The 102,500-nt window shown below is 42.2% G+C and overlaps 3 protein-coding genes and 1 long non-coding RNA gene across 6 annotated transcripts in view; 1 reads left to right on the forward strand and 3 right to left on the reverse strand.

The window, feature by feature from the left end:
* The window catches only part of LOC143289700 (uncharacterized), a 2,839-nt gene extending 1,849 nt beyond the window's left edge, over positions 1-990 (forward strand). The window contains exon 3 of the long non-coding RNA XR_013056262.1: positions 813-990. This is a non-coding gene — a long non-coding RNA (uncharacterized LOC143289700). The remainder of the gene's footprint in view (positions 1-812) is intronic.
* Positions 991-22,980: 21,990 nt separating this feature from the next.
* On the reverse strand, positions 22,981-84,543 carry LOC143290017 (formin-binding protein 1-like). Of its 3 annotated transcripts, none has more exons than XM_076599341.1 (15): positions 84,406-84,543; positions 82,125-82,240; positions 75,644-75,694; positions 69,364-69,511; positions 65,766-65,828; positions 65,187-65,291; positions 64,792-64,920; positions 64,111-64,257; positions 61,715-61,924; positions 59,427-59,441; positions 37,899-38,011; positions 35,974-36,106; positions 35,125-35,252; positions 32,355-32,461; positions 22,981-31,210 (listed from the first exon to the last, which is right to left on the reverse strand). In XM_076599341.1, the coding sequence occupies exons 1-15, from the start codon at positions 84,427-84,429 to the stop codon at positions 31,047-31,049; spliced, it is 1,653 nt and encodes a 550-aa protein (XP_076455456.1). In that variant the 5' UTR covers positions 84,430-84,543; the 3' UTR covers positions 22,981-31,046. The 3 variants fall into 3 exon arrangements, with proteins under 3 accessions (XP_076455456.1, XP_076455455.1, XP_076455457.1); XM_076599340.1 differs by having other exon boundaries at positions 35,119-35,252; XM_076599342.1 differs by lacking the exon at positions 59,427-59,441 and having other exon boundaries at positions 35,119-35,252.
* A 5,714-nt stretch (positions 84,544-90,257) lies between these two features.
* On the reverse strand, positions 90,258-93,812 carry LOC143289601 (MORN repeat-containing protein 5-like). Its single transcript, XM_076598638.1, has 4 exons — positions 93,730-93,812; positions 92,222-92,369; positions 91,497-91,740; positions 90,258-91,101 (listed from the first exon to the last, which is right to left on the reverse strand). Exons 1-4 carry the CDS (start codon positions 93,774-93,776, stop codon positions 91,016-91,018), a joined length of 525 nt encoding a protein of 174 aa, XP_076454753.1. The 5' UTR covers positions 93,777-93,812; the 3' UTR covers positions 90,258-91,015.
* A 4,710-nt stretch (positions 93,813-98,522) lies between these two features.
* LOC143289602 (nose resistant to fluoxetine protein 6-like) overlaps positions 98,523-102,500 on the reverse strand; it is a 34,288-nt gene continuing 30,310 nt past the window's right edge. The window contains exons 15-16 of the mRNA XM_076598639.1: positions 101,153-101,295; positions 98,523-99,450 (exon numbers count right to left, since the gene is read on the reverse strand). Of these exons, the coding sequence (XP_076454754.1) occupies positions 99,268-99,450; positions 101,153-101,295 (326 nt within the window). The 3' untranslated portion in view covers positions 98,523-99,267. The remainder of the gene's footprint in view (positions 99,451-101,152; positions 101,296-102,500) is intronic.

The following is a 102,500-nucleotide window of genomic DNA, read 5'->3' on the forward strand; positions in this document are numbered from 1 at the left end:
TGAGGGCAGGCAATAGCTGTCCACAGTGAGGGCGGGCAATAGCTGTCCACAGTGAGGGCAGTCTAAAGATGTCCACAGTGAGGGCAGTCTTATTTGTCCACAGTGAGGGCAATATTGCCTTTTTGCTTTTCCCTGGGACTTTGCGCTGTGAAGGTCTCGTCACCAGGTGGATGATAAACTGGTTCGCTGATCTGAATTGTTTGTACGATCAAATTTATCAAAATGATATTCGTATCCGACTAAGACCATTACACCAGGGTAGCAGAGGAGACAACTGCTGTCTCGACTGGGCGAGAGTTTGATTATAGTGGAGTGTCTTGCCCACGCTGCATCCTGGCTCTCTTAGTTAAGAGGGTTTTAGGACAGTCGGCGTTGGGATGGTTCACTCGCCCCCAAGGCTGCAGCACGAAGAGCCAGTGCAATTTTGCCGCCGAGTTTGAGAGCCACAGTCCTTCGCAAAAGACTAAGCTGTAAATGACTTCCCTTTGCAGTGGAGAAACCATCTTTTTTCCGCTTTCGCATTGCTTTTGGCCCACCTGTAAGCTTATGTCAGTCTCTGATTCAAGCCAAGATTTGATTGATGGATTGGTTGACTGACTCCTTCAATATTTTTGTTTGTTTGAAAGTTGATTGATTGACTGTTGATTTCAATTTTGATTGATCAACTGATTGATTCTTTAATTTATTCATTGACTGACTGACAGGTTGACTCATACGCGTTCAACCAGTTAATGATTGATTTGTTTACTGAACGAGCGAATGATCATTGAACGATTGATTGATTGATCAGTCACCATGGGTGGACGTTGCAGATGTGCAGATGCCCACACCTGCCATGACCTCTGGTACCTCCAGACGTCAGACAAAAGCATCTGCATGACCTTGAACCCCATGGCCTTGACCCCTGACGTCACCTGCCATTTCTGCTGCATTGGCGACGGCTGCAATGCCAACATGGTTCCTGACAGCAACCTTTTGTGGCGGCCTTAGAAGCACTGTTTTGGCGCTCTTTATGACACTGTTTTGGCGCTCTTTATGACACTGTTTTGGCGCTCTTTATGACACTGTTTTGCCGCTCTTTATAACACTGTTTTGCCGCTCTTTATAACACTGTTTTGACGCTCTTTATAACACTGTTTTGCCGCTCTTTATAACACTGTTTTGCCGCTCTTTATAACACTGTTTTGCCGCTCTTTATAACACCGTTTTGGCGCTCTTTATGACACCGTTTTGGCGCTCTTTATGACACTGTTTTGGCGCTCTTTATGACACCGTTTTGGCGCTCTTCATGACACTGTTTTGGCGCTCTTTATGACACCGTTTTGGCGCTCTTTATAACACTGTTTTGGCGCTCTTTATAACACCGTTTTGGCGCTCTTCATGACACTGTTTTGGCGCTCTTTATAACACTGTTTTGCCGCTCTTTATAACACTGTTTTGGCGCTCTTTATGACTCTGTTTTGCCGCTCTTTGTAACACTGTTTTGGCGCTCTTTGTAACACTGTTTTGCCGCTCTTTATAACACTGTTTTGGCGCTCTTTATGACTCTGTTTTGCCGCTCTTTGTAACACTGTTTTGGCGCTCTTTGTAACACAGTTTTGCCGCTCTTTGTAACACTGTTTTGGCGCTCTTTGTAACACTGTTTTGGCCTTCTTTGTAACACTTGTTTGGCGTTCTTTTAAACATTGGTTTGGCGTTTTTGAACGTCGTTCTAGCATTCTTTGTATGATCGTTTTAACGTGTCTTTGTTACACATTTTTGGCGTTCTTTGTAACAGTTTTGGCGTGCTCTGTAACACTGGTTTGGCGCTCTTTGTAGCATTGTTTTGGCGTTTTTGTAACATCGTTTTGGCGTGCCCTGTAACACTGGTTTGGCGCTCTTTGTAGCATTGTTTTGGCGTTTTTGTAACACTGTTTTGGCGTGCCCTGTAACACTGGTTTGGCGCTCTTTGTAGCATTGTTTTGGCGTTTCAGTTATTGTAACACTGTTTTGGCGTGCTCTGTAACACTGGTTTGGCGTGCTCTGTAACACTGGTTTGGCGCTCTTTGCATCATTGTTTTGGCGTTTCAGTTATTGTAACACTGTTTTGGCGTGCTCTGTAACACTGGTTTGGCGCTCTTTATAAGATCGTTTTGGCGATCTTTGTAATATTGTTTTGGCGCTGTTTGAAACACCGTTTAAGTGCTCTTTGTAACGCCGTTTTGGCGATCTATGTATCATTGTTTTGGCGTTCTTTGTAACAATGGTTTGGGCTCCTTGCAACACAATTTTGGTGTTCTTTGTAACACTGGATTGGTGTTCTTTGTAACATTCTTTTGGTTGGCATCTTTTAGTGCGCGTTGACGGACGCGCATGCATGTGTATGTACGTGAGCGCGCGCGTGTGTGTATGTGCATGTGCGTGTGTTTGGTGTCCGTGCGCGCGTATGAGAATGGTGTGTGTATGCATGCGTGATGTATGTGTGAGCTTGTGTATGTGTGCATGTATACGGCTGTATGCGTGCATGCATGTATGTGTACGATTTTTTTTAATGTACACATGTGTTTAAGACGAGATGCATAGGCGTACATTCGACACACACCACAGAGTACCACAGAGAGAGAGAGGGGGGGGGGGGGAGGAGAGAGAGAGAGAAGCATATACTCATGTCATGCGGACGCACACACATACACCCATCCATCCATCCACACGTAGATAAGCATATACTGTGTGAACCTATCCATCCATACATGTATATAAACAAACATGTAAACATAAACACGCACCTGCACCTACGTACTTACATACATGTGCATAGAAAGGAAAACACGGTATTTGCATCCCATTTTATTCAGCCTCATAGTTATTGTCGAGTTGCCCGTATTACAGTATGCAAACAGCACACACACACGCACGCACACACGCACACACACACACACACACACACACACACACACCAAAACCAACAACAAACAAGCACACACATACACATCACACACACCTCGTCAGCTTATCTCTGAAATATCGAAGCACATCGACCCACACCACTGGTCTGAGACATCAGTTGATATCCCACATAGGTTTACAGCGAAGAAAGTGGAGAATGGAGAGAGAGAGAGAGAGAGAGAGAGGAAAAGAAGAAATATAGAATCAATCTCACCAACTGTGGCAAATCAAGGATAAATATCTTTGAATCGAAACACGACAAAACCAGAGAAGAGTTCAATCTCACTATCAGAAGAGAATCAGTCTCACTATCAGAAGAGAATCAGTCTCACTATCAGAAAAAATCAATCTCATTATCAGAAAAATCAATCTCACTATCAGAAGAGAATCAATCTCACTATCAGAAGAGATTCAGTCTCACTATCAGAAGAGATTCAGTCTCACCGTCAGTCGCCAATTAATCATAACCATCTTCGAACCGAAACACAATAAAACCAAGCCATGCATCAACACGCAGTTATCATCGGCTGAATCCTGATCAGAATAGTGCAGTCACCGAACAACGTCACGTTCAAAGAGCCACTCTTAGCGGTGGGCCCGTGGTCCTCTTCCTAGACTAGGAAGCGAGTGTTCCCGGGTTCGAGACCCGCACACGGACCAAAGTTTTTACCCCTCACTCCCCCCCCTCCCTCCACCACTAGACCTTGAATGGTGGTCTGGGTGCTAGTCATTCAGATGAAACGATACACTCGAGGTACCATGTGCAGCAGGCACTTGGCGCGCGTAGTAGTTTATTTTTTAATTTTTATTTTTATTTTTTTAGAATAAAAAGGCAAGAAAAGGGTTGTTTCTGACAAAACTCGGTAGAAAAATCCATGTGATAGTATGGATAGTACAACAAATGCATTTGTAGACCAAAAAAAAAAAAAAGGCTGACGATGCTCCATGAAGACGCGCTCTTCTCCGCGCCCCCAACACCCCCCCCCCCCCCCATCCCTCCGCGCCCCGCTTTTGATTTTTATTCTATTTATTCAATGTGGTGCGGCATGTAGACCTAATGATCATGAATCAGTCCAGCAGCGTAACCCAACACGCTTAGTCAACGCCTTGAGAAAAAAGAAAAAAAAGAGGAAAAAAAGTGCATACGAGTATAGCCATGTTGTGGAGTATCGACACGGGGGAGTATCGACACGGGTGTGGTGGGTGGAGTATCGACACGGGGGGGGGGGGGGGGGTATCGACACGGGGGTGGTGGGGGGGAGTATCGACACGGGGGTGGTGGGGGGGAGTATCGACACGGGGGGCGGGGAGTATCGACACGGGGGGGGGGGGGGGGGGAAGAGGGAGTATCGACACGGGGGAGTATCGACACGGGGGGGGGGGGGGGGGGGGAGTATCGACACGGGGGGGGGGGGGGGGGAAGAGGGAGTATCGACACGGGGGAGTATCGACACGGGGGGGGGGGAGTATCGACTCGGGGGAGTATCGACACGGGGGGGTTGGGGGAGTATCGACTCGGGGGAGTATCGACACGGGGGAGTACCAGGCTGACCCCTTATCGATGGAGGGGGGGAGGGGGGAGGAAATCCTATGTATATAGAGCTCTCCAGGTCGCGGCAATACGCCGGCTGTTGGTCTGTAGATGTTACCTGCAGCTGTTACCTGGCCGTGGCGATGTGAGCATTAACTGGAGAGTGAGAGTCAGGTGGGCGTTGTGGTCAAATGCACAGAACAGCCGTTCAGAATCAGACAGGAACTGAGTCCCCGCAAGTGCTGGTGTCACTACAGTCTGCTGTGCTCACCTGTTTGTGTATTTGTTTATTTAGAAGAAGAAGAAGAAAATAGTGGTAGTGGTAGTAGTGGTGGTAGTAGTGGTAGTGGTGGTGGTGGTGGTAGCAGTATTTCTTTTTCTTCTTCTTCATCGTCGTCGCGGTCTTCTTTTTAGTATTATTATTATCATTCTTTTTAGCATCACCACCATCATCATCACTGTTACTATTACCATTATCATGATTATTATTATTGTTACTATTATCATGATGATGATGATGATTATTATTATCATGACCGTTGTCGTCGTTGTCGTTGTCATTATCATTGTTGCTGTAACCATCATTGTTGTTGTTCTTCTTCTTCTTTCCGTTACACGACCAACATCGACTTGCCGATGACTCTGTCGTGGTTCATGCATGCTGGGTATTTTCGTGTCTCCATAACCCACCGAACACAGACATAGGTTACAGGATCTTTAACGTGCGCATTTGATCTTCTGCGTGCATATACACACGAAGGGGAGTGGGGGTGGGATTGGCAGCGTGGCGTGCGAACTCTAACGGATTTGAAGGAGAAATGGAGAGCACTGAAAGCGTCGGTTCTAAACAAAAAGAGAGACGAGGCGAAAACGGGAGGAGGGCCAGCACCAGCGCCAGTGCCCTACGAAGAAGTGATATTGTCTATCATAGGGGACAAGTCAAACTTGTTCTCTGGAGTGACCGGTGAGTTACTGTTTTTTATCATTCTCATTTCACATGCCAATAGAATTACACTGACGTAAATGATGCAAATATGCATTTCACTGCTCCATTCTGTAAACTTTCACATTTCACAAACGCTTGTCTTGTCATTATAGTCTAGCCGGAGCCAGAGCCGGCAAGGAATAGTTTAAGAAAACGCGGGTTTCTTCTTTTCAAGGAATAGTTTCTTCCTTTTAAGTAATAGTTTCTTCTTTTTTAAGGAATAGCCTGGGTTTGTTTTATTCAGATTTTCATTTTTGTTCACATTATTACAGAGAATGTTATTGAATGGCTAATTGCAGGGGAAGATGACAGCACTGCCGGCTTCGACATTTTCGGAGAACCAAGCAATGTGTCAGTGTTACCAGACACCCTGCATTCGGGTCAGTATAAATCTCTCTCTCTCTCTCTCTCTCTCTCTCTCTCTCTCTCTCACACACACACACACACACACACACACACACACACACACACACACACACACATGCACACACACACATGCACACACGCGCACACACACACGCACACACACACGCGCGCACACACACATGCACACACACACGCACACACACACACACACATGCACACACACACGCACACACACACGCACACACACACACACACACACACGCACACACACACACGGGTGGACACACACACACACAAACACACACACGCACACGCACACACACACGCACGCACACACACACACACACAAACACACACACAAACACACACACAAACACACACACATACACACGCACACAGAGTGTGTTTGGGGGGAGGGAGGGGGGGGGGGCAAAGAGTCCTACCTGAACGTTGATTGAATGGTAGCCTTTTCTGTTGACGAATTCATGTTCCTGCTCGTGTGGCCGCTGGATGCACACCTGTGTTCCATCGATGCACCCCACCGCGTTGGGGAATCCGTAAGACTGGTAAAGCGCTCGTTTGGTTCTGTTCGCACTGGATTGATCAGGAAAGAAGATATGTTGCCGGGCTTGTCTGAACATAGCGTCAGTCACTCTGCTGACAGTTCGGCTCACTGTCGACTGGTCCACGCCGACCAATTCTCCACAGACGTCTTGAAATGTTGACGTGGCCAAGTAGCGCAAAGTGACGAGCACTTGCTGCAGGGGAGTGAGGGTGAATCCGCGATTCGCGAGAGTGATGTCAGCTGACACCTCACGTGTCAGTTCCAGGATGTGCTGCCGACGAAATCGGAACTTACGAAACACTTCTCTGTCGTCGTACGTGTCGAAGGGATTAGTACGGTCCCGGAAAATCCGGTTTCTTCGTAGAAGACGCCGCTGTCGTGCTTGGAAAAACAAAAGTGCCGCCATATTTACACGCGTTTAGGCCCGCTATCGGACCCCCAGAGGTGCGATAACTTTAAACGCGAAAATCCGTATAGGATAGGCTAACCAGATTGACGTGCATACCGATTTTTCCCGCCTATCCGCCCGTATAGGGGATAAACGCGGTTAGTCCACTAAACGGACCGACGTGCATACGCGCCCTGGAGAGTGGGAAGTTGGGATGAGGAGTCAACGATTTCACTTCACTGTTTGGTATGAGGGAGAGATGCGAGCATGAAATTTGTACAGAGAATGCTGTAGGATGAAAGTAGGATGAATGTACCTGGAGTTTGAAGTGCCAGGCTGTTGAGTACCAGCGACCCTCCTTGTGTTATTTTGCTTAGCTGGCTCCCTCCTTAGGATGCAAAATGTAAGTTTGGGTTCTTCGTCTGAGCTCGTCTTTTATTGTTATGTCTAGATCTAGAGTCATGTGGAATGAAGTAGGTTAGATTTGAACTGAATGAGAGAGCCTTAGGCCGGTGGTAAGAATAAGTTCGTGATTATATTTGTTGTGGGAAGGGGGGTACGTCATTTCAAAATATTCGGAAGAATAAATGTACAAGAAAGGGAGATAAAATTAAAAATTACTTCGTTATTGCCCTTGGTCGGAAGTGGTAGCGGAAGGTGTGAGCCTGGGTATTTATTACATTTTTAATTTTTTGTGTAACAGAAATCTTATTCGTGACACCTTCCACCAACAGTCTCTACTTGGTGTATATGTTTGAATATAAAAGGGATAAAGCTTTTCTTCTTCTTCTTCTAATCCGTAGTCTCCGAACACAGGATTTGGCTGTGAACATTTTGTCCACATGGTAGTACACTGTGCGCTCAGTTTTGATCTGTTGCTGTTGGAATTATGTTCACATGATTGTACATTATGTGTTCAGTTTAGATTTGTTGGTGTGGAATAATGCTCATGTGGCACTGCACTATGTGTTCAGTTTATTGCTGGGTGGATTGTGTTCACATGGTAGTGCATTATGTGTTCAGTGTGGATCTATTGCTGTTGGAATTATGTTCGCATGGTAGTGCATTATGTGTTCAGTTTGGATCTGCTGGTGTGGAATAATGTTCATGTGGTAATGCACTATGTGTTCAGTTTATTGCCTGAGGGATTTGTTCAGTTTAGATCTGTTGGTGGGGAAACTATGTTCAGATGGTAATGAACTGTGTGTTCAGTTTTCATCTATTGGTGGGGGAATTATGTTCCGCATGGCAATGCACTTTGTGTTCAGTTAGTATCTGTTGCTGGGGAAATTATGTTCATGTGGCAATGCACTATGCACGCAGTTTATTACTGGGAGGATGGGGGTTATGTTCACGTGGTAATGCACCATGTGTTTTGTTAGGAACTATTGGTGGGGGAATGATGTTCAATGGTAATGCACTACATGTTCAGTTTGGAACTATTGCTGGGGGAATAATGTTCACATGGTAATGCACTTGTGCTGATGACCTTACAACCAGTTCTCACTCATTCTCATCTGTCTCGGGTTTTCGTGATGTGCCAGGCCTGCCCATTCGGGAACATTGTCCTCTCATCTTTTGGGGGTTTTTGTTGTTGTTTTTTTGTTTGTCTGGCTGTCCTGATTCCTTGCACTGTGCGCTCCACTGGGTGCCAGTTGCATGGCTTGGTTCTAACTTTCTGACAGTTACATGTGACTAAATGCCTACGTTGACCAAACTACGCCATTGGTCAGTTCCATACTACACACAGTAGCGGGTTACGACCATACTAGGCTCTTCGTCCGGGCAATGCAACTGCCTCCAAACGGACCATGAGTTTGGTAGACCGTGCATATGGTGTGTAGGTATACGTGTCTCCCATGTATTTTATTTTATTTTTCAGCGTCAGACAGAAATGTTATCGAGATATCATAGAACCCACCAAAACCATAAATTCCACTTACCGTTTTCTGAAAAAATGAATAAAATTAAAAAGAGAATATGGTTATAATTCAAATTATTTTGTTTCTTTTTTTTTTGTAGTTCTTTTTGAAAAAAAAACAAGGGGGTGGGAGATGGGGACTGCTGACCATTGACCACCGCTGACCATCACTGACCGCTACTGATTACTGACACGACGTACTGACCACCACTGACCATGGCTGATCACCGTCGACCGCTGACCACTGACTATTGCTGACCATACACTGACTACTACCGACCACTGCACACAAATGTATATGTATGATTTAACATAAATATAGGTTTGGGGGAACATTGACCTGTGGAGAATATAGACCTGGGGGTAACATTGGCCTGGGGGAATAAAGACCCGGGGAAACACAGACCTGGGAGAATATAGACCTACCAGAAACGTTTCAGGGGGATCATAGACCTGTGGGAACATAGACCTGGGGAATATAAACCTACCACATATAGACCTACAAACATAGACATGCTCTCATTTCTAGTGCCCTCTTCAAACTTAAGTCTGGCCTGCACTGAAGGAAGGTCAAGCAGCAACCGCATAGTCTCAGAAGGGGTGTCTTTCATTATTTCCAGGATCAGTTCATTTAGGATTCTTTCGAACTTCAGGAGGCTGCTTTGAGACAGTGTTGTTAGCCCTAGTCCACAGTCAGTTAACCTTCGCCGCACTGAGCTTCTGACTCAAAGATTCGTCCCAAGGTGGGCCTCTCAGACCCACATACCGCCAAAGAAGCAATGGGCGGTTTACCCCTTAATAATCCCAGCGTGGGCCTGTCAGACCCACAGGGTTGCAAAGCAGGCAAGCGATAGGGCCTAGGGCTGAATTCAGCCGTCACCGGTGCATCTTGAAACAAGCATGGCATGACAAGCATCCATGGTGGAAGAAGCAGAGCGAGAACTTCGCGCTGCTTTGGGTGTATTGGGGTAAGTAATTCGATCGCCCATGTTGCATCCTTGTTATTATTTATTTGTGTACACTTTTGAAACATTTAAGAAATCCTGCCCGTTTTTTAAATACTTTTCGTGTTGTGAAGTTAGTTGCATGAACTGCTGCCGAGTTTCAGGAGGCAGCATAGCAACACACATAGATCTAGCGCTCTATTACGCTCTGTGTGTTATAGGGGACTAGTTTATGAATATCCATTGTGTCTATGGCTAGCAATGGCTGCAGCAACTTATCGAAATTGAATCTAAACTATTTGCGCCCTAACAATATGCATTGTGAAGCTGGTTGTCTGCAGGCAAGCGATGGTGCCACGTTTACAGTAAATTTGGATTCCCTTTCAAAAAAAGCCTTTTCCAACAAAAACGCTTTTGGGGGATTAGTTTTTATATATGACACTTTTGCATCTATTGTTATATGTTTACATATGATGTACGTATCATGCGAGCTCAAGTGCACAGATTGCTCTGCATGTGTGTTGTGGGAGCTAAGATATGTATGATTGATTGTGTGTGTGTTTGGGGTGGAAATGTGTTTATATGTGTATTTGGGTGGGCGCTGGTGGTGGTGAAGTGGCACAGCCGTGCATGTTCCCTGCCCCTGGCCTTCATTATAGCCCTCTGCAAGTGACGCCCTACCTCCAATGGGCTGCAACCCCCACGTTTAGTGGTTGATTCCAGGTATTTCTGGAAGGCATTATCAAAGACCATATTGATTTGCCAAGCAGAGAAGGATAGAAAGCAAATAATAAAACTGACAGAGAACGACTGGCAGCAGAGTATAAAATCTCAAGAAGAACAGACAGCAGAGAAGGAGGACAGCAGAGAAGAACAGATGGCACAGAACATGACAGGGAAGAACGGATATCAGAGAACAGATGGCACAGACGATGACAGGGAAGAACAGACAGCAGAGAAGAACAGATGGCACAGAACATGACAGAGAAGAACAGACAGCAGAGAAGAACAGATGGCACAGAAAGATGACAGGGAAGAACAGACAGCAGAGAAGAACAGATGGCACAGAACATGACAGAGAAGAACGGATATCAGAGAACAGATGGCACAGAACATGACAGGGAGGAACGGATAGCAGAGAAGAACAGATGGCACAGAAAGATGACAGGGAAGAACGGACAACAGAGAAGAACAGATGTCACAGAACATGACAGAGAAGAACGGATATCAGAGAACAGATGGCACAGAACATGACAGGGAGGAACGGATAGCAGAGAAGAACAGATGGCACAGAAAGATGACAGGGAAGAACAGACAGCAGAGAAGAACAGATGGCACAGAAAGATGACAAGGAAGAACGGATAGCAGAGAAGAACAGATGGCACAGAAAGATGACAGAGAAGAACAGACAGCAGAGAAGAACAGATGGCACAGAAAGATGACAGGGAAGAACAGACAGCAGAGAAGAACAGATGGCACAGAAAGATGACAAGGAAGAACGGATAGCAGAGAAGAACAGATGGCACAGAAAGATGACAAGGAAGAACGGATAGCAGAGAAGAACAGATGGCACAGAAAGATGAGAACGAAGAACGGATAGCAGAGAAGACAGATGGCACAGAAAGATGACAACGAAGAACGGATAGCAGAGAAGAACAGATGGCACAGAAAGATGACAACGAAGAACGGATAGCAGAGAAGAACAGATGGCACAGAAGATGACAGGGAAGAACGGATATCAGAGAAGAACAGATGGCACAGAAAGATGACAAGGAAGAACGGATAGCAGAGAAGAACAGATGGCACAGAAGATGACAGGGAAGAACGGATAGCAGAGAAGAACAGATGGCACAGAAAGATGACAACGAAGAACGGATAGCAGAGAAGAACAGATGGCACAGAAAGATGACAAGGAAGAACGGATAGCAGAGAAGAACAGATGGCACAGAAAGATGACAGGGAAGAACGGATAGCAGAGAAGAACAGATGGCACAGAAAGATGACAGAGAAGAACGGATAGCAGAGAAGAACAGATGGCACAGAAAGATGACAGGGAAGAACGGACAGCAGAGAAGAACAGATGGCACAGAAAGATGACAGAGAAGAACGGATAGCAGAGAAGAACAGATGGCACAGAAAGATGACAGAGAAGAACGGACAGCAGAGAAGAACAGATGGCACAGAAAGATGACAGAGAAGAACAGACAGCAGAGAAGAACAGATGGCACAGAAGATGACAGGGAAGAACGGATAGCAGAGAAGAACAGATGGCACAGAAAGATGACAGGGAAGAACGGATAGCAGAGAAGAACAGATGGCACAGAAAGATGACAGGGAAGAACGGATAGCAGAGAAGAACAGATGGCACAGAAAGATGACAGGGAAGAACGGATAGCAGAGAAGAACAGATGGCACAGAAAGATGACAGGGAAGAACGGATAGCAGAGAAGAACAGATGGCACAGAAAGATGACAGGGAAGAACGGATATCAGAGAAGAACAGATGGCACAGAAAGATGACAGGGAAGAACGGATAGCAGAGAAGAACAGATGGCACAGAAAGATGACAGAGAAGAACAGACAGCAGAGAAGAACAGATGGCACAGAAAGATGACAGGGAAGAACGGATAGCAGAGAAGAACAGATAGCACAGAAAGATGACAGGGAAGAACGGATAGCAGAGAAGAACAGATGGCACAGAAAGATGACAGAGAAGAACAGACAGCAGAGAAGAACAGATGGCACAGAAAGATGACAAGGAAGAACGGATAGCAGAGAAGAACAGATGGCACAGAACATGACAGGGAAGAACGGATATCAGAGAAGAACAGATGGCACAGAAAGATGACAGGGAAGAACGGATAGCAGAGAAGAACAGATGGCACAGAACATGACAGGGAAGAACGGATATCAGAGAACAGATGGCACAGAAAGATGACAGAGAAGAACAGACAGCAGAGAAGAACAGATGGCACAGAAAGATGACAGGGAAGAACGGATAGCAGAGAAGAACAGATGGCACAGAAAGATGACAGAGAAGAACAGACAGCAGAGAAGAACAGATGGCACAGAAAGATGACAAGGAAGAACGGATAGCAGAGAAGAACAGATGGCACAGAAAGATGACACGGAAGAACGGATAGCAGAGAAGAACAGATGGCACAGAAAGATGACAAGGAAGAACGGATAGCAGAGAAGAACAGATGGCACAGAAAGATGACAGGGAAGAACAGACAGCAGAGAAGAACAGATGGCACAGAAAGATGACAGGGAAGAACGGATAGCAGAGAAGAACAGATGGCACAGAAAGATGACAGAGAAGAACGGACAGCAGAGAAGAACAGATAGCACAGAAAGATGACAAGGCAAGAACGGATAGCAGAGAGAACAGATGGCACAGAAGATGACAGGGAAGAACAGGACAGCAGAGAAGAACAGATGGCACAGAAAGATGACAGAGAAGAACGGATAGCAGAGAAGAACAGATGGCACAGAACATGACAGAGAAGAACAGATGGCACAGAAGATGGCAGGGAAGAAGGATAGCTCCTCTCTATTTCATATGTGGGTCTGAGAGGCCCACCATTGGACGAATAAGGGTATTGGCCTTTGCTCCTCTTTCTCATATGTGGATCTGAAAGGCCCACCTTGGGATGAATCAGGATAATGAAATTACATCATTAATTACTCCTTTCTTTGATGATGTAACAATTCCAAATTTTGTCACCGGAAAGGGACTTACGAGTCAGGAAAAGTCAGGAAATTTCATAACTGTAGCTTTAATAGTTCCGGAGATATGGGGACTTTTATGCGGCTGTGGGTCTGACAGACCCACTCTGTGCGGCGAAGGTTAAACTGATAGAGCCGAAAAAGCTTGCGTTGTTCAATGCCTAAGGCTGCTGTAGCTTGAAAGAGTAGACTGAAAGATCCTTTGAACAGTTAAGAACAGTGCTTTTAATATGTTTGCTGAAGGTCAGCATCCTGTCGAACTGGTTTCCTGAGTAGCGTAGACTGTTTTACAAATCCAGCTTATGCGAGTGGTGTGTTGAGAGTTTCTGTGAGGGACAGAAAATTAATGCTGTCAACTGAACCTGCGCAACTGTCCATGAAACTTGCGCAGTGTCGTTTTGTCTGAAACTTGTACAGTTGTTCTCCACCGATCCATGCACTAGTTGCAATTAAGAACAGGTTGTGCATTACATACCCTGTGATGTGTGTGTATGTGTGTGTGTGTGTGTGTGTGTGTTGCCTGTTTCAGGGTAGATGTGCACATGTATACAGGCATGCTAGGACAGCAAACATTTCCATTGCAGAAATCAACAACACAACACCAACAGCAGCAAGAATAATCACACTCACACACACAAACACTTGTGTGCTCACACACACACACAACCACATGTTGAAACTGTTACTAATGTGTGTGTGTTTGTGTGTGTGTGCATGTGACTGACAATGTACGGTTGAAAATACACATCATGTGGTGAAGCGGGTGCGTGGATGATTGCAAATGGGAAAGGAAGAAAGGAATTTATGTTTTTCCTGACCAATTAATTTTGAAAATGAACCGTTGGATTTTGTGGTGAACAGGTCAAAAGACCCACAGTGTGCTGAGCAAAACCTGAGCTCTGCCTCTCCACCATGTTGTTCTGCATAAGAAGCGGCGGTGCCTGGACTGCCATTGGAGGGACGTGGTGGCAGTCTCCACTCTGGGGGAGACGCTCACAAAGTCTGGCTCCACAACTAAGCCATTATTGTCGTCAGTAAGGGGCTTAGTTGGTGGTGTCCTAAGTATGTTAAAGCAAAACAGGCACTACCAAACACCACAGAAGTTACTCAGCAGCAGTGCGGGGTCTCCTCTGATGAGTGGCCTCCCGGTGACCTAATATCGGTAGTTCCCTGTGAACTGCCAGCACTGGGAACCTCGAAAGATGAACTGGGGTGTGGCTATGATTGAGAGACTCAAAATTAGCAGAGTGGGAGTAATGCCACTGCGAAAGTGCAGATAATGGGGTAAAAATAGCCCCAAAAGCGACATCCTGGTGGTAATGCATCCGACTAGGAAACGAGTGTCCACGGGTTCCAGTCCCATACATGGACCTGGATTTTAACTTCTCCTGCACTGGGTCCACAGTGGTGGTCTGAGTGCTAGTCATTTAGTGAGAGAGAGAGAGAGAGAGAGAGATTCGAGTGTGTTCAGTTTTAACGTTAATTTTAATACTCATAGAGTACCTATCTTCAGTCCAAGACCAAGCTCAAAGTGCTTTGCAGTCTTTAATTTTGTACAACAGACTGCCTACCTGGGCAGAGCCAACTGACAGCTGCCTTCTTGTGCTAATCTTTTATTTCCCATCATGCCATTCAGTCAGACTCGAACACAAACACATACACACACACACACACACACACACAAACTCACACATATATTATTAGTCATACAGATGTGTCGATAAACTGAGGTCCCATGTGCAGCATGCACTTACTGCACGTAAAACAACCCATGCAATTAAAGGGTTTTTTCCCTGGCAAAAATCTATAGAAAAAAATCCATTTTGATTGGAAAACCAAAAAAAACAAAAAACACTTTCAGGCAGAAAGAAAAAAAGGGGTAACCTTCTCACTGTACTGATGCACTCTCCAAGGGAAGAGCAGCCTGAATTTCACACAGTAGAGTAATACAATACAATACTGGAGCAGGTTTTACTGAAACACCATAACGAGTCAACTCTGCCAGCAAACCCCACGTAAGAGCACGTAAAAGAAACCACGGCAAGAAAAAAAAAAAAAGAAATGAAAAAAGAAAAATACAAATACAATGCACACAAACACAGACATAATTCTGTATATATTCAAAGTTGTTTATTTTCACAATTTCATGTTGAAAAGAGATGAACAAAACTGGGTAATAAAAAAAAAAAAAAAAAAAAAGTCCCTAGTACAAAATAACTAGTTTACAGCACATGATTTCTTAACATGCACAGGTGACAAGTTTTTGTACAGTCAAAATAACATTAACAATAAACATATACAGCCCAGAGAGACAGACAGACAGACAGAGAAACAAAGGGGGGAAATGGAGGGGGGAAACCAATCGAAGCAAAATAAATTGTTCACACTTGCTGATTTCAAATGAAAGACTGTCCCAAAACAGAAGACGAATTCATAAATCATCACACACAGCTTCACTTACACCGTGTACATAAAACACAGACATCTTCACTTACGCGTGTACAACAGGCATCAATGTATTTCTGGCTACAAAACGCTAAGACTGCACTACCTTTCCTCATATGCATGTACGTGTGTTTATACATTCATCACTCCACATTCCTCCATGCATCACCGTTCTCACTTGAGAACACCTTTCAGAACAGACAAACCATGAACAAACAAAAAAAGCAACAACAACAAAACCAATGCCTTAGAATGTTATCTGTTTGCTTGCATTTTCACGAGTTGAAACTTGAATAAGATTTTTAAAATTTTGTTTTATTTCTAAACAAGAAGCTAGAATTGAAAATTAAAAAAAAACCAAAAAACTTTTATCAAGGGACTGTTGGAAAACATTTCTGCAATGACATTCCCTGAAGGACTGAACATGGTACACCAGGTACTTGTCACTCCTTTGGTTTAAACAGTATTCTATTTGGAACATGTCACATTACAACACGTTCACAGATGGAACAGGACAACAAGAAAACCTCCTTTATTTCATCATTCATAGCTGAAGATGTCCACAGCTCTTTTACTGACGTTGTACTCATCTTCTGGAAATTCTGTTTCACACATTTCCTCTTTTCTATAGCTCTCTCTTTGTGTCCATCTTTTTTTCTTTCTTTTTTCACCCATTCTCCTGTCTGTTGCCTCCAATTTCTTTTTCTCCTACACTTTCCTCTGTATTAATGCTACAACTATGTTCTATCTCTACACTGCACTGGATAATGGGACACTTTTCTGATGTATTTTGGGGGAACATCAACATATCCCGAACACCTGCTTTGCCCAGTGGCATTTTCTCTGAGTATTTTAAAATCTTGTTCTTTGTAACTGATCAGCATGTAATCATTAATAATGGAGAAAAAAAAAAAGGGGGGGGGGGGGGGGGGGGGAGAAGAAAATTATAAGGCTGTAAATACCTTCAGTTCTATTTTTCAGTTTTTTTTCTGGGTAACATCTTATGGTCTGATGTGGATTTTGCTTTATGTATTTCATACTTGATATGACTGAGCTGAGGCCTGGGCTGTAAGAATGACGATCACAATGCCAGGTTCAATCCTCTGAAACCAATGCATGACCTACCTGTCAGCGATGTGCAAAAGGATCATGATGGATTCACAATCACAGAACTCTCAGATATGATGATCACATGTAAACTGACAACAACATGGGGGGCTTGTCGCTTTTTCTTCTTCTTTTTTTTTCTTTTCTCTAAATAAGAGAAACACAGTCTTTGGTACAATTCACAATAAAGTTAAACAAAGACGAAGCGCGTATACTCATACTGTCATAAGCATTGAGCATTACAGCTTATCACACAAGAAAGTTCACCTACAAATAATTTTTCAACAGCCTTCTGATGAAGATTAAGTCCAGACATAATAAAAAGCACCCACACAACTGGACAGGGAACATTGATGAACGCACACACCACTGAATCCAGCAATTAACATACCAAAAACACTGCTTATCAAGAATAATTTTGAAAAAAGAAAATATTTAACTCACAAGTGCTGACATTAAAAGAGAGGGAACCTGAAAGCAAACTTCAATGAATGCTGCTACTTGCTGCTCTTCCAAATCAAAGCCCATGAATTCCACAGACCCTTAGTACTTTGTACACTCTTCTTACCAGCCTTACCATGAATACTGTTGTTCATGATAAAGGTGAGTGTCATGCAATTACAATGTGTTTGTCTGCACACTTTTAGTTTTCAATGAGCAAGTGTTAACTTGAAACTGTGATCTTCACGGTCTTTCTATGACTGACTTGAGAAGTGTTTTTTTAAAGTCTATGAGGTCTGTTGGGAACAGAGCTGAAAGTGGGACAGAGGGGTATAGGAGATAAACAATAAAATCCAGTTCTCGTTTCCATGAGCAAAATGGTATTCAGCATCAGAATGAGCAGACAGGATACGACGTGAAAGAAAGATGTCTGGGTTGAGCTAAAATCTTCAATTAATCTGGACCCCCCATCCCCTCCTGCTTGATTCATTTTGTTACAAAGTATAATAGAAAACTTTTTTTTTTTTTTTAAAAGACTGACCGTTCCTCTTCAACCCCCCACCCCCCATTTCATTTCATTTCAAAGTCAAATATAGTAAAAACAGACTGACCGTTCCTCACACCCCATCCCCTCCACCAAAAAAAAACTCCACCCCCACCTGATTCATTCATTTCAAAGTCCGATAAAATCCTAAAAGACGAACTGTTCCTCTTCACCTTTTCTCAGGGGGAAAGAAAACGTGGGCTGTCACTGGACCTGGTGTTGCTTACACCTCCGCTGACCCCACAGGTCCACGCTTCATATGTCACCTATCTCCTTCAACCACTTCTTCTTTCCCTCAGTTTCTGTTGCTCAAAGAGGTGTCACTGCGTTCAGACAAATCCATAAACGCCACAACACATCTGCTAGGCAGACGCCTGACCAGCAGCATAACCCAATGTGCTTTGTCAGGCCTTGAGTGCATGCTTATCTATTTGTGTACCTACCACATCTGAGAGGATTTCTTCCATAGAACTTTGCCAGAGGACAAAACATGTTGCCATGGGTTCTTTTTCAGTGAGCCAAGTGTGTGCTGTGCACAGGACGTCAATCTATCGTCTCATCTGAATGACTATATGCTTAATTTGATTTTCCAGTCCCACTCGAGAGAAAGAGAAGACCAAGATTCAAACCTACACCCTCACACACACTGTTTCAGCAGCTAAGCGTCTCAACCATTCCGCCACCTTTCTCCATCAACTTCATTCCCTCAACTCTGCCAAGATTCATGGGGTTGCCGCACAGAATAAACAAACACAATAGCTAGTCCCCACCCCAGTGTTTACAATCTCACTGCCTGAGCAGAGCAAAACAGCACAAGTCAGGGTTGGCTGGAGACAAAAGGGAATGGACTGTGAAGGCAGGAAAAGCACAAAATAGTGAAGAAAGAAAGGAAAAAGAAAAGTGGCAGAAATGAAGAGAGTAATAAAAATGAGGAAATTTCTAGCACAAAATGTCCAGAAGGCAAGGATGCTTTTTTTTTCTTTTTTAATGAAAGAGCCACCAGCAACGCGGTGGGGGTGGGGGTGATTTCAGGTATCTTGCAATCACACCTACCTACCTTTTTCCTGCTGCTGAGGTTTGAGCAAAACGTTCTGTCCACACACTATTCCTTAAAAAAATTAAAAAAACTACAACAAAAAACATGCTCTAACTGCCAAGACAATATTACTTTGACAAGACTACAACCTAAATGCCAAGACAGTGTGAACCACACCATAATATAGTTGGCTCGTCATGATGTGTACCACAAAATACAACAAGTGACTTGATACATGTCAATGCAACACACACATACACACACAAAACCAGTTTAGGTCACAGCAATCAAACATTCACCTGTGAATGCAACTGAGCCTAATTACTCTGTACAATGTTTTCAAGTTAACAAAATAAGAAAAACCAAAATAAGAAAGACTACAAACCACCTACTTTGTCAATTCATTCTGCTCAAAACACTCCACACACATACTCCTTCCCCCTCCCCTCAAGACTTTTTCTCTCACATCTAACAAAAACATCACATGAATCGAATGCACAGTCGATACCAAATCACAATTGCCGTTGGTTAAGGGTTTTTAAAAAAAAAAAGAAGAAAAAAAAAAGAAGAAGATTAAAACGGGGGTTACAGTGTAACATACAAAGCCAGCCCAACATACCTGGGGTCTGTCCGACACAGACCCTGACGAGCATGGCCCAAAGCAGCACAAAATGAAGAAACGACAAAAGGCGGTGCGGGCAAGCCAGCAGCCACAAAAAGTCACACACCCACCACTGTACTGTAGGTCAAGGCACCCTGCGTCATGCCAACTCAAAACAGCCTGCTGCTAACTGCTGGGAAACAAAAACTATGCTGTGTGCGGCATAAGCTCAGCATCTTCACGCCTACATCAAAAACAACTGACAGCTTAAGCTCACCAAGTACACGCCTTCATCAAATGAGTGACAGCTTAAGCTCACCAAGTGCACGCCTTCATCAAATGAGTGACAGCTTAAGCTCACCAAAAACCTTCATAAAAAAAACGAATGACAGCTGAGCTCACCAACGTAAACAAAGTCACGAAACAATTTGTTTTCCGAGCTCACATAACGACAACCATCAACTTTCATTGCTTGGCTCATCAAATAAACACATTCATCAAATCACTGTTTTGAAGCTAAACTCGCCAATTGGTAAGCAAACAAAAACGTGTCCAAGTCTGTAAAAAAAAACAAAAAAAAAAAAAAAAACACACACACACCATTCACACATAATGATGTAATGTCTGATCCATAAAACATCACTTCAAACTGCTATCAAGATGTCTGTAATGAAATATCAATACTTATATGTAGATATATATTAAAAACAAACCGAAAAGAAGTTGCTGATTTCAATAGATTGGTTTATACAAAGTGTGAAAAGAGTTAAGACCCATACAGCACTGTCCTGCCCTTGTGGGAACCACACACACACTGTACTGTACCACAATGCTGATCAGGAAGACTATAGAACACACACACACACACACACACACCAAGGGCAGATAAGTGGTGTCACATTCCCCCCTTCAGGGCAGATTATTACTGGTGTCATATCCCATCCTCCCAAATGTACACAACGCCAACAGAAACCCAAACCCCCAAACCCATAGCCCATACAATGTTCATAACGTAACACATTACCCAAACATTTTGAGAAAATGCTACTCCCTCCCACCCCCACGCCCCAAAAAAAGAAAAGCAATTTAAAAGACAAACCTACACACTGTATCAGACCACTGTCTAGTGAAATGCTCCTGAATGAGATGTGACATCTTCCCACTTCTCAGGGTCTGAAACAATGGTGGTCAAGGTTCAAGACAGTTAGTGAGCAAAAATCAACAGGTTTTAACAGTCCAACCAATTGAATTTTTTTTTTTTTACAAAGTCCTGGCAAACACAAACACAGTAAGAGCTTGGCGTTTTGTTACTTCATGTCCATGTTCATCACCTCAAATGCACCTCAGCAACTAACATCTCACACACACGTCTGCAGTTCAACATCTCTAACACACACGTTTGCAGTTTAACATCTCATACACACTTATTTGCAAATCACGATACAAACATGTTTGTAATTCACCATCTCATACACACACGTTTGCAGTTAAGCATCTCGTACACACATGTTTGCTATCTTATTTCACCACAGGTGAAGATTCAACAACAGTAACATCGATATCAAGAAAACTTTACAAGCATCACATCAACATGTCTTTTTGTTGTTAAGAAAAAAAAATTCAATCCCCAGCTGTGCCTTCCTTCATACCTCCACTGAATAATTTTATGCTTAAAAAAAAAAAAACCCAAAAAACATGGCAAGCGTAAAACATATTTGTATCATTTGAAACGACTCCAACCTCCCCTCCTCCACCACAAGCCAAAACCAAAGACATAACTATTTCACCAGTGTAAAGACAAACAAAACGATATACAAGCAATATAAATACAGGGAGTCGAATCGCTCAAAGAAAAAATATCAGTGACGTGTGGTTGTTGGTAAACTATCATTCATAGAGCGCGGTTTTCCAGGTTACACTGTCACTGCTTGTAAGGTAGACCAGCTGCAGTCCATTCTTACCATGATACTGGCTAGATATAGAGATATACAGATATATGTATATATAATATACAGGGTTTTTTGTGTTTTTTTGTCAACAAATATTGCAAACAATCTGTACATATTTCTTTCATATGATCTTTTACTGTGACCGATACACAGAACCATCCACATAAATATTGTTGAAAAAGAACAGCAACACACACAACAACTTGTGTTTATATATTTTCATGTGGGCCTTTTACACATTGATACAAGGTTAAGTCTTGGAGCAAAGTGACTGCAAGCTGAGAGAGACAGGACAGTCAGCGTCTTCCCCTCCTGGAATGAAAGCGAAGATGATGTTCCTCTCCTGATTCAGTGAAACTCCAGGGCTCTCACCAAGCATCACCCATTGGAATTTTGACATTCTGCTGTAGGCTCGAGTCCAACTTTTATCAACGGCTGCCTTCTGGCCATCTCACATATAGTTCTTATTATCACTTAACTCACTGAAACCCATGCCCGAACAATGTCCAGATGTCAACATTTGTTTTATTCAAACGGTTTCTATGTTCTTGCATATGTACAAACCACAAGCAAAGGGAGCTAACATCTACAATTATTTCCAACTGTATCCACACGTTAATTTGGAGGAAAAGCTGGTAAACTATAATATGTTTTCTGCGTTATTCAACATCAGTTGCAATGTGATGGGGTAGCCTGCTGAGGCAGTCAACTTTCTCGTGTTAAAAGAGAAAGCCGTTCAACTTGGAAATACCATGTTTCTCCGAAACACACCAAACAAAAAACAGTCCCACAAATAAATGAAACCACTGGGCTTAGAGTTTGATCTCTGACAGAAGATAGGTGCTGTATAAGTATCAATAATAAAACAGTTACTGTGGGATAACAACTTTAACTTGTGTACAGACCCAACTCTTCTGTCTTCCAACTGTTAACAGGGCTACTACCACAGCAACTGTAAAGAATAAAAAGGATGTCCTCTATTGGATTTCTCCCATGGCCACTTCATGAACAGGATCTGAACAATACAAGAAACCGCTGGATAAACAGTAAACTTGTATCTTACAAGAATACTGTCGGTATAAATCAGATATTTATTTCTTTTTAAACCACTATCTGCTGGTTGAAATAAAATGCATCTGAAAAATCCTGCTTTTTAATATATTCTGGTTTTCCTTCAACATAATGTGCACAGATTTCCCTTTCCTATGAAGAAAACATGGAAACAATCGATTACACAATGCGTATAAATTTTGTTCAGCATCAAATTTCTGGAGTTATCAATCTAGTGTGTGTGTGTGTGTGTGTGTGTGTTGCTCAAATAGTTTAAGATTAAAAAAAATGTGGATAATATCAATGCATGAAACAGGGGAAAAACAAGTGAAGAACCAAAGAGTTAAACTTCCTACCGTATGTCCCCCTCATTCTATGGGCCAGGTATGTGGTAGTGTAAACTCCAGTCCACTGTCTGTTTAAACATAGCGAGTTTTGTTATAAGAAAAAAAAACCAAAGCAAAACAAAAAGACAAACAAAAAAAACCAAAAAAACCCCACAAAACCCCAACAATATATATTCGACTGCACTGAAACACACTTGTACAGCAGAGCAAAAAGAAGTTATATTCAGATCCATTTGGTAGACTGAGCCTGCAAGAGCAGGCACATGAATCAATACAAAGTGCACATGTGTGAAAATGACAACGTACACATACACAAGTGTACACATATAAAAGGTATTACTATACATCTATATTTTGTGCATTAGTTGCGAAAATGGTTATAGGAAAAACAAATCTCAAATGTTTACATCATTGTCTTTTGGCAGTAACGGGCAGAGAGTCAAGCCAAAAAAAAAAAAAAAAAAAAAAAAAAGGAAGTTCTTAAGATACCACTAGTTAAGAGAGAAAAAAAAGACTCACTTCTCTGTCAGGTGGGAAAGACCACACACACAGTGAATTCCTAGGACTGGCGTTGGAAGTGAACATCAACTTCAACATCAAGCAAAGAATGTAATAATCTTTTGTATCACTGCATTTTCGGATGAGTCACATTCAGCTGTCAATTTTTGTTTTAAACACTCCTACCAGGTTGTCAGTACTGAAGTGTTCGTACCCAAACCAGTTGTTTTGCCAATAACTTCTTCCTAAAGCAGTCAATGCCCTGTCTCGTCTCTCCAACCAAACCAAAATGTAAAAACAGAAAATAGTCAGCACCATTGTACTGTAGATCTAGCCATCAGCTCCATCCAAATATAATGTGTACAGTGTGGCCTATAATCAAGTGACCACACACACTGATATGCTCTGAGAGAGAATGTGTGTGTCTGTGTGCATGCATGTGATCAAACGTGCTCACACACCAGCATTTACTATGTTTATATCCCACTGTATTTAATGTCTTTCTGTATAATCATATGGTTTCCAATTCATAATTGTACCTTTTATCATGTGCCATCTACCCCTTTCCAGTATTCCTTGTGACCCAGGTACACTTGGTAAAATAAAGACTTATTATATTCTAAGTGTGTGTGATGTGTGTGGCTTCAGCCGTCTCTATCAACAAGGGAGACAACTTGCCTGTCCTGATGACACCATTCAACTCTGTCTAAACCAGCCTTTTATCTCATGACAACAATTTTTAATGCATTTAAGTAAATGAACATAAAAGTGACGTGGCTATATATACATATGTAGACATATTATTGCACAAACTCTAAAATAAACTTTTTTCCTTTCTTTTTTTTTCCTCTTCAAGTTTCATGCTTTTCAAACCAAATCAGATCATTACTTTTGTTCATAATTGCATAATCTAGTATCCTAAAAGCCTTACTATGGCAATCTAATCTAGTATCCTCAAAACCTAAATTCAGCAATCTAACACAGTAACCTCAAAGCCTAAATCTAGGCAATCTAATACAGCATCTCAATACCTAAATTTAGTCAGTCTAATCTAGTATCCTCAAAATCATACTTCAGGTACTCTAATCTTATTCTAGTATCATCAAAACCTTAATCAAGCAATCTATAATTTGATTAGCAAACAAGCAAAATACCGCCCCCCGCCCACCCCCTACCCCTCTAAAAAAGCTGATAAATTAAATACAGACTTGAGAAATGAAAATACAACACACAGAGAAACACACATTTGACTGGGATCTGTGCCTCCATCAAGTCAAAATGCACAATTCCAACCGGTCCATTTGTTTGAAATGAGTTCAACTTAAAAAATTCAGACAAAAATGAGCAAAATCATCAAATGCACTGCATTGTTTACACCACCTTATTTCAACATGGGCTTCCTTTTGATGTGTCCGTCTTTAAATATTGTTCACAAGGGTGCAGAGGTGATTATGAAATAGGTATGACATGAATTAACACACACTCCACTGTGTGTCAATAAATGGTACATCAACATTACTGACAAAACCAGGAAGTACACTGACATTACTGAACAAAAACCTGGAACTGGAAGTACACTATCAACACAAGAGCTGAAGAAAGCATATGAACGCAGCTGATTGTGATGTCACAGTTACAGCAAAAACCCTGCAACAGTATCTACAGTGACAGTTGAAACACAAACACCTCTCATCCATGTCTATATATGTATCATCCAAATCACTCCCGAATCTTTCACTCTCTCCACTTTTCAACACCAGCCTGAGGCAAAAAACACAGATATCACTCATCCAAAATACTTTATTTCAGACCCATTTTCTATCACGAGGCTGACTAGGTTCTAAGATGTGTACTAAAATGTTTTTATCCAATGATACACAGGTGAGCAGAAATGCAGGATCTAGGCCTTCCCCAACCTTGTCCTATCACTGTCCAGTGCCCATCAAGAGCACACACACACACACGCACACGCACACACACACACACACGCCGCACACGCACACACACACGCCGCACACACACACACACGCACACACACACGCCGCACACACACACACACACATCCACTCATGCTTGCACACACAATGCTGCAACCTTAATGCTAAAACAATACTGTTCTTTCATGTCATTCAGTGCTTGTGTTGTGTATCCAGCACATCACACCTGTGAACCACATATATATCTACCCAAAAGCACAACTGTTGTGTACTGAAAAAGTAGGACTTTCAATCTGAGGGTACTGGGTTTTTTTCATCATTTTTGTTTTCTTTTTTAAATGGAAATCAGAAATTTTCATCATCCGGAACTAGAATATATTGAGTCAATCCTTACTTAGTTGTGTCTGCAATGTTTCATGCATTAAGCTGTGTTCATTTTTCGTCTGTTAACGATGCAATAAATGAAGATCGTTTCTTCATGCGCATTTGTGTATTTTTGCAGTGTGGTTTTTCTCCCCTTGTATTCTGCCATTGTCTCTTGTTATTCAGGTTCACTGTCGTTGGTGTGTGGTTTTCCTGGCTTCAAATTCTGACCTGCAGCTTGGTCAGAGCTGTCCTGGGCTTATTCTTCCATCATGCTGATCATCTTCATCCTCCAGTGTCATCTTCTCACTGCCAGTGTTCTCTTCCTATCCGTACTTCTGTCTCTCTCTTTAGTCATCTTCACGCCTGGTGGCAGGCAAGTGAATGTGTCTGGTTGTGTATATAATTATCATGTATAATGTGTGAATGAGTGTAATGTGCGTGTGAATGAGGGTACGTTTGGGGTGAATGCGAGTTCTGTCTGCGGCGTATGGTGGGTGAACGGTGGAGATTTTTCTCATCTCTCATGTCAACAGCTGTGCAGCCCTCCCTGTGCCTGGCCCTTGTTGGTGTGACTGTGCGCGCACGTGTGTGCGTGCGTGCGTATGTGTGTGTGTGTGCATGCATTTTTTCCTGTGTTGTCATGGATTGTCAGTCTCCTTGACTCAAGATGACAGACTCTGTTATTCTCTGAAGAAAAAAATATCCAATAATACAATGATGTTCAGTGATTGTTAATCTCCAAATGAATGATAGGTAAAACCTAATACACTTGGTCACAACACATCAATTATGGTTAATCTTCAAATGAAGAGAGAAATACTAACGAGTATACAATGCCTTAATCATAGCTCTTCAAATTATCCTGATGAACAATAAGATTTTGGCTTTCTGCATGTCTGGATCCATCTAGTACCGCACAGAACAAATAAATCACACTGCACACCAACACTCACCAATAAAGATTGTCTTTGTGTGTGACCAGACAGTGACCCATCTTCAACAACACAACACCTGAACTTTAAATAAGTGTATCATCTAATACAAACATTCTAATAAATAAAATCTAACAAACAGAATAAAACACATGTAATAATACTGACAGCAAGTCCTTCAGAATAATTATGGGAATATAAGATATGTTCTGATTACATTGCTAAAAGTGGTTTGTTTGCATCTGGCAAGAAAAGGTTCAGTATGCCATGTTCACATATAGAATAATCATACCTATTTTAAGTAGTTAAAATGTGAACATTTAGTCTATCATATTCTATCCAAACAAAAAAGATATCCCTTAAAATGCAATGGGAGTCAACAATATTTCTAATTAACTATTCAAAATAGAACGAAATACTTGCAATTTCATGACCTGACGTGCACCACACATTAAATATTTCTCTGTGGTTTTGTTGTTTTTTTTGTATTAGATTTTTCACTTATTTTTCATTTCTAACCCAAGTATTTTGACTTGTCAGCAAATCTCATGTTTCTTCAAACATAAGTGTGTGCAAACTAGAGTACATGACCGACAGCTTGGAATGCAGCTTCTATGAACTGGAACCTCTGGTGATCTATGCAGCTGTCTTCCACCGTATCAGTGTTCTACTGCTATCAATAAAGAGTACTATGGAAGGACTGGTATCTCTACTGCTATGGGAATTCACTTACGGCTTCTTCTTCCCTGAAGGACTTGGACTCGCACACTAGGAGGCAAGACTGCACTGGCTCTTACTGTCTTTGTGCTGCAGCACTGTGAGCTAATTGGCCTTTGGAGACCATCCCAACACCCACTGCCCTAAAACCCTCTGGCCGAGAGAGTGGGGATATAACCTGGGCAAGACGCTCTCCATTATCATCAATTCTAGCCTAGTTTCCTCCTCTGCTGTACTGACGGTCCTAGTCAGACACAACAGACTCTGACACATTGAACACAACACATCAACAGAACATGCACACTGTGGTGGTAGCATCATTCCTACTGACCCTATGTATCACACGGTTATCACTATACCATGACTATGACACACTCTGACCCGATTCCAAACGGTGGGCAACAACAATGCGCACCCTTCCCTGCTGTTCATTCATGCACACAGCTACACTATTCATTCATGCGTTCATACCCACAGCCAAGCTGTTCTTTTGTACCAACAATTATACGTTTCTATTCTCTTTTTCATCAAGCTCTCTCATCTGAGAGTAACAACTGCAACACAACTCGTCCACTGCTACCTGTACACTGTTCTACAGCAAACATTCCTAGTAAACCTTAGGTACACACTGAACTGTTGGTGTAAAGTTTCATTGTCAACAATAGTCTCTCTCTCTCTCTCTCTCTCACACACACACACACAAAAAGAAAGAAAAAATATTCACAAAATTGCACATGCATGACAAACACCGAAGTTCAGAGTAATTGTGACCTTCATTTTTTTTAGATTTTTATTTATCTATTTTTTAGAAAGGTGAAAAAAAGGGTATGAAAAGAAACCCAAAACAACCCAACCCAACCTCACAGTGAAAACATGGAAACAAAATGTGTGGATATCAACAAACAATACATACCATACTTGCACAATTTCTGTTACAGTCAATAACTATTGCTTTTTTTCCCTTTCTTTCTCTTTCGGTACTCAATATGAGTTAGTCAAAGCGCCGTCAACACTTAACACACATGTATGCAGACTCACAAACTCATTGATCCAACTCACAAAGTAACTGTCCTGAAGTCTTTCCCACAAGCCAACCTAAAACCCACATCTCGACACAAACCAATTGAACCATCACAAAGTCACCGTCTTTTCATTAGCAATGAAACAAACATTGAAAACAGAGCAAAAATAATTCTTCCTTCACCTACATTCCTTGACTACAGCTCTCAAGTGCACTCAGTTCTATGACAGGCGTGTAACTGGTTTTGCTCCAGAGCAGCTAAGTTCCCATTGTGGACAACGATCCCATTCAGCCAGCTGGATCTGAACTGGCAGAACAGACACCATCACAGCAACCATCTCAAGTAACACCATACTGTGTCTATTTGATCTGAAACAGTGTGTGCTGACACCCCAGCCAACTACATTCCACCAACACTCATCTTCTGACAGATGGTGCAGCTTGCTGCCACAGCTACTGCACAGTGAACTAGCAGTCACAGCATACTGTTGTTGAAAATTAAAAAAATTAAAAAATGAATAAATCATTCTAATCAGTGACACACCCTCCCCTGAAGAACAGTGGGAAGCTTCAGACTTCATGCTGAGACACAGCCCAAAAATGAAGAAACAGAAATCTCACTGCCAGACACTGAGCCTTCAAAGGCGTGCATGTGATGACATGAGAAGAGTGCTGGCCCTTAGACATGGATCAATTTCACATGCAAGCACTGGTTGATTGACTCAGGGTACTCTGGTTACTTCACTACAAACTTCATCAGTTCATGACTTATTCTGTCAAAGTTTCTTTAAGGTGTTGGTTAGTTTCTTTTTGCATTGTTTTTAAGGTGTTCTTTGTTAAGTTATAGATCAGACAAGTGTTTTTGTTTATAGATTCTGAACACTACAACAGACTGATTTATTGCCAGCCTGTCTCTTGTTCCTGTGAATGGCAGCTTTAGAACCAGTCTCTGCCGTCAACTCCCGATGGTACTTGGTTCAACATTCCTTCCCCCAACCCCCCTATTTTGTTGCTGTTGTCTAGTTTTGTGTGTGCATAAACGAACAGATTAACAGTGTAACTTAAGAGGTCGGTAAACATCGTAACTGGTCTGTCCCCAGGGAATAACGAAAGAGAGAAATATCATTATAATAATAATACTTTTTAACCAGTCTTACAGAATAGAAACAATATGCGTGTGCACATGCAAGCATGCACACACACATGCACACAAACAAACCACCATCACACTCATGCGCACACACACAACATCGTCAACGCCGTAACAATCCTATCCGTGCACAAACATCACTTACACCATCGACACATTTCAGAATTTCCAGAACCTGTACATCAGTCCCTACCCCCCCACCCACCCTCTCTTTCTCTCTGTGCCTCCATGTCGTCATTCTCCTCCTCTGCACACCAAGCCACACACCTTGACTTCACCAAACCCTGTCCACTAAATGCCCGTTGTGTCGCTGTGATCCTCAAGCAGTCAGTGAATCCATTCCTGCTTCAGCAGCTGCTCCTCGTCTTTCTCCTGAAGAGCTGTGTGGTGTTGTTCCTCAAGTCCACCCCCATGCCCCCCCACACCCACCCCCCACCTGGACCATGCTCCAAAATCATGAGTGATTGTGGAGTTTTGCACCAGCAAGCCAGCCATGTGTTCTCTCAACAGTTATCTGCCAGTTCTGAGAAACAAAAACAACCTCCCCCTCCCGACCCTCACCAGACTCCACCCCCCAAACCCTCTCCTTCCAAAAAAACAACAAAACACCCTCAGTACTTTCACTTGAGAAACAAACAGAAAGACACAAAAGTCACTTTCAGCCCAACAACGTTTACCAAGCCGACTTCTGACTGACTGTCAGGAAAAGCAGAAGAGTCTGTCTGTCTGTCTGCGTGTCAGCTGGCCGTGGCGTGAAGCAATGACCGCAGCACTGTGGTTCACCACAGCTGACCATCACTGTGTACACTGGATGTGTGACCAGTGTGACCTCCACTGCTCTGCCTGCCCACGACAGATGGCTGACCTGCCAGCCCCTGGCCAGCACTGACGCCTGAAGGGAGCAAGGTCAGGGCCACACAACAAGACACACACAGTGCCACCCACCTATCCCCCCCTTGTGGCTTGTTGTCCGTTACCCAGCATGCACTGTGTCCCCAAAATGGCTGTTCCACCTCGGCCAGCCCAAGCGGTGAGTGTTACATGGCCACGAGAACCACTGGGGAGAGTTCTGGGCACAGCGGGTCGGGTGGGTGGGAAGGTGTAAGTGGAGGGGGTGGGGGGTGAGGGGGGGAAGGGGAGTGGTGTGGCGTCACAGACAGTGGTGATGGAGGGGAGGGAGGAAGGGGAAGGACCGGAGAGAGGGAGGAGGGGCAGGGGTCAGAGAGGTCAACGTCCCTCTTAGCCCCCCATACACTCCCCACCTTAACCACACCTCTCCCCAGCACAGCACGACGTTGTTTTTCTGTCCAGCTCTTACTCTGTCCCAAGCCATCCACAGGCACCCCCTCCCCCACCACCACCACTCCTGACGTCTGCAGCGATCCAGACCAGGGACCACCACAACACCCACCACTCCTGGCCCACACACACTGAGTTGAAGCATACGCAGGCGGAGATAACCCCACCACTACCTCCTCCTCCTCCTCCCGCTGCAACCCAACCCCTCCACTGCCCCCTCACCCCTCCCACACCCCCTCTCTGTGCACGGTTTCTACACCTGGTCCTGGCCGTAGTAGTGACACTGCACGTAGGAGGATGGAACGAAGCCCTCCACGCCGTCTGACTTTCTGACCCGTGTCCAGCCGTCACCCTGGTCCTCCTCCAGAATCTGCATCTCCTCGTTCTCCCCCATCGGCACCGAACCCTCGTTCATCGCTGTCCACATGGAACACAACAGGTTAGAATAGAACACAACAGATCAGAACAGAGCAGAGCAGAGCAGAGCAGAGCAGAGCAGAGCAGAACAGAACATAACAGTGCAGAGCAGAGCAGAGCAAAGCAGAACAGCAGAGCATAACAAAACAGAGCAGAGGAGAGCAGAGCAGACAACAGAGCAGTAAAGAACAGAACAGAGCAGAGCTGAACAGAAAACAACAGAATGTGTCTTTATTACCGTGTACCAGGATCACAAGAAATATACATATATATCTACACAAACATAACACACATTTTAACCATCCAGGGATTGTGGACAGCAAAGAGTCAGCTGACAGTGGGACTCCTGCCTACCACATCAGAGTGTGGAACAAAACAGGTCAGATCAATTCTGAGACGAAAACGTCCAAGAAAGCCGCACACAACAAACATGCAAGAAATTAACATCTCCCTGCATAAAAAGGTTGGTCAAGACAGAGCAACTGTACAATCTACTTATCTCAGAGAGCAGTGGCCACTGGGATCAATCATCAGTTCTGGCCGAAAATGGCATGTGATTGGCTAGCAAACGGCGGGTTAAGAGAGGGATGTCTTATTACTGAGTTTGCTACAAATTTTGGCCAAATAGAGCAAACCAATAGGCCAAGTCTGCATCAGTCTGACATGACACAGTATATGACAATTTTGGCCAAATAGAGCAAATCAATAGGCCAAGTTTGCATCAGTTTGACATGACACAGTATATGACAATTTTGGCCAAACAGAGCAAACCAATAGGCCAAGTTTGCATCAGTTTGACATGACACAGTATATGACAATTTTGGCCAAACAGAGCAAACCAATAGGCCAAGTTTGCATCAGTCTGACATGACACAGTATATGACAATTTTGGCCAAACAGAGCAAACCAATTGGCCAAGTTTGCATCAGTTTGACATGGCACAGTATATGACAATTTTGGCCAAACAGAGCAAACCAATAGGCCAAGTTTGCATCAGTTTGACATGGCACAGTATATGACAATTTTGGCCAAACAGAGCAAACCAATAGGCCAAGTTTGCATCAGTTTGACATGGCACAGCAAACGACACCAACCAGACCCACAGACAGGACAAAACAGACCCACAGATTACACAGTCACCCACCTTCAAATGGATACAGAGCTCGACATGTGCCAATGACAGGAAACTCTTGGTCGCCGTCTATCTCTGTGTCGGCAAACTCATCACCGTCCTCATCCCCGTCGATAGGTCTGAAATGCACACTTCATCCATAGTCACCTTGTCATTTCTGTATCATGGTCGATAGGTCTGAAACGCACACTTCATCCATAGTCACTTTGTCGATAGGTCTGAAATGCACACTTCATCCATAGTCACCCTGTCATTTCTGTATCATAGTGGATAGGTCTGAAATACACACTTCATCCATAGTCACCTTGTCATTTCTGTATCATGGTCGATAGGTCTGAAACGTACACTTCATCCATAGTCACCTTGTCATTTCTGTATCATCAAAATGCTGGCCACTTCAGCATCAAAACAAATGCAACATGACTATCTTAGTTGTTAACTTAGTATCTATCTAGATCAATGTTCACAATTTTTTTTTTCTGATGGCTGTAATATCTTATCCTTTTGCAAAACCAATTCTTGATGGCAATTAGTGTTCTGACAAATGACAGCTGAAAATGATATCAGGAACTATCAGGGAAAAGACCAAGAGACAATCTTCACAAACATCTAGTAGTACATCCGCTCTTTTTGTGTGCTGTGTCCACTGATCACCAATACATTGTATTGTACAACTCTTTTTTGTCACAACAGATTTCTCTGTGTGAAATTCGGGTTGCTCTCCCCAGGGAGAGTGCATTGCTACACTGAGAGCGACACCCATTTTTTTCATGCCTGCAATTTTATTTGCCATTACACTCCACATATGCACAAACATCCACACATTTGGCATTTCTCTGAGAACATTTCTAGCCAAGTCTGTACAGGAAACACGCATATATATCAACATCATCAACATCACACATGTCCAACTGGTTAAGTCAAACGGTTTCATTGGCCAATCGTTCACATGCATAAATCAACATCAACATCACCCCTGCTCTCCCATCCAGCTCTCTCCAACACTGTAGTTTCCGCTGCTTTGAATCAGTCTGGCCTGTCAGCCTACTTCTACACTGTCTTTGTGGTTAGAACTTCTTTCAAAGCCACTTTCTACACTGTTTTGGGTAATTTGAGAATTTGACCTTGTACTTGCTACCCGAGTGTTGTAAATACAGTCAGTTAATAGTTGTTTATTTTGTTCTTTTGTTTCTAATCATCCAAAAGGGGTGAAAGGAAAAGAAATCTTCAATCTACATTCTCCATGCTACCTATGTATATGAGTAAAAGTATATGTGTGCGTGACTGAAACCTGACTAAATGACACAGGAAATGATATGAGTGCCCAACCCAATGGCAGCTGTCATTCAGCGCTACCCAGGTAGGAAGCCTGTAGTCCAAATGACTCTGTGTTAGTAAAGCACTTAGAGCTTGGTCTCCAACTGAGGATAGCTGCTATGTCAGTATCCATATCATCATCATAATGCGTGCTCCTCACATACTCCCAAGTGAGGCCAGGTACACAGTGCCAGCACTCTGTAAAGTAAGCTCCCTTCCACTAAGTGCAGGTGAGTCTCTTGGTTTTCAGACACAACATGAACATGCCATCAAAATGTATTCAACGTGAGACGTTACGCCAATACTACATACACTATACAGATATCCATTCAACAACAGAGAGGAACACATCTAATCTGTGTTAGGAAGAGGTTTCACACATGTATGAGAATGTGTGTGCAGAATCTTGTTTTTTGTTGTTGTTTGTGAGTGTGTGCGCGCGTGTGCACACGCTTGCATAGTATAAAACAGACAGAAAGAATATGAAAAGCAGACAGATGAAGGTGGAGAGATGGAGAATGAGGGGGAGGGAGGAAAAGGAGAGTGAGAAAGACGGGAACATAGAGAGGTGTTGGTGAGAGAGATGGGTGTGCGGAGGGGAGGGGGGTGGAGAGGAGGACAGGGGGTGGACAGTTCATGGAGACAGCAGGTGATGGCACCACGTTATACCACCACCAAGAAGCTTGGTCCTGCTCTCTTCCCCCCCAACTTCCCTTCCCAACACCTCCCCCTTCCATCCCCTCCCTATCTCCCCCTCTCTCCCTCTCTATCTCTTTCACTTTTTCTGTTTTGTTGTATGACTGTTTTTATTGCTTTTTGGTTTGAATGAAGATGATGATGATTGATGATGGTGGTGGTGATGTAAGTGACCATCAGTGAACATTCCTGATCTCACAGAGAATGAGTGAGACACAGAGAGAGAGGAGAGAGAGAGAGAGAGAGAGAGAGAGAGAGAGAGAGAGAGAGAAAGGAGACAGAAACAGTCCGTAGATGGAAAGTGAAAAGAAAGAAAGAAAGAAAAATAATCAAAGCCAAGAAAAAAAAAGTGAACAAGAAAGAAAGCAGACAGACAGACATCAGAAAGAGTGATTAGAAGACTGACAACAGAAGTCCAATCATCAAACAAAAAAAAGAAAGGAGGAAAAGAACAAAAATCAACAACAACAACAACGAAAAAAGGAGAGAGAGAGAGAGAGGGACAGACAAAGACAGAGAGAAGAAGAAGAAGGAAAAACAAAGCCAAGAGTTGAGAGAACCATGCCAGTAAAGCGTGAATGGATGTCAAGTGAAGGTGGTGGACAGACAGAGAGAGGAGGACAAAGAGGAAGTCATCAGCCCAGAACAGGACACTCAGCAGCGGACACAGAAGAAGGAAGGAGGGAGGGACGTTGCGGCAAGGAAAGGAGGAAGCTACAGACTGACTGACCGACTGACTGACCCCGGCTGGCACAACACTTACGCATACACATTATGCTGCTGCTGGGGTGTGCTGGGGGCCGACACCTGAAGGGCCTGGTGACCGCTGTCCGACGAGTGGATGCTGTCCCCTGACATGCTGTTCCGCCGCTTGCCCTCGCAGTCCGCCAGGTAACCCTGCAACAACGTGTCCCCACAGACACCACGGGCTCCTTCAGCCAACAGCATTTCAAATACCCCCCTACCCCGGGAGTGGTTCACTTGGCACTCCCCCCCCCCACCCTCCCCCCTCTCTCTCTGCCCATTGTGGAACAGCTCAGAAAGTCAGGTTCTCTCTCTTTCTCTCTCATGTTGAGGGTGTTATGTGCATGTGATTTTTGTCATGAAATGGTGCAGTATTGTGTGTGATTTTTGTCATGAAATGGTGCAGTATTGTGTGTGATTTTTGTCATGAAATGGTGCAGTATTGTATGTGATTTTTGTCATGAAATGGTGCAGTATTGTGTGATTTTTGTCATGAAATGGTACAGTGAATCTTTTTATTTTATTTTATTTTTTCTTTAGTTTTTAAAGTACTTGCTGCAGCCTGTTGGTTATATATATATATATATATATATATATATATATATCAACTACTTTACTTTTTCTAGCAGAACAGAAACCACTGAAATATAATTTGTGGCTGAAGCAGATGTCATGTCACAGCATGTCACACACACAATAATTTCACACAAGACTTTTGAAAACTATATTTCTGGAACACATGCATGAACTTGCATTCCTAAAACATATGCTATCATAAAATACTTAAAATAAATTCTGAAAACTTAGAGTCTGACACCTCCCTGCCACCCCCCACACTCCAACACACCCGCCCACACCCACACAATGACCAGACCTCAAACTTGTGCAGCTCCTGTCTGATGGCGTCCAACTTCTGTGCGTTCTCCTCCACCTTCTTGTCCAGCATGTTGGGGTCGCCCAGGGCCGGGTTGTTGGCGTACACGTCCTTCAGCTTCAGCATCCCCTCCCTCAACACACAGCACAACACTCCCCTCAACATCCCCTCCCTCAAACACACAGCACAACACTCCCCTCAACAGCCCATCCCTGAACACACAGCACAACACTCCCCTCAACATCCCCTCCCTCAACACAGCACAACACTCCCCTCAACATCCCCTCCCTCAACACACAGCACAACACTCCCCTCACCATCCCCTCCCTCAACACACAGCACAACACTCCCCTCAACATCCCCTTCCTCAACACACAGCACTCCCCTCACCATCCCCTCCCTCAACACACAACACAACACTCCCCTCAACATCCCCTCCCTCAACACACAACACTCCCCTCACCATCCCCTCCCTCAACACACAGCACAACACTCCCCTCAACATCCCCTCCCTCAACACACAGCACAACACTCCCCTCAACATCCCCTCCCTCAACACACAGCACAACACTCCCCTCACCATCCCCTCCCTCAACACACAGCACAACACTCCCCTCAACATCCCCTCCCTCAACACACAACACTCCCCTCAACATCCCCTCCCTCAACACACAACACTCCCCTCAACATCTCCTCCCTCAACATCCCCTTCCTCAACACACAGCACAGCACTCCCCTCAACATCTCCTCCCTCACACAGCACAGCACTCCCCTCAACATCCCCTCCCTCAACACACAGCACAGCACTCCCCTCAACATCCTCTCCCTCAACACACAGCACTCCCCTCACCATCCCCTCCCTCAACACACAGCACAGCACTCCCCTCAACATCCTCTCCCTCAAACACACAGCACAACACTCCCCTCAACATCCCCTCCCTCAAACACACAGCACAGCACTCCCCTCAACATCCCCTCCCTCAAACACACAGCACAGCACTCCCCTCAACATCCCCTCCCTCAAACACACAGCACAGCACTCCACTCAACATCCCCTCCCTCAAACACACAGCACAGCACTCCCCTCAACATCCCCTCCCTCAAAAACACACAGCACAGCACTCCCCTCAACATCCCCTCCCTCAACACACAGCACAACACTCCCCTCACCATCCCCTTCCTCAACACACAGCACTCCCCTCACCATCCCCTCCCTCAAACACACAACACAACACTCCCCTCAACATCCCCTCCCTCAACACAAAACACTCCCCTCAACATCCCCTCCCTCAACACACAACACTCCCCTCAACATCCCCTCCCTCAAACACACAGCACAGCACTCCCCTCAACATCTCCTCCCTCAACATCCCCTTCCTCAACACACAGCACTCCCCTCACCATCCCCACCCTCAAACACAAAACACTCGCCTCACACTGCTGACAAAGATGGCGATGATTTTTGATACTGGATATATGAGGTGGATACTCAACATCCTCCTCGGAAAACCAAGGTCCTTTTTTTTTTTCCTTTTTCATATGTATCAAAAGTGAAAAGGGAAGCTGGGGTTCTCCTTCTCTCTCCCTTCCCATAAGAAAAAAAAAATCTTTCTAGAATATGAAGTTGAAATTATATGATTGCAAATATGACACTGAGTCTGATTTTGTGAGCATGCATTCACATGGGACAAACATAAATATTCTTTTGAACAACGCAAAAAAAATTTTGAGCAACCCCAAAATCTATGAAATATTGCTGAAAGAAAGTACACCCCCCACCCTACACACACACAACACAAACAAATATACCAACACATGCATACACGGACACACACATACACATAACCCCCCCCCACACACACACACACACACACACACACACACTCACACACAGAGAAAAGAAACAGAACCAATCAAGAGCCCACCTTTCTGCTTGCTCCTTGGCCATTTCCTTCTTGATGACGTCAATTTTCTGCTGCAGCTTGCGTCTCCTCTGGTTGGGGGGCAAGTCGCTGAAGTCTTCCTTCTGGTCGTCCACCTTTCAGCATGCAATGAGAACACCAGTCAGTCAGTTCCTCTCTCACCAACACTCTGCAGTCAGTGATAACACCATCACTGTTGCCGTATCAGTCACTGCCGACTGCCTCACTCAAGCATTTATTCATGGCATTAAAAAATTAAAAAAGGTAGGAAGGAAAGTAAAATATTCTGCATATAGCGATCAGTCAATGTCTCACTAACATTCATTCATTGTCTCACTCACTGACATTTATTCACAGCATGAACACCCCCACCCCCCCACCCCCCCCACTCCCACCCCCCCCAAAAAAGAGGAAAAATAGATATTATGCACATAGTGATAACACCATCAGTAACTGCCTCACTCACAAACATTATTCATGGCATTAACAAACACACAAAAAAGAGGAAAGGAAAGACAGATATTATGCACATAGTGAAAACACCATTAGTAATTGCTTCACTCACTCGCATTTATTCACGCCATAAAGAAACAAATACAATAAAGTGGAAAGGAAAGATAGATATTCTGTATATATATATATGTAGTGATTACGCCATCAGTCATTGCCTAACTCACAAACATTATTCAAGGCATGGCATTAACAAAGAAAGAAAGAGGAAACATGGGCAAAATACTCCCCGATCATTTCAAAACAATAACTCAAAATTAACTTTAAATAAAAACTGTTAAACAAGAAGAAAAACAAGAAGACAAAATGAAAAACAGGATTCATGACTTTGTTTCACTGTCAGAGCATCTATGCATGCAAACACAAACACACACACACATACGTCGTCCAAATACAAAGCCTAGTGAACTGATCCTAATAACAGAAATACAGCCAAGGCTGGCGAAATTTGTTCATGAATGTTTCTCTTCTTAATATGCTCATGTTTATGTTTCATTGTGTCTTATAAACTTTAAGGTTTTATGACAATAAAAAGTATTCTATTCTATTCTATTCACAGAGAGAGAGAGAGAGAGAGAGAGAGAGAGAGAGAGAGAGAGAGAGAATGAAGTACATGTCATAGTTAAAACAAAACCTGAGAGAAAAAAAAAGGCAGAAAAGAGCGCAATAATAAACTGTAAAATGATGAATAATTCTTTTGTCAAACAGCTGTTCATCTGATTTTTCCGGACATGATTAACTGAAATAACGTCTGGTCAATGGCAGAATTGGAATCCATATTTCTTCAGCCAAAGGAACCTGACCACAACAAACAAACAAACAAAAAACCACCCCTAGGTGAGACACTACAGTCCATTCACGGTGATTAAGACTGTTAGTGATAACTGTCCCTTAACTGACTCTGTCTATTCAAACACTCTGACTACAATGTGTGACAATCTGTATACAAAAAAAAAAAAAAAAAAATCATTATATGGCTATATTCAAAGTTGACAAGGAACATGACAGACACCTTAACCTCTGACAACTATAGCTCCAACTTCAATGTGATAGGGAGAGAGAGAGAGAGAGAGAGAGAGAGGCAGAGAGAGTGAGGCAGAGAGAGGCAGACAGGCAGATGTAGACAGCTACATGGATACGGACCAGGCACAAAGTACAGCTTTCAGATGCTAACTTACACTGGTTACAGGCTAGACTTTCCTCCAGGATTTGTGAAGATAAAACATTACATCTTGTAAAGACAGTTATTAAACTACTACCGACATTCTTCTCGGTTCAGCAGAACTGGACTGAGTCAATCTGACAGGATGTACAATAATATATACATCAATGAATACATAAAAATGTGTAAAGACATGCATGCACATCAGACACAGAATGTTAAAAAAAAGAAAAAAAAGAAGAAAAAAAAAGAAGATACCTACTGATTTTCACTTTCTTTCTTTTTTACACACACACACATACATTCTCTCAATAATCATTAAATGATCATAAAGTGAGCACAATCATTAAATCATCTGGACAATCAACAACAAAAATATCAACAAAGTCACACTCTTAAGAAAAGAAAAAAAAAGAAAACACTGTAGATACTGAAATGTGTCCAAAGAATAAGGATCAAAACAACACTTGAACTGACAGATAACAAAAAAAAACCCCAAAAAACAAAAAAAACAACAAAAAAAAACAACCATACATTCTGAACTAAACTGCATGACCTTATCACCACAATTGCATCCAAGAACCAAGTTGTACTGACAAAAACATGCAATATCTTAACACAGAAAATTATTTTACACAGGAAATTATAACAATAAAGATTCTGAAACACCCCTGTTTCCCCCCCCCCCCCCCTTTCCCAAACTGGAATGGTTCTGGACCAAGTCTACTTAAGTCTACAGTGAATGTTTCATGTATTTCCAATCCTTTCTGTCTTTCTATCTTGTATGTAACTTTGTTAAAAAAAAATTAAGAAATTTTTTTTTTTAATGTTATAGTGTGCCAGCAGAGTCACCTGCACCACCCACACTGTCCCCCTTCCCTCCCCATCCCTTCAACCCCCCACACCCCCTCCCCGAACCCTTTCTTATCTCCCTCCCTGCTCCATCCAGTCTTTGAGGTCGCGCCGACACCGCACCACCCTCCCCCTCCCCCCACTCCCTAGTTGGCCCTCTTTAGTCAGTGATGCCGCATCACCCGCCCCAGCTGTTGAAACACATGCAGTTTTGTGATGTCTGCCGCAATCCCTGTGCTGAAATAGATGTCGGCGTGTTCGAAACATGCTAGTGTCGGCATGTCGGAACATCCCAGAAAGGTGGTCTGTCTTTCAAGTTGTCCCCCCCCCCCCACCCGCCCCCTTCCCTCCCCTCTCTTTGTGATGCAGTATGTTGGACGTCACAGAATGTGTGTAGAAACAGGTTTTGAAATGAGCGAATCAGATCAATCTGCTGAATTGGACGAATCCGGATAAAGCAGTGACTCTGTCAGTCATTCACATAGCATCACTAAGACAAGCAAAGACTGGTTATTTCAGTTCAACTAGTTGGGGGAGCGAGTGTTGTAGCTTGCATTAGTATTCACAGTGTTTGGTGGGAAGGGATAAAACCAGTCAGCACAGCTAGTTCTTAGCTGTCTCCCAGAAGAACTGAACACTGACACAGGCTGACTGACTGATCGGTGATGTGAGGTGCAGAGAAATCCTTGTAGGGCTGTGTGCTGCTTGTAGGAAGTACTTTAGGTGTAGGGTGAAGTGCTTTATGTAGGGCTGTGTGTTGCTTAAAGTTGCTGTTACAGAGTAGAGTGAACTGCTTAGTGTATGTACAGCTTACTTATGTTTATTGTAAAGTAAAAGCAAACACTATAAAAACCACTCCATGTTGCCCTGCTATTAGTGTGGAGAGAGAGAGTGAGTGAGTGCAAGTGAATGTGTGCATCATCAGTCGATCCTATAGCCCCCTGTCTGCTCAACTCTCTGTTGGAATGGAACCTCTTCAGTTTTTACAAAAAAGGGCAGGGGGAAGGATGAGGAGAGAAGAGGGAACAAGACAAGAGGTGGAAATTATGGAAAACACCAGCCCCCATCCCAGCTTAAAAGGTTAAAGAACCCACAGACTTTGACAGCCATCGGGACAGTGATTCCATGTCCACTGTGTCCAAAGCTTGGCGTATACTTATAGGGAGGCGGGGCCCAATCCTCTCCTTCCAGCTCTTTCAACCTCCCCCAACGGAAGTCAGGTACACCCACTCACACCCTGGTGGAGTGAGGAAAATCATGCACACCAAAGTGTTGGTGCCTTTCCCCAAGGACACAACACCGTGCCCTAACAGGGCCTCAAACCCTGATCACTGGTGAACACTGGATCAGGAGTCCAACACATCATGGACTCTGTCACAGCACCTCCTCCATACTCCCCTTAAAAAAAAAATTTGTAACAAAATGTGGTGCAAAAGACACACAGGAACTCTCTCTTTTCCTGGTCAAATAACTGACAACAACACAATAACGTTTCACTAGAATGCATTAATGTAGACTCTGAACCCTGTCAAACACTGATCACAAAAACAGATCTAAAAACCCCAAACTACCCAAACACAGGATTTGGACAACATACAATCAACAACAACAACACAATAATAATTCAATTAATTGACATGTACCGTGTAGACTATGGACCCTATCAAACAGCTCACAAAAAAACAAAACAACAAAAAAAAACAACCTAAAAACCCCAAACTACCCAAACACAGAACGAGGATGTCACCATGACGGGATGGGTTTCAGGATGGTGGGTTTGGCTAAAAGACAAGACTGACAAAAAAAAGAGAGAGAGAAAAAAAAAGAAATGATTTCCAAACACTTTCACAAAAATCCACAGGATGCAAGAAGGAAGTTGCTTCCCAGCCACAACTCTGGGGAAAAATAAAAGGAAATCAATATGACTTGGGGGGGAAACGTATCAAAAAAGAAAATAAAGGGGGGTGGAGGGGTGGGGGGTATAGGGTGGAAGAAACAGGCAAAACTGGAGAGATCCGTGCACTAAATCAGACTTGGTAACCTACCCGGCAATGTTGCTTCAGTGGGTTAGCAAAAAAAGCAGCACAAACAAATGTACAGGGTTATTTTTCATGATACACACCTTGTTTTTTTAATGCGCCAATTCCATCAAACAAATAAAAATGGGGTTCCGGATACAGTGATACACATTTCACATTGAAAATCAAATTCACTTCACACTAAATTACTTGCCCAACATGATAATAGATGGCCGTTGAACTGAATGTGTGGGGACAGCAACAATCCTGATTTCAATAATGATGATGATGATCACTAATGTTTTGCTGTGTGCATGTAATGCTATGCAGAGCACAATGCCCTTTTGTCACCCTGGTGCACTGAATTTTACTTTCACATAAGTGAACTTTACTTTCACAAGTGTGAATTTTACCCACACAAATGTGAACTTTCCAGACACAAGTGTGAATTTTACCAATATTGATACATATGTGAATTTTGCCTGCACAAGTGTAAAATTTTACCTACACTGGAACACTTTACCTGCACATGTGACAAGTGTGAATTTTACCCACACATACATGAATTTTACTTACACAACAGTGAATTTCACCCCCACACACATGAATTTCACTTGCAGAAGTGTGAATTTTACCAACATAAGTGTGAATTTTACCCCAACACAGGTGAATGGGCACCAACATACTGTCAGCTTTGTCTTCATGTAGCTGGAACAGGAATCAGGCTATCAAGGCTTCACCAGAGCGTTGGATGCATGCAAAGTTCAGACATCTACCTTCCCCATCCTGTCATCCCCCCAAGCCCCTCCTCCCTGAAGCAGATGTGGTGCAGCTTATCCTTCGCCAATAGCTTTTTCCCCAAAGCAGTCAATGCCCTGTCTCTCAAACAAATCCAGTATGATAACTAGAATTGTGCAATCAACAACCATCTACCTGAAGATCTAGTCATCAGCCCCATCCACATGTAATATGCAGCTTCTGTTCAAACGCGTGGCGTGCACGTGTGTGTGTGTGTGTGTGCGTGTGTGTGTGAGAGAGAGAGAGAGAGAGTTTGTGTGTGTGTGTGTGTGTGTGTGTGTGTGTGTGTGTGTGTGTGTGTGTGCAGTGCATACAGTGCGTGCATGTGTAAGTTTTTATATTGATATGCACTTGTATGTATCCTAATTTCTACTGTATCTGTGTTTGTGTATGAATTTCGATTTATGTTCGTACCTTGTTATGTACTGTCCCCCCCAATATTCCTTGTGACCCCAGTACACTTGGTAATAAAGACATATTCTATTCTATTCTATTCTATGGATCAGTTCACACACTCTGACATCTCCTTGAAACTGTAAGTGATGTAGCATAACGGGAAGAAGAAGACACGGTCAGGTGTGTGAAGTGACTGCGCTTTATGAACTCAGTGCTATGTGAACGAGCTGAAAGATACATTTCTCTCTGAGTTAACAGACAATAAAGCTGTAGGTTACTTTCATGTGTGTGAGTAATTGTCAATGAAATCAAGGTGCTATCCCCACACAGTAAAAAATAGCAACAACAACCAACGCTGGTAAAAATATCAAATAAAACCATTACCAATCATATACGCCATGATTTTTTTTTTTTTTTCAAAAAGAAAAAGTACGTGAAAAAGTAAACTTACCTAAAAATGGAACCCAATTATACACACAAAAATGTGTGAGTGTGTGCGTGTGTGCACGTGCATGCGTGTGTGTGACATGATAGCATAAAATATAACAACAATTATCAAGAATGACAACCGCCACATTTGCAGAGCTTTGTACACATTTCAATATCTTGTCATCAGCATTTTTCACCCAACTTTTCAAAATGAACATGATCACCACATTATCTATTATTCAAATGAAAAAAAAAAAACCGCTAAAAATTGTTTCTTAAAAAGTATTTTATTTCTATTTTCTAAATCTAGTGACTACATGCCATGCAATGGGGTCAGATGTTGCACATGAGAATTAAATCTACAGATACCATATAACGCATGCACACAACAACTAATCTATACTGGGTAGCGTCTCTCTGCCACACCACCGCAATCTACTGACATCCACAGGATCCTAACCATCTCTAACTCGCATGCAGACAGATGCCAAGCAACCCCTTCAGGTTTAGTGCACATGCACATATGTGAGTTCAACAAACCCACAAGTATTCAAAGAAACATCTTGCTTCACAAACCGATAAGTATACATACATACAGTTCACAAACCCACAAGAATACAAACATACAGTTCACAAACCCGTAACTATACACATACACAGTTCACAAACCAAGAAATACAAACACACACAGTTCACAAACTCACAGGTATATACACATACAGTTCACAAAACCCACAAGTATACATATACTACAGTTCACAAACTCACAAGTATTCACATATACAATTAACAAACCTACAAGTACACACATGTACAGTTCACAAGCCCACAAGTATACACACACACATGATACAGTTCACAAACCCACAAGTATTGATACAAACATGACAGCTGACAAACTCAAGGGATTACACACAAGGCTCTGAGTTCATAAACCCAAGCTGCAAGTTTTAGTCATCCTTTCACTCCTACTGAAGTATGAGGACCACTGCAAGATAATGATTTCATGCCCAGAATAAACATTACAAATATACAAACATCTTGGTTGACATGAACAAAGAAGTAGATAACAACCTATACAATATTTTCATTCATCATCTCTGCCACACTTTGTTTTATCAATCATTTAAGTTGGGCACTTTTTCCCCCATTCTGCTACACACTGCATATAATGTATTGTACGGTCATGCTTTTTGTCTTGTTCTTTTTTTTCTGTTGTTGTTGTTGCTTTTTCATGCCATAAATTATGAACAAAAAGCTGATGTATGTGTGTGGTTGAGCAAATACACTGTCATTAGTTTCAGCCTAGAATTAATACACTGTCACGGTTTCATGTTACAAGTTGCCATTGGCAACTTTATCCATTTTGCAAACTGCCAACAGTCACTGACTTGCACTGACTGCAGAATATGGGCTGCAAGCTTTTCTCATCACTTCCTAAAGCACATTATTTCCTGTGACTAAAATCAATACAGTCAACTGTATTCTCAAAACATAAATCCTCTGTGTGTGTGTGTGTGTGTGTGTGTGTGTGCACATGCAAATGCATGTGCGCATGTACGTGCATGCGCTTGCATAGTGTGCATGCATGCAAGTGAGCACAGGCAGGTGTGAGTGTGCGCACACATGCGCGTGAGTGAGTGCATACAGCACATAACTAATTTTCTAATCAATTCTTATGTGTACATTTAAATGCAATTTGTTTTATTTGAATTTTGCTCCACAGAAAATACAGCTGCTTCAGATTAAGAAATCAAAACAAACTAATTAAGGATTTTGATTGATGAGATTCTGATGCTGTGATGCGGCTATCCACACCTGTGTACATGCACACTGAGCAATACTGGGCACAATGCAGCTTTCAAGCACTGACTAACAACATTACTTTCACAGACTCCATCTCATAGTGACGCCGCAGTACCGGCGTCAATCCATGCTGCCAAATGGATCAGGAATCAACTCCCCAAAGCACTGTGCTTTCTATAAATTTAGGGTAATGGCACAATATTCCTCATGTGAGTCACTTTTACTGAGGTGAAGGATGTACATGGAGTTGTGTAAAGTGGACTCAATCCTCCTGCCCTCCTCCATCCACACTTTCCAACAAATCTTTCTCTCCTGCCCCCCACCTACACACCTGTACCAACAAATCTTTCTCTCCTGCCCCCCACCTCTACACACCTGTACCAACAAATCTTTCTCTCCTGCCCCCAACCTCTACACACCTGTACCAACAAATCTTTCTCTCCTGCCCCCCACCTACACACCTGTACCAACAAATCTTTCTCTCCTGCCCCCCACCTCTACACACCTGTACCAACAAATCTTTCTCTCCTGCCCCCAACCTCTACACACCTGTACCAACAAATCTTTCTCTCCTGCCCCCCACCTCTACACACCTGTACCAACAAATCTTTCTCTCCTGCCCCCCACCTCTACACACCTGTACCAACAAATCTTTCTCTCCTGCCCCCCACCTCTACACACCTGTACCAACAAATCTTTCTCTCCTGCCCCCCACCTCTACACACCTGTACCAACAAATCTTTCTCTCCTGCCCCCCACCTCTACACACCTGTACCAACAAATCTTTCTCTCCTGCCCCCCACCTCTACACACCTGTACCAACAAATCTTTGTCTCCTGCCCCCCACCTCTACACACCTGTACCAACAAATCTTTCTCTCCTGCCCCCCACCTCTACACACCTGTACCAACAAATCTTTCTCTCCTGCCCCCCACCTCTACACACCTGTACCAACAAATCTTTCTCTCCTGCCCCCCCACCTCTACACACCTGTACCAACAAATCTTTGTCTCCTGCCCCCCACCTCTACACACCTGTACCAACAAATCTTTCTCTCCTGCCCCCCCCCCCCCCACCTCTACACACCTGTACCAACAAATCTTTCTCTCCTGCCCCCCACCTCTACACACCTGTACCAACAAATCTTTCTCTCCTGCCCCCCCCCCCCCCACCTCTACACACCTGTACCAACAAATCTTTCTCTCCTGCCCCCCACCTCTACACACCTGTACCAACAAATCTTTCTCTCCTGCCCCCCACCTACACACCTGTACCAACAAATCTTTCTCTCCTGCCCCCCACCTACACACCTGTACCAACACATCTTCCTCTCCTGCCCCCCACCTCTACACACCTGTCAAGTCGCTGTACATGCGCAACACATTCAGCTAATACACTGCGCACTGAATTGAAAAACTGCCTAATAAGGGGTACACTGCCTATCCAGGTGATACACTGCCTATCCAGGTGATACACGGCCTATCCAGGTGATACACAGCCTATCCAGGTGATACACTGCCTATCCAGGTGTTACACTGCCTATCAAGGGAGTTGATACACTGCCTGTCAGTCCCCTATCAGTCACAAAAGAATGGCTAATGCTGCAGTGTGTGTCTTCATGAAGCCAATATCACATGTTTGAATAAATAATTTACAGAACAGCATTTTCTCAGCAGCTACAGAAAACACTGCACATCTTTCAGACAAAACCTACTATGGTATGGGATAAACTGGTGATAACAATACCTACTATGGTATAGGATAAACTGGTGATAACAATACCTACTATGGTATGGGATAAACTGGTACTGACAAAACCTACTATGGTACGGGATTAACTGGTGATAACAAAACCGTCTATGGTATGGAATAAACTGGTGATAACAAAACCGTCTATGGTATGGGATAAACTGGTGATAACAAAACCGTCTATGGTATGGAATAAACTGGTGATAACAAAACCGTCTATGGTATGGGATAAACTGGTGATAACAAAACCGTCTATGGTATGGGATAAGCTAGTGATAACAAAACCTACCATGGTATGGTATTAGCTGGTGATAACAAAACCTGCTTTGAATGGGTTAACTGATGATAACAAAACCTGCTATAGTATAAACGGGATAAGCTGGTGATAACAAAACCTACAAAGAACTCCCAGGATAATCTGTTGATAACAAAATCTGCTATGAATGGGATAAACTCATAACAACAGAACCTGCTTTTCAGAAGTAGTAACGGGATAAGCTGGTGGTACTGATAACAAAACCAGCTATGAACAAAATAAAGCCAGTGATAACAAAAATCTGCTATGAACAGGATAAGCTGGTGACAAAAAAAACAACAAGGCCTACACTGGATGGGAGCAGAGATGGTCAACATGTGTAAAACATTCCTTTTCTAACTGTCACAACAGAACACTGCTGATACACTTGTTTGCCCACCCTCTCTTATGAATGTCCTTTTTTTCTCTTCTATTTCCTAGAATAATCTATACATCTTCCTCACAAGGGTAGGATGAAAACAGGCTAATAAGTGCCTATTCCTTTTCCCTCTATTAAAAAAAAGTTTTGATATTTATTTCTCTCATTACTACTCTTTAAACTGTTTTCCCTCTCCTCTCTTAGGTCTTGCTCAACAGCCTCAAACACTGACAATTAACATGACAAACAAACACAACTACACATATGATAAACACATCCCTACTCTTCCCAAGCTCCAACAAAGGCTCATCAGCACTTTTTATGCAGACACTGCTGTAGGCTGCCCAGAAATTGGGACTCACTGTGTCACATACACGCGTTTAAAATACAACAGACAAAAGACCAAAACACAGAATGACAGATACTGGATCAACGACCACAAGTGTTACTGTTGGGACAGGTAAAGGAGAGGTGGTACTTGGGGGGACAGGAAGAGGTCTGTCCTGGGACCACAAGTGTTACTGTTGGGACAGGTAAAGGAGAGGTGGTACTTGGGGGGACAGGAAGAGGTCTGTCCTGGGACCACAAGTGTTACTGTTGGGACAGGTAAAGGAGAGGTGTTACTTGGGGTGACAGGAAGAGGTCTGTCCTGGGACCACAAGTGTTACTGTTGGGACAGGTAAAGGAGAGGTGGTACTTGGGGGGACAGGAAGAGGTCTGTCCTTGGACCACAAGTGTTACTGTTGGGACAGGTAAAGGAGAGGTGTTGCTTGGGGGGACAGGAAGAGGTCTGTCCTGGGACCACAAGTGTTACTGTTGGGACAGGTAAAGGAGAGGTGGTGCTTGGGGGGACAGGAAGACGTCTGTCCTGGGACCACAAGTGTTACTGTTGGGACAGGTAAAGGAGAGGTGGTACTTGGGGGGACAGGAAGACGTCTGTCCTGGGACCACAAGTGTTACTGTTGGGACAGGTAAAGGAGAGGTGGTACTTGGGGGGACAGGAAGAGGTCTGTCCTGGGACCACAAGTGTTACTGTTGGGACAGGTAAAGGAGAGGTGGTACTTGGGGGGACAGGAAGAGGTCTGTCCTGGGACCAGACATCAATCATCATCATCGCATCCACGCAAAAAAAAAAAGGGGGTTAATGATTCCCGTAGCCTTTAACGGTCATAGGGGCCGTGAATTCATATCCACTGAGCCCAGGGCTTGGCACAAGAAGGCAGGGGGCCCACTCCTCTCCTGTCATTTTAACCTCACCCAACCTCAGTCAGGTACCCATTGAAATCTGGGTGGGTGGGGAAAATTGGGAGCAAAGTGCCTTTCCCAAGGACACACCACAAGAATCCTCAACAAACAAAACAAACTTTCACTGTTCCCACATTAATCTATCACCATACATCGTCATCACAAAAATGAAAAGAACACTAATAATGCTGATGATGGATGGTTTCTGTGCCATATAAAGAGATTAAGGATGCTACGGATGTGTAAATCCAAAAGATATGACAGAGGATGGAAAACGGAATGTATAAAAAATCATGCAGGACATGACAACAAACAGTGTTAGTAATGGATGACACTATAAATGACAATAACTGAGAGTGAGAACCATGAATCATGACACTATAAATGACAATAACTGAGAGTGAGAACCATGAATGATGACACTATAAATGACAATAACTGAGAGTGAGAACCATGAATCATGACACTATAAATGACAGTAACTGAGAGTGAGAACCATGAATCATGACACTATAAATGACAATAACTGAGAGTGAGAACCATGAATGATGACACTATAAATGACAATAACTGACAGTGAAAACCATGAATGATGACACTATAAATGACAATAACTGACAGTGAGAACCATGAATGATGACACTATAAATGACAGTAACTGAGAGTGAGAACCATGAATGATGACACTATAAATGACAGTAACTGAGAGTGAGAACCATGAATGATGACACTATAAATGACAGTAACTGAGAGTGAGAACCATGAATGATGACACTATAAATGACAGTAACTGAGAGTGAGAACCATGAATGATGACACTATAAATGACAGTAACTGAGAGTGAGAACCATGAATGATGACACTATAAATGACAATAACTGAGAGTGAGAACCATGAATGATGACACTATAAATGACAGTAACTGAGAGTGATAACCATGAATGATGACACTATAAATGACAATAACTAAGAGTGAGAACCATGAATCATGACACTATAAATGACAATAACGGAGAGTGAGAACCATGAATCATGACACTATAAATGACAATAACTGAGAGTGAGAACCATGAATGATGACACTATAAATGACAATAACTGAGAGTGAGAACCATGAATGATGACACTATAAATGACAATAACGGAGAGTGAGAACCATGAATGATGACACTATAAATGACAGTAACTGAGAGCGAGAACCATGAATGATGACACTATAAATGACAATAACTGAGAGTGAGAACCATGAATGATGACACTATAAATGACAATAACGGAGAGTGAGAACCATGAATGATGACACTATAAATGACAATAACTGAGAGTGAGAACCATGAATCATGACACTATAAATGACAATAACTGAGAGTGAGAACCATGAATGATGACACTATAAATGACAATAACGGAGAGTGAGAACCATGAATCATGACACTATAAATGACAATAACTGAGAGTGAGAACTATGAATGATGACACTATAAATGACAATAACTGAGAGTGAGAACTATGAATGATGACACTATAAATGACAATAACTGAGAGTGAGAACCATGAATGATGACACTATAAATGACAATAACTGACAGTGAAAACCATGAATGATGACACTATAAATGACAATAACTGACAGTGAGAACCATGAATGATGACACTATAAATGACAATAACTGAGAGTGAGAACCATGAACAAGACACCAAACAGAAGGGTTATGACGGCCATATGACACATGAATTACATTATTGGAAAATGACACACATCAGTGTAATTTTTCAGTTAATCACCTCACATAAAGAAAAAAAAATCTAAAGATATAGCATATACATGATCATGTTAATCAACTTCTAAAACAAAGCAGCAAAAGTTAACATTCCCCATCAAAACAAAGACAATACACTATCATGTAAATAGTCCTGAAGGCTGCCATGATGACTGTACATGTACCAACACGAACTGGAGTCAAGTTTAAATCTTCTACTTTCTGCTGTGCCTGTGAAGACAACAGCAGGTACAGCACTGCAGTCTTTCCCACCCCTCAGACCCAATAACCTCAATGATAAATATCATGGACATGTCTTTTCACCTTTTGAAGAAAAAAAAAAAAAGCACTTTATCAGTTCCGTTTGCACCCCCAAATTCAACTTGATAGTGATAATTGAATGAAACCAGCACAATTCAGAAAAAATAAAATAAGAAATAATGTAATCTATTCTGATGATACGCATGTATGAAGATGTGCATGCATGCATGTATGCATGCACACACACACAAGTGCAGTCATCAAGTAATTAACCCTTAACTGCCGAGGAAAAAAACATATATGTGGTGTCCAAAGTTGTAAATCTATACCAAGAACCATCAGCCCAAAACTGAAGAAAATGGTCTGGAGATATACCACTCTGGACCAAAGGTGTGAATTTTCAGCCTGCCAGAATAATTTTCTTTCTTTTGATGAAGTAGGATGTAAGTTACTAAGTACTATGCCCTGAGGCAGTCGAAGAGGTTAGGAATAAAGAACTGATGTGTCCAAATAATCCCTTTTAGTTGCCCATGCAAACAGTGGACGTGTACCTCAAGAAATGAACTACAAATGGTGTAATTCTTTCAAGATTCCAAATCTTTCAAAGCTGCTCCAAAGTATGTTGCATCATTTTTCAACTTTGAATCACTGCCACCAAATCACATGTTCCTGGAACACTGAAAAAAAGAGTTTTCACCCTTGGCAGGCCAGTTTCTTTCGCTCACATTTTCCTCCATTACCTTGTTATTCTCTCCATGGTGTGTGTGACTACGTCATCATCTGTGAGTGTGTGCACAGCAAGACATAGCTGGGGCACTGTGGCTCCAGGCAGCTTCATACTGTGGCTTCATCTACAATGCTCATTAACTTCACACTGTGTCGGGATCCAACCAGGAAATAGTCACACCAGCAATCTCACTGTGAAACACTGTGTAGGGATCCAACCAAGAAATAAATCAGTCACACCAGCAGTCTCAAAACTGATGCTACATTCTTTAACATTGGTTTGACTGCATGCCTACAAGATGTGTGGACTGGCCAATGGTTTCTATATTTTACTTCACATCCCAGCCCCTGACGACTGAAGGTTTGGCTGCCAGTCCTTCGACTGAGAGGAAAAACTAAGATCCCACGTGGAACGTGTTTCAGAACAATACCCCCCCATCATTCTTTTCTATTTTCATAACCCGCCTTTCTCCTGTCCCTGGAATTCTTTTTTTGCTGTTCATTTTAAATATGTCAAAGTGTTTGTTTTTGTTTTCTTAGTTAAGTAACAATGTGCAGATGTTTGTAGCTGTTGCTGTTTTTACGTAAATAATGTCAAAGCATATGCTGCTTTTTCCTGTTAAAAAAAACAAACTATTCCATGGGCTTGGGACATATAACCCTTGTGTGCCACTCCCACACCCCCTCCCTAAACCCCCCTCCCTCACAACCCTCTCCACCTTGTTGTTGTGGCTGACCATCTATCTGTACACAGTTCACAGACTCCACATCATGCACGAAACACAGGTCTATAGATACAAGACTCAGAAGTCGGGGCCCCTGTCCCGCCCACTAGGTGTGACGACAGCAAAGGGGACAGACTGTACACTAGTACAATAGAGAGGGCACAATAGAGTGGTGTCTGTGTGTTGGCACACACACATACACACACACACACAACACTTACCACAGGGGGCTGACTATACGTGGCCTGCAACTACATCACCATCCACCCTTCAGTTTTTGTGTGATATGGATACGGTTTTCTAACCCTATCCATCACCATCCACCCTTGAGTTTTTGTGTGATATGGATATGGTTTTCTAACCCTACCCCTTCTCTCAATTACATGTCCACCTCTCTTCAGTAACCGTCTTTTCTGATCATCTTTTACAACACCCCTACTTCCCTCAAGCATATCACCATCACCCCTCTGTTTCTCTCTGTTCTGATACTGTTTTTCAACCCCACCACTTCTCTTTGATACATCACCATCTTCCATCTCCTTGTGATGGTTTCCAGCTCCACCCTTCTCCACCCAACACATCACCAACACCCTCAACACCCCCTTCTCCACCCAACACATCACCAACACCCTCAACTGCCCCTTCTCCACCCAACACATCACCAACACCCTCAACTGCCCCTTCTCCACCCAACACATCACCAACACCCTCAACTGCCCCTTCTCCACCCAACACATCACCAACACCCTCAACTGCCCCTTCTCCACCCAACACATCACCAACACCCTCAACACCCCCTTCTCCACCCAACACATCACCAACACCTTGAACTCCCCCTTCTCCACCCAACACATCACCAACACCCTCAACTGCCCCTTCTCCACCCAACACATCACCAACACCCTCAACTGCCCCTTCTCCACCCAACACATCACCAACACCTTGAACTCCCCCTTCTCCACCCAACACATCACCAACACCCTCAACTGCCCCTTCTCCACCCAACACATCACCAACACCCTCAACTGCCCCTTCTCCACCCAACACATCACCAACACCCTCAACTGCCCCTTCTCCACCCAACACATCACCAACACCCTCAACTGCCCCTTCTCCACCCAACACATCACCAACACCCTCAACTGCCCCTTCTCCACCCAACACATCACCAACACCCTCAACTGCCCCTTCTCCACCCAACACATCACCAACACCCTCAACTGCCCCTTCTCCACCCAACACATCACCAACACCCCTTCTCCACCCAACACATCACCAACACCCTCAACTGCCCCTTCTCCACCCAATACATCACCAACACCCCTTCTCCACCCAACACATCACCAACACCTTGAACTCCCCCTTCTCCACCCAACACATCACCAACACCCTCAACTGCCCCTTCTCCACCCAACACATCACCAACACCCTCAACTGCCCCTTCTCCACCCAACACATCACCAACACCCCTTCTCCACCCAACACATCACCAACACCCTCAACTGCCCCTTCTCCACCCAACACATCACCAACACCCTCAACTGCCCCTTCTCCACCCAACACATCACCAACACCTTGAACTCCCCCTTCTCCACCCAACACATCACCAACACCCTCAACTGCCCCTTCTCCACCCAATACATCACCAACACCCTCAACTGCCCCTTCTCCACCCAACACATCACCAACACCCTCAACTGCCCCTTCTCCACCCAATACATCACCAACACCCCTTCTCCACCCAACACATCACCAACACCTTGAACTCCCCCTTCTCCACCCAACACATCACCAACACCCTCAACTGCCCCTTCTCCACCCAACACATCACCAACACCCTCAACTGCCCCTTCTCCACCCAATACATCACCAACACCCCTTCTCCACCCAACACATCACCAACACCCTCAACTCCCCCTTCTCCACCCAACACATCACCAACACCCTCAACTGCCCCTTCTCCACCCAACACATCACCAACACCCTCAACTGCCCCTTCTCCACCCAACACATCACCAACACCCTCAACTCCCCCTTCTCCACCCAACACATCACCAACACCCTCAACTGCCCCTTCTCCACCCAACACATCACCAACACCCCACTGATTCTGTCTGCTCTGACCACTGTTTTCCAACCCCACCCATTCACTTAACTCATTCTACCCCACAGCTACTTGTCTGCTACAACTGCCCTGGACCAGCACTACATGAGACCACTGCAGAAAAAAAAAACAGGGTGGTTCATTCAAAATGCAAAAATAAATGGGACATTTTTTTATGTAATCAGCTGAACAAAGCTTTGTTTTCATGCTTCCGGAATCTGTAAACGGTTCAGTGAAATGCCCACTGTACTGGGCAAGAATAAACAAAATTAGAATAGTGTGTTGTTATGAGAATACTCGTACCAGGTCCACAGGGGAAGTAATCATGGTACGAGTTAACTTGTACCTGGAGTAGAATGAGCTAAACACATTACCATCATCCTTCTGATTTGGTCTGGACATAGTTTTCCAATCCCACCCCTTCCAATGCACCGATCCACCCTTCAATTTCCTTGTGATATGCATACTTCTTTTTTTTTTTTTTTACCCTACCCTTTTTTCTAATACATCACCTTCAACCTCCCTGTTTCTGTCTGATCTGGTATTATTTTTCAACCCAACCTCTTCTCTCTAAAACATCACCATCACCTTTGTGTTTTCTTGTGATATGGACACAGATTTCCAACCCCACCCCTTCTCTCTAAGACATCACCATCACCCCTCAAATTCTGTCTGCCCTGACACTGTTTACCAACCCCACCTCCCTCTCTCTTATAGTAAACTAATACACTTTTCTGTGTCACTTTCTCTAACACCTCTACTGAGGACATCTCTTCATGTTTCACCATTTTCAATCTTAAGAAATGGAATATGTTAGTGTCTGCACCTGAACCACCAAGTGTTACACCTGACAAATGTGTTTTAACACAAAATGACTTTCTCTAACAGAATAAGTCAAGAACTATTTTTGACACCAAACAAACAGTAAGAACTGATGTGGAACTGGAAGGTTTCATTTGATTCACAAGTACTGGTTGGTGAATAGAAAGAACATGTCCATCATGCTTGACACATTGTTTATGCAGCTTTAATTTTTTTTTTTTAATAAATCATGACAAAGGTATTGTGCAACCCAACTTATTTCCATTAACAAACAAGCAAACAAAGAAAAAAGGCTTTCAAACTGAACTGTTTACCTCATGAACGTAAGTAACTGTAGATCTGTACTTATAAGTATCCATAACTAATACTGGGAATAGTACTGACAGTAAAACACTTACCCATACGTCTCCATCACTAAAACTACTAACTGCATTATCATTCTGTGAAAATACTTATTCAATAATTAAATCAACCTGTACTTAAACAGAAAACCCCATCTGCCGTCAATATAAAATCTTGGATGAGGAAAATATTCTTAAACAGGTATGAGAAACCACAACCAAAGCAGTGTCAACATAAAGGGGGAAAATGCAAAAATGTAAATCACTACCAGGTATGTTAATTAAAGAAAGAAAAAAAATCCACTGAATTTAAATAAATCAAAAGTAATAAATGTGTTTAAGTTACAACTAAAGAAAAAAACGTACTGGGGAAGGTAAGGAAATATTTTGTTTCTAGACTTAAAAAAATATCAAACACAGGGGAGTAAAAGCAAAGACTCTGGGGAATATCCAATAATCCTCTTTTTCTGTTTCTACAGTGAAAATCAAAACCCAAACTGTGAGGAAGATGTCTCCACCCCTTGCTGACAAGCAGACTATGGCAATAAGGACGGGGCCAAAAGCCTGTACATAGTGAAAGCTCAGGACAACGACACAGGGGGAACAGGTCAGTGTTAACTATAATAACAATATCAATCATGACATAAAAAAAAGGGAAAAAGAAAAGACAACATCCATACTCACTTTGCCCTAGAGACATGTCCATCCCAACAGAAAGAAAAACACAGCAGGCACATGAGGTGAGAACAAATCCAAAATGAAGTCAGTGAAAGCGCTCACTGCCACACACACACACAAGCAGCGTTAAAAAAAAACAAAAAAACAAACAAACCCCAAACAACTTCAGGTGGCTATTGATACACACCCTCCACACTTTTTTTCTCACCATGTTTCATGCTTGTCAAAACTAAGAATACACATCACCACTAACCCCCACCTCCCTCCCCTGTCTAAATTCCAAACCACCACAAAATCAACATTTTAGAAGCAGTACACCCTTGTTCTTGTCATTTTCCACCTGTCACCCCCACCCCCAAATTTCTGTTTCCATACAAGGAAGTTACAGAGTGAAAAAGCTTCACTCACTGGCTTTTTAGGAAAAGATAGTTTAAATAAAACAACAAAACAAAAAACAAAAACCAAAAAAAAAACACCCGAAAGGTTTAAGAATTCTTTAACAATAACAGTAACAGGTGAATAGTAATCACTATACATAATTATGTATATGACATGCATCATAGAAACACAAAACCATACATGCTCGCGAGTGAGCATGTCAGATAAACAAAACCACCGTCCACTCACCCATACACTTGCTTGACAAAGATACTTTTTATAAAACTGTTAAACTGTGCATGTTCTGTTCATAAATTAAACATTTTTTCACAGGACTTTTTTTTGTGTGTGTGTATCTGTGAATGCTTTAGGCTAATCGCCCAGTACTGTAACTAACTGCTAAACAGCAAGACAACATTCGATCAAGATAAATGAAATCTTAGTCTTTTCAAGCCTCACTGATCCTTATCTACATCTACATGAACAGGTCACAGCAGACACGGGGACAGCCCATTCAGACCATCTGACACATCCTCTGGGCTTTACGCACACCGTTAGCTAACCCACACAGTCGGTTGCACAGACTGCACCCCCCACATTTTTCCACACAGGGATCAACACATCAAGCCAGCATGCCACAGCACACCACACGGCACCACATGACATGAAAACATCAGTGGAAAGACATGCAGCATCCCACAGTGTGTCAGCCACAACACTCACTTCACCAATATGATGACCATCACAAACACGATCATCAAGCCTTCACAAACATTCTCCTTTTTTCTTTTTTTCTTTCTTTTTGTTTCTGACACACACACACAAAAATCAGTTTTTGTGTGTAAAAAGTATTATCAATTTACTATCTAAGAGGAGCATTGTTCATTGTTGTCAAATGGATTTTCTGATGAAGAGACAGGGGAACAGCCTTCAGAAAGTTTGATCAGAATGCTGTTGTTTTGTATTTCTCATTTTTGTTTTGTTTTGTTTCAACATACAGAAACTGTTGAGAAGTTTTGAGTAATGCTCTTTCCAACTGTGGTGGTGCTTACTGGTACCCAAGAAACAACATTTTTTGTTGTATACTTGATTAAAATATCTTTCCGTTCAAAATTCAGTTGAAATAAGTTTCCTTTCCTTTCTTTTTTCTTCTGAACACAGTCATAATTTTTGCTGTCAGAGTGCACCACATCTCAGATAGTAACTGGAGAATTTGTCCTGTGGAACAATGAAATCCTTGCTGTCACTGCCTTTTGGGGGTTCAATCAAACAGAGAAAGTGTGTGTAAGTTCTGTAAATTAACCGCATTCCAAGCAAACCTACACTTTAATTTGTTTCAAAACATGGCAAGTCAGTACTGGTGGCAGGGGGAAAAAAAGCAAAGCAATTGAGACTTCAGTTGAAATAAAACTTCAAATCTGTATAACTAAAATCAGTGGCTCATCTGCACAAAACACTTTTAAGCTTTAAACAAAAATCCACACAGGTCCTGCAGAAAATCAAGGCTGACTGTAAAACCAGACACCACGATGTCCCCACTGAAAAACAGAGCATCCGTTTCCGAAACTGCTCACAATTCCAACAGCTCTGTTCACTACAAAACAAAATATCTGCCATTTCATCGGCAGACAATATCAAGAACAAAATACAGAACGAAAAAAAAAAAAAAAAAAAAAAAAGCAGACACAAATAGACACAAAATTTTTCATCCAATAACAAAAATCAAAAGAAATAAAAAAAAAAAAAAAAAGAAAAAAAAAGACGAATGAAAACAACAAAAGCAAAACAAAAAAGATTGAAAAAGAAAACCAAAGTGAAAGGTGGTAGAAAAAGAAATCTACCACAATCCACGGCAGAAATCACACCTGACTACACCACCACAGTGCTATCAGCAAGCAGGGCAGGGAGTGGGGAGGTTGGGGGAGGTGAGGGGGGAGGGGGCGGGGGGGCATGTCCATGCAGACACCACATCAACAGGTATCAGCACACTGATACTGAAGCCAAAGGTGAAAGGGAGAAGGGGGCAGGACTCCTTTCACAAGAACCAAACAGTGACTAACAAAACCACTACAGGCACATGCCCACAGTTGTACATACCAGAAGTCCTATGATCTTAAGTCAAAAAAAAAAGAAAAAGAAAAAGAAAAGGACACAAAAATAGAAAACATCAGACTGAAGCCACTCTGTGTTCAACACAAACGGTAACCAAACACATCTTAACTATCAAAAATAAATAAATAATAAATTTAAAAGAAAAGAAAAAGAAATTAGTTATATACTTTGGAAACACTTATTCCTCGTCACAATTCACCAATGAAATTATTCCTAACACTGACAAATGAAATAATAAAAAAACCCATCGTAATTCATCAATGAAAGTAATACTAACACTGATAAAATAATTATCTAAAAAAAAATCAAAAAAAAAATCATCCACATGGCAAAAGATGAAATGAGTGACATATAAAGATGAAACAACGGATAGATGAAAGAAACCCAAGACAGTTACAGGACACCAGGTGTGGTACACTCAGGCAAATGAATGACAAGTAAATGAATCACAGGTTAACTAATCACAGGTAAAAAAAAACAAATCACAAGTAAATCAATGCACAGGTTAACTAACAGGCAACAAACCAGTGACGAAGTAACTCAATGACACAGAAAGCATAGAAAGACACGGACAACAAGAAGACGTACGCACAGCAGCCACACAGGCATGCAAGTGTGGGTCCGCACAGACGCACGCCTCACACAACACGCGTCAACAGCAAGGACCACAGGGAAAGAAAGGAACACAAACATGGTGTCGCCACACACACACATACACACACAACACAGAGGACACGATCATTGTCAGACAGCTCACAAAATGCGGACCACATGCAGGGGGTCTGTCCTGGCAGCTACCGATGGTACGAAACACCTTCTCCTCTTTCTTCTCCTCCTCTATTCGTACACTGATGGTATGAAGTATGGTGTGATAAATGCTGCCTTCAGGTGTCATATACACCCGTATGTATGCTATTTCTACGCCTCTATTTGTACACTGAAGGTATGACATGTGGTGTGATAACTGTTGCAATGCTTTTTCTCCTCTTCTAATTGTATATTAATGTTATGCCGTATGGTGTGAACTGTTGGTTACAGGTATCATTTACACCTGTATATATATATATATATATATATATATATATATGCTATTTCTACACCTCTATTTGTACACTGATGTTATGACATATGGTGTGATATCTATTGCATACAGGTATCATATATACCTGAATGTGATTTTTCTCCATTTCTTTTTGTATGTTGATGGTATGATATATGGTGTGATAAATGTTGCTTACAGGTATCATATATACCTGAATACACTCTTTCTCCATCTCTATTCATATGTTGATGGTATGATATATGGTGTAACAAATGTTGATTCCAGTACATACCGTATCTCCATCTCTGTACATTGATGGTATGACATATAGTGTGATAAATGCTGCATACAGGTATCATATACACCTGTATATGCTATTTCTCTACCTCAATTCATACACTGATGGTATGACATCTGGTGTGATAAATGTTGCTTACAAATATCATATCCACTTGATATGCTGTTTCTACGTCTCTGTTCGAACACTGGTGGTATGATATATGGTATGATAAATGTTGTTTACATGTATCATGCACACTGGAATAACACACTTCTCTTCTACTCATGCTATTTCCCCACCTCCACTCGTACATCGATGGTACAACACGTGGCGTGATAAACGTTGCTTACAATGTATCAAACACTGATGAATACCACCATTATATTAATCCATTCATACATTTGCCTCATTCTCATCCCTTCCCTCCACAGCCAAACAGTCAATGCAGCCAAGCTATATACAGAGATGCCAACCCCTGTGAAGTGTTTGCAGGAACAATCAGGAAATCTGGCAGGAACATTTCAAATTGGGTAGGAACACTCCGACTCCGAGCCACATCAGCAAATGTACATTTTATCTACAAGGCATATAAACACTTGGGCCTACCTGCAGCACAGTGTAACTGCTACGATTAAGCTGATTGGTCCACTCAATGCTGTTTTGATGTAAACACGCACACGAATAGCTGAGCATCATCACGCGAGACCAAGGTTAGCAGTGACTGCCCTGGCCTCATGATCGATAGCTAATGAGTGTTTGGGTAATGTTACGACAAGAAAGCATGTGACCATGCTATGTAGTTGAAAATGAACTCGTTGGAACAATTTTGACGTTGGCATAACGTCAGAACAAAGTGCGATCGAGCATGACAAAATTCAGTTGGCATCTCTGTATACACACAACAAACTGCCGACTCCAAAGGAAAAGAACCTCGGCATGATCCCCGCTTACCTTGGAGGACCCGAAGAGGCCGAAGATGCCGCCTCGCTTTTTGGCCTTGCCCGTGACAGTGGCGGCTTTGACTGTGTTGGGCAGAGACTGGCTCTTGGAGGTGTTGTTGTGGTTCTCGATGTTGCCCCCGGTCACGCTCAGGTCCTCAAAGGCAATGTCCTGAGGTATCGTGAAGCCAGACTTGTACCTGTCTATCACCAGTCTGGAGTCCTGCAACACAACACACAGCCACTTCAGCCGTTTGCCTGTGACTGGTTGTCTCAAGGAGGGGACAAAGTGCCTGTGACTGGTTGTCTCAAGGAGGTGACAAAGTGCCTGTGACTGGTTGTCTCAAGGAGGTGACAAAGTGTGTGGAATGATCCATATATGCTACACCACAACTGTTGAAAAAGAAAGATAAAAAGAACAGATGCCTGATCTTTGGATAAACGCAAATCGATGGTCAGGTCTTGAGAGCTTATCCTAGGTTTGTATAAAATAACGATTTAAAAAAACATAAGAGCTTATCCTAGGTTTGTATAAAGTAACGATTTTAAAAAACATAAGAGCTTATCCTAGGTTTGCATAAAATAATGATTTAAAAAAACATGAGAGCTTATCCTAGGTTTGTATAAAATAATGATTTAAAAAAACATAAGAGCTTATCCTAGGTTTGCATAAAATAATGATTTAAAAAAACATGAGAGCTTATCCTAGGTTTGTATAAAATAATGATTTTAAAAAAACATGAGAGACTTTCCTAGGTTTGTATAAAATAATGACATTAAAAAAACATGAGAGACTATCCTAGGTCTGTATAAAATAATGACATTAAAAAAACATGAGAGACTATCCTAGGTTTGTATAAAATAATGACATTAAAAAAACATGAGAGACTATCCTAGGTTTGTATAAAATAATGACATTAAAAAAACATGAGAGACTTTCCTAGGTTTGTATAAAATAATGACATTAAAAAAACATGAGAGACTTTCCTAGGTTTGTATAAAATAATGATTTAAAAAAACATGAGAGACTTTCCTAGGTTTGTATAAAATAATGATTTAAAAAAACATGAGAGACTTTCCTAGGTTTGTATAAAATAATGACATTAAAAAAACATGAGAGACTATCCTAGGTTTGTATAAAATAATGACATTAAAAAAACATGAGAGACTTTCCTAGGTTTGTATAAAATAATGACATTAAAAAAACATGAGAGACTTTCCTAGGTTTGTATAAAATAATGACATTAAAAAAACATGAGAGCCTATCCTACGTTTGTATAAAATGATGATTTTAAAAAAACATGAGAGACTTTCCTAGGTTTGTATAAAATAATGACATTAAAAAAACATGAGAGACTATCCTAGGTTTGTATAAAATAATGATTTAAAAAAACATGAGAGTCTATCCTAGGTTTGTATAAAATAATGATTTAAAAAAACATGAGAGACTATCCTAGGTCTGTATAAAATAATGATTTAAAAAAACATGAGAGACTTTCCTAGGTCTGTATAAAATAATGACATTAAAAAAACATGAGAGCCTATCCTACGTTTGTATAAATCAATGATTTAAAAAAAACACATTATGAGAGCCTGTCCTATGTTTGCATAAAACAATGACATGAAATTAACAAATAAAGTAATCAGATTCAGAAATGTATTAAAAGATCATAAACGTAAAAGATGCACTACAGGCAAATGACTGAAAAAAGAAGGCATTTAACGGGTCGCAGGTGGACTGGGCTATAACGAAAAAAGATAAATACATAAATAAATAGACTGCAGGTCATTCTGCCTGGTTAATTTGTTATTTTTTTCATTTCTTCCTGCTTACAATAAATCACTGTCATCTTACAGTTAAACACTGTCCAAGGTTTCACAGCATGTTGTTCAGCTGCACTGATGCCAATTCTAACAAGGAAAGACAACTTACTTCCTCCCCCTTCTCTCTGTGCCTGTATAAGTACCAGATCAGATTCTGTGTGTCTCTGTCTCGCCCTATCTTAATGTGTGTGCATGCGTGTGCGAACATAAATCCATATGGCCCTGGTTCCTGTGCATGTATCGCATGTGTATACAGAAACATCTATGTCTATATCTGTTTGTATATATATCTATATATATATATAGAGAGAGAGAGAGAGAGAGAGAGCTGTATGCGTTTGTGTTCCAATCAAACACTTAAGAATACACTCACAGCTGGATGAGAAAACTAGCAGTACTGCGTGTGTGCATGTGTGCGTGCATGCGTGTGCACGCATGTGTGCACTCACGTGCCTGCAAGTATACTCCTGCAGATGCACAGAACCGTGACCAGTGCATCAATACCCTCGACAACCTCGCGACACAAAAACATGCACCTGAATCACGTACCACGCTACTTCCCCTGAGTGAAGATGTCCAACTTACCTGCGCACTGTTGATACTGGCCGAGGCCTTGGCCATGCCCTCTATGCAGGTGTTGATGATGGGTATCACATTCTTCTCGATCTCTGAACACTGCTGGATGCACTCCTGGATCTTGTGTATCCTCCGTTCTTCCATGTCTTGGATTTGCTGCACACACACACACACACACACACAAGAATACACACACGCGCGCACGCATACACACATATGCACACACGCACGCGCACACACACGCGGACGCGCACACACATGCACGTGCACACACACACACACAGTCCAGGTAAACAGATTGCCTGATCCATCCACCCACCTGACGTGCACCAAGTACAGTTTGTGAGTACGCACACACATACACACACACACTGACAAACCACTGCTCTCTCTCACACACACACACACACACACACACACTGACAAAACACTGCACACAGACACACACACATACACACACACTCGCGCACATGTGCTCACTCACAAACCGCTGCACAGACACACGCATGCTGACAAACCACTGTATGCAAAAAATATTCACACACACACACACACACACACACACTGAAGAACTTCTGCACACAGACCACTACATACACACACCACTAAATACTGACAAACCACTCCACACACAAAGACACGCATATACAGCCCCCCCAACCCCCCCCCCCCCCCGAAACACACACATACCTGAAAGACTTGAGGCATGAGGGTGTAGAAATGTTCCTGCTGACTGGTGTTGAACTGTTGAAGGACACTGGCGTATTCGTTTTTACACTCCTCACACGACTGGGCTTTCTGTGTCATCACTATCCGGTTCTAAAATCACACACACACACACACAATAATACATCAAATCTATTCTTTAAACAAATGAAGAATGAGTTACAAAATACATTTTTTCTATAAAAGAAAGGGGATATTTTTAGAAAACCATGTCTTTTCAAAAGCAACATGCGCTGCCTTGATGGTCATATGCCATGAGAAAAAGAAATTTGTTTTGCAGTATCATCCATATTTCCGTCAGGTGCTCACATACAGGTACACACACAGGTACACACACACGCACAAACACTTTCACCAACCTTTTCCACCTCTGCTCTGGACAGATTGATGTCGGCGTCTGCCTTTCTGTAGTTGTCCATGGCCTTCTCTGAATCTTTGAAGGCCTTTTCATACTGTTTCTTCGACTGCAAGCATAACGAATCTCCTACAGCTGTATGTCACGGAGAACAAAACCTGACAGTAAATCTGACAGTGAAGTGTCCACTGGGTCCACGGTTCCCCCTTCCCAAACAATGCATTCTGGACACCTGGTTTAACTGGTGCCTCTCTCTCTCTCTCTCTCTCACATACACACACATAGTGTATTAAAGAATTTAGCGATTTACATTTATAAATCTTTTGCGTATCTAAAAGCACTGACATAATAACTATATGGATAAAAGCATCTATAATCGTACTGGTTGATGGTAATCTTTTACGTATGTTCAGACAAGATATGTATGCATGTGTATGACTGATGTGTCGAATGGGGCTAAGGCCTTTCTGAATAAATAACTGAGTCCTTGTTGAAATAAATATTTGAGTCACACACACACATACACACACACACACACTCTTTTTTCTTTGACACCGCCAATGGGCTTGTAGGGTCCACTCACCCTCTCCAAGGCCTGGGCGTTTTGTCTCAACTGTTCCTGTAGCTTCGCCCCCTCCTGTAAATGCTACACACACACACACACACACACATACACAGTGTCACACATTAACTGCCACAGCAATCCCACTCAAACGCATACTGTTAAACATGACCAAAGGACAGCTTTCTTTTCAATCCACTTTCCTGGCTCTTCCAAGGTCTTACAACATGCATGATCAACGTAATTATGTCACAGCTTTCTTTTCAATCCACTTTCCTGGCTCTTCCAAGGTCTTACAACATGCATGATCAACGTAATTATGTCACAGCTTTCTTTTCAATCCACTTTCCTGGCTCTTCCAAGGTCTTACAACATGCATGATCAACGTAATTATGTCACAGCTTTCTTTTCAATCCACTTTCCTGGCTCTTCCAAGGTCTCACAACACACATGATCAACGTAATTATGTCACAGCTTTCTACTTGGGGAGCCAAGTGCTCTTCTAGGATGTCCTGGACAAATCCTGAATCACAGATCTCATGTGATCAGAATCTTTTCCTACAGGCTTTGGCTAAACAAGCAAAAAACATGCATTCAGTGGCCCAGAAAGCTCTAAAAATCCAGATGTCAGAAACAAGAAGTTATTCCCATATCAAAATGACAATATGAATAAGATCAAAATAAAACAAGGAGAACAGGCTATATTTGGGAGAAGTTCACTAAGACAGCACAAGACAGGCAGCAGTGGAGGTCTTGGTGTGCCGGGTGTTACCTTTTTGGTGGGGCGTTACCTTTTTGCATTCCCGTTTCAGTTAAAGAACCACGGTGTGGTGGAGTGTTACCTGTCTGCATTCCTGTTTCTGTTAAAGAACCACGGTGTGGTGGGGCGTTACCTTTTTGCATTCCCGTTTCAGTTAAAGAACCACGGTGTGGTGGAGTGTTACCTGTCTGCATTCCTGTTTCAGTTAAAGAACCAAGGTGTGGTGGAGTGTTACCTGTCTGCATTCCTGTTTCTGTTAAAGAACCAAGGTGTGGTGGGGTGTCACCTGTCTGAATTCCTGTTTCAGTTAAAGAACCACGGTGTGGTGAGGTGTTACCTGTCTGCATTCCTGTTTCTGTTAAAGAACCACGGTGTGGTGGGGTGTTACCTGTCTGAATTCCTGTTTCAGTTAAAGAACCACGGTGTGGTGGGGTGTCACCTGTCTGAATTCCTGTTTCAGTTAAAGAACCAAGGTGTGGTGGGGTGTTACCTGTCTGTGGTGGGGTGTCACCTGTCTGAATTCCTGTTTCAGTTAAAGAACCAAGGTGTGGTGGGGTGTCACCTGTCTGCATTCCTGTTTCAGTTAAAGAACCAAGGTGTGGTAGAGTGTTACCTGTCTGAATTCCTGTTTCAGTTAAAGAACCAAGGTGCGGTGAGGTGTCACCTGTCTGCATTCCTGTTTCTGTTAAAGAACCACGGTGTGGTGAGGTGTTACCTGTCTGTGGTGGGGTGTTACCTGTCTGCATTCCTGTTTCTGTTAAAGAACCAAGGTGTGGTGGAGTGTTACCTGTCTGCATTCCTGTTTCTGTTAAAGAACCACGGTGTGGTGAGGTGTTACCTGTCTGCATTCCTGTTTCAGTTAAAGAACCAAGGTGTGGTGAGGTGTCACCTGTCTGCATTCCTGTTTCAGTTAAAGAACCAAGGTGTGGTGGGGTGTCACCTGTCTGAATTCCTGTTTCAGTTAAAGAACCAAGGTGTGGTGGGATGTCACCTGTCTGAATTCCTGTTTCAGTTAAAGAACCAAGGTGTGGTGGGGTGTCACCTGTCTGAATTCCTGTTTCAGTTAAAGAACCAAGGTGTGGTGGGGTGTCACCTGTCTGAATTCCTGTTTCAGTTAAAGAACCAAGGTGTGGTGGGGTGTCACCTGTCTGAATTCCTGTTTCAGTTAAAGAACCAAGGTGTGGTGGGGTGTTACCTGTCTGCATTCCTGTTTCAGTTAAAGAACCAAGGTGTGGTGGGGTGTTACCTGTCTGAATTCCTGTTTCAGTTAAAGAACCAAGGTGTGGTGGGATGTCACCTGTCTGCATTCCTGTTTCAGTTAAAGAACCAAGGTGTGGTGGGGTGTTACCTGTCTGAATTCCTGTTTCAGTTAAAGAACCAAGGTGTGGTGGGGTGTTACCTGTCTGCATTCCTGTTTCAGTTAAAGAACCAAGGTGTGGTGGGGTGTTACCTGTCTGAATTCCTGTTTCAGTTAAAGAACCAAGGTGTGGTGGGGTGTTACCTGTCTGCATTAAGAACCAAGGTGTGGTGGGGTGTCACCTGTCTGAATTCCTGTTTCAGTTAACCAAGGTGTGGTGGGGTGTTACCTGTCTGCATTAAGAACCAAGGTGTGGTGGGGTGTCACCTGTCTGAATTCCTGTTTCAGTTAAAGAACCAAGGTGTGGTGGGGTGTCACCTGTCTGAATTCCTGTTTCAGTTAAAGAACCAAGGTGTGGTGGGGTGTTACCTGTCTGAATTCCTGTTTCAGTTAAAGAACCAAGGTGTGGTGGGGTGTTACCTGTCTGCATTAAGAACCAAGGTGTGGTGAGGTGTTACCTGTCTGCATTAAGAACCAAGGTGTGGTGGGGTGTCACCTGTCTGAATTCCTGTTTCAGTTAAAGAACCAAGGTGTGGTGGGGTGTTACCTGTCTGCATTAAGAACCAAGGTGTGGTGGGGTGTCACCTGTCTGCATTCCTGTTTCAGTTAAAGAACCAAGGTGTGGTGGGGTGTCACCTGTCTGCATTCCTGTTTCAGTTAAAGAACCAAGGTGTGGTGGGGTGTCACCTGTCTGAATTCCTGTTTCAGTTAAAGAACCAAGGTGTGGTGGGGTGTTACCTGTCTGCATTAAGAACCAAGGTGTGGTGAGGTGTTAGCTTTTTGTGTTCCTGTTTGAGTTCAGAAATAAGGGTGTGGTGAGGTGTTCGCTTTTTGTGTTCCTGTTTGAGTTCAGAAATAAGGGTGTGGTGGTATGGTGTTAACTTTTTGCATTCCTGTTCAAGTCGAGACACCATGTTGTGGTTGGGGGAGTGATGGAAGGGGGGAGGGTATGTGGGGGTGGGGGGGGGGGTTACTTCTTTCTCAATTTTGTTCCTGTCTGAATTCAGAAACAAAGGTGTGTGTGTGTGCGTGTGGGTGTGTTTAGCGGGTATGGTATCTTTTTTCTTTCCTGTTTGAGTTCAGAGACTGTGGGTGTGGTTGGGGCAGTGGAGGTGGTTTACCTTCTTGCGTTCCTGTTTGAGTTGAGACACCAGGTTGTGGTTGGGGCAGTGTGTGTGTGGGAAGGGGAGAGGGGTACCTTCTTGCGTTCCTGTTTGAGTTGAGACACCAGGTTGTGGTTGGGGCAGTGTGTGTGTGGGAAGGGGGGGAGGGGTACCTTCTTGTGTTCCTGTTTGAGTTCAGACACCAGGTTGTGGTTGGGAAAGTGGGGGAAGAGGGGGGTGGGGGGGGTGTACATTCTGCATTCCTGTTTGAGCTGAGACACTTGGTTGTGGTTGGGGGAGTGAGGGGGGAGGGTAGAGGGGTACCTTTTTGCCTTCCTGTTTTGAGTTCCGACACCAGACTGTGGTTGGGGGAGTGTGTTTTTGTTTTTGTTTTTCTACCTTTTTGCGTTCCTGTTTGAGTTCCGACACCAGGTTGTGGAGGTCTCGAGACACGGTGCCCTGCAGGTTCTCAGCGATGACCTCATGCTGCCCGGCAAGGTCGTGGATCTCCTTCACCATGTCCACAAAACCCCGCGCCCACGTAAATCTGCACACACACACACACACACAGGTGATATATTTCTCTCTGTTTTTCTTTTTTTCTAATTCTTTCTTTTTATGTGAGAAGATGAATTAGAAATGTGACAGTGTGTGTGTGTGTGTGTGTGTGTGTGTGTGTGTGTGTGTGTGTGTGTGTACATGCATCTCTGGGTGGGTAGTTGCACATGTTTATCTCTACTGAGTTGTGTATACTATTATCTAAAAAAACCACCTTAAATCCTTGTCTCTATCATGTCTATGTCTACTTGTGTTCATGCAAGTGTGTGTGTGTGTGTGTGTGTGTGTGTGTGTGTGTGTGTGTGTGTGTGTGTGAATGTGCGAAGTGTGTGTGTGTGTGTGTGTGTGTGTGTGTGTGTGTGTGTGCGCGCGCGCATTTCAGAGACTGAGAGACAGACAGGTAGGCAGGCAGGCAGACAGAAAGAGACAGACAGAGAAAACAGAGGCAGGCAGCCAGAAATAATTTCACACACACACACACACACACACACACACACACTGCACCTCCAAACCAAAGTTTGTTATACAGCCAGTTAGTTTAGTCCTTCACTCTGCAATCCCAAAAACACCCATTATACAGGAGTCACCACTTTCCTGTTCAAGATGGAGAGGGAGAAGGAGGAGGAGGAGGAGGGAAGAGAGAGAGTGAGAGAGAGAGAGAGAGTGAGAAAGAGACAGACAGACAGACAGACAGAGACAGAGACACAGAGAGAGAACTCAGAACTCAAAACGTTTGTTATTCAAGGATTAAGATTTTAGGCATTGCATGATGATAGCCTATTCAGTATTCTTCCAATCCATCTTGGGGTGGGGGTGGGGGGGGGAGGGAGAGGGAGAGAGAGAGCAGTTAAGACCACACTGCATTGGTCGGTCTCATACACAACATACACGTGTAATGTGCGTCACACCTCTCCCTGTCTGTCTCTCTGCCCCGAAGGCTGACATCGTGACATGCTAAACCCAGCTAGTTGACCACTCCACTGTACAGTAACTGATGGGCTTTTCCACAGAGAGAGAAGAGCGAAAGAGGAAGAGGTGGGAGGGAGGGGGAAGAGAGAGACTCTTTTGACACTGACACTTTTAATGGCATTGGCCATGAGGTCCTTATGACATGGGTGTACGCATCAACATACTTTCATTATATAACAAACCATTATAATAAACAAATGAAATGGTGAAATCAAACAATGAAATGAAATGAAACAAAGTTCCTTCTTTGAAGGAAAACGTTAACAACCAACAGGCCACCCAACACATAATAACTCTGTTCATTCATCTATCAATGCACCATGCAACATATTCAAACACTGGCCACAGAAGAAAATTAGACACACACACACACACACACACACACACACACACACAGAGAGAAAGAGAGAGAGAGTAGACAGACAGACAGACCTATGGCAGAGAGAGCGTGTGTCTGCGTGTGTGTTAACCATTATATGTAACATATGCATGCGCACAGCTATATATATGCAAATGCTTGAAGTAATTATTCAATCTATTCATTCACCTTCCCTCTCATCAATCTATTCCATGAACTCCCCTTTAATTCTTTTCCTTCCCCTTCCCTTTAATTTCATTACAACTTCACGGAAATGACAGCCTAACACAATTCTCAACAGAACCAGAACACATAAACGTGACACTGGGCAACAGACAGAACAGAACAGATCAACACTGACACCAAAACAATCAACAAGCAACATTCACTGGTCAGGCTTCCATCCACTGTGCTCTCTGGCTCCCCCCATACTCCCTGGGCCACACCCCCCTAAAGCCTGTTGGAAGTGTAGCTGTTCACTGCTGGAAGCCTGACTGTTCAGCCAGAGCAGCGCTTGATGGACGACCTGCCAGGCCATCAACACAATCCCCTGCAGGCCACACGTGCTGATTAGTCTCTGCCCGCCCACCCTTCATCCTCCCTGATATAATGTGCCCCCAGGACCCCTCACCAACACTACATGATGGACTGTATTTCTCCTGCAGAGGGAAGATATAATGTATAAATATATCCAATCCATCCATAGGGGATTTCATCAAGATGGGAATGCCACATTCCCATGCTTGTCACTTTTTGTCAGCTCTGAAGCAGTGATTTCTGTTCAGCTTTCCAAAACCCCCTAACCATATCCCCACACCCTCAACCCCATGTTTCTTCAAGATATTCTTGATATGTATAAATTATATATTTAAAAAAAAAAGTTAATCAATAAAATGATAAACATGAAACTGAAGAAAAAAAATGATAATGATATGACTGCTGCAACTAGTACAACTAAGCTAGAATCCATCAGCCAACTACCAAAAGCACATTTTAGACTTAAACACTTACTATAATTTACAACACACACACACACACACACACACAGATAAGTCACACACCGACACACTGAGAGATGCAGTCAGATCCAATTAAATCATGGAGCAGGTCTATGAATGGTATGACAGTATATGACAGACAGACAGATGGGGCTGGGGGGTGGCGGGGGGTGGGGGGGACAGAAAAAAGTATTAATTACTAACCAAAACAGCAAGGGACAAATAACTAACATGAGCAACAGAAACAGAAACCAAGAGAAAGAGGGCTGCAGAGGGAAAGGAGGGATGAAGGGGTGGGGGAAGGATAGGGGAGAATGGAGTGCTGCCAGTGTGTTGGGGTGGGGTGGGGTTGCACTTTACATTTCCTATACTCATTATTGCAACATTTACATTAGCAATGGGTGAAAGAAAATTACACTGTACATAGTGACATACTGTAAATAAATGTAATTCTGACATTACACAATACTGCACCTATAACTGATTATAGTGCAGTGTAACACAGACTGATGAGAGAAAAAGAGAGAAGCGGGTGGGGAGAGAGAGAGCAAGAGACACACAGAGAGAGAGTGTGTGTAGTATGCAGGCATAGTGTGTGTGTGTGTGTGTGTGTGTGTGTGTGTGTGTGTGTGTGTGTGTGTTATTCAGCACAGCTCACTGTCACTCTAGAATCCAGATCCATGGATGTACATTCACATGAGGCTGGAGGAAGGGGAAAGCTGATTATGACCACATTTAACATTTACTCATGTTCATCTGCAATACTGATCACTACACGCACATTCACACACACACACACACAAACTACAGACCCTTTTGGGTCATCTTGTCATAACCTTTGAAGGAGCCTCAGCCTGAGAGTCACTCTGAGTCATGCGGATCACAAGACAGACAGACAAGAACCTCTCCTACATCCTATCCCCATACATACATGTGTGGAAAACCCCTTCCCCCTCCCCTCACAGTCAAGTGCTGCAGCAAAAAGCTCTGCCCTCCAAACATGCCTCCTTCACTGTTCACACCATCAGCAGCAGTGTGAGTGGCCTGACACCAAGCAGGGACAGGCACAGTCAGCAAATAACACACACAAGGGAAGGACGGGAGGTGGGAGTGGGGTGTGGGGGGGAAAAGGCAATGGGCTAGCTGTGAGAGTGCTGTCCCCTCCAGCCCTCCCACAGCCATGTTGACAAGTCACTGCACGCCACTTGACATGACACTCCCACCCTCCAACCCCCCCCCACACACCCACACCTATGATCCACTTCATCAACAAGTCTGGGACTACATGGGAGAGAGGCCCATAGCCAGTCCTGTGCACTGGAGGAATTAGTACATGCTGCCACAGTCCTGGGAACATTCCAAGGATACACTCTCCACTGGCCTGGATAGGCATGCTGTGTTGTTTTTTCTTCTTTTTTTCTATACGGCATGGGAATTAGGATTAAAATAAGATTAGCAAAGGACACCATGGCTGTCTATTCTGTGTGTTCATTCACTGGTGTTCCAAGGAGAACTGTTCAGAGTGAGCAGCTGTAAGGCCACCAACTGAGAAAACAGGCTGCCCAGTCTGGGCAATGCACTTTGTATCAACATACAATGTCTGAAGATTTGATCAGCAATGTGGAACTAAATTTGGCAAATTTCATCATGAATTCTGTGTATTTGCATGTGTAAAGAGTTTGCTCTGTGTGTGTGTGTGTGTGTGTGTGCACGTGTGTGTGCGCATCTGCATGTGCATCTGTGTGTGTGTGCGTCTGCATGTGCATCTGTGTCTCTGAGCATGCACGCATATGCACATGGGTGCATGCATATTTTGTCTGGCATAGTGAAAACCTTATCATTCTTTCTTCTTCTTTTTTTTAAAGAAAAGAATCATCAATGCCACTGCCTTGAGACTATAAGTTAGTATAACTGTTTGTTGGATCAGATGGAAAGATAGCAACTGTGTGACCCCAGACAGCAGACTGTAAGGGGCCAAAACACAGAACTGAAATAGCTATAGGCCAGTCTGGCTCCACATCTATTGATCTACATCACATGCACAGCACTCCCTATAGTCTTTCCCTTCTCAGATTCTTCTGAGTCAGTTTCTCTCTCTTTTGCACGCACACACATACACACACACAGTGTATACACATACACACTCATTCAACTGTACCATATGGACATGTGCACACACTACATGCAATGAAGCATGCAAAAAAAGTACTTCATCAAACTCCTTTCTACTAAATTCTAGCATATTTCTGCCATCTTCCAGCTGCATTTTCAGTTCATCAGCCTCAAAACGTTCCAGCCAACAACAGACACTGAAAAAACTACTTCAGTTTTAACTCAAACAGTTTCTTCACTGTTAAATGTCCACCTCTGTATAAACAATATCACAAACCCTGAACCTGTATAGGTTGTAATAAACATATTTCCCTAAGTCGAACCAATCATACTGCCAATCTAGATCTGATGGCAAGATAAACAACCTCCTCATTCTTTCCTTCTCCAGAGATCAGTTAATTAAAGTCAACCTTCAAAATCATTGATGCGGGATGCATAAAAAAAATCAGTTAAAAAAAAAATCAGTTAAAAAAAATATTTAAAAATAAAAAACAACAACACTTTCAAAATCTGTTGCCTTTGGCAATGGCAGTCTGTGGTTTGCTGTTTAGTCAACAAAATTCAGTGTGGTCCACTCACACTGAAGAGAGGTCTTGAAACACCACAATCAACTTCCAGCGAACACAACGGTGAATCCTAGTCCATAAACCTAAGAATGGCCTCCCCTTTGTTCCCACAAACAAAAGCTTCTTTAACTGTTCCCAACACTGATGAACAGGCAGTACCGTGCTTTGATGTTGGCGCGCTTTCAACAGATGGACAGCACTACATGTTGGTGCAAGAACAGAGCACTCTCTCTCATTGTCGTGCACTAATTGCATCTTTCATGTGCTCAGCAGTAAGATAAAAACTGCCCATCAGGCTCCCCTGCTAACAAAAGCAAAGGCAGTCTCCATGGTAACAAAGGCAAGGGCCATCTCCAAAAACTATGGGTCAATGACATGGACGCAAAGTACTGTCATCAATAAGGTCTATTGTGACATGGTATCTCTGTCATTGTGACAATAATAATACTATTAATAGTAATAATATCAATAATAATCATAATAAAAATAAATACTTATTCAGCGCTTTCTTCTCAAATAACAGCTCAAACCACTTTACATGTACACAAAACTCATCAACTAAAAATACCAAAAAAAAACAAAATAAAATAATTCAGAGTTTGTAAACAATTAGTCATCATCCAGTTAGAGCAGAAAAAGCAGAGGAGAATATGAAGGAGACCTGCTGGAGGGGCTGAGAGGGAGGGGGAGGGAACACAAAGAAAGGGGGCAGGAGGGAGGGGGGAGAGGAAAGACAGAAAAACAAAGATGACAGAAAAGACAAGACTGCAAATCAGCCAACTGCCCAGAGAATGGAGGGAAAAACTGGCCAGGACTTCTACTAGTACTAGCATAAAATGCGTAAAACAAACACAACTGAATCAAACGTAGGGTGTATGTACATGTATGCACATACACACAGTCTTACACACATACACACATGCATCATGTACTTACACAAAAATGCATGCACACAGATGTACACACAAGCATGCAGACACATGTGTGCATTTACACATGTCCATGCATACACATACATGTATGTGGACGCACACACATACGCATGCATGCAAATGCACATGCACACTCTCTCATGATTTGTATGCAAGCAATGAAGCATGCAGACTTGTAGTACTTACTGATACTCATCTTCTTCTTTTTTCTTGGGCTGGAAGCTTCTCACCAGCCTCCTGAAACATACAGCATTCTGTCATAACTTCAAGTTCAACACATAATAAATCTACTTATGAAATATGATATCACAAGCACACACCACTGCATCGTTATTTTAACATAACAAATACAATATCACACTTACACTGTTACAGTATAATGCACGCCACTCCAACTTATTGAGAACTGACAGAAATACTGTGACCGATGAAATTGCAAATTAACTTTCAATTATAAAGTTCTAATATCTCCCTGCTCTCTTCTGTGTTTTTGTTCATTTTGAACTCACTTGTGTAAACAAAGTGAGTATATTATTACCTGGCGTTCGGTTGTGTGTGTGTGTGTGTCTATGTGTGTGTGTCCGTGGTAAACTTTCATTGCCGTTTTCTCTGGAAATACTTTGTCTACCAGTACCAAATTTGGCTTAAAGTTAAATACAGGATGAAAAAAAATCTTCAGTCATACCAATAATATTTTGGAAGTCTCACAAAATCATCAATTGTCTATTTTGCTGAGATTCGTTCCGCAATCCAAAAATTCTAAAAACCACATCCCACTGACAGACTGAGTTGCTGGAAGTGTTTGGTGGGAAGACTATAGTATATGACCTCATTTTTCTTGTTCAATATTAAAAGGAAAGAAATACAAATTCTGGACAGAACACATACAGTGATACTAACAACACCATTGATGTGTTTACTGCATACAAATATTCTAAAGAGGACTCTGAATTAAATGGAATGAAACGAAAAACTGAATCGATCGTTCTCCCAGCCATAGACTGGTTCGTGCAGATCTAGAGATCTACCATGTGTTGAGATGGCAACATCTCCTTTACCGCTGAAATAAAAGAATAACAAAGATATGACGTTTATTTCTCACATGAAGAAGAAAACGTCAGATGCACCGCAGCAGAGAGGATTAGTCAGCTTGCTTCGGAACTGAACATACATCATTCAATCCCGCTCACATGCCTTTCTTTTTCTTATCTTTTTTTCTCTCAAGTTTATTTTATTTCATATCTAATACAAAACACTTTTTTAATCACTTTTTTTTTCTCTTTATGATTCCTTTACTGGATAAAGCACAAAGCACAAGTGAGTCTTGAAGGCTTTGCCTCTTGTGTTTTTTGTTCTTGTTTTTTGGAAAGTAAAATGAAGGAAGTAATAATGAAATGTTGCATCAATGCGTTTAATTAAATGACCTAATGACTGAAAATAAGATTTTCTTTCCATCAGGCTAATTCTGATATAAAATGATGAACTGGCAGTGTAAAAATTCACTTTGAATCAATCAAATGTGGAGAAAAAGGCACTGATGAATAATCAAATGAAATCTAAATCAAACATCCCCACAAGGCATAAGGACATGTCTTGTTCAGTCCAGTTAGTCTTCTGTACCAGTCTGGACAACATGACCCATGATGACTGGCACAATTCTGTCTGTCGGGAAGGAAGTTGACTACTTCACTGTGATGTACACACACACACACACACACACACACACACACAGAGGACGCATCCTGCTTTGAAATACATTCCTTAACACTAAAATTATTGAGTGCTCGCTACTTTCCTTCTAGTTCTACTGTTAAACTCTCACTGCTTTCCAGTTTCCTTCGATTGTTAAAGTTCAGTTAGACCACAGTGTGACAAAAATTCATTCTAGTCATACTCTACAGAAAAATTTAAAAGAAAAAAGAAAAAAAAAAGGAACTTGTTAAAATGTTGAAACAGGAATAAAATCAGAAATGAGAGAGAAAAGCGGTGTTGGGGAGGAGGGGGGAGTGAAAGGGGGGGGGGGGGGGGGGAGGAAGGAAGAGAGAGACAGACGGACACAGACACAAAAGCTGAAAAAAGCTTAACATTTTATGCCACTTAATGAATTAGAACAGCAAGTCAGAGTTTCGACAAATACATTTCTTTCTGAAATAGCGGAGTTGCTTCTAAGTTTACACACACACACACACACACACACACACACACACACACTCAAACACTAACAACACAGGGTGATCACACACACTTCAGGGTTTAGGTTTGGAGTCAGTCATCGGTCACTGACTCGTACAAATTTGAAATAACCCAACGATGTGGCAACCAGTCAGTCACTTGACTGATTTTTCAGCAAGTCGGTCAGACAAAAGACTTTTTTTTAGGTTTCTCTTTATCGCCTGCAAAATAATTGCAACTGCAGTTTCAAACTGAAAAAACAAAAATAAAAATAAATAAATAAAATAAGGAAGTTACTGTTGTTCATTTACAAATTACAGTTTGACACCAAGTAGATGAATGTATATATTGTAAACCACCTCAAAATATGCACAATGACAAAACCATCATGTCCTATCACTTCTGTGTTGTTAAGTCTGCAGTGGAACACAGCCTCAAAATCTGTGTGTGTGCGTGCATGTGCACTCAAATGCTTGCTTAAAAAAAGATAAGAAAGCCTGTATATCCGGCCCAAGAGCATGTACTCGCGCACACACACACACACACACACACACACACACAATTACTGTCACTTAGACACACACGGATGCTTAACCAAGAAGTGGAAAATCTCAGCAAATCTACCCCCCATCTCAACTTAGAAAATCATCCTTGCTGGCTTCCAAATCACAGGAAACACATGCATACTCTGACAATGGTCTACCATATGGATGGATATCCACAGTACAACAAGTATCTCCCAAGTCCATTTTTATCACAATATCCATTTCCTGACATCTGCCTGTAAAGTTCTCAGAACAGGCTGTGCATTTCATATCCTGTGACGGTGTGTACATTGTGTTGTATTGTGATGCGTTTGTTGCGACTTTCATTGCATTGCATAGTATTGTAATTATGTTGTATTGCATTGCATTGTACTGTATTGCATTGTATTGTATTGTCATCTATTGTATTATTGCAAAACAGATTTCTCTGTATGACATTTGGGCTGCTCTCCGAAGGGTGCAGTGCAGCATTGCCCTTTTTTACTTTTTTTTCTGCCAATAGGTTTATTTGTTTATCCTGTATCAAAGTGGAATTTTCTACAGATTTCTGTCAAAGACAACCTTTTTGTTGCTGTGGGTTCTTTTATATGTATGCACTAAGTGCATGCTACAGACAGACACCTTGGTTTTTCATCTCATCCGAATGACTAGCATCCAGACCACCACTCACAGTCTTGTGGAGAGGAGAAAATACTGGTGAGTATCGGATTCAAACCAGTACGCTCAGATTCTCTCACTTTCGAGGTGGGTCACTGGATGCATCACCGCTACTGCTAGGGCACTATTCATTCATGGGTGAAGGCAGGAGGATGGAATATTAGGAATGGGGGCATGTGCAAAGTTCTGTAAGCCTCTCTCTCTCTCTCTCTCTGAGTGAAATAATTATGTATACATGCATCAACAGGAAACATTTCCTCTGCAGCAATGCATCAACAGGAAACATTTCCTCTGCAGCAATGCATCAACAGGAAACATTTCCTCTGAAGCAGTCAACAACAAGTGAACAGCAACAACAACACAAACACACACATACACACTCACTCTTAGTTAAAACTGTTTCACATGTGTACATGTATATATGTATACAAAATAGTGTGAAAGACGACATACAACTTTACAAGTGAAAATGACAGGAGAAGAGGAGTGGAGGATTGCCAAAGGGAGTGGAAGAAAGGGAGATCTATATTTCCTGACCATTTCAATTCATATTGAAAATGACACACTGATTTTGTGGTGAACAGATCAAATGACCATTAATCAATGAATGTGTGCTGAACCAAACCTAAACACTGCAATCTCTTTATTTCATGTACAACCACAAGAGTGAAAAGAATGCTCAGAAGGCTGCAACAAATGCAAGTGTTGGCACTGCATTTCGTTTTCATATTCAACAACACACATTTTTCTTTCCTTTTCTGATCTACATTTTTAAAATGTTTATTATTATCATCATCCGATTTGAGATAGTGAGCTTATGTGGTATAACACCTTCAACAGAAAGCAGTACAGTTAGGTGAATGAAACAACTGTACAAAGTGCAACAATTAAGAGGATGGTCTCAACATCAAGCACTTCCTTTTCAACCACTTATCATGGAAGTAAACACTCAACTACTGAAAGGAGTGTCACACACGATCCTACTCCTAGTTTCATAAACAAGAAATGATGCCATGCAGTTTGTCAAGATATTCATAAACAGCTGCAAATCTAAAAGTCAGATATTAACTGATTAGGTAACAAACAAAAAAACAAACAAACAAAAACCAACAACAAAAAACCCTCTGTCAGTTCTGATGGCAACATAACAGCAGTAATGATGATGCATACGCATAACACTGGCTTGTGTCTCCCTACTGCAAATTTACGAGTATGGTATTTTTGGCAGGTTGGATATCTAACAAAACAAAACAAACAAATAAAAAACAACAACAAAGAGTCAAATATTGAAATAAAAACTGAAATATGTATCAAAAATACAAAATCATAAAAAAATAAGAAATAAAATTAAGCATATGAAGACCTATAAAGAAGAACAAAAGGCTTCACCTCAAGCACTCTCAAAAATGGACAGTGCAGATGGAAAGACAAAAACAAAACAAAAAAACAAAAAAAGCAGACAAAATCAAGTCAACCAAGAGAAGAAAGATGCATGAAGTCTAATCAATCCTCCAAAGAGCTGAAAGATTTAATGTAAGAAGACTAATCAAAATCAAGTCTTGAAAGAGAAGAAAGATGTACTAGGACAAATCAAGTCTGCACAAGGGAAATTCAAGTCTCCAAAGAGATGAGAGAGGAACTATATTAGTATATACCAAGACATAACAAGTCTATCTAATACAGCATTAGCAATATAACTTATAATAATCTGTTCTTGTTTTTATGACGAATTTAAGTTACTAAGTCTTATCAAGTGTCAAAAGTGAAGACAGATGAACCAGGGCAAATCAAGTCTCCTGAGAGAAGGTGAACCAAGACAAATCCTCTCTCCAAGACCAAAGAGATGAGAGATGAACTAAGACAAATCAAGTCTCCAGAGAGAATGAAGATGAACCAGGGCAAATCAAGTTACCAGAGAGAAGAAAGGTGAACCAGGGCAAATCAAGTTACCAGAGGGAAAAAAGATGAACCACGGCAAATCAAGTTACCAGACAGAAAAAAGATGAACCAGGGCAAATCAAGTTACCAGACAGAAAAAAGATGAACCAAGCAAATCAAGTTACCAGAGAGACGAAAGGAACCAGGGCAAATCAAGTTACCAGAGCGAAGAACGAGATAACCAAGAAAATCAAACAGAAAAAATGAACCAAGCAAATAATACCAGAGAGAAGAAAGAGGTGAACAAGGAAGAATAAAAAAAAAAAAGTGAACAAAAATCAAGTTACCAGAGAGAAGAAAGGTGAAGCCAGGACAAATCAAGTTACCAGAGAGAAGAAAGATGAACCAGGGCAAATCAAGTTACCAGAGAGAAGAAAGATGAAGCAGGGCAAATCAAGTTACCAGAGAGAAGAAAGGTGAACCAGGGCAAATCAAGTTACCAGACAGAAGAAAGGTGAACCAGGGCAAATCAAGTTACCAGAGAGAAGAAAAGTGAACCAGGGCAAATCAAGTTACCAGAGAGAAGAAAGGTGAACCAGGGCAAATCAAATTACCAGAGAGAAGAAAGATGAACCAGGGCAAATCAAGTTACCAGAGAGAAGAAAGATGAACCAAGACAAATCAAGGCTCCAAGGAGAAGAAAGATGAACTTAGTCTTATCAAGTCTCCATAGAGAAGAAAGATGAACCAAGGCAAAGCTTCACTTTTTCAGTTTTTGAGAAGTTATCATCTCTCGAAAGAACAGTAGCAGTTTTATGTTAACATTTCATATCCTGACATCAGAACCTCTTTAGACCAATGAAATGTTAGTCATACACAGTCTGATGTTCAAAACAGACATTATGCATACACAGTCTGATATTCACAACAACAGTAGCAGTTTTCTCCTCTTCTCAGCACAGGATGAACAGAATGCAAGAATCCTGCAGTGATTCATTTGCCATCTTGTTTCCATTTGCTGGTTAAAAACTGCAGTCACTTTGATGCACAAAGTTTGATTTCTATTATAAACTGACACCAAGATAAAACACAGCATAAAAGTATAACTTAATCAACCATGGAAAATATATACACATGTACATAGATAGATACAGCCATTTTTCACAATGCCTGCTTAAGTGCAGTACCAGATTTTTTTGATTTTTTTTTTTTTTAGTAATTTTTTGAAGTTTTTTTTCAAACAAAACATTACAGAAATGTTAAATTCAATGTGACCTGCACAGTGGTTCTTGTAAAATTTAAGATATCAGTAACAGGATTAGAATTTCCCAGATTATTTTCAGTTGTCCTGGGGACAAGTTGATAGATCTTTTCTCTTTTTTTAAAATATCTAATTTAAGCATTCATTCACTCACTTCAGACTCTTGGCATACTCCTGTTCCACAGCAGAGCGCTCCCTCAGGAAATTGGTGAACTTCTCACAGAAGTCAATCCCCTTCTGCGTGTGCCCCCCCACATTCTCATACTGGTCCTGAAAAACAAGAACAAAAAACACTGAATCCTTCAGAATGTGCTAAGAAAAAAAGATCACATTATCAGTAACTTGTGTTGCTATGATTTAATCTGTAAGTGCTGGCAATGTTAAAAGACATACAGACCTCAAACCAAATCCTGAGACTGGACTTAACTACTACTAAACTACTCAAAACACAAGAATTGAAGAAACTTTAGAAAGCACTAAATTGTTTTAACACATAAAGTGTAATTATATGTAGGAAAAAAACAAAAAAATAAAAAAATAAAAAAAGACCATTAAGGTAAAGCCATCAGACATGATTATCACTGATCTGTCATACAAACAAAACCAAAACAAATGCGTGTTTGTCAATGTGTCTTCAGGAGCATGTGCATGCATTTATGTGTCTATTCAGTGTCGCTTAGAGGTACATGCTCACTGTGTTAAAAATGTCATACACACTGCCATACATAATTCATCACATGTTCATCACTTAATGTGGGTGATTTTTATTTTCATTTTTCTTAAAATATTTCATCAGAATATTGTTACAATGTATTTCCTTTCACGTACCCATGACCAGTCATTTTACTGTGTACATGTGTGTGTGTGTGTGTGTGTGTGTGTGTCTGCGTCTGTGCGTGCAAACATTCTGAGTGTGCCTTTGGCACTTTGTGTACAAGTGTGTGAAACCTCTGTGTGTGTGTGTGTGTGTGTGTGTGTGTGTGTGTGTGTGTGTGTGTGCAAACATCCTGAGTGTGCCTTTGGCACTTTGTGTGCAAGTGTGTGAAACCTCTCAGTTTCAACCTCTTTTTACATCTTTAGACAAATGATATATATATATATATATGTCTTAAATTCAAAACTGCCTTTTCTCTCATACACTTGATCCTCTGAAATGACCAAATTTTCCCCAGACTCTTTAGATAGAAGGCCATGATTTTCCTCAGATTCTAGACCTGTGTGTGTATACACATGCGCATGTATGCAAGTGTGTGTGTGCATGTGTGTGTGTCCATGTTCATTTGATGCATGTAAGTTTCTGAAAGCCTGGCAAATACAAAACCTGAACTTACTTTCTTAATACTTATTAAAATAATTTAGTTATTACCAAGTATGCTATGGATCACAGTTTGGTAAAATCTTGCAATAGACTGGTTTCAGCTTGATATCAGAAGTAAATGGTTGTACCTTATATTGCCTAAAACTGTCCAAACATAACATTGTCTGCAAGCTACAACAGTTACTAGTATCATATCAAACCAAACTCTTGTGTGTGTCACACAGTGTGTGTGTGTGTGTGTGTGTGTGTGTGTTTGTGTTTATGTGTGTGACTGTATGTGTGTGTGTGTGTGTGTGTGTGTGTGTGTGTGTGTGTGAGAGAGAGAGAGAGAGAGAGAGAGAGAGAGAGAGAGAGAGAGAGAGAACTGAACGAAAACTCAAAATGTACAAAAACTGGGTGTGGGATTTTTTTTAATATAACAAGGAAAAGTGCAGAAGCAGGACTTTGTTGTGGTGCATAAATTTTCGTTTCACAATAACAGCTCAGAATCTTCTGTAGTCTATACTTTCAGTATTTCTATAAAAATCTAGATATGCATCAACTGTTTCTTCTTTTAGTTTTTCCAGTAAGTCTTACAAAATAGGGATAGGTAAGTTCCATCACATTTTCAAGTCTGGAACAAGTTGGAGTTGGAGTGATATTACAGTTTGTATCTTAAACATAGTCAAAACAGGCATTTGCTTGTAAAACGTCAAACCATTTATTTCAATGGTCATTACAATGAACAGATTAACCCTGCCGTGACTAAAAGCGAATGGTCTAGCTCTTCTGCTGGAAAGTACTGTCGGTGTCACTGTGAAGATCTGCATGATCTGCTGCGACGGTCTAATATTTATTTACAAATAAAAATTACTGTCTCAAAATGAATGCACCATTACTTGCAGACTGCTCCAAATCTAAGCAAAAAGGAACATTGACAGAAATAGTGAACACTGTGACTGATGGCTGTTTCTTGTTTGAGCTACTGCTACCAGACTTTCTTATGAGCATATTTGCTGCATTCCTGTCAATAACAAACCCAAAGGACAGAGACGTCTGCTATGAATTGCAAAGATCGAAAAAAAACCCAAACGTATCACAATGGTCTCATTAATTTTGTCAGTCAATGATTACTAACCCAGAGTTCCAGTCCCCAACTCATGGCTGCATTAGCATCAAAAACACGAAAGAACGATCACTGATCAATCCTGGTTCTTCCAGACAAGCCCCTTCCCTTCTTCCCCAAAATGATCATCTATCTAAAATGGCGGACAGATGAGTCACGTCTAAGTCTCGATCACATCGAGACTTGCAAAAAAATATGACAAAGATAGCTGTGTTATAATCAGTCAGTTTAGTCGCTCCAAATATGCATTTTCTATTTGTTACTTTGATGATGTTATAATTCAGAGCAAAGGATTAATGGCGAAGTGATCACAAAATACGTCATTCATCTGCAAGGGAAATAACCCATTTGTTTACAATGCAAAATCACCAAGATTAGCTACCCTAATGCTCATGCACTGTCTCGATCTCTTCCTTTCCTCCCTCTCTCTTTTAATTGTCTCTCTTCCACACACAAGAAAAAGAAAAAAAAAGAAAGAAAGAGAAACGGTGAAAGTATAACTGTCACATGGATGTAATTCTTGGCCCATATACCTAACTTCCTTTGTAAAGCTGGGGTTTCTCCACTTATTACCCAAAATGCAAATCTCCGTTCACTCTATATTTAATTTTTTTTCTTTTCTTTTTTTCTTTTTTTTTTTTAAACAAGATCTGAGGGAAAGCAAAAAGCTAAACAAATGACAAATGATGACTAAAAAAATGTTTGTTTTAAAAGGAAACCAAATGTTCACAAAAAATATTCGTATGGCCACGTGATAAGGTCGGCAATGGACTCAGTTGCAAAAATAATGAATCCCCCAAGGAACAATTGAGGGATCCGGGACGCCGACAGGAGGCAAATTAGACTTGACAGGAGAAATTTTTTGTTTTGTTTTGTTTAAAATAACGATGCATGGGCTGACACCATCACAGATTTGACAGGAAACCCATTCAGAGGCCCATGCAGGTTTTGATGCACAGCCTCCTCGGACTGACCGACGTGGAGGAATTTGACAATTCTTCTGTACGGCGCCCCAACCAATGACCCTTCAAAGACTGAACAGAATTGGGAATTGAGAAGAAAGATGTATCCGCAGACTGTACAAACGTGTTTAAGTAATGATTTTATCTTCAATGTTCTGATATGAAACAAACAGACGCGTTTTATTCAGTCCTGCACTCTTCATAAACTGGTGAGAAGTTTGTAAAGGCGCATGTTATAACTGACTTGGACCGCCTTCGACCATTTGATGAGACAGAGTGACTGGAGAATCCACTGAGATCCGGAACCACTCATGTCAGATCTATTGCACAAGCTACTACCTATAGTATTGTCATATAAGTTCTGTGAGCAGGGATTAGCACAAGAACAAAATTATTAACAGTCACGTTGTTAAAATAAAATAAAAAATTAAAAAAGATCCGTCGGAAAAGGATATGATATATCCTTATCGATCCATTTGCTGTATCTTGTCGATTGACAAATTTTATTATTATGATGGTGTTTTCGTGAATAGAAGTATGTCAGTTGCACCAGGATGTCATAAGGACCTCATGGCCAATGCTATCTCACAAAAAGTGTCAAAGTGAAAAAAAAAAAAACTCACAAAAAAACAAACAAACAAACAAATAAACATTTATCTTTCAGATCCACATATTCCTTTCAAGTGTCTTTGAAGATCAAAATGGCTATCGTTTTTCTTGATTTTATTGAATAGTAATTTGTTTGTGCCTATACTATAGGCCTACCGTAATTATCTGAAAGGTCCATGGAATATAGTCCATGGGGTGTGTGCATGCTGCTTGTTCAACTACTCGGTATCAAACACCGGGAGCGTGTCGATACTCTCCCGCATGTGTGTGTGTGTGTGTGTGTGTGTGTGTGTGTGTGTGTGTTCGTTTTTCAGTTAAGCATCTTTTTGCCATAAGTATTATTTGACAAAGATACCGGTGAAGGAAAACTAACTGTTCAAGCAGTGTGAGTTAGTGTGTGTGTGTGTGTGTGTGTGTGTGTGTGTGTGTGTGTGTGTGTGTGTGTGTGTGTGTGTGTGTGTGTGTGTGTGAAATTTTGTTAAACAGAAATAGAGATTACAATATAACGAAATACTTCCATAGAACGAAATACTGACGATAACAGTAAGCGAACTTGACTAATTAGCAAAAAATTGAATCAGTAAGATTAAGAATCAATATAATGTGATGTGATTAGTAATAATAATTATAGACGGGGGTCGGAGGTGGGGGAAGAAATAAATTAATTGTGTACATTGATTAAAGGCATGTGGTTTGGGGGGTGATTGATGGGGGGTGATCGAGGGAGCGGGGTGAGGGGGCGGAGGGGGTGGGGGTGGGGGTAAGCGTGTTTGCATGGATTGTTCATGTTTTTCTTTCTTTTTATTGAGTTGACTTCATCAAGTTTTTGCGCCTTATACATATTATTAGTAGTGGTAGTTTTTTTGTTTTTTGTTTAATATGTATTTATCTATTATTTATTCACCTTTTTTTTCTTTTTTCTCAAGGCCTGACTAAGCGCGTTGGGTTACGCTGCTGGTCAGGCATCTGCTTGGCAGATCTCAGTGGTGTAGCGTATATGGATTTGTCCGAACGCAATGACGCCTCCTTGAGTTACTGAAACTGAAACTGAAACTTTATTGATTGTTTTCACAAATGCCCACACACCCACACCCACACACACATCCACACACCCACACCCCCCCACACATCCACACACAGGGGTGGGAGACACAAAATGAGAGAGACAAACTGATAGGAGGGGGTGGGGGAGAGGGAGAGGGAGACAGACAGAAAATAGAGAGAGAGAGTGAGAGAGTGAAAGAGAGGGGGGCGAGGGGGTGGGGAGACATACAGATACGCACAGTACACAGTAATGCAGTAACATTTAGCAAATTTGTGAAAGGTGTGTGCTGCGTGTCCGGGTAGTAAGAAATCCGCTGTGTGCTGCGTGTGTGGGTATCATGAGCACGGCTGTATGCTGTGTGTATTGGTATCTTGTTCACAGCTGTGAGCTGCGAGTGTGGGTATCACGAGCACTGCTGTATGCTGCGTGTGTGGGTATCTTGAACACAGCTGTATGCTGCACATATGGGTATCACTGGCACCGCTACATGCTGTATGTGTGGGTATCTTTCTGAGCACAGCTATGTGCTGTCAGTGTGTGTATTTTCTTAGCACTGCTCTGTGCTGTGTGTATGGGTACCTTGATCACCGCTCACTGTGTGTGTGTGTGTGTGTGTGTGTGTGTGTGTGTGTGTGCGCGCGCGCGCTTGGTCCAAACTTCAGTTCTGTTCAGTTATTTTGGAAGCATTCAATCCTTTCTATCCAGATGAATATTGTGGTAAGCTTAGAAACGGGATGTGCACACCTGAGTGTGTGTGTGTGTGTGTGTGTGTGTGTGTGTGTAATGTCGTGTTTATATGTGTGTGTGTGACTGTGACTGAGCGCGTGCGTCCGTCAGCGAGCGTGTGTGTGCGTGCGTGATGCGTGTCAGTGTGTGTGTGTGTGTGTGTGTGTGTGTGTGTGTGTGTGTGTGTGTGTGTGTGTGCCGGTGTGTGTGTGTACGTGTGTGTGCCTGCGTCAGCGTGGGTGTGTGCGTGCGTGTGTGTGTCACGTGTCAGTGTGTGTGTGTTTGTGTGCGTGCACTGATGCATCAGTGTGCGTGCGTGCGTGCGTGTGTGTGTGTGTGCCAGTATGTGTGTGTGTGTGTGTGTGTGTATGCGTGCATGTATCGGCGTGCAAGTGTGTGTGTGTGTGTGTGCGCGCGCGCGTTGGCTGCCGTGCCTTCTTGTGCGGTGCCGCCGGTGTTCATGTGTCTGAGAGCGTGTGTGCGTGCATGTGTGTGTGTGTGTGAGTGTGCGCGCGCGCGCGTGTGTGTGTGCGTGTGTGTGTGTGTGTGTGTGTGTGTGTGTGTGTGTGTGTGTGTGACCGTGTGTGTGTGTGTGTGTGTGTGTGTGTGTGTGTGTGCTTCAGCGTGCTTATGTGCAACTGTGTGTTCGCGCACGCGCACGGTGTGTGTGTGTGTGTGTGTGTGTGTGTGTGTGCAGTGCAGTGCGTCAGTGTGTGCACACGCGCGTCGGCTGTGCGTTCTTGTGTGTAGTCACAGACGCGGTGTGTGTGTGTGCGGGCTCGCTGGGGTTGGGGGGGTGTCTGTGTGTGCGTTCTTGGCTCTGTGTGTGTGTGTGTGTGTGTGTGTGTGTTAGTGGTACACTTGCCCTAATATATATACTGAGTACAGTAGAAGACTGAGGGGAGTAATTCCTGTCCACTGCCCGTATACACACTCTCCCTGGTCTCCTCCATACTAAACTCAGAGAAGATAGAGAGAGAGGGAGAGAGATTTTCCCCTGTCATAACTCATCCTGAGTTGTGATGATCGAGAGACTTACACGTCCATGCAAAAACAGGGCCCGTGCAACAAACTCACAAAGGCAGCGAGCCCACACGACAGCGGGCCCCAATTATCACACAAGCTGCGCGCTGCTGCTCAACTCTGAAGGCGGACGGCTGGTAAGCAGAGAAGACGTGAGAACGCGTTCATGTGTCATTCCCCAACACCTCTTTGATCAAGCAGAAAGCATAATACGTCACAAATACATATACATAAATTTGTATTTTACTGTTTCTTGGTCTTTGTGAGAGGGACTAACGAGCCGAGGGAGTATTTGTGCTGGGGGAGTATATGGCTGGGGGAATATCGACATGGGGGGACAATCGAGCCGACCCCACAAACACCACCTTAATGACTGCTGGTTTGGAGCAGGAAATCAGACACTAAGTATTATTTTTACTAGTGATTCAGTGAAAACTTTTTTTTTTTTTTTCAAATTTCAAGTTCTATTTTTCTTGTGTGCAGTTCTGCTAGAGACAAAATTTACAATTGTAAAATGAAGCAAACTCAATTCCTCTGATCTTATCATTATATCGGGAATCTGCAAAACTTGAATTTTAGAAACTTGTTTGGCTTTGGTTTTGTTTTGCAATGTCATTGGCAGGTTTCAATCTCACCTGCATGGTCTGTTTGATTGGCTGAGATCTAAATTATTATGGATGGTGAGAATATAAATAGTGTTATACATGTGTTTTTGAATGAAAAATGATGTAAGTTGTTGTGATCTGTTGTTATGACACCTGCATGGAAAAATGTTTCCATGCGACATATAGACATACAAGGATGTAGAACATTATGCATATGTGTGCACACAGCATACACTCGGTTCATGCAAATGCACAAACAGCTGAAAACACACACCTCTTCACTCATGAACATCATGCACACACAAACGCTTCACACACACACACACACACACACACACACACACACACACACACACATGTACATGTACTGTGTATGCACACACAAATACTTGCATAGTTGCACTGCAACATGGGAGTGCCAGGAGATTAACAAAACTATTTTTATAAACAAGTACAGCTAAACACAGATTGATGACACTTGATCTGGATTTATTAATTATCACAGAGTGTTGACCATTGGTTGATATACCAAGTGTTAGTGTACTATTGTATCAGCTGTGCTGACAGTTTGCCAAAGTGCCAAATGCTCGGTAGTATACTATCATACTGGACTGATCATGTTGACGGTTTCATGGAAAATGTAGTGTTCAATAATATTCTGGACTGATTGATTTGTACTCTTCTTTTCATAGTTGTTCATGGGTTATAGACTGCCTGGGCATTGTTGACTTTCAACTCATTTGACTATTTAATCACCTCCTCCTCAACCCTCTCTCTTTATCCCCCTCCATGCATGTAGCTTGCACCCAGAGGCACAGACAACTGCATACATTCACACACAACCATACACATCTTTACATCTCTCTCTCTCTTGTACACACCATAGACTTTGTTAAACATTTTCAAAGTATTTAATCTTCCCTCATTCTTTGATTTGACAAATAATCATAACTCACGTAAAGGCCAAAAACAAGGGATATCTGAAACATAACATGACAATGTATGCCAGAAAAAAAACCCCAAACAACTACTGACATAATTTGTCTACATTTACCGCACAGTGATTTGTTTTGGATATCTCATTTGAACATTATTAATACTATAATCACAATGTTGTCTTTTTATAGTATGGTATGATAATAATATTTAACAAACATACCTACTGTCACCACCATTTCAACATATTTGTTCTATGACGTGAAACTGAGGACCAATGGCTGTTTATCATGATGCTTTTTTTTTTTCAAACTTTAAACCATGTGTATTGATTTTGTAGTGTTGGAGATTTACCTGAATCTTAATTTAATATTATGCATCTAATTAGCTAAGAGATAATTGTAACAGTTATAGGTATTCCAGTAGCAAATCGAAGTTTCAATCCCTGACAGTTAAGCAAAACAAAATGAAATATGTGTTCACAGGGTAAAAAATTCCTGATTCATTATAAACTTTGACCAGCAAAATGAGTTAACGATGATCGTTATTCAATCCTTTTCAGTAATGGGAGGTCTGAAATGAAATGTACATTCTCTCTCTCTCTCTCTCTTGGACTCTCATAAACACACACACACACACACACACACACACACACACACACACACAGAGAAACAGAACTAAACACCAGTGGTAAATCCAGTCGTGAAGAGAACCACTCAGGCAGCAGGTTTGTGAGTGTAGCCAACATATTCATCCCATCCTTTCCGACAGGTCTTCACAATCCAGTCATGTTCATCATCATCTGAAGAGAGAAACAAAAATTCAGAAAAAAACTGTAACTTCTGTGCTCAAAACTCAACATACACAAAAAGTTGAACAACTATTGAGTGTCATGCAGGGTGCATGTGAATGCAGATACATGAATGCTGTGCACTTGTGAGTCTTCATGGATACATACATACATACATATATATATATATATATTCACACACACTGCGATGTGGTTCTTGTGAGTGAACACTTTTGTATGTTCTAACATGTAAACTCGCTCTGCGTCTCTGTCACACACACACACACACACACACACACACACACACACACACACACAAATCAGATGACCAATTAAAAAAAAAGAAGAAGAAAAACTACCAGACAGACACACACACAATTTTGAAATTTCAATAAAACCACACAAACCAGCATTTCGGAGAAACTTCTTGCTGTAGTCAACAACCACCCTGGTCTTGGGGTTGTAGAAGCCATCGCCACAGTCATAGCAGCCTTCAGGGATATCTCGAGGTGGCACCTGATTGGTCAGTTGGGATCTTCCAGCAGGCTTCAAACCTTTGCAGATCTCTGTGTAGAAACGACGATCGTAGCCATCACAGTACTCCCAGTTCTCTTCGTCATATTGTAAGCCATCTGCGAAGGTGTATTTGCCCTGAACAAATAAAAGCAAAACAGGTGTATAGTTAAAACTCATTTTCATCCCAAATTCTTTTTTCATTTTGTTTGGAGTCTCATATGTTGCCAATTTATGTCTTTCTTTGATTACTCTTGATTTTTCATTGCCTAGCTGGAATCCATAGTAACGTTCTCATTGATGAAAAAGCGAACATTTCCTCAGCAAATTTACTCTAATTGATGACAATGAGGAATTTTCAGTCCTTCCCCAAAGACACATATGGAGAAAATACTTGGAATCTGACATAAATTTTCCAGTCTTGTAAGAGTAAATCATATAACAAATGTTATTATCAACACAAAAAGAACACAGAAAATATAGGACTAGTTTTTGTTGACAAGAAATCTTTTATTTCTTTCTTTCATTTATTAAAAAAAAAAAAATATATATATATATAAATGAGTGGATTCACAGACTGAAATGAAAACAAGTGGTGCTGCAAGGTGCATATAATCACCTCAACAGCAATGCCCTCTTCCCAGGTTGCCTCATACTTGCTGCCGTTAGGGAAAAAGAGAGTTCCTTTGCCGTGGAACATGCCATCCTTCATCTCTCCTTCATAGCGTGTCTCTGTTGGGAAGCAGTACTGTCCCTTGCCTTCCATCCTGAAACAGCACAATAGGAGCAGATAACTCCTGTCAGTCCGTGTCCAAGAACAATATAACAATCCCAGTACACCAATTAAGGAAATAGACTGCCTGTCAATGCATATCTAAGAAGGAAATAGTGAGGATAAGCAGAGGCCAACTGAAAACTAGTTTTAAAAAAGAAGAAAAAAAAAGATGATGCTTAATTTTCCCTCCTCTCTTTGATAATTATGGAATTATGGTTATTTGAAAAGAAAGAAAAACCTATATATTTCATCAATTAGCAAATTAAAAAGAAAATCAGTATAATAGTACAAGTAACAAAGTCATAATTATAGATAACTGGGATAAAGCAATTCACTGAGTGTGTGTGTGTGTGTGTGTGTGTGTGTGTGTGTGTGTGTCTGTGTCTGTGTGAATGAGGGAGAGAAAGAAAGAGAGAGAGAGAGAGAGAGAGAGAGAGAGAGAGAGAGTGTGTGTGAGCTTGAACCCTGAAAACAATCAAAGGAAGATACCAACAAGGCTCATCATCAAACATTTAGAAAATTTGTGAAGGAGTGAATAGTCATTTTAAATATGTTCAACAACATTAAGGTTGCATCGTAAACTGGATAAGTTATATTTTTTTTTTTTATAACAAACAATTCTTTTGTGAGTATATTGGGCAAGTAAGTGAGTTACAGTTACTTTTCCCACAAGAATATCTTATATTTTTGCTGAATTTTGTTCAAAGAGCATTCAAATAAAATATGTAGGCTAAACTAGTGGAATGTCTGGAATGAGAAGCAGATGTGCTAAATAAAAAACAACAACTTTTTATTGTTTACGAACTATGGGGCTTTTTGCTGTATTGACACTCTAAATTGTTTAGTCTTTTATTAAAATGGTGATAAGATGCATTCTCTAAAACAACAACATTCTTTTCAGTCTAATGGGATATCGACTGGAACTGAACCTTCAGAATTTTCATGCCACACTCCTTGCAGCCTTGTTAACCCACCCATTAATATCTATCCCTGCAGAAGGTAACAGTGTGTGTGTGTGTGTGTGTGTGTGTGTGTGTGTGTGTGTGTGGTTAGGAAATGAAATTCCAACAATCTGATTTTCTGGTAGGATTTATCTAGATCGACTGTTACGCAAACGATAAATTACTAACAATGAATTTTACACACTTTGTTTCGCCATTTAAATGTACTCATAGTTTCTGTAAAGTTTTACTTCAGACCAGGTTGAAAAGAAACCTAGAATAGATTAAAGAACGAAAAGAAAGCTGTGCATATATTCACATTATATATCTTAAAACACTATAGAAATACAAAATATGTGTATGTATGGTCTGATATTTAAATAGCCAACCATGCTAAAGCGGCAAACTGACCGTCCATTGGTGTAATCTCCATTGTAGCTGCTGCCTGTGTACTCCATTTTGATGCTGGGAACTGTCGTTATGGCCACCTTGGAAGGGAGGTCACGCACTTCGCTTATCAGTAAATAGTCTCCCCTGTTATACACAAAACAAGAGAGAACTTTTTGGAGAGTGAAATGATAAGCTGCTTTTTTCACTATGCCACAAACACACACGCGCATGTGCACGCGCACACACACCGTTTCAGTTCTTGTGAGTGTGCGCGTGCACACGTGCAAGCGCGCGCACGCGTGTGTGTGCCGTATCAGTGTGTGTGTGTGTGTGTGTGTGTGTGTGTGTGTGTGTGTGTGTACGGGTTCGCACACAACTGCTTGTGCGTCTGTGAGCTATTTATGCAAACAAAGTCGTATTTTAGCTTATATATCACTTGCAAAATTTGAAATGGTTTATCAGTGATGCATTTCATCTGCTTGTGATGATATATCTTTATTACGAATCAGTGATGTTTTAGATTTTTAGATTAATTATTATTATGCTATAATTCTGCATAGGTGAGTATAACTACATAATTATGTGTCTATATGTGCATGTCTGTACGTTTATGCGTCTTGGGAGGGGGGGAGGGGTAGGGGGAGGGGCATGAGAGCCGTGCGCGCATGCAGTGTGCACATACACCGCCTCCCCCCCCCCCACCCTTCCCCCACGATATTCATCTCTCTCTCTGTCTTTGTACACACACACACACACACACACACACACACACACACACACACACACACACACACACACACACACACACACACAGATATATATATATATATTATTTATAGTAATCAGTGTTATTTGCACTGCTTGGTTTGAGGTAGCGGTAAAGAAATGAGTTAATACACATGGCATGTCTGGTGGCCGGGAATTACTGGAACAGACTGTGCAGAAGTTTGATTATTATATATATTTGTTTGGTTTGTTTCGTACATGAATGAGAAAGTCCGAAGAAATACAATCACACTTCTTGAAAAATACTTTATGAAAAGTCTCGGTAGGCACATGTACTAGTATAGAAAATTAAGCTTATACATTCCAAAGCAGTTAACGGTCCAACTTTGAGAAGCTATTGGTGTGAGATGAAGGCTAAAACGGATAAGATATCATGTTAAGCTGAGTGACAGCGTGTCCAAAATTAGTTTTGAAGGAAGTGATTGAACGTTTATAAGTTGACACATACGTCTTTTTTTCTTCTGACAGTTATATACACAGGTTTTCATTTTCTTTTGTTTAATATAGCTAACATGTTTTCTTGGCGAGGTCCCTCGATCGATGGAAGTATATTGACGATTTAAGAAATCCTTGATTTAGCTGTGTTTTCTGTTGCATACATTTTTTTTTCATTATCGTTCCATTTTGTTAATGTGCAGTTGAAACCACCTTGTTATCGATTATTATCCCTCGTGCAGATGTCACGGATTTTACGGTGTGTCAGTTTGAAAACATTACTGCCGCCTTTTGTGTAATGAAAGAATTCTGAGACAAGGAGAGTAAAGGCTTAACAAACAATAAAGAGAGCTTCCGCTTTCTGTATAATCTGCGATAGAAGTTTTGTGCCGTTCTCGTGTTGTTACAGAGTGCCAAAATATCAAGTGATTCTGTTTATTTGCACGTGGTTTTTTTGTACTGGTCATTGATTATATATTTTTTTCTCTGCCCGGTTTAACTGGCGAGCGACACAGTCTGTCACAGAGGCTTGGAAGGAAAAGGTCTCGCTGTTGGTGCTCTGTGGTTCTGGCTACAGAGTTCCGGGGCAGACGTTGAGACAGCCCAGTCCAAGGAGACGGGATCAACCCACAGTCCGGGGAGACTGGAGCGGGACAGACCTGGCTGAGGTCTGATGAGGCTGGTGCAGCCTCGAGACAACGTGTCTTGAAGACTAAGACACGTCCGAAAGAACCACGAAATTTGTGTGTGCGGCACAAGACCAGAGGTGATGTGTGTGTTGACTGTTCAGTTCGTGGACCCACAGAAACATTGAAGAACAGAAGTCAGCATTCCCCAGACTCAAAATCGGATGCCTGCGTTTGTGTGTGTGTGTGTGTGTGTGTGTGTGTGTGTGTACTATTTGCTGGTTAAACAGAACAATTTGAATCTTTTTTTTGTGTGTGTTAAATTATATAGGCTCAGGGGCAATACCTTGTGTCTGTTTTGTTTACGGAAGAGTGCGGGAGATCGAGACTGAACTCACATGTGAATGTTTGTTGCCTCCCTTTAGTCTAGTCTGTCTTTCACTCTCTTGCGCAACACTTGTCTACGGGTTTCCTCTCTTGCGCAACACTTGTCTACGGGTTTCCTCTCTTGCGCAACACTTGTCTACGGGTTTCCTCTCTTGCGCAACACTTGTCTACGGGTTTCCTCTCTTGCGCAACACTTGTCTGCGGGTTTCCTCTCTTGCGCAACACTTGTCTACGGGTTTCCTCTCTTGCGCAACACTTGTCTACGGGTTTCCTCTCTTGCGCAACACTTGTCTACGGGTTTCCTCTCTTGCGCAACACTTGTCTACGGGTTTCCTCTGTTCTGTCTGCCACCGACGCGGGGATGGAGGAAAGGATGGAGGGAGGAGGTGGCAGGGGTGGTAACTGCGGATTCTCCTTCAGTTCAAAGGAGCGGGTTTTCAGGGAACTGAAAAAAATGAATGCTGTGGTAGGAAGTGTCTGAGTAGTCCGGCTGCAATGGGAGTTGGTTCCAGATAGTTGGGCCGTGAAAGAGAGAAAAGAATGCTGACCAAAAGACGGTGTTCTGACAGAAGGAATGAGAACAGGCTGGATACTATGCCGGGGATGAGAGCTGTCAGTAGCTGCCGTTAGTTCTGAAGTGCGTCTATGTTTTAACCCGGTGTTCGGTTGTGTGTGTGTGTGTGTGTGTGTGTGTGTGTGGTAAACTTTAACATTGACATTTTCTCTGCAAATACTTTGTCAGCTGACACCAAATTAGGCATAAAAATAGGAAAAATTCAGTTCTTTCCAGTCATCTTGTTTAAAACAATATTGCACCTCTGGGATGGGCACAAAAAATAAAAAATGAAGCCTAATTATATGCAGACTGCATTTAGTGTTATATCTATATTTTTTGTATTCTCTAAACTTGGCACTTTGATCTGATATTCTGACCCAACAACAAGAGCAGTCATTATTATAATTTTTTGTTCAAACAGGAACTTCTTTTGCTAAGCATGGAAGTTTTATTTATTTTGCAAACGTTTTGGTGCAGATAGTAAAAAGGGAAATTACTATGTAATTAATGCCAGGGGAGTTAATTTGCTTTAAACTGATCTTTCTCATCTTAAACATTACATTTTGAAATTATACTCAATACATAAAAAGCTTGGATTTAAAAAAAAAAGTGTATCACAAGTGAGTCTTGAAGGCCTTGCCTCTCTTGTTCTTTGATGCACTGGGTGCACTTCTTTCTTGGGAGGAAGGCTGCAGTATGGTTGAAAAGCTTATCTGCCTATAAAGTGTCCGTGAAGGTTTCGCCCTTTCCCCCACGTTTGACTGGAAAATCAAACTGAGCGTCTAGTCATTCGGATGAGACGATAAAACGAGGTCCCGTGTGCAGCACGCACTTGGCGCATTGAAAAAGAACCCATGGCAAAGTAAGTGTTATCCTCCGCCAAATTCTGTATTAGAAATCAACTCTGATAGGTAAACACACACACACACACTCACACACACACACACACACACACACACACTCATACACATGTATCTATATCTATAATGTCTTGGGTAATGTTGCTGGTCGGACATCTGCCTCGCAGTTGTGGAGTAGCACATATGGATTTGTCCGAACGCACTGATTTTCTCCTTGAGAAACTGAAGCTGTAATTGAGTTTTTACTGTACAGAGAAATCCGAAGAAGATCAATGACGTGGAATGGCCGACACATCCGTCATTGCCTGTAGATTATCTGTATGAAGAAGCTGCGTTAGCGGGTGCATGATCACAAGGACTGAATGTTGTATTGTATTGTATTGTATTACTCTTTTTGTCACAACAGAATTCTCTGTGTGAAATTCGGGCTGCTCTCCCAAGGGAGAGCGCGCCGCTACACTGAGGGCGCCACCCATTTTTGTTGTTGTATTTTTTCCTGCCTGCAATTTTATTTGTTTTCCAATCGAAGTGGATTCTTTTACAGAATTTTGTTAGGGACAACCCTTTCGTTGCTGTGTGTTCTTTAACGCGCGCTAAGTGTATGCTGCACACGGGACCTCGGTTTATCGTCTCAACCGAATGACTAGCGTCCAACCCACCACTCAAGGTATAGAGGAGGGGGAGAAAAATAGCGGCGGCTGAGCCGTGATTCGAACCAGTGCGCTCAGATTCTCTCTTTTCCTAGGCGGACAAGTTACCTCTTGGCCCACTCCGCTGATCACTCCACTGATAAGATTACCTCTTTGGTTCGCTGAGCGTACCAAATAGAGAATGGACAAGAGAATTTGATTCCAGACATTCAATAAATTATAGAAAGGTGCACTGAGTGTTTTGATCCACGTTAAAAGCCAGCGTTGAAGGAATAGCATCTGTCCCCGACCTTTCATAAAAGGGTAAAGAATGCAAGGTCAGTCGTCTCCAATGCATCGTCTGCTATGATGATTATCATTACATGTACATACACACATATACAACCCTCTCTCTCATTCAAGACAGTGTGCTTACTGAACGAATGAACTCTTTATAAAGCATTTATTATCTCGTAGTCTCTCGCACATATGTCACAGTACACACTTCTCTGCAAGAACAGAATAAGAGCACACACACACACACACACACACACACACACTCTCTCTCTCTCTCTCTCACATACACTGAGGTCCATCATTCATAACTATATACATACATATACATTTCATTCGTGCAAATACATATGCATGCTTGATTCCATTTGTCCACCAATTCATAACCATGTGGAAACAGTATGACAAATAATTGTGTCCATATCATCAAAGTTCTAACAGAGATATCATTAAATATGTTTATTTCACACTGAGTATACTAAAAGAAGCTGCATTGTCTTACATTTCATCAATGAGACAGGCCTACATATCTACACAGTTACTAGCTTTCAACTCACATCCCAGTGAAGCTCACTCAACAAAGATATTGCAAATAAAAAAATCTGTCTTAGTGGTCATGGATTTGAGTGTTGTCGTATTATTTCATATATTAACCAGTGATTTATTTTTCATGTCAAGTAACACAGTTAAAAAAAAAAGATTACATCTAACATGAAATCCAAAAATGTCAACTGTTTCACTTTTGTTGAATCCACACATTAATTTGTGTCCGGTTGATACAATGTCCATCAGAATAAATTTTGTTCGGTTCAAAAGTATTGTGGGCTCAGTAAACCACGCCCCTATCTCAACTTACCTTTACCTCATCCACTCCGCTCCTAACAACAACAACAACAACAACAAACCCTAACTATTTAAACAACAACAACAACAACAGACCCTAACTATTTAAACATCAACAACCACCACCACAAAAGTGCAGCACGTTATTTCTTCGTGTAGAAACCGTTCTGTTCCGGCTGCTGCACAGGTGGTGGTTGATTGCTGTCACGTGATCGGTCACGTGGGAAGATGATCTTTTCCAGCGCCATCATGGGAGCCTCAAAGGCAAGGGAGGCGACTGCTGCGGCCATGTAGGACACCACCAGAACAGACAGGAACAACAGGACCTGAAAAAAACAACAATAACAAAGTTATGAGGCTTTATAAATGTAGAACTTGTGGGTTAATTCATTGAGACAGACAGTCAGACATACAGACAAGTAGATATAGTGATAGACGGACAGACAGGAAATTATTCCAAGAGGGGTAACTGAATTTGGTGGTTCAGTTACAGAGTTAGAATGTACATGTTGCTGTCTATTTTTGTCTCTTTCTTCCCTCCATATCAGTTAAAGGGGGTATTCTTTTTAATACCAAAAATCTACCAGGGACAACCCTCTTCATGTCGTGGGTTGTTTTACATGTGCTGAGTGCATGCTGCCGTGCACCGGCACAGAACCTCGGGGTCTAACAACTCATCTGAACGACTGACGACCAAACCACCTGTCAATGTCTAGAAAGGGAAGTGGGGTGGGGGGTGGGGGTATAAACAAACAAACAAAACACCACACACTGTAGTTTTGGGGTTTTCACTGACAGCCGGTATCTTCTTCTTCTGCGTTCACTCGTATGCACACGAGTGGGCTTTTACGTGTATCACCGTTTTTACCCCGCCATGTAGGCAACCATACTCCGTTTTCGGGGGTGTGCATGCTGGGTATGTTCTTGTTTCCATAACCCACCGTACGCTGACATGGATTACAGGATCTTTAACGTGCGTATTTGATCTTCTGCTTGCATATACACACGAAGGGGGTTCAGGCACTAGCAGGTCTGCACATATGTTGACCTGGGAGGTCGTAAAAATCTCCACCCTTTACCCACCAGGGGCCGTCACCGTGATTCAAACCCGGGACCCTCAGATTGACAGTCCAACGCTTTAACCACTCGGCTATTGCGCCCGTCGACAGCCGGTATAAAACTGAGGAGAAGCAACAACAACAACCACACTACACCGTGCAGTTTGTGGGTTTTCAGTGACATGTCTGTCTGAGTGTGTGCATGTGCAAGCCTGAAATCTGATTGAATGACAAAGGAAACAAATGATGAGCGCCCAAATAATGGCAGCCGTCAGTCGGCTCTACCCAGGTAGACAGCCTGTTGTGCAAATGACCCCGTGTTTGTAAAGCGCTTAGGGCTTGGTCTCTGACTGAAAATAGGCGCTATGTAAGTATCCATATCATCATCATCACCATCATCACCATCACCACCATCATCATCATCACCATCACCACCACCACCATCATCATCATCACCATCATGGTAACGCTGTATTGTGTGTGCGTCAAATGTATGTATGTATGGATGGATGCATGCACGTATGTATGTATGAATGTTTGTATTGTACGTACAAATCGGTATGCGCATAACATATATATATGTTTATTGTGCATGATTGTGAGTTGAGAACTGAGTGCCTTTTGTATACGTGTGTGTATGGATTGTAAGGCGCTTTGTGCGATGAGGAAAGCGCTGATAAATGTCTAGTTACTAGTACTGAAGACATATGAAAACAAGAGAACGCTGGCCATCAAGAAGAAGCGAGAGCGAATGAAGCAGGGTTCAACTTCTGGAGATGTTTTCCCTTGCAACACCTGTGGGAAGTGCTGCGCATCCAGAATCAGCCTCTTCTCCCATATGAGGACACACACCGACAGATAAGCCTGCCTGCCTACTCATCCGTCGGTCCGACGGGAGACTCCAACATCATCTCCAGTATTGTTATTATTATCGTCGACAGTGTGACAGTTTGCATAGTAGTGTGCTCACCAGGTTGATGTCCGTGTAGTAGAATGGCGTGCGGGCGTTCTCCAGACTGAGCATGATGATGAGGATGTGCAGCAGGTAGATGGTGTACGTCAGGCGGCTGAGAGGCACGAACCCCTTCCACGACAACACCGTGTTCACAAACCCTGAAACACACACACACACACGTACACACACACACACACGTATACATACACGCACACACACACACACACACACAAACACGTACACACACACGCACACACACACACGTACACACACACACACACACGTACACACACGCACACACACACACACACACACGCACACACACACACAAACACGTACACACACACGCACACACACACACACACACACACACACACACACACACACACACACGTACACACACACACGTACACACACACACACACACACACACACACACACACGCACACACACTCACACACACACGTACACACACACGTACACACACACACACACACACAAACACACATGTACAGTATACATGCATAACATACATACATGCATAACATGCATACATACATAGAGATGGGAAATGGTAAGAGTGAGAAGGAGAGAGTATGGAGAGGAACGAAAAGCGAGAGAGAGAGGTGGGGGAGAGAGAGAGACAGAGAGAGACAGAGACAGAGATAAAACAAAGAAGGAGAAAGAGAGAAGAGAAAGAGAGACAGGGATAAAACAGAGAGGGAGAAAGAGAGAGAGAGAGTGTGTGTGTGTGTGTGTGGAGAAAGGGGGTTCACAAATCATGAAACATACATACATACATACATACACAAAGACAGATGAGAAATTGAGTGAGAGAAGGAGAGAAGGTGAAGAGAGACAGAGAGAGAGATAGAGAGAGAGAGAGAGGGAGGGAGACAGAGACAGAGAAAGAGAGAGAGGGAGAAAGATGATGGGGAGAGAGAGTGTGCGTGGAGAAGGGAAGAACAAGAAGAAGAAGAATAGGTATAGGAGGAGGAGGAGAAGCAGAAGAAGAAGAAGAAGAAAACCACAAACACCCCCACCTAATAACAGTGAGAACAAAGACAAGAACAAGCATCAGTTTCAGTTTCGAGGAGGTCTCAAAACGTGCAGAGTGATGCCATTCACCACATCTCTAAACACACACACACACACACAAACGCGCGCGCGCGCGCACATACACACTCACTCAAACACCGCCACCACCCCACAACACACACACACACACACACAAACCCAACCAAACTACAAGAACACGCAAAAAAATTAAAAATGAAAGACCACCCCCCACACCCCCAAAACAACAACAACAACAAAAAACTGACCTCCCCCCCCCCCCCAAAAAAAAGCCCCACACTCCAAC

Source organism: Babylonia areolata, chromosome 14, assembly GCF_041734735.1.
Source record: "Babylonia areolata isolate BAREFJ2019XMU chromosome 14, ASM4173473v1, whole genome shotgun sequence".
Lineage (NCBI taxonomy): Eukaryota > Metazoa > Mollusca > Gastropoda > Neogastropoda > Buccinidae > Babylonia > Babylonia areolata.

Excerpts from the sequence above, each read along its gene's own strand:
- LOC143290017 (XM_076599340.1), bottom strand. The coding sequence starts at position 84,429 with ATGAGTTGGGGACTGGAACTCTGG. Across the intron at positions 69,512-75,643 it reads AAAGAAGAAGATGAGTATCA|ATTTACGTGGGCGCGGGGTT; the intron begins GTAAGTACTACA and ends GTGTGTGTGCAG. Across the intron at positions 64,258-64,791 it reads TCATGCCTCAAGTCTTTCAG|CAAATCCAAGACATGGAAGA; the intron begins GTATGTGTGTGT and ends GTGTGTGTGCAG.
- LOC143289601 (XM_076598638.1), bottom strand. The coding sequence starts at position 93,776 with ATGGAGTACACAGGCAGCAGCTACAATGGAGATTACACCAATGGACG. Across the intron at positions 92,370-93,729 it reads GGAGATTACACCAATGGACG|GATGGAAGGCAAGGGACAGT; the intron begins GTCAGTTTGCCG and ends GTGCTGTTTCAG. Across the intron at positions 91,102-91,496 it reads GAAGTTTCTCCGAAATGCTG|ATGATGATGAACATGACTGG; the intron begins GTTTGTGTGGTT and ends TTCTCTCTTCAG.